The sequence below is a fragment of the Pipra filicauda genome, unplaced genomic scaffold (assembly GCF_003945595.2).
Source record: "Pipra filicauda isolate LSUMZ 115617 unplaced genomic scaffold, ASM394559v2 scaffold82_size2718185_pilon, whole genome shotgun sequence".
Taxonomy (NCBI): Eukaryota; Metazoa; Chordata; class Aves; order Passeriformes; family Pipridae; genus Pipra; species Pipra filicauda.
The window spans coordinates 2,084,874-2,212,969 of NW_024105009.1; the positions used below are offsets into that span (position 1 = coordinate 2,084,874).

The 128,096-nt window shown below is 43.7% G+C and overlaps 2 protein-coding genes and 2 long non-coding RNA genes across 11 annotated transcripts; 3 read left to right on the forward strand and 1 right to left on the reverse strand.

Annotated features, from left to right (window-relative positions):
- Nucleotides 1-400: 400 nt before the first annotated feature.
- On the reverse strand, nt 401-39,954 carry LOC120325103. 2 transcript variants are annotated; one of them, XR_005566926.1, is made up of 3 exons: nt 39,777-39,954; nt 22,215-25,729; nt 401-716 (listed from the first exon to the last, which is right to left on the reverse strand). It is a non-coding gene; the product is annotated as an uncharacterized LOC120325103 (long non-coding RNA). The 2 variants fall into 2 exon arrangements; XR_005566925.1 differs by lacking the exon at nt 401-716 and adding an exon at nt 6,733-7,660.
- On the forward strand, nt 3,095-20,752 carry LOC113995563. Its single transcript, XR_003543457.2, has 5 exons — nt 3,095-3,226; nt 5,236-5,393; nt 9,614-9,740; nt 10,797-10,869; nt 20,560-20,752. It is a non-coding gene; the product is annotated as an uncharacterized LOC113995563 (long non-coding RNA).
- Nucleotides 39,955-39,989: 35 nt separating the features above from the next.
- BDNF (brain derived neurotrophic factor) lies at nt 39,990-81,263 on the forward strand. 6 transcript variants are annotated; one of them, XM_027735738.2, is made up of 2 exons: nt 39,990-40,299; nt 77,021-81,263. In XM_027735738.2, the coding sequence occupies exons 1-2, from the start codon at nt 40,297-40,299 to the stop codon at nt 77,780-77,782; spliced, it is 765 nt and encodes a 254-aa protein (XP_027591539.1). In that variant the 5' UTR covers nt 39,990-40,296; the 3' UTR covers nt 77,783-81,263. The 6 variants fall into 6 exon arrangements, with proteins under 6 accessions (XP_027591539.1, XP_027591533.1, XP_027591534.1 ...); XM_027735732.2 differs by lacking the exon at nt 39,990-40,299 and adding an exon at nt 41,211-41,303; XM_027735733.2 differs by lacking the exon at nt 39,990-40,299 and adding an exon at nt 58,712-58,842.
- Nucleotides 81,264-111,141: 29,878 nt separating this feature from the next.
- LIN7C (lin-7 homolog C, crumbs cell polarity complex component) lies at nt 111,142-120,355 on the forward strand. 2 transcript variants are annotated; one of them, XM_039390489.1, is made up of 6 exons: nt 111,149-111,205; nt 116,296-116,414; nt 117,090-117,161; nt 117,476-117,685; nt 119,708-119,828; nt 120,150-120,235. In XM_039390489.1, the coding sequence occupies exons 1-5, from the start codon at nt 111,169-111,171 to the stop codon at nt 119,780-119,782; spliced, it is 513 nt and encodes a 170-aa protein (XP_039246423.1). In that variant the 5' UTR covers nt 111,149-111,168; the 3' UTR covers nt 119,783-119,828; nt 120,150-120,235. The 2 variants fall into 2 exon arrangements, with proteins under 2 accessions (XP_027591528.1, XP_039246423.1); XM_027735727.2 differs by lacking the exon at nt 119,708-119,828 and having other exon boundaries at nt 111,142-111,205; nt 120,150-120,355.
- The last annotated feature ends 7,741 nt before the right edge of the window (nt 120,356-128,096 follow it).

The following is a 128,096-nucleotide window of genomic DNA, read 5'->3' on the forward strand; positions in this document are numbered from 1 at the left end:
CTTTTTAAAGCCTGTACAACTAAAACTCTCTGACCCTGGAATGGTTTCTTTTGAATTTGGGGGAAAAATCTGGCAAAAGTGAGAGTCATCTGTGAGCAGTTTTGGGAACACGGCTCTGCAGTTTTCACCAATAGAAGTTCTAACCAGGAATGTCACTCAGCCTTTCTCAGGAGGGTGAGGAAGCTGGCCATATGGTCTGTATCCAGATGCTGCCATTGAAAATGTTGCAGAAACATGCAGTGTTGAAACCTCCCCAGCAAAACGCTTTGCAGGATGATGCTGTGTCTGTAGGCACCTGGAAAAATGTGTTCAACACGCTCTCACACTGTTTGGTATCACTTCTGGCTCTTTGGGAAAGTAAGCCAATGCCAAAAGAAATGCAACTCTTCGGGGGAGAAAAAAAGTTTCGCACGTTGGAGATTTTACTTAGTAACAGATTTTTTCCCCCTGTGTTATTTAAAATACTGTTCATCAAAATACTTCGGTTTTGATCAAAACAAGAAAATACCGCAGGATTGTTTCTTCAGGGAATCCAAACCTCTTTGCTTTCATCTGGTTTTCTGACTTGTTCTCCGGGTAACTGAAGTTTTGTACTCATTGTTGGGGCAGATGTACAGCGTATTTGGGGGAGTCTGCAAACCAGGGAAGACCATTTGTTTTCATAGGAATATGTCAGACTTCAGGAGTTATTGTTGAACATAGAGAGTGGAGCCTTTCTGAAAGAAAAATGTGGCATTGTTACATCTTTGTTTGCAGGTCTGTCCTACTGGCTGCGACAAAACATTTGTAGTGTGTTGGAGCTGAGCGTGTCGAGCCTGCCCTGTCTTACCAGGAATTGCAGGCAAAGACCTAACAGATCATCCACTCCTAAAACCACAATGCAAAACATTTCAGGACTCATCTCAGCTCACATGACACCTCTCAATTTCGGAAGGTAAAATGTAAACAGGTCAGTGACTAATAACTGGGACTTGCCTTTTCCAGAGGTAGTATCTGGTTGATTTATTATGGCAACTACTGGTCTTTTGTTGGTGGAAACACAATAATCTATGAGTGGTGCAGGGTAAAAGACAAAAGTTAGTCTGATAGACATTTCAGACACCTGCCGAGAAAAATGTGAGAGGAATGAAACTTAAATAAATACAAAAAATCAGTAAAACTATTCCACTTGTGTTAATTAACAATGATATCTAATTTAAACTTAGTGTTAGGTATAACTTAATGATTTTAATTAATTGCAGTACATAATTAATTAATTGCAGTACATACTAAGTTCTTGTTCCTCCTCCTTTCTTGCCTATTCAAATATCCTACTTTCAGTAATATTATGAGATTTTGGGTTTCTGTCAGTTTGAAATACAGAAATTATATTAAATATAGCATTCAGTGTAGTTACCACCAAGCCAGGAACATCAAGGCTCTTCCTTGGGGCATTGTGAGATCAGAGGAGAAGCAGGAGCCAAACCACACCACTTGGATTGCATGGACAGTTTGGTGCATAGACAGTTTAGCAAGGTGGATGTGGGGTAAGAACCATAATACCAAATACACTGGTGTTGGGTATATTGGTGCATTGTTCACCTCTTCAATCAGTCACTTCACCAGTGCCCTCACCCAGCCTTCAGAGGCTGCAGGTGGAGCAGGTGACAGGGTCAGCCCGTTGTCACCTCTTCACAACACTGAATTTGCCCTTTTTTTACATGAATGGCCTCTTCCTTCTGCTTATCCCAGCCACAGCAACATGGCAGTGCTGAAATGCAAATGAGAGGGACTGGACACATCTGCTTGAAACTCACTGGTAAACAAAATGCAAAGGAAGTATTCAAAGTTTTCTTTGCAGATCAGCTAAAGCAATCTACTTTATTTTTTCGTTTATTTGGTCTTACGAGCCAGCATAGAATCCCCATAAATTCACTATGCTCCATGACCTGAATTCATACTACTTGCCTGTGAAGTGTCCAGAAATTATAATGATTCACTATTTTGTGTTTATTTGGGTATTGTTCACATAAGATCCTTAAAGTGATGTGAAAATGTTTTTACATTGAAAGAATATTAACAATAGGCAGCAGAGACTCTGACCATGGGAATTAAGAGGGCTCAGGGATTCCTAATAAAGGCACCAAATACAATAGAAATTTTAATTACTAAAAAGGCATATGTAAGTCTCCATTTCTGTAATCTCACATCCAGTGATGTCAGCATGTGTATATATGATTTAGACTACTTAGGCACCCATCCAAAAAAAGCAAATGCCACCAAATCTACCATTATTCAGTGACCTAATCATGTTTTGCACGCCCCTTACACAGAGAACAAAACAATCTGATTTTAAAAAAAACACACTAATTTAAATTATATCTATTGTCAACAATCCCAAACACTGTGCCTTTTGAGAAGCTTTCACCTGAGTGTTTATTCACAATGAACCTCATTTCACCTCTTTAGCAAAGTAAAGGGGCTTTACCATAGCTAAATTCCTATTTATAGCTACCCAAAGACCTCTGGACCTGTGTAAAAGTAGGTTAAATGACAAGTAAGACCCAAAGGGCTGTGACTGATAAACACAGATGTCCTAATCTGTGATGAACAGTGATTTTTCAGGCAGAAGTCCACGCTGCCCTTCTACCCACCCTTGCTGCAGTGGTGTCTCATCTCTCCACATGGCAGCTACTCACAGCCTGGAGTCTGTGTTGAGGAGAACTTGTACCAAGCCTGGATTTCAATCACACACTTGATTGTGTGATTGAACTGCAAACTGGTGACCAGCTGAGGCACCTCTGCAGAGATGCTCGAAGGACAACTGGAGACAGCAGCCACAAAGAGCATCCTAAGATAATTCATTCCCTCTTCTCATTCAGACCCCCAAGCACGTTTTAGGGAGTATTTGTTGTGCAGACAAACAGGCCCACAAACACAGTACAGTGCTATAAGTACCAGACCAAACACATGAAAAGGGTTTTTGTTATGTAAGGCCATTAAAATGGATAGAAGTTACGTGGCTGAAATCCTGTGCATAGAAGAACTTAAAAAACCAGCAGCCTGTTACCTTGTGATTTTTCTTTTTTCCTTTTTTTTTTTTTTACCAGACTTGCTGGATGGTCATCACCAAAAAGCCAGTGCAATGCTTCATGATTTACTGTAATATCATCAGAACACAGCAAAAATACATCAAATTAAACACCTACGAAAAAAAGCCAGACTAATGAAGTTGGAGAGCATTCAGGTATTGTACAGGCTGAAGCCATCACGAGTCAGACAAAGAGCTTTTATTTAAACTCTAGCTTTTGTAAAGTGTTGGGAGTGTGAAACTAGTAGCAGTAAACCAGTCTAGGTTCAATTCAATTTGGCCCATTATTAATGGTTAGTTTTGAGTACCTGTGTAAAGGTCTCACTCAAAAGAATTCTCTCACCATGCTCAAGTTCCACAATTAAAAGGAAGCTCCTGGCAGGATGCAGCACTCAGTTCTTCATCCTGATAAACACTGCAGGTCTGAGCTAGAAGCACAGACTGACCCCTCTTGCCCACGGGAGTTTTTTGTCTCATTCCCCCAGGAGAGTGTCCAGCTTGTACTTTTGCTCAAACTAACAAGTTTAAGGAAAGAAGCACAAACAGAGATTCTTCCTACTAGGAGAGTAGATAAAACAGGGCTTCTGAAGCAGGAGAAGTAGAGCCTTGGTCAGAGCACCAGCTGGTGTAAATCACAGCTCGCTCCAGGGTTCAGTGGAGTGCCCTGCCAGGAACTCTTCAGATTCTTGCTTGTTTTTAGATTTTATTTTTTTTTTCTTTTTTTGTGGAGGAATTTCAAACGGAGCTAAGACCACTACCTAGGGTTCTCAGCTCCTCATTCCTTGCTGTAATCATTAGACAAGTTGCTCTTCTAAAGCTGAAGTGCTGAGGTGGGATCAATCCTGTACATGATATTCATGCAGAACAATGAAGAAGTATTTGGACTGAGGTGCATCAAGCTGAGTGTTTGCTGTTCTGCTCTGTTTAAATTCAAAACAAACAACAAGCTGTGGGTTTGTTCTGAGTTCTCTCTGGTGAGTGATGCTCTGTGACTCCCGAGCCCCCGCCCGGGCTGCAGTGCAGTCGGGGTGTTCTGTCTTTCACTTGGCCACTGAGCTGCAAAAGTGGAACAATAAGAAACTGCTGAGTCTAAAGCTGCTGCAGTTCAGCTCACTTTTATGTTAGCCATGGCCTTTATGTTCTCCTTATGTGCATTTTATGTGTTTGTGGAAGAAAAAGCTGACTCTGAGTTAGAGGCCACTGCCTAAATCAGAAACACGTGTTTTTTATCAGACACTGTAGTATAGTACATGCAAATAACAATAAAATCAGTGGCAAAGACACTGCATTGGGGCTTTGAGTCCAGAGTTTTCTCTATTACTGTGATGTAAATCTGGAATGAAAGGGAGCTACTTGGTACCTTTGAATATTTGATCTTATGCTGAACTGAAGGACAGAAGATAATTAAACATAAGAGAAATTGGATCCCTGGAACAGGTAAAGTAAAAAGCTGCTGAAATAGTAGTTTAAAGATACAACTTAAAAATGGGAATAGAAAACCTATATTCTTTACCTAACTTGGGCAGAAATGCTGAGTGAGTTTCAAAAAAATGGTTATCTTTAATACTGGAGTTCCTCTGCTGATTGGATGGAGGGGAGGAAGGGGTGGAGAATGGATAAGAGGAGAGAAAGAGGGAGATTTTTAAGGTAAACCATTGCTGCAGACTGAGTTGGGCTCTTCAGAAGGAACATGCTATGGGAGAAAAAAATTGCTCTTATGTAGATGATACAGAGAGAAAAGGTGCTGGAATCCCATCACTTACTATGAAAACAGAACGTGATTGACTGATCAGTTTAAGAGAGAATTTGAATCAAGAAGAAAAACAATGGGCTCTAAAGACAAAAAACCAAAATCGAACAAAATCCACACCAAAAGAACAATCGAGAGATGGAAGAATGGAAAAAAGTGGTATGTTTGTAAGAATATCTTCTTGTGACAAGGGTGAACTTGTGTTGCAAAAAGAAGTCGTGGATCCTCAAGAAAGTGAAGCAGGCTGAAGTTCACTGCCAGCTTCTGATTATTACTGCTTGCATCTGCAGCTGAAAGGGTAGCACAGAGATGAAAGAGTGTGTATTTTATGGCCAGTTTTCTGAACTGCCTGCAATATGTATTTGTTGGATTTAATCAAAAAATAGCCAATCTGGAAGAAATATTTTTCTTTCAGACTCCTCTGAAGTTCATTCCTGAGACCTGTTAGTCTCCAAGACAGAAAGCAAGCAGGAGGGAGAAAGTGGCTAAGACAAGTCTGAGGAAGGAGAAATCATAACTAAGAAGAAAAAAAGGAGGATAATATTTTCAAGATGGAAAAGTTAACAGCTTTCAGTAAGACATTTTTTTTCTTTAAAACATTCTGTTTTATTTCCAATTACCAAAATAAAAAAAAAAAAAAAGAGAAGAAGTTAGTGTAAGTCAGTGTGTGCAGATGTCAGTGTGCGTAGTGATGATAACAACATGCTCTGAAAAATTCTGAATTATTTGTGGTTTCCACTTGCTCCAGTCGCAGATCTGGATCCCTACAGATCCTGGTCCCTGTCTTTAATCAGGGATTCACTTTCCAGATACAGGATAGATATGTATAACTGCACAAGATTTAAAGTTATATGCATTTATTATTAACTTAACAGGGAGACATGTTTCGCTTGGGTTTGCCTTGTCAGTGCTATATCTAACACAGCTTTTAGGCATATCAACAGCCAGCTTACACCCAGGTCAACAGTCAGTTGTTCCCAATATCAGCTACAGGATTTAATATTATTTTTCATCATCCTCCTCTTATAAAGTAATTCATAAGGAACGTTCTGATATCCAAGAGTATTTTGGAAAGCACCTTTCTGAGGCTTTCCACAAGGGGAGTTAAGCAAGCTCCAGTTCATACCACACTTCATATATCTGCACTGATTGGGTCTTTTATGTGTCTGTCAATCTCTTTTATCTGGAAATATTAGGTTTTGAGCAGGATAAATAGAAACACATTATAACTTGAACATGGCTCTGTACATGAATGTCTATGTGGTTCGCTGGGGAACTTCAGCTGGAACAATTCCCAGTGAGAAAATTGCTGGTGTTTTGTACAAAACACAATTTTGAATATAAATACCTATAAATACATGAGTGTATAAACATATATCTAAATAAATCTCTCTCATTATGCAAAACCCAAGCCACGCAAGATAGTTAAGAAAAAAGTATTATCAAAGTATGAGAAAGGCTTTTTTCTGTCTTTTAATACACTGTAGCAACATACTTTATCTTTTCAATAATGACACAAGTTTAGAGAGACAAACAAGCCCGTGGCCCAAACAAAAACCCAAATATGTAATAATATAAAATAAAAATATGTGAGGGGGTTGTTGTTGAAGGGTTTTTTAATCTATTTCTTAATTTATTATCTTACCATTCTAGACGAAAAATAGACAAGCCGCTACATTTTGTATCAGAGAAATTGTGATAGGGCCAAATTCTGAAATGTATACAGGTGATTTAAGGCACACTAAACTCTGTTACATTCTCTGTTAAGTTCATCAGAAGTCCAGAGTAATTCACCAGTATTGTGCTTTTAGTTCAATCCCTTCCATGTGTAGAGGAAACATCAAATTTTTAAGTTATGCTTAAAATTCTATTAAATTTTATCCTTTTAAAATATGATCATTATCTCCATATGAAAAGTTTATTTATTTTGCTGAATGGGTTACAAATTATGGTTAGCCAGTATGTTGGCTCATTTGACAGCATCCACATTCTGTATTGCAGAATTCAAGCCCAGATGTGTGAAGAAGACAACTTTTTCTGTTATAGAAATAGTAAATTAAAAAGTAACTTGATCAGTGGCTTCTATTTCAAAGAATTATTTTATTTTGTTCATATCATGTTTTGTAGCTATCTTGTTTGATATGCATGTTTCATATCTCTTAAAGAGAGTTTTGTCAACTTTTCTTTTAAACAAATTTGAATTTTTAAGTGGTTCCTTCCAGTTAAGTTGGTGGATCTTTGCTGCGTGTATTACTATCAGCACATCAAAATCATTACACTCTACCTTCAAAGAAAAAAAGCTTCTAATCAGGATTAGGATATTTTCTTTTAGTATAGTTCATGATATTTAATGTCTCCAGCAGCAAGTTTCCCTAAGCCATGTCACCTGAAGATTTAGTCCCTTTCTTACACATGCCAAAATCACCAGGTGGAAGGATGTGTTGCCCTACAAACAGTTGCAGTGATAACCAGAAAAGCATCAAACCAAAGATTCATATAAAAGATTCATATACAGTCAGATCAGGATCTTGATGGGACTGGGAATGTTGCTTGACCACCAGTGCCAGATCAGGCCATGAAAGTATTACTGAGCAAAAACTTTTAAATAAAAGCAAATTAAATCTACTTCACCTCTGGCAAGACTTGTGTGTGTTAGTAGCAGGCGGGGCATGACTGCTATCATCCATCAGCTCTGTGATTAATCAGAAAATCCTTGGAAAAAACATCAGACAAAGAGCAAAAATACTGTACCAAGAATGTTTCTCTAGTGCAGAAATGTGCTGCTGAACATCACAGTCTGTTTCAGTTCTGACAGAAAAATGTTTCTTGAGAGTTTGCATCTGTAGAACAAATAAAAAAGGTACTTTACAACCATTTTTATAACAGTCTTTTTAATGCATTTTCTTTGCAGTTTAATAATATATTTGTAGGTCTCCATGCATTCCAACTGCTGTGTAAAGATTTCCAGTGATATGCTGTTTGTGGGAGTGGGAAATTCCTGGTTGGATTTTTGGTTTCCCTTCACACTTAAAAGAGAAGGGAGGCCTGAAAACTTTTCAGAAAGGATATTTTTAAAGGTATATTCAACATTTGGCATTCAGGTTGTTTAGCCTTTTTTTTTTTTTTTCCTGGAAGACTCTATGGATCACTGGAGAGCTATTAAGCTTATGACATCAAAGGTGCCATGGAAACAAAACCTGATTAAAAGTGATTTTGGTTAGTCTGTTTTAAGCTTTTTTTTTTATGTTAGCTGAAATGTTTGAATGAACATCTGGAAGAAAAAAAACCTACAAGTGTTTCCTCCTCTTGTTGGAGATTATGTTCCATCTTCCTCATCAACGGCTGTGAGTTCCATCCTTCTACATCTAAGAGGAATATGTCCAGAAACCAAAGGACATTGTTCCCCCACTATTTCTCAAACAAGGGAGAACAAGTCCACAAAACAGAACCATTGCTGAGGCCCAAAACTGGCATTTTTTTCCAATTCAACTGGTAGGAAAGCCGGTTTTGTTCTCCCTGACTGCCTAGAAGGGAGGGGCTGAATTTGCTCTGGGAAGAGATTCCCTGTTCATCATTCCCTGACACAAAACCCAAGTCCTATTGTTTACAGAGTCTCAGGCTAAGATAAGCAGCCTGAATGCCTACTCCACTGAAACCACTGGGTGCTATGCAAGTACCTGCAGAGAAACACAGATTTAATTTGTTACAAAGTTTTCTTTTGCCTCCACATAACGTTTTATTGCCTAAACTTTGTTTTTTTAATAGTTTTATGCCTCGTGCATACTTAATTGGAAGATTTGCTATTATTTTTGGTCTGAAAACCATCATAATGCTGAAATGATATCAGATTGTGGCTGAGTATTTAACAGCCATTCCTCCTTCCTCACGCCTTAGTTTCGGTCGTTCCCTGGCTTTGCCCAAACCCCTCTGTCCTGGTTCTGGCCAGGGCCAGGTTAATTTTTGAGGCAGCCAGGAGGGGCACAGCCAGGACCCTGGGATTGTTCAATACCACCTCACAGCAAGCCAGGGGGGAAGGAGGGGGATCAGTTTTGCAGGGTGAGCAGTTGGGGCAGCGTTGGGTTGCACGTGGTGAGCGCTCGCGCGCGGATCGTTCACCCCTCCCGTACGCTCTGCTGTTGGTGTTGTTGTTGTTGCTGGTCGTGTTCTTATTTCATTGCTGTTTCCAGTAAATTGTTCTTATGCCAACCCATGACCTTTACTTTTTTTGTGCCTCCAATTCTCCCTTCCGTCCCACCACAGGGGGAGGGGCAGGGGAAGTGAGCGAGGGTTGCGCGGGCTGGGGTGTTTCAGCGGGAACACTAAATTGGGGAATACCATTCCTAAACCATGACACCTTCTTACAGAGTCACTGCAACAACTTTCGTTCTCAAACCAGGGATCTCTTACCCACATACCTGCAACAGATTTTTCTCTGAGCTTCAGGGGGTTCGTAACTCCCTCTCTCCGCTGTGAATACCCTTGTTTATTTTATCTTCTTTCCTTTGGAATTTTCTATATCACCCTGATGCCAACTTCGGCTATCCCTCATATCCTTCCTTTTGAATAAAATGCTTGAGCTGGCTGAATTCCAGTTTGTTGTTCAAATATTTACTTTAAGCTTACACTCACCAAGTTCGCTGCCCTCATCCTTATGCTCCACTCATACCCTACAGCTCCTCAGTAGTGGTCCTCTGGGTTGTTTAAGTGGGTGGTTGGGTGTTTGCACTTTTGCATTTCTGAATTGCATGGCACAAGACACAGGCATTGAAAGAACTCTGTTCCTGTTCTCTTAGAAAGAGACAGTGCTGTTCTCAGCCTTGTCCAAAGCTCTGAACAAAGTCAGCAACCAGTTATGAGGATGCAGCCGCAGTTCCTGTTTCGCTGGCACCAGGGGTATGAGTCAGAAGTGGCCACACTGAGGTAAGAAGAGTTATACCCCTGCAATTTCTTTATTTATTTTTCACTCTACTTTCCTGCTGCAGACAGAAGGACTCACTCTGTAGATCAAGAACAGCTGTGGAAACACTCCATCCAAGAAAGAGCCACCAAAAATCTGGCCTGAGAAACATGAAATATGAAGACTGAAAATTTGCACAAGTTTGTTCATCTGTGAAAGTATCATAAAGTGCTGTCCCATCCCACTGCTACAGTAACTGCATTCTAGCCACTTTTTAGGCTCTTTCAAATGTGTGAGAAAAGTTTACTTCATTGGTTTTGCTGGCTTATTAATGTTTATTTCAGTCCTTTGCACTCCCCTAATAAGGTCTCTGGGAGGACCTTATTGTGACCTTTCAGTACTTAAAGGGGGCCTAAGAGAAAGATGGGGATGAACTTTTTAGCAGGGCCTGGTACAAAGGGGCAAAGAGTAATGGTTTTAAACTGAAAGAGGATTGATTTAGACTAGATATGAGGAAGAAGGTTTTTACAATTAGAGTGGTGAAACACTGGCACAGAGAGTAGGGGGTACATGCCCCATACCTGGAAACATTCAAGAGTAGGTTGGAAGCAGCTTTGAGCACCCCGGTGTAGTTGAAGATGTCCCTACCTATGGCAGGGGAGTTGGACTAGATGGTCTTTAAATATCTCTTCCAATCCAAACCATTCTGTGATGATCTAACACTGCATCTTTTGTAGTATCTAACAAAGATCAGACAGGTTTATCTGGACTCCTAGTTAAAACCAATTTGCTTCTCTCCCCTCTCAGACAAAGTGTGTTGATTGCTGGGGTTTTTTGGTGGGGTTTTTTGGGGTTTTTTTTTTGTTGTTGTTTTGTTTTTGTTTTGTTTTGTTTTGTTGGGGTTTTTTTTGTTTGGTTTGGTTTTTTTGTTTGTTTGGTTTTGGTTTTGGTGGTGGTGGTGGTTTGTTTGGTTTTTTTGTGATCAGAAGGGGTTGTGTGAGTCCAGCCCTGTTAGGAACTGAAGAGGGGGAAACAAGAGTGAGGTGATGATGTTAACATGCTGCTTGTTTCCTTTCCAGACTGTTATAAGAGCACTGGCCGGTAGGAATGACATCTGAAGCACAACAGGAGAGGTCCAAGGACTACTCCCAGGTATGGTTCATGAAGGGCCAGCTGATCCCTAACCTACTTGACCGTAGGAGGAGTGTGTGAGCACAGCCCCCCAGATTCACAGGAAACAGGGGTAGGTCCTTACAGGGAAAAGGCTCAGGTGTGAGCTACTGACAGGAGTAAACGAGTGCTGGTGGTGGGAACATTCATAGGTAGAAGCCGATGTAGCAGCGTGCTACCAGAAATGCTCTTTTCTGCAGGAGATGAACTTCCAGGCTTTCAGTATAGCAGGTATTTTGAGTGTTCTTCTACCTCCTCGCTTTTGTCAGTACTAGACTTTCTTTCTTAAGCGCTGGTTTAAGCAATGAGCCAAAGCTGCAGCCTTTCTTTCACTGCTGGAAGCCTCTTGCCTTGACTCCGCTCTATTTCCCTCACTATATTTTATATCCTTGGGATTAATTTTTTTTTTAACACTTTAATTTCTCCTGCGTTTCTGTGTTCACCTGTTGCTTGTGTGTGCTCCCATCAGCTCAGCATTGAAAACCAGCCCTGGCTGCTCCCAAAGCTTCTGAAATGGCAGCAGCAGAAGTGTGAGCTGAGCGGTTGGACTAGCCTGTACAGAGTAAGGATGACAGGATAATAGTCTCTCCAAACTTCATTCAAGCTAATCTTTCCTCTATCCATACTGATTATTCTAACAAAGTCTGACTGTCTTATCATTTTCACTGCCTTGATTTTTGAGGTTCTGGCTGCTAAGTAGTGCTTTGACTGGAAGGGAACAAATAACTCCACCTTTTTCTGCATCTAGTGCCTCTTCACTAAACGTGATGAGCAACTGCCCATCTTCCACATTTTTCACCATTCACAGGTCTAAAGCATATGTTGGTTATGACCCTAGTCTGCAGTGCATGACTGGAAAAGAAAGGAGGCAGAGAAAGGAAGTGTCTGAAGGCTTAGCTCTTATTGCTCTGGTCCCTGAAGAAAAGTAACGTAGGGGAAGGTGCTAAGAGACTGTGGCAGTACCTGCTAGATCAGTGACTTGGCTCTGAACAGTTTAGAGACATAATGTTTATGACAACTTCTACTTACATGATTGTTATTCTGAAATCTCTTAACCTCTCACCTGTGCACTTTTGTGGTTGTCTTTACAATTCACAAGAAAGAATGAAGCCCTGCTGCTACATGTTCCTAAAAAATTTCTCCCTGAGACTGGGCTATCAAAGGATGGGAGCAGAGAAAGGAGGGAGAAGCAGCAGTTACAGAACTAAGCACAGCCCCCAGCCACAGGCAGCTTAAGTCAATAGCACTGCTTGAGGTTCAGGGATGTAGGGGCTGGTTTTTTTTGACTTCTCTGGTTCAGGTTTGACTAAGAAGGCTTTCTGTGATGTTAGAGATGCGTAGCCAGACTCTCTCTTGTATAAACTGCTTGCGTAATCCACATGCAAAGTTTATGTGAGGCTTTCTTGGGTAAAGCAGGAGTTGCTTTAAATGGCACTTAAACCCATCTGTTTCGCTGGAAATGCCCTTCTTTTACAGGGTACGAGACAGGTACCTCTGTTTCTGGTACCTTTAGCTAATTTGTTTCCCTCCTTTCTCCATGAAGCAGAGAAGACCTCTGCCCTCTGGTGCCAACGTCTCCCAGCCTGCTCCCTGCAACTTCAAGTGCCAGCATCCCTGGGGGTTTTGGCTGTGTGCTCACAGTCCGATGTTTGGTGTGCTCTGGATATCCTTGTGAAGCCAGACGGGTTACAAGTGGCAGGAGTTGAACACACGCTTGCCTTAATTTTGACCACACACGCAAGCGATCGGGCAAGCTGTGTGCCAACAGAGCCCTTCCCACACCAGCCAGCACTGGAGGAGGAGCTCCTGCAGACATGCAGTGCAGCTGAGATATTTGGCTTCGTGATTTGTGGTGGGAGAAAGAGCCTCAGCACAGTCGCCTACTCATTTGGAGGCTCTAAAAACTGCCAGTTCTGATGCCCAAAAAGCGTCTGCCCCCACACCCTCTGCTGCTGGTGTGACTCTTTATTTTCTGCTGGGGGTACAAACAGCCCACTCCGGGGAGCCACATCTCGGGAGGTGAGGAGGGAGAAAGTCACCTTGCTGACCATAAAATGCAACAGTAACACAGTAAAAAACAGGGACTACTCAGTCCAGGCCTTGGTCTGAGTTTCCAAGAATATGGGTACCACTCCTCTTCCAGATGTAGGCTTGAACCCAAGCCTGGATGCAGTCCTGAGCCAGTAAACTCAAGCCTGATCTAACCCCACTTCTCTAACACATCTAAACCAGGAGGGTCATTGCTATAAGCCATTGTACAAGCTCACCTCTGGGGTGCTTAGTCCATCTTGTTTTGTCTCACCCCTGCAGAAGTCTATCTTTGCCTATTGACAAAGGGAGCTGGAGACATTTAAATAAAATCAACCAGGACCTCAATCTCCCTATGCAGAGGGTGCCAGTGCTGTGGAAGCATAACTGTAGCCACTTACCCTGTACCTCCAGAGAAACTCCTCTAGGATCAAAATTGATAAATATAGCAGCCCTTTTGGCTTAGGGAAACTTAAAACAAACAAATAGTAAAAAGGGATAAGAAAAACAGGTTAGTTTTTCCAGACCTGGGAAAGGGAATCCTGTCCAGGGTTCCAGACCCAGGGGAGTTGAGGAAAAGCAGCTCGGTCCCAGCCCGAACTCAGTGTTACAGGAGCAAATAGACATTGCTGACCACAAGGCTCAGGGGTCGCTGCCTTCCCTGCTGTCCTATTCCTTGGGATTTGTCTGAATGCAGTCTTGTAAGATGCCCCTGGCTCCACCTTCTCTTTGCTGGGTGTGCCCCAAACATGATAGGAAAAAAACAGGTTTGCTTTTTGGGTTTTTTATCTTTCCTGTTGGGGTACAATAATTTTGCAGGAAGCAGCAACTCTTCTGCCTCCACTGATGACTTTTTCCCCCCACCAGGCTTCTGCTCTGAAATCCTTCCTAGTAAAAAAGTCTCATAGGTCCCTGGGACCCACCAACTCTTCATCCCCAAGGATGGGCTGTGCTGGCAGCTCTGTGGGGTGTGGTGGGCTGGGGAGCCAGGCTGTGAAGGCACCAGACCTGTGCTGGAGCTATATGTTAGCTCTGCACTCCTTTTCTTGCACTCCCAAAAGATGTGGTAACTTTTTAGCTATTTCCCACTCTCGGAAATCTGGAGACAACTGATTTTGCATGACTGTTCAAAGCCTCTCCTGAAGCCTGTTTCCCATATCCCTCAAGAAAGATGCAGGGGTAAGAGGAATTAAAAGGGAGACATATTTCTTTGGGGTTTCTTGACATCAGTCATGTATTTTCTGAATGAAAACTGCTGTATGGTGACATTTATGGCATTGGCATTACGTGTCTGACATCCTACGGGTTAGCAATTCCCTTAGAAAAGGCTTGTGTCTGGAAAGTATTTCCTTCCTTAAAGTCTTTAATAGGCAGCAGTTGCTCGACACTTGGGCACACACATTGAACCCTTTATGTTGTCATTCACCAGGTAGCTCTCAGAAGCACCAAATAACTTTGGGTGGTGCCCCCTAAGCTCCAGATCTTGTGTGCTTTCCCACTAAATGGGGAGATCAGCAAAGCCCAAGCAGAGGGCTGCCTCTTCTTCCCCAAAGGGAGAGTGTTTTGTACTAGGGAAACCAAATCTTTCCATCAGTTTTGGAATCTTGAAGAGGAAGCTGTGACTCTGAGCTGTCTCTCTTTCCAGCAGAAACTCCTCCTTGCACAGCACGCCCCCTTTCATTGCATAATGCTGGTAGACTAGTCTAGATGTGACTCCTCTCTGGCAAGACTTGTCTTCACTCATGGTATATGGGGTGAAGGGATAACTGGAGGCTCAGCTCTAATTAGAGAAGCCTCAGCTTCACTCCCTCTAAATAGACTTCAGGAGCAATCTGGCATTTTCAGGGCAGGAGAAAAAGAAATCTGAATTTCTACAGGGTTTTCAACCTTAATTAGAACTTGGCATGTGTTTTCAGGTGTCAAAGGGATGCAGAGACGATTTGTGAGCAGTGTCCTGACCCTGACTTCTGGGAGGGACGGGGCTGGGGGGAGCAGGGCAGCAGGAAGCTGCTCAACAGGAGTTGGGGTTTGCCAGCTCTTTGGAGTCCTGGTTGTGTTTGAATGGGATATAGAAACAGTGAAACTGTTAATGGCAGTAGTTTCTTAGTGAAAATTGCCAGTCTAGCAAAAATTCAAATAGTGATAAATTTATAGGGATTTTGCTGCCTGGGTCAGTTTATGGGGTTTTGAACTACAGAAAGAAAAAGGTCTCTAAGTGCTTTGTTCTGACCAATCAAATAAATGTGTCAGATTTATTATAAAATAAGTGTATCATTATTCTCTATAGGTTTTTTTTAATACATTCACATCTTGGCCAGCTACAGTTTTTATTACTGAACTGAAATATGTGCTATAGGTTCGTTTGAAACCAATCATGTGGGGTTAACCTGATCTGCAACCCATATTTTGGGCAACTCCTCGATTTAAAGAAAAAATTTTTCTCCTGTGTACCACTTCAGCTGGTTGTGTATTTCTATTGGTTTCTGATTAAGCAAATGTGTGAAAGTCAAAACAGGACTGTTGACAGGAATAATGGAACGCACAGGCTCTGAAAATAACAATATAACATCTCTCTGCACTTGTTTAGGTGGAGGCTGCCAATGGATATCTGAGGCCCAGATGCAGCCTGAATGCTTTTGTGCTATTATATTGCAGGGTAAGATTATTTTTGTCCATTAAAGTAGTTAAGATGGACATCATGGCTTGCTTGGCTAGAAGTAAATCCAAGCTACTGTACACTGTTTGGTGTGTCGTTTGGCTTCTGTAAGTACTGGAATATGTCAAAAGTTTCTGGCAAATTATGTATTCAAATTCAAAACACGGATAAAAAATATAAAACAGTACAAAATTATTACTTTAAAAAAAAAAAAAAAAGGAAAACCTAATAGACTTGGGAAAAACTGGAATATAAAGGATTTAAGAGAGAATAAGAGGTCCACCAGACTTCTGGTGGTGAGGCCTTGTTTCAGGTGGGTCACCTGCATCTCCAGGTGCAGTGGTCCCCATCATGGGCAGTCTGCTTCTTTGCACCCACAAACATGGCATCAGTCACTTTAGTGCTGCTGCCCATCTGTTATCACTTCAGATCCTTTCTTTACTCTTTTTGAGAAAGATACAAAAGATCTAAAGGGCCAACATGTAATATCTACCGCCGTGTCATCTCCTCTCCTGTATTTTTCCCTGATTGCCCTAATATAGCTGTGGGGCAGGAAGAGTGGTAGTGGATGACTTTTTTTTGGCTGATGTCTTTCCTGGATAGCTCCCAGATATCCCAGAACAGATATTGCCCAGTGTTTTGCAAAGGGTAAAAGCCCAAGAAAGTGATTGTATTTCCTGGCAGGTTATCCCTGATACCACAGAACAGGCTGAGTTGAAAGGACCCACAAGGATTATCAAGTCCAACCCTTAGCCCTGCACAGGGACATCCCCAAGTGTCACACCATGTGCCCAGGAGTATTGTCCAAATGCTTCTTGAACTCTGTCAGGCTTGGTGCTGTGACCACTGCCCTGGGGAGCCTGTTCAGTGCCCAACCACCCTCTAGGGGAAGAACCTTCTTCTGATATCCAACCTAAACCTCCCCTGACACAACTTCAGGCCATTCCTGTCACTGGCCACCACAGAGGAGAGATCAGTGCCTGCCCCTCCTCTGCCTTGTTACAACAAGGAAGTTGTAACTGCAGTGAGGTCTCCCCTCAGTCTCCTCCAGGCTGAACACACCAAGTGCCCTCAGCTGCTCCTCACACGGCTTCCCCTCAAGGCCCTTCCCCATCCTCATTGCCCCCCTTTGGACACTCTCTAACAGCTTAACATCTTTCTTATATTGCAGACACCAAAACTGCACACAAGATTCAAGGTGAGGCCGCGTGCATTTGGATGATTTCTTGATCCTGGCCACTGAATGCTATTTTGGAAAAGATCCTTAAATTTCAGAGGTGCCCTAGCCTGAGTGCTCTGCTGGGTGGCTCCCTCTCCCTTTGCAGGTGGCTGTGCATGTCCCAGAGCACGCTGCCAGCCATGGGCACACCAGTAAACACCAATAAGCCAAATAAAATGCTACTGGGGCCAGTCTGCAGAGTCACAGGACTCAGGACACAGCTTGCCCTGTTGGGTCTGGATCCTGAGAAGGCTGTGACAGGACCCCAGATGATGTTCACCATACCCTGTCCCTGCAAGGCAGAGAGGGTGGTATGGCCAGGCAGGGAGGTCTTGTTTCTTTGGGGGGATGTGACCTTCTGCCTTGGCTAGGGACACCCCTCCTGATGTTCCCACTAAGCCTAGGAAGAAGTGCTGGTCCACCATGCTGAGGTGAGCTGGGCTGGCCCAGAAGGAGGAGCAAAAACCTTAAGCACAGGGTTTTCCAACTTTCACTCTGCCTTAAGTAAAGGGAAGATGATCAAACAAGGACGTGCATCCCCCCTCCCCCCCCAGTTTAAGAAATGTCTATGTTTAGAATCATATTTTTAAGGCCTGAAAAAGTGATGCTGTCAAATCTTGTAATTTTCCCTTGTGGACACCAACAGTGCACCTTCATATCTCAGAATTGCTAATTTTTGCTTTTACTGCTGACACTTAAGCCTCCCTGTTTGTAAATTGTGCCCCCTTATTTTCTGGGATGTTGTTTCCCCTCCCTGCCAACCAGCTCCCCCCTTCCCCCCTGCCTGTGTCTCAGTTATGGTGGGTGCTCTTGTGCAGGGCACCCATGCTCAGTTCCTGCTGCTCCACTCCCCTGCCCTGCTCCAGGAGGTCATGGTTTCAAGACACCGGTGTAGCCTAGAGAAGAGAACTTTTGGGAAACCTGGTTTCACAGAATTAAAACAGTGCATGAGCAAAAGATTCTTTGACAAGGAGGACATTGAAAATCCCAGATTTTCGGAGAAGTAAAAGCCCTTTTAAGGTGTCTTGTGCATTAAAACTCATATGGAACTTGAAGGAACTAAAGGTATCTGCTTCTTGGTTGAACTGGACTGACGTGGCCGAACCAAAACTAATTTCCAGCAGCTGAAGGGCTGGGAATTTCTGTGCAGGGGTGGAATGGCCTCACCAAAGTCCCATACCCAAAGGCAGCCCCTTCCAGTAGGGGTGGGAAGGAAGCCCAGCAGCCACAGCAGCAAGCAGCCCTTCCCTCCCAAAAAGCTTCCTCGTACCCTTAATTACAAGCGATTGGATCTCATACTACAAAGTTGTCAGAAGCAAACTTTGTAAATGTGCATTGTCATGGAGACAGTATAGATCAGCTGAAGGACCATATGGTTCTTTACTCCTTCGAGCTATCACTGGAAGGAGTAGACTGAGGAATATATTTAGTGTTTTCTTCTCAACGGATGACTAAAGATAAGGAAATAAAATTAGTTTGAGAAAATCCTCCTCCTTTCCTATGGGAAGTTGGCTGCTCTTTACTCTGCATTAGAAAAAAATATTACTGAGATCTCTTGTTTTACAGCTGATCATTGACAGGCATTTTGGAAAGGTCACATTCGAGAGCCTCTCTTCACAAGTGTACAGAGAAAAACACTATTAATTTCTTTTTCTTCAAAATTGTATGAAGTTGGTGCTTTTAAAAGCAGGGTCTGTGTGTGGTTTTTCACAGATAGACCATTCTTCCTTAAAAGAAGACTCTTTTGATCATACCTATATGCTCACATCCACTTTAAGACCACTTCGCTAGCTTGGGGCAAATGATAGCTCGGCTCCAAGGTCCTTCAGCAACCACAAATGAGCTAATGCTGGCATTGGTGGAATGAGTAGTTCCCTGTAGCCCTGTAAACTTGCCTCTTCCCTGGCCTGGAAAAGCCCTTGGCTGCCCCTCTGCCCTTTTATCAAGAATGCTAGTTGCTTTAATAGTGGGGTTTGTAATGTGATTTAGTAGAGCTGTGATGGAAATAAGGAGGCCCTTTGTCTTACAGACTTGGAGACAGGTGCACTGGGCTAAGAAATCACAGTGAAATTGTTGATGACTTCACCATTTCTCAAGAAAAGCTTTCATTTAGGGGGAAAAAAAATATGCTTTTGTCCAAGAAACAAACAAAAATATCATACAACAATATTTGACTAGCTTTATGAACCCCATTCACTGGCAACTGGACCATTGTAGCTCATATGAGCTGAACAACAGATGTAAAATTTTAGCAGCCAATCTTTAGCATAGAACAGCATTAGCATACTTCACCTGCTAATTAACAGTTTAAGCAAACAGTTGCTTTATGATACTTTATGTTACAGAGTTTATGATACTTGTGCTCAGAAAGGGCAGCCTGACTGCAGTGTCTCAGCTGGAATTACTTGGGGGAAAATGTTCCCCTTGCCAGGCTGAACCTCATGTCTCCTCCTGGAGTGCAGGTGGAAGTGGAAGATAGGAAATTCTTTCCACCTGGTTGTGGTCTGCTTGGGAATAGTTATAAATCTTCCCCATAACATAATGGTTAGCATGGTATCTTAGGAATTTCAGAGTTGGTGCTGCGGGGTCTCTCTGAAAGCAAGAGCACAGGCAAGTATGAAAGGAACATCAGCTGGGTGAGCAGCCTGGTGGCAACACGGGAGGGATCATATTTTTTGAGTCCCTTGATGCCCCTGGCTGGCTAAAAAGGCTTTGGTGCTTGGTTCTGGGGTGACAACATTGCCTTTTAACTGTTTTCCGTATTTTTTACGTTCAGCAAGACAGCAAGTTATCTCCTACAGGGAGCAGTGTCAGTCACAGGGTGGTAGGAGATTGCATGAATATTTGAGAATTTAACTGGCAGCTGTGCCAGGCAGTGTGCACAGAGAGGAGGTGAATGAATAGGAAAGGGGTTTAACTGCAGCTTTTCAGACATTGGGAGGCTTTGTTTCCTAATGTTTTTGCTGTTTCACTGGCACATATGTGACCTGGGGTCCAGGGGAAAGGGACTAGAACAAAGCTGCCCAAAGCTGCTTTCTGCTTCCCTCCTTTGGGTCCGTGGTCCTGAGTGAGCTACTACTTTGGGTGAGATCCTCTTTCCCTGGTCAGGCATGGGTTTGTCAGACTGGACAGGGGTGGGAGAAAGATATACACAAATTTGGCTGTGATTAAGCAAATACAAATTTGACTTCATTGGTAATGAAAGAATTGTGACATCTACCTTCTGCCTCAAATATTCACCCATTTTGCAATTGGAAGGCTTTTTTTAACACAAAACTATCTATTTTGGTTTAAATTGTGCCATGGAGTGCTAAACCAGAACATTAAAGAGGACATTCATAAGCCTGCAAAGTTGAGCCAAAAGAGAGGAGAGGCTTGAATTAACACAGCCAAACAGTTGAAGTTTGGCAAAATTTCCAGCTTCTGAAAACCAGTGTTTTTAATGGGACATGTTGAACTGCTTTTTAACAGGGGGATGCTATACACAAAAAAATGCACATCTTCTGTGACATATAACATAACTTGACAGTTTTAACCATGTGTGTAATTAGGGATATTGACTCGGCAACAAGTGAGAACGACTTTTTGCTGGCGCTTCATCCCATTAAATTGAATCTTTCCCAAGGAGGAAAATCTAGGAGACACTAGTCAGTCACTGACTCACTATCAGCTGCCTCCTTGCTAAAGCCTGAATGTATTCCATAGTAAGTTATTTGTCACAGTGACTCAGCATTGTAGGCTCCTTTTTAATTTCTCTCTCTCACCACAGAGCCAAGAAAATCTCCCACCTCCCCATGCCGTATGCTACTGAGATAGCAGTTTGTATCATCGGCCAAAGGATAACACATTTAAATGTATGCAAGGAGCCTTATAAGGGCATTAACACTTGCCTCCAGGATGGACGTCACGATGGCGAGCCAAGGAAGAGGCGCCAATAATAGATTCCTTGTGTTTGTACGTGCCACGGTGACTATTTGTGCCATTCGTGGGAAACCGAGTGATATGCCAGACGGCGAAGTGTTTCATTTATCCAGAGTCACGGGGGTTGATCTGAGTGAGTCTTCACTCAGACATGCAGCCCCGTTCCTGGAAAGGTCAGCAAGCAGATCCTGCCAGCCTGGGGGCTGGCTGTGTGAAGGGGGCTGGAGACCCACCCCAGTCCTCTCCCTTCGTCAGGTAGCTCCCCTTCAGCCCGGAGAAGTCAAAATTAAGTGATGGGGACTCTGAGCTGTGGCACTGCACGTGCCTCAACTTGGACACCTCTGCCTTGGTTTCCCCTGTGTAAACGGGGGATGATGAGGTGACCCGTGCTCAGCCAACTGCCCTGTGTTCTCTGCATTGAAATGCCAGTCCTGCTAATTGCAGCGTTCCCCGGCTGGTGCCTCAAACCAGCGGGAGAAAAAGACGCTGAGCCCAAATGCCTGCTTGGATTACATCATTCCCAAAACCACAGCTTCATCCATAGGGGGGTGGGGGAGGACAGCTGTGTGATGTGAAAAACGGCCAGTGGTGCCCATCTTGATGAAGAAAAGGAGAGAAGCAGAATAATGCTGCTGTTTCTCTCCGCCACCTGATGAGCCAAATGCTTTCTCATGGCATCGTCTCATGTTTACTCAAGTAATGACCTGCTTTCATGTTGCTTTATCCCTCAGGCCATATTGGCCACAGGTGTAACCTGTGGAGAATTTAGAATTCGGGCAAAGAAGTCACAGGCTTTTGTACTGACTGAGAAAAGCTGTTTATTCTGCTAGGAACTGATCTGTGTTTAGCCAGCATGGGCAGGATGGGAATCAGACCAAGTAACCAAGGGCTGCAGGGAGAAAAGGTGGGTCTTATCTGTAAAGTTCCCCAAACATTCTGAAGAGGGAGTGCATTGCATGCATCACTTTTTTTATTTTAGTCTAAACTAATATAAAGTACTCAAAGCTCAGTGAAAGAAGTGAAGTTTGAATCCGTTTTGTCTGGCTTCTTGGTGTAAGCGTGGCTTTCAATTAAAAATTAAGGCTGCTGAGATCCAAAGAAAGGCAGACAAAAACCATTTCTATTCTGCACCCTATGTGACGGATGACAATCAAAAGAGAGAAAGAAAAATTAATTGGGTTACAACTGTACTTGAATGCCTACAAATGGAAGCCTGCACAACACTTATCTCATTTCCAAAATGTTCTATGAAATCAATCATTTTCACAGTTAGGAATGCACTGTACTCCGTGTCAGAGTGATCCCACCATAGGCAGCAGCATCTTCCCTCTGACCAGTTTGCTGCCAGGTAGGAAAAGCACTGCACACCGGGAGTCTGGGAGTCCCTGTGTACAGATATACTTGTCAGTACAAACAAGAGTGTGCACACAGTAACCCAGGCACTCTTTGTGACTCCATGGCCAAGAGTTCTGCACAAACAAAATGATTGTGACTTATGCTCACCGTTTGGGCTCCTGTGCTGGCCAAGGGGGAGGGTGGATGTCTGTGTTCCTTTCCCTGATGGATTGCAAGGCTTCAGCTCCTGGAATTTTAAGGACCTCTTTCTGTGCTGACAGCTACAGACAGAGCTCTTGTGAATGATGTCATCCATCAGGAAACCTCTCCAATCACCTTTGTGTAAGGATGTAGTGACCAGACAGCTCAGCTGAGTTCTGCATGTGCTGTTTTTCTCCTGAATCCTTCCATCTTCTCCTCCCTTGTTACCCAAGCATTTATTTATGAAGGTATTTGGGTACAAAGGTCGAGTTCAAGAGTTCAGTTCCTAGGGTTTACTTAACACCACCTGGGATGGAAGGTGAGCCTGATGGAAGATACTCACAGGAAGGTCCATTCCCCAGACCCAGCCTTGTTAGAGAGGGGCAGGTTATGAGCTCCAGGAAAAATCTTCCAAGGTTGAGAGAAGGGTAAATAACACGTCAGCCTGGGAAATTCAGGCTGCCTGAGCTCACCTGAATGGAAGCATGTGTGCACATACACAGCTGTAGATATGTATGTGTCACTGCTGCATTTTTCCTATTGTATGTGCAGCATTCTTGGTGCCTGTCCATGACACTACATGTTGCAAGTGTTGTACCAAGTTGGAGGTTAAGAAGTGAAGAAAACTGTATGAGGTATGTTACTGAAATATTAACTACACCCCCTGATTGGATCTCAGGTCCTTAAAACATTAGAAATACTCTAATGGCAGATTTTGGAGTCTGTTGTTTTCCAAGGCTGTTTATTCATCCCCTTTCAGAGAGCAGGAAACAGGCAAAATTCAGATTTTCTCCAGACCAGAAGTGCTAAGCTGATAAAAAGTTTGGAGTATCACAGTCCACAGCACCATCAGCTCTGTTGTATCTTTGCAAAACTCTCCTTAAAGTCACCAGGGATGTCTTGACAATATCACCTTTTTTTTTCTCTTTCAAACTCTCCATCATCTTATCCCAAGAACCATTGTCATTATTAAGAACCTTCTGTGATCCAAAGTCCCAACTGAGATGACATTTTCAAGCTTGTCCATTTTTTTCTGATCTTTCAGATGCAAATGTATAGAGCTTAGGAACCAGCCATGTAAACAATTGCCTTGCACATATAGAGGCAACACCACAGGAAATATTTTTCCAAAGAAAATGATAGAATGTGTTTCACATTACTGTAGGAACTTCAAATGTGCTGCTGACTTGTCACGTAGAAATGAAGAGAAAATAAAAGTATGTGTTTGATACTGTTCTATTTTACGTAAGAGTCAAAGTATTTTTAATGTTTTCCCTTGATAACTGAGTAAAGCCACAGTAATGACTTGGAATATAGTTCTCATCTTTCCCATCCATGATGGAAAAAAATCACATCCTCAGAAATAGCATATGTAGTGGGTAGAGTGACCCACTGCAGAAGTGAAAGTAGAAGTATGAATATGTTATACCAACATTTTGGCATAACATTTTAGAAGTTTCAGGTGAAGATACTTCCATACAGAAACTTGAATGGTGATTCTGGTTACTGATGGTACCTTTCTGATTGATTTGAGTTCAAGAAAAAGATAGCAGTATTTCCTAATAAAATGGTAAAATTATGCCATGAGGTTGCAATGAAAGCTCAAGTGGTTGAGTTCCTCAAAAGTTCCTTCCCCAAATGCTTCATTTCTTATCACCCTTGAAAGCAAATGGAGCCTAGTAGCAGAGTGTTATTACAAAACAGCCCTAAGGCTTTGAGCAGGTTGCCTTTCTCAGGAGGTGAGCGTTTTGCTTGGTCTCCTACCAGCTAATGATAGCCCAGTCAACTAGTGCAGAGTGAGAAGTGGCAGCCTCCAGCAGCTCTGAGAGTGGTGACCCTCCTCTTTCCAAGCATTCCTCAGAGGCAGCAAGGCAGACACCACGGTGGCATAATGGGCTTCACACAGGATTTCGTGTTCTCTCTGAAGAAAAGCATCGCCTTTGCAGCACCAGGTGTCCATTATCCTGTATCAGCTCTCAGCTCCACAGATTTGTGACGACAAAATGGGCATCGACTTGTGAACATAACCGCCCCTGACTTTGCTTTCTACAAATAACTGCAGGACATGCAGTAGGAAAGGAAGTATTTGTGCTGTTTTTACAGCTACTGAAAACCCAAATCAAACAGAACAATCATCCAGCCCTAAACTACCCTGATGGAGCTCTGTAATGGTCACCTCAGCAGCCACGTGGCTCAGTCCTTGCAGCAGGTATGGGCTGACACATCTCAGCGATTTGAGTGTTTGAAGGCTGGAAAGGCTCACGGCTTTAAAGTGATTAAAATAGGGCTGGAAAGGTGACATGATTGCCATGGAAATTTCTTTGAGGCCAGAAGGCAGGTATCACCTCTGCTGGAGCAGGTCAGTCTGGGAGAGGGCCCTGCAGAAGGTCCCCCTGTACCTCCCTGCTCTACCAGAGCAGGTCCCGCTGCTAAAATAAAATGCATTTCTTGGTTTATACAGAGGGATGTGCAGTAGGAGATATGAAAGCATTAACTATGTCCCTCTTTTAGTTCATTCTCTTTATTTCTGAGTGTAATCAGGCCACGGCTGTTGCCCATATTAATAACTTGCATTTTTATATCTCCTCATGGCTGAAAGCCTCAAATCCATTTTTGTTAATAATCGCTCCAGAAAGGTAACTTTTCCATTTCAGAGATGGGGAGACCAAGTCACAGAGATAACAAACTATTCACCCGCACATGTGAATATTGCAAGGGATGATAGAGCCCAAGTCTCTTAATTTCTAGCTGTACACTCCCACCACAAGTTTTGAGGGAAGCTTCCCTTTTTCCATGACCTGTAGGCACTGCTGCTTGCTGACAGGACCCAGCTGGTTGTGGTAGAGGAGAAGTGCAGCTGTGGAGGGAGCATCAGTCTTATGTAAAACGTGACGCAGACACCAAACATCATCTAAAACAGCAGAATGGGGGGTAAAAAGGTCTCTCTGAAAGTGGAGCAGTGAGACAAAGTGACCATGGAGGGATGACGGCAGCACTGGGCGATGCTTCATGGCTAATTGCTGCTTACAGTGTCCTAGCACTAAACTCCACACTTCTCATGTCTGTGACAAAACAGGAAGCCCAACACTCAGAAAGGCGAGATCACCTTAGCTAGAGAAGATCCTGCAGATGGATCTCTCAGCCGTTGAAAAGCTTTAATTTGAGATTGATTTTTTCCGTGGGTCAAGCAGGGGTTGCTCTTTCACACGGCAGTTTTGTGCTGGGGAGCGTCTGGGTGTTCAACCCTTCACCACGAATGCCGTCACTTTCTAATAAAAGCATCGATTTGTAGCTTTGGGTTGGAACGCCTAGGACAGATGTCACTCTGCCCCAAAGTCATAAATCCTCATGGTCTTCCTCATCTGGCAGCCCTCTGTGATTAAAGCAAGAGCTCCTTGGAATGATGAATCACCGAGGCTCATAGGTATTCACTCGCCGTCTCACCGCTGCAGCCCACTCTGTGTTGTCCAGTCTCTGTTTGCCTGACATAAACAATAGATAAGATGTCAAACATGCAGAATTGCTCTGAAAGGAAACAGCAGTGATCTCTAGAGCTCTAGATTCCTTATTTCCTTTCAAGTTTGGAAATTAAATGTGGGGATTCTCTAAAACTAACAAAAACACTGGGGTGGATGGCAGTTTCCTTTATTTGTGTATATAAAGCATGTTTCAGTGCAGCAGAGAGAGAGAGATGCCATTGATACCTCACAACAAGCACACAAATTACTGGTGTATTTTGTGTAAGTAATTCAGATCCTCTTGGTTTTTTTCCACAGCATTCTCTTCTATTTATCAATTTCTTCCCTGTATCTCCCAGTTTGCCTGCATCTTCATTCATCATTCATTTACAAAGCCATTCTGAGCATCAGAAACCAATTTCCTCCCTGAACCCAGTCCTGTAACAAAACAAGGCTACCCCGCACACAGGCAATGTTATGAAGATGTGTGGTGTTTTGAACAGAGGAGTGTGTAGCAGGAGGTGGGTTAAGACTAAAAAGAAGCCAAACTGTGTTTCATGAACTAAGTCTTATCTTCAGCTCAGCATCCCTCCACAACATAAAAATAGATGCTTTCCACTTTGTTCTCACACACAGGTCTGTAAACTGCCATAAAATTACGCATCAAGTCAGCAGACACTGAATTTTGACTTGCATTTTTGTTCTCTTCTCGCTCCTGGATCCTTGATTCCTTTCTCCAATCAGCTTAATTAGCCCAAGCCCACCCAACAAGTACCTGGCTAGCAGCTACCTACCCTACACGTGCTGCTCTGCCTCTGAATCACTGCCTTGACTGAGCTCCAAGGGCTCTGCTTTAGTCCCCCTCCGGGTGTGCATGTATGAGCATGCAAGCTGCAGGCAACCCATGTCTCATCCCTATCTGTAGATAGCAAACGTAAATCACCTGGGCTGTTACACAACCAACACCTTACATCTGTACAAATTCGCTGCTCTGTTCACTGGTGTGTTTGCTTTGGTGTGTCTGACTAGTGAATCTCCGTGGTGGCAGGACCTGCGTGCCCTGCAGATGGAAGATTGCATCCTCCCAACATTTCCAGGAGGTAAGGAGCTCACGCAGCTCTTGGTATCTCCTCAGAGGAGAGATCAGGTGGCTTGTCCAGGAGGGCATGGGGAACCATGAAGCAGGTCGGGTTTAGAGTTTTCCTGGGGTGTCCAGGCTCGTGTTGCATGCTCCTGTCTGTCTCACCAATACCTGCATCCTTTACAGACCATGCATGTGTAGGAGGAGAAGGTGAGGGAGTCTGAGATTGCACAGCTACAATGGTTTTTACACACTGTAGTACTGCTCCAATTTTATTGGGAGAAGCACTGTCACTTCTTAGTGCTTGGCCATTGAACTGTGTATTGTCTGGGAGAGTGGTTAAGTGAAAATGCTTTTTACCAATCTAGCCATAATTTCTGTGTGGGAAATAATGATTATGTATTAAATTATTTTTGTCGACTTCAGTTTTTGCTTTTGACAAGATTGAGGAAAATACTGAACATTTCAGATCCTGCTCTCCTAGTCCCTTTTTGTTTATTCCTATAAACAAAAAGCCTTGTGCATGAAAGGGTCACATCTGTAGGACAGCGTGGCAGAGACGTGGAGTCTTCCTGACTCTTTTTACCCTATCTCATACAAATAACACGTTTTCACTGTAGCACCTATGCTGACAGTCGTCCTCCAGTGCACCTCCGGCGAAAAGTCTTCAGATAGCTCATTTCAACCTACAGGGCATCAGGAGCTGAAGGAAACCATTTCTCGTGCCATTGCTCTCATTCTCTAAACTCCAGTTTTTATTCCCTAAATATCTGCATTTCTATTCTGGTTTATAGCCAGTCTTTGTCTCCGTGTAAAAAGCTTACAGGTGCACGTAAATATGTGTTACTCACATATGTATAGTTGTACAGAAAGACTGGGAGGCAGTAGGTCTACATGACGCCCAGCCTTTCATTCTGGAACATGACAATCCTTTACGTAGCCACAGCCCTCAGATCAGTAAAAGCCTTTTCACTTGTCAGAGCCCTTCTGCCATTCCTGCAGACGTTAGCCCATCCTCTCCTCTGCCTGGTAGCCCTGGGCTCATGGGGATGTGGAGCGGCGAAGGGGGACCATGCCCTCCCTGCCTCCCATCCCATGAGCAGGCTGTAGGGCTTGCCAGAGCATAGTGTGTGACCACCAGCCACATCTCCATAAGGAAAACTTGAAAAGTCTTGTCCGAATCCCAACATCAACTGCTTTGGGAGGAGAAACAGGTTGCGAGGGCTGAGATCCAAGAGAGAGGCTCAGATTTTAATCTGTTCCTAAGAATTTGGAGCTGCGCTGGAGTCAACACCTGGAGATGCCTCCTCTTGCCTGCAGCCTAGATGCACCTGAGATACCTAAACTCTTGTGTCTTGTGGCACCAGTATCTCCCCAGGTGCTGTTGTACTGGACTGGCACAGCACTTCCCACTGGGGCCTTCTCACTATCATCTCTCCCGGTGCCCTCTCTGCTGCTGACCCCCAACAAATACCTCCTCACCCATTAGCATTTCCTGCCTTCCACACAGAAAACGTAGGTGTCACCTGCACCTAATCCCTCCTGGTTCCATGGGCTCCCATCCTACCCTGTTTCCTCTGGGGAAGCTGCTAGAAAGAGCCCACATACTGCCGACAGCTTGTCTGGCTGGTCCAGGAAGAGGCAATTTCCTGCCTCCCTCCATAAAACACAGCAGCACCTCCCAGGGCTTAGCGTGCACTCTGACATCAGGACAAAATTATTTCAGAAGTTTCTTGCTTTTGATGGTGCCAACATGGCTGCAGTGGGAAGAGTAACTTAAGATCAAACTTATAAAATGGCACGCATAAGGTTGGAAAATGTTGGCACGTTGTACTTATTTACTTCACATGTCTATGATTTCTGTCCTCTCCATACTGATGAGTTTCAGAGCCCATGTGTTATTCATCAGCACTTTTTGACTATCTAGATTAGTAAATATAAATGACAGAGAATAAGGTCTACTAATCAGTTTGCACAACAAAAAGCCTTTATCATAATAAAGAGTTAGGTCAGACAAAAAGTTTCTAATTAGCTTCATTTAGTTATCAATATAGTCAAGCCATTATTGGATTGAATTGAACAGTTTTTGTTTGGTTTTCTCCTTTATTGTTTCTATAAGAGGCCCAAGGCACCTTAGATAGATGCAAGGTTGCAAGACATTCTGTGCAAGGTGGATCAGCTCCACAAAGCCATGGTGCTATGTCAATTTAAGCAGCTAAGAATCCAGCCTGCACTTTTCAAATTTCATTCAAGGCTCTTGATGTAGCTTTATGTTGTTAATTAACTATATAACTTTTGTTTGAATCCTTTCATCTTACCACTGTTCTGGCTTGTGTTGCCCTACTCTCTTAGAACACTCTTTAGACCAATACCTAAAATACATTTTTTGAGAGAGACTTAGTGGTACAGGAAGGTGTCATGCTAAGATACAGTGATTTATATGCTCCTGATTAAGTTTAAATAATTGAGAAGTACTGGTATTCCATGACATTCTTCTTACCTACTTAGTTGCAATTAATCATCTGTTTTTCACCTTATGGTTTATCTTTTAGATTTTACTCCCAGATTTTTTCCTTCGGAGTACTGACACATACTTAAGGTTTAGTGGGGATTACTCCTGAGCAAGGAATGTCAAAAGACTTGTGAGAAACACAAGAAAAAAGATAAATGTAAGATTATTAGAGACAGCAACTTCACAGCAACTGCATATTTAAGCCAACAATCAAACCTACTGAAAGCCAGGGAAACCTTAGGCCAAGTTTCATTTCTCTCATAACTGCACAGACCTCAGAGACCGAAATTATTGATAATGATAGACATCTTGAGTTATCCTGACAAATAATCTGGAATTATCTTTATTGTAGTTATCTGAATCTTCCCACCTCCCTTCCCTGGTAGTTGCCTTCTCCTCCTCATGGAAGGCAGGCTGCCCAAAAAATGAGTCACCCACAAAAGATCAGAAAACATTGGCAGGCATCATCTACTCTTCAGGCCTGTGCTTTGTCCCAAGTGCTGATTGATGAAAAGCCTGATTAAAGAGAGAAGGCTGGTGGCACAGCGTGGGATGGCTGCCGTGGCACCGAGGGCCCCCTGCACCACAGGTGAGGCTTGCTGCCAGTGCCCGCCCGGGCAGGTGTGCCTCCAGCCACCCAGCACAGCACACCCCGGCTCCACGGGGGCTCAGGGGGTGAGCCCTGCACTCGTCTTGCTGCCGAGGTCCCGTAGCTCTAAGCCAAGGTAGGGTTTAGAAGGATACCCAGTCACAAATGGAAAGCAGGAACGGGGTGAGTGGCACAACCACTGTCGGCTCACAAGCAGCAACACCCCCTGCCTTCCTGACCATCTGACTAACCTGGTCTCCTGTGACAAGGTGACCCGATTAGGGAAAAGCTGTGGATATTGTTTACCTGGACTTTAGCAAAGCCTTTGACACCTGGAGAAAACTGACTGTTCGTGGCCTGGATGGATGTACTCTTCACTGGGTAAAAACTGGCTGGGTGGCTGAGCCCAAAGAGTGGTGGTGAACAGTGTTATGGCCAGCTGGAGGCCAGTCACAAGTGATGTTACCAGGGCTCAGTGTTGGGGCCAGTCCTGCTTAATGTCTTTATTGATGATCTGGACAAAGGGATCAAGAGCACCTATAGTCAGCTTGCAGACAACACCAAGCTGGGTGGCAGTGTTCGTCTGCTTGAGGGTAGGAAGGGTCTGCAGAGGGATTTGGATAGGCTGGATCCATGGGCTGATGCCAGTTTTATGAGGGCCAACGAGGTGTAGGTGCTGGGTCCTGCACTGGGGTCACAACAACCCCAAGCAGCGCTACAGGCTACAGGGGACAGAGTAGCTGGAAAGCTGCCCAGTGAAACACGACCTGGGTTGCTGGTTGACAGCAGCTGAACATGAGCCAGCAGCGTGCCCAGGTGGCCAGAAAGGCCAGTGGAATTCTGGCTTGTATCTACAACAGTGTGCCCAGCAGGACTAGGGCAGTGATCATCCCCCTATACTTGGCACTGGTGAGGCTACACATCAAATTATGTGTTCATTTTTGGGCCCCTCACTACAAGAAAGACATTGAGGTGCTGAAGCAAGTCCAGAGAGGGTCAACGGAGCTGGGGAAAGGTCTGGAGCACAAGCCCTATGAGGAGCAGCTGAGGAAGCTGGGGGGCTCAGCCTGGAGAAAAGGAGGGCTCCCTGCAAGGAGGTTGTAGTGAGGATGGAGATTGGCCTCTTCTCCAAGTTAAGAAGTGATAGGACAACAGGAAATGGCCCCAAGCTGGAGCAGGGGAGGTTTAGATTGGATTCCAGGAAAAAATTTTTCACAGAAGGGGTTGTCATGGATTGGAACAGGCTGCCCAGGGAGGTTGTTGAGTCACCAGCCTTGGAGGTGCTTAAAAGACAAGTAGACGTGGCACATGGGGCCATGGTTTGGTGGTGGGCTTGACAGTGCTGGATTAACAGTCAGATTTGGTGATCTTAAAGGTCTTTTCCAACCTAAGGTATTCTGTTATTCTATTCTGTGATTCCATGGCTCTTCTATAAAACTTCCAAATTCACTGCCCCAGGGTGCAGGCCACAGAGTAAATGCACAAGAAACATGTTGTGATCCACAGGTGACTCTTAACCTTTAGAGTAGACAGTGTGAGTCTGAGAAGGCTTAAGAGCTGGAAAATCTGATTGCTGTTCCCTCACTGTTTGCCCAAGTCCTCTGCTTTTTCTCCTAATTTATGTACACACTGAACAAAGTCATTTTATCCCCAAATTAATAATTGCTCCCTGCCAGTGTTTTGCTGCTAGGCCACATGAATGCATGCATATCCTTGATATTGTGATACAAATATTTTTACATGGATCTTTTCCCAGTGTCAAAGTAATATGCCCAGAAGACACGGGAGAAGAGTCATTATATATTTCTTAGGAAAAAAGTGTTGGGACTGCCAAATCTTGACCGGCATTATTATTGTGGGTAAACTGCTTAGGGACCAAGCTGCACTATCAGAGTCATTTACTGGCAGTTTAGACGCTCTCTGCCTCAGTTTGTCTTCTTGTAAAATGGACACAGAAGTGTCCCTCAAAGCTGTAAAGATTAATTCAGCTTTCTGAGAGATTTGAGATCGGTGCCCGAAGCAAAATAATCAAATGTGATGCTTCTGCTGATGAGGGTTTTATGCTGTACAGATTCAGGAATAAGTTATATGCATAGTTTTGTAGAATTAGGTTTAGTAGTGTTATTACCCATCAGTAATCAGACTGGTAAACTAAAATAAGACATGATCTAATTCACACCAAGAGAGATAGGCTCATTAAATTGAGCAGATTTGGTTTGTGCTTCTCCCATATCTCTGTAGTTGTACCACTCTCATTGAAAAAAAAATCCCCATTTGTAATTGTGCCTCGAAGTATTTATCCTTAACTGTAGAAGCTGTACTGTTCTGCCCTTTATCAAGAAACGTGGTATATGGTAGTTTGTGACATTTTCATTGTGAAAGACACTTAACATTAACCAGTTATTTAGAACCAAAAGTCCTTACCCTAAGATACATATGGTTGCACTTAAGCTAAAATCACCACTTTATGTTAGAAAATATTGGTTTCATCATAAAAGGTAAGTGTTCCCAGAAGTGTATTAAAATTCTCAGAGATACAAAAGAGTAATATTGGAATTCAATCTTGGGTACCAATGTAAAAATATTTAAATATGCTATAAATTGCACAGATCCAGCATGGTTCACTGAAGAATCTTTCAGGTTATTAAAATATTTTCAGTTCAATAAGAGACACTAAAAATAATCATGAAGTTTGTGTGCTGTTCAGTGTTAGGAACACTTCTATATATATTTATTCAATAAAGTTCCCCAAGTCACAAACAGAAGTTGCTTTGGCTCCTATGAGGAACAGTTAGAACAGGACAGCACATCAGAAAACAAAGTGGAAGAGAAAATGCAAAGATTATATCTAGTTCAACTCCAGTGGATGCGGTGAAAGGCAGAAAGGACTTTGGCGGCTGAATGGATTAATTCATGACATCCCTGCACCCAAAAGCTCCATACAGAGCCCATTCGGAACATCTTTAAGGCAAATGGGCAGCATTACAGGGGGCTCTAAATGAAAATAACGGCCCTTTTGTGCCATTCTAGCTTCAAGTGTCGGAAAAACAAAAGTCAGTTTTGCCATCTCTGCTGGAACAGAAGACTTGCTAATTGCTGCTCAGCGGAGGTTTTGCTAACAGCCCACCTTTTTGACAGGTTATCAGGTAGAGTAAAGGAAAGGATGCTGCAGCAGTATGTGGGCTGCAAATGGAGCAAACGCATCTTCAAATCTGTGATGCAAATACAAAGTAGGAGTAGCAATAATATTTTTACCAACAACCTCTAACACTGCTGCGTTTGATGAGTTTACAATAAAATCCCAAATAAGCCTCCACAAAATTTTCCTCTAGATTTGGCTCTGTCTTCGCGAAGCTTGATTTTGGAAAGGGATCCCGGGTCTACAGCTTCAGATTGAATAAGGACAACAGATCTAATTCACCTCAGTTATCAGTGCCTCTAAAGATGCACATAACTTATTTGCTTAAGTGTGTAATTGCTGTCTTTAACTGCAATGAATGACCCTATCAAAAAGTTAAGCAGGAGTAATAGCGCCACCCGAGGCAGAAAGCATCATGCAAATTGTCATAGGATGTAGTTAAAGCTGCATGTACACCTTAGCTCAAAACCACGTGTACAACTCCACAAAATAATACTTTTTTTTCTATGCAAATTCATCTGTGCTCTAACTGAAAGGTCTACTGGGACCTTGTGATTTGGCATCAGAAATCTTACCCTAAGTACCCCTGTTTTCTTCTTATGAAGCTCTCAACCTTGCTTGCCAAATTGGGATAGTGAGACCATGGTGTCTAGCAGGTTGTTTGTTCCCCGGGGTTTCATATGCATTTTGCAGCAAATGTTTTTCAAAGTATCTTATGTTAAAGGATCCTTGCAGGAATTCTTACGCAGGAGCAGCTTTATTTATTTAGGTCAACATTAGCACTATTTCCTGCTTGTTGTGAATACTGTCTCAGGGGAGAATTTGTTTGTCATTTTAGTCTGAAAATGACAGGATAAAAATAGACAGGACAATTGCATACATAGCTGGCATGGGGTTTTTTTAGCTAACTTGTTGCAAGAGTCTGGATGGAGGTTATTATTCTACTAAATGCCCTCAGTTCAGTGGTAAATTTTTCCGTGTTTCTACTCTCCTTCAGTGTTTTTATCCTACATTGCTATTTCCCTGCTCCTCCCTTCTTTCTGCTGTCATCTCCCCTTCTTCCCCTTTTACACGGGGGACTTACAGAGAACACAGTTACATTGGAGAGAGTTCATCATTTGAATGCTGAGACAAAGTCAGAGGTCACTCTCACACAGAGCTCACCAGCATCTCTTAATAATCCTTATACCCAGTTCCTCTTGCTCTCTGCTCAGTGTATAATTTCTCCAAGAGATATTTTGTTCTTAACAATAACACGTTTCTATCGTGCTCCACGAGGTTCAAGCACACAGCTGTTACTGTGAACTCCCATGGAAGCTGATAGGGTATTTGACTGTCAAGAAGTAGATTAATGTAGTTTGGGAGATAGTTTCCTTATAAACATTAACTTTAGAAGGAAACTGAAGTATGTGTTTACTTTTCACTCCTGAGTACAATTAAGGCTAATCCTCTATATTTTTATAAGGGTATTTCTGCACGGGAAGTTCTGGAGTTCTTTGCTAACTCAGGACTGTGCATAAAAGCATTTAAAAATATGATGAGGTGGTGGTGTAGCTTATTTTATTCACAGTCATGTTGTATGTTTGCTCTTTTTAAAGGAAAAATGAAGAATCAGTTTTAAAGATTGACATGCCTGGAAATATTTTCCTGTGGTTACATGAAGCAAGGTGTAGACTTTAATGCCAAAAGAAAGGGTCCTCCACCTTGTCAGTGAATCCCATAATCAGGTTGCAATAGTAACAGATTACAGCTGTCATGTTTCTTTTTTCTCCAGGTTCTGATTTCTCTCCCTATCTCTGGTTTTCTTCTAGTAAGAGATACCCGGTGGCTCATTTTGCTCAGGTCATCCAGGAGAACTTGCATGGGCCAGTAGTTTCCATTACATTTATCTCATCTCCTGTCTTTTGCAGCTAACCTAAATGAGTGCTGTGCAGGCACTGAACTATATTTGCCTCTGTGGTAGTTTGAGAAAAACAAAATCCTAATTCCGGAAGTTTTCCTGAAATGCATCCTCTCCATGAATGACAGGAATAGTTTAAGCAAAACTTTATTACAGTGGTGTTTCTTTACATTGTGGATGTCAAATAAATAATTAATGCAAAACTCTCAGACCTGTTCTTGAAGCCTTGCTACAGCCCCACTGTGCTGCGAGAGGGATGTGGGGTACCTAGAGCTGGCCAAAAGTGCAGAGCAAAGGATTTCCATGGCATCAGCCAGTTGGTGGCTGACCCAATGCTGATAGACCCACTATTACCCCAACAGGTCCTCCCACTCCAGCCCGTGCTGTTGCCTCCACAGTTCAGGAACGCTGTCCAAGGCACCTGTCTCAAGGTTTTTGCTTCAAACAACTCGGATGATGGAAACCCTGACTGGCCCTGACTTGCAGCAGTGCTGGGTTTCCTCGGGAATGCTGAGCTTGAGCTGCCCTTTGGTCTCTCTCCTGGTTTTACCAAATGTGAATATGAGCTTGGCATAGTTTGTGATCTCAGAAGAAGTCAGCGTGCAAAATACCTCCCGTTGATGGTGGCACTGAAGCCCCGCTCTTGTGGGCTGAGGTGGGTGGGAGCCTAAGCTCTCTGCTGGCTATGGACCCACCACCCTACTGCAGGGGTCTCACCCCCTTTTCCCTGCAAACATGCTCTTGGAGGTGAGCCCATGACAAGCCATTCTCTGAGGTACAAACACAACAAGCACACACGCTGCTGCCTGCCTACTCCAGAGGATTTCCTGGTGCTTTTAGGAGACTAGAAGCAAGATGAAATGTTCTAGCACTTTAAAGGAGGACAAGGCATTGGTGGGAGGCTTGTTTAGTGTCTGAGTGGGATCATGACTACGATGTTCATCTGCATGTTACCAGCATGGAATACACGCAGTTTGAAGACAAGTAGGCTCAGAAAGAAAGGAAAACTTCCAGGGAGGGAGGAGGCAGAGTGAAAGACTGCTAACGCTTGCAGCACGAAGATCAGGGGAAAGATGGAAATACCAGAGCAAGATAATCTCCGAGAGGAGGAGATCAGGCACAGAAAATCAACACCTGATGGGAGGCTACCCTAAATACCTACTGGGAGGCTGGTATTTACCCTCCAGGCAGTAGCAGGGCAGGCGCCAAATCTGCCTGTTGAAGAAGCAGGAGGTTACCAGCAAAACTAGCACACCATGACCCTGAGGGACCTTTCTTTCAAACACATGATTAGATTGCTGGCATGGAGAGAAGCTGGCAGCCCCGTTTCACACTAGCAATGATGTCACATAGCTCTTATTTCAGAAGCATCTCCGTAAAGTTGACAGCTACTGTTATCGTCTGATTCTGCTCAGATTGCTAACGTTGGTGTCTGAGGCGGGTTTTCAGTGATCTCTGAAGGAGCAGCTGTGCATAATGGATGGAAGGTGTCTTTTAGCATGTGCTTAGCAGTTATCCACACATTTTGGTAGCCTTTCAACTACGTGAAAAAGCCAACCAGTAATAGCTCATTGTTTTCTAAGGTATTTTAAGGGAGGAAAAGAACACTTGCAGCTTCCTTAGGATTTCAGGGTGTTTCATAGGTTGGTTTAAGGCATTGTGACTTTTTAGCAATGCTCCTGCATCAGCTTCTTCACATTGTTTTCTCTTAGAGAGGGAAAATGTAGGACCTCTTCCCGCTTAATTAGGCCTCATCTGCTAAACAGTTATGTCACTATTTACATATGAGTAGTCCCCACTGAAGTCAAGTCCTGCAGTTGTATACTTCATCTGGTAACAATGTAAATCCAAGATAAACAGACTTGGAACAAGAGATGTACATTGCCTTATATGTATGAACTACCTGCATATAGCAAATGCTGTGCCCTGTCATTCTGGCAAAACGCTAGCAGCTATCCTGTTCCAACACCCTGTAAATGGATCACCTGATTATTAGTTTTAAACGATGGGCTAAACTCTACTCACTAGTCCCAGCTTTTACTGAAGTGTATGGCTTGTCAAGTGAGTAACTTTGAGTCACTTGTGCCCCTCTACAGTAATAAGGAAAAATAACCCTCCACACCTACTCGGGTTAAGTGATTTTTCACAGCTGGCTCTCCCATGGCCTAGGAAAAAGCTCTTCTAGCGCTAAACACCGTAGCTGGAAACAAGATGTAGGGAAAGGAAATGTCTGGAAATTCAACAGGCATCTGGGTTTAATTCTACTCCCTCCCCTTTCTAATGCCTTTATTGCAGGGATCCCTCAGAGCTGTCTGACAGAGGAGTGACTCTCCTCCATCATTTGTGCGCGTTAACTGATGTCCCAACTTCAGCTCTGGTCCATCAGAATGGCTTGGGCTGTTCGCTCACCTGTGAATGGCACTATGAGGAAAGAGCTATGATTTATGCTACCTCCTCCTCCTCTTCTGCCAGATAATTCCCGTGCTCCACAGCATCCTGTATTACCTGTTTTACCAATGACCTTTTGTTCTTCCATACGCTTTTGTACCGTTCCCTTGATTACTGTGCGTATTCATTTCATGAACTACATCGAAGCAATCTAAAGCAAACTATCCCCTCAGCAAACACGTGCTTAATTGGGTCTGTTGAGTATGAGATGGGTTATCAGTTCTCACCTATCCCCAGGGAAGTGGGTGGAGTCCTGTGCTTAAGCAGAAATCTTGACCAGGAGCTCTTCCAGTTAGCTCTCTAAAGAGTATCTTTGCTTGTGGTTCTTTCAACATGACCCCGGGCAAACCCCATCAATTTGCTCTGGAAAAAGCAGCTGGACAGGGCTAGATGTCCAATTCCTGCTGTGGATCTGGGAAGATTTTGTGGAAGGTTTCTTTGGGGTTTTTGTTTTGTTTTGTTTTGTTTTTTGTTTGTTTGTTTGTTTTTGTTGTTGTTGTTGTTGTTGTTTTTTAGTTTAACGTTATTACATCAGTATAATACTATGATCCAGCAAAAGTTTCTTCTGGGCATCTCTAACAGCTGAGACCTTCATGAGAAAATGAAGATATCTAGAATATAACGAAATGAGAAGTAGGGACAGTGCTGCAGACAAAGTACTTTCTTACAAGTGCTACAGGTAGAATTAGTTTCTCAATGAGAGACTATGTTTCTGGAGCAATAAAATAAGTATGTAGAAATATGTTTTAACTCATATTGCATCTTTAGAACGTTCTCTCTATAAAAAACCACTGGGGATGCCACAAAGTCAGAAACTCTGAAGATTTAGGTATGTATTTATGTAATCCAAATATAAATTGTGCAACTTGCTACCCAGAGTAGATACTACCAAATAATTTTACTCCCCTGAGGAAGAGGCAGAAGCAAATTGTTTAGAAGACTGGGAGAAAGCACTGCAAGTCCACTTGTTGAAATATATACACTTTTTTTTTTTTAATGCTAATGCCATTTAAAAGCCAGTATTCCTGATGAGTATTAACACTAACTAGGAGTGCTTCCAGCTGTTGGAGGAAAACTTCAGCTTCCTAACTGAAGATCAGTACTTAAGGCTGTATCTCAGGTGACACCCTATCAGTGATAGGATGATCTGTCGGGTGCAGTGTTACATCAGCAACAGCCTTTCTGACGGGCTCTGCCTGTACATGGCAAACAGCAGCATGTGGTGCAGGTGAAGGGATTCAGCAGTTCTCCCCAAGGCAGCTTTCCTGGAGACCACTTGACTTTCCTTCTAACACCTTGCCCCCAGGACAGCCGAGGCAGAAAAGTACCAGCTGTACCAGTCTTAGGGCAGCATCTGCTGGTTATTGCATGGATCAACATAGATGGTTGTCATGGAAGAGGCTGCTTGCTTTGGCTCCCAGGCAGAGGTACCTGGGACTCGGGGGGCGGGAGAAACGAGCGCTCTGGAGAGAAACGACCCGTAAATGCAATTCCAACAGTCAATCAGGAGAGAACGGGAGTGGACGAGGATCTTCTCGGTCTTGGGTGGGGTTTTTTGGGGGTTTTTTGTTTGGTTCTTTCTTTTTTTTTTTTTTTTTTTTTTTTTTGTTATGAGAGGCAGCACCCACAAACTTTGGCAAGTCCAGGTTCCGTTGGCTGCAGTTCGCCTTCAAAGGCGAAGAATCCCGCCCCCCCCCCCCCCCCACCCCTGCCCGCACCCCCTCCCCGCGGGGTTCTCTGAGCCGGGGAGGCGGGGCAGCCACTGAGAATAAACTCGAGATACGGAGACAAAATGGGGACGAGGACTTTGTGAGCCTTGACAGGAGTAATACCGGGGCTCGGCCACCTCTCTCGGGGACAGAGACCGCAGTTACGCCCAGGTGTGAGGGTGTTCTCGCAACGCAAGCGGGCTCGACAGGACCCAGCCACAGAAATCACGGGCGGAGCCGGGACGCTGCTGGGGCCCCGGGGGAGGGGAGAAGGGGAAGGAAAAGACAGACCGCGGGGATGCGCCCGGCTTCCCTCCGCCTCGCCGGCGGCGGGGGCTCGGTGCGGGGTCGGCGGGGCAGCCCACCCCCGGGATGCGCCTCCCGGTGAGGATAGAGCGAGGAGGGGGAGGAAAAGTGTGCGGGGAAGTTGCGGCTGGGGAAAAGCAGGGGTTTCCGAAGGCAGCTTGTCTTGGCAATTGTGCCATGCTCCTCTTGTGGCAGGACCTAGTATGCAACAAGTCCCTGGAGCACTTCCCGTGTGAGCGCAGAGCGAACGTGACATTAAAAAAACCCAAACAAATAAAAAACCAAGCAAACAAAAAAACCCCAAACAAACAAAAACACACGGGGAAAGAAAGAAAGAAAAAAAAAAACCAAAACCCAAACACAAAAAAACTCCAAATGGTTACTTACCTGTCCTCACTGCAAATCTCCAGAGCCGGCTCGTCTTGCACGGCCCCAGGTGCGAGCCGGGAGGTGGAAGGAGGGCGGTGGGAGTCAGGGCTCAGTGCACGGCGCTCCCCGCCGGCCAGGACTTTCTTCGGGAACTTACTGTCCCGCTCCAGTTTCCTGGGAGGCGGCTGCGATCACGTTTTATAGTGTGTTGTTGGTAACCCCTCTCATTCATTAAGATCACGTAAGAACTCAGAGGGAAACGTGACTCTGAGCTAAGGCGTTTGCGTAAATCTATAGGTTTTTAAAACTCCCTGCCAGTTGCTTTCTGTCTTCTGTAGGCACCAAGGTGGTGGAGAGTTTAAGCTTGCGGATATTGCAAAGGGTTATTAGATTCATAAGTCACACCAAGTGGTGGGCGATCCACTGAGCAAAGCAGAAGTTCTCACATGATGACTTCAAACAAGACACATTACCTTCCAGCATCTGTTGGAGAGACTGGATTTTAAGACACTTCTGTCTCCAGGACAGCAAAGAAACAATGGTGAGTACCTATAAAAAAGCCTATTTTTAATAACTGGAGAGAAGAACAAAACAACAACAACAACAAAAGCTTGAGATGTTGCTTAACGACAGTATCTGATATCACGGGCTCGGCTTTCTAGTACTTAATACACCAAAGCGCGTAACCCGCGGAGGCCGGGAGAATTGTGTTTTTAGACAGCGTAACTTTAATTGCGGCGCTCTTTGATTTAGGGCTGCGATGGAAACACCGCGTCTGAGAGAGAAAACTTGGGAGCTGTCGCGGCCGGGCTGCCGCCGGGCGCTCGCCTCCCCTCCCCGGCTCGCTCTCCTGCCCTGTCTCCCTCGGCGGGCACGGGAGGCGCCTGACGCCCGCCGTCGGGGGGGACGGGGGGGCCGTCGGGGGGGGGCAGCTCCGCGGAGCGGGGGTCGGGGCTGCCCCGGCGGGGGGGGGGGGGGGGGGGGGGGGGGGGGGGGGCGCGGAGCGGCGCGGCCGCGGCACGTGACAGGCGGGGGGCCGGGGCTCGGGGCGGCCCGGGCGCGCAGCGGGCGCGGCGGCGGAGCGGAGCGGAGCGGAGCGGAGCGGGGAGGGGAGGCGGCGGCGGCGGCGGCGGCGGCAGCACCCTGGACAGCGGCGGCGGGGCCCCGGCGGGAGGCGGCCCCGCACCGCTCCGCATCGCCTCGCGACCCCGCGGGCTCCGGGAGCCGCCGGGCACCGGGCACCGGCTTCCCTCCCCCGCCAACCCACCACCCCCCCCTCCCTCCCCGGACCTTCCCCTCCCTCCCCTCCCCGCCCGCCGCCCTCTCGCCCCGCTGGAGCTGGGCTAAGTTGAATTCCTAGCGGCGCGGGCTGGAATAGGAACAAGAGAGGAGGGAAGAAAAAAAAAAAAAAAAAAAAAAAAAGAAAAAAAAAAAAAAAAAGAGTCTTGCAAGCTCCGGGGGTTGGTTTGACGGTGTCAACTTTGGGAAATGCCAGTATTTATCTCCGCGATCTAGCCACTGCTCGTGGTGTTAGCTGTGACCAAGGTAAGCGGAGGGGGAACCCCCTCGGCGGCCCCCTCCGGGTCCTGCCTCTCTCTCTGTGGTGCGGGGATGGGTGCCTGCTCTTTGCCTAGTTTTGTTACCTTGCTGGCTGCTCGGTGTGTGAGGACTAGAAAAGGTAGGAGAAGCTGGATGAGACTGCACTACGAGTTGAGTTAAGTTGTGCCTGATTTAACCTGGGAATCTCGTCTATGTGCGTGTGCATGCTTTGGGAAGAGATGCAACTGATCTTTACCTAGAGATGCAGATGCGACGGATTCTTTTTTTTTCCTAGCTAAGGATGCAAGTTGATTTTGCATAGCTAAAGAGATGCAGCTGAGCTCTAGCTGGCACTGTGCACGACTGATCTTACATAGATAAAGAGACGCAGCTGATCTTTACCTACATGGAGATTAACTGACCCCTCTGTGTACGCAACCTACGGCTGAAAGGGAGAGCCGTGCATGTATTGCTGATGATCCAATATCCGCATCTACTTTGCTATAATTAATGATGTGAGTGCGTGCGTGCGTGTGTGTGTGTGTGTTTGACAAGCCTGAAACCCAAACGCAGCCCCCCCAACTGGAGATCATTCGGATAAGCTTTCTGCTCATCTCCCTATCTCTAGTGCCTCCCCCCACACCCCCCCCCCACCCCCAACCCCTCGCTTCCGATTCTTCCTACGTAGAAATGTAGCTAATAATATTTAGTCTCCGGGCTAAAAATAAGCTCTGGAAAGTCAGCAGTTTGGCGGAGCAGCGGCGGTAGCAGCAGTGCTCGCAGGTAGCGAGGCTCTGGGGGTCCCCGGCTCTGCACGGAGAGGCTGTGCATCGCCCACCCCCCCGCTCCCCGCGCTGCCGGGGGCAGTGCGCTCCCGCGAAGGAGGGTCCGCACGGAGCCGCGCTGCCCCCGCCGCCCCGCTCCAGCCAGCCTGCGCCTCCCCTCCCGGGGAATCCCGGCCGCCGGGAGCCACCCTTCCTCCCCGCCCCGGCGGAGCCGAGGGGCGGCCGGCCGAGCCCCCAAACACGGCCACGGCGCGGGGGCGACGGGCGCTCCCTGCGGCAGAGCCGGCGGCGCCCCGCGGGCCCCGCTGCGGCGCCGGGGCCCCGCCGGGCGGGAGGGAGGCAGGGAGGGAGGGCGGATCCCGCCGCCCCCGCCTCCCGCCGGGCTCCCGCTCCGGCTCGCACGTAGCGCCGCCGAGCAGGGAACCCCCCGGCAGGCGGGATGCCGGCCCCGCCGCGGGGGAGGCGGCGGCGTCCCCACCGCGCAGCCGGGCGGAGCCGCCGCGCAGGGCACCGCGGGCCGGGCCGGGCCGGGCCGGGCTCCCCCCGCCGGTGTCCCCCGGTGCTCCCCCCCGCCCCCACCGCGGTTGCCACGGCGACCGCCTCCCCCCAGGAGGCACCGTCCTGCGGAAACGGGGGCGCGGTGCCGCGGGGATGGGGGCGGCGGGGATGCCGCCCCTCCGCCGCCCACTGCGCCCCGCGCCCCGGGAGAAGCTCTTCGCCGGCGGCCCCCGGACGGCACCGCTCGCCGCGCCGGGCACCGGAGCCGGGCCGGGCACCGGCACCGGCCGCAGCCAAAATGGAGGTGCTGCAGGACGGCACCGGAGGGGCGCCGGGCGAGGGGGTTCCCACAGAAGTCGGTCACCTGGCGCCTCTGCTGCGGTGGTATCTGTTTGGGGTGGCGGGGTTTGGGGTTTTTTTTTATCACGAAAGCGAAGCGGCCGCTCTCCTCTCCGGGAGATGCGCTGCCGGCGGCCCGGGCTCCGCGCCGCGCCCCCCGCCCCCAGGCCGGCCGGGGAGAGGGGCCGGGCAGGATCCCTCCGTGGATTTTTCCATTTTCACTTGGAGAACTTGCGTTTGCTGGGGATGCCTGTCAGGGTGCCATATGAGGCAGTTCTTGGCAGCTCTAAGGCGAGGAGAGAGGAGGCCGAGAAGAGCCAGGTCGCAGCAGCATCCGTCATTTGCGGGCCGGGTGAAACTCAGACACTCGTAGTTTGCAGTGTTGGTTTCATTAAATTCATAATGAAACGTCCTCTGACCTTTTTTCACAGAGGATGAAGTCATGTGGTAGAGCTAATATCTGGATACATCCACTGTGAACTAATGGTTGATGAGCCCTACTAAAAATCTATCCACTTCCCAAAATAAATTGTTCTGTTATATAGGAGGTTGCCAAGGAGCTTCTATTTATATGAATTTTCCACTCCATGCATAATTTTGTGTATCTTCCTATATTTTAGGTTTGCACCCATTACTTTCTTACCAGCTCTTAAAAAACTCTGATATTTCCCTTTCTGCCTCTGTTGCCATGTTTCTCTTGAATTCTAATGATTCTCTGCAGAGACGCATGGGACAGGCAGCTGCTAACAAATGACACTGGGCCATATTTGGTCACATTTGCTCACGGTGACTCATACCTTAATCTGCAAGTAGCTTTATTGATTTTAGTATCTACTATTTCTCCAAGAGCTGTCACCACTTTGGTGGTGGTTCATCACCACCTTTCATCTCTTACGGTTATGACACCGTAAAATGTCCAATCTTCTTTGAATATCTCTTCATCCTGCAAAGTTTTGACATGGCAGTCTATCTTTCCCCTTTTTTTAATAGTTTTGTTTTACCTAGTACCACAAGTGTTGTCTTCAGTGGTTTGGTGTCTGTCAGGTGTCTGTGTCCAGCATGAGATTTTTTTTTTTTAATATGCTGTTTGACATGGGTATTGCCTCTGCAAGTTTGCCATTCTCAGCAGCTCTCCATTTGGATAACTTCTTGGATTTTCAGCATTGTTAAACAATTTCCTGTTTCAAATGGTCTGATAGTTCTCAGTATTTATTTTTAGTGACCACCATTCACAGGCATGTGTGCTGGCGGATTAATGTCTAGCATTTCATTAATCTGAGGTGGCTGGACGCATACATTTGGCTTTTTACAGCAAGTCCTTTATTTCTTTTCTTTATCACACCAATACTGTTGAGCTCCTAGAAATGCCCTAAGAAAATGCAGACTGTGTGCCATTTATTTACCATAAGTTGCTTCCTAAATACGGTGGCATACGGTTGCCCTGCCATGAGAAATTCTGGAAAGGTGGATGAATCCCAAGGGACAGATTTTCCTTAGAACTGTAAGTCTTACCATGAATCACTGTAGTAAATCACCAATGAGCACTTGAAGATGTAGGTGCTAGAATTTTTTAAATCAGGTACGCAAACAAAGAGAGTATCCATGAGATTTCAGGAGAACTAGTTCATTCCTCTAGCAAAAAATAGTCATGTCAAGTTCTGTGAAAAGGATCTGTAAGAAACAGTACCTCTCAAAATTGTGGGAAATCAGTAGTTTCCCTAGACCTTGGGAAAGAGACAGGTAGCACAAGGTAAAATACGTATGGATAGACACTTTCACGGCTCCCTCCCCTTTGAGCTAACATTAGATTGGGGCTAAGAAACTAGGGCTAGCAAAAGCAGGCTTGTCAAAGTGGTCCTTAAAATGGATTTGATGGCTTTTGGGGCATGAAGAACTAGAAAGAAAAAAATGAACAAATGCAGGACTGGTTTTTGCAATCCTCATTTTCATTTGTGGTCAGCAAGTCCAGCTAGTCATAAGGACCACAGAATACGGGCAGATGATACGTAAAAAAAAAGGGTATTACTTTTGTATGCCTGAAAGCAGGATTTTGAAACAAGTGTGAGTATCCAATGTTTCTCTTGTGTATGAGTTTCCAAGCGTTTTTACACCTCCTTTCTGTGTCTCTCCCACCACATTGTTAGGAATACTAAAATGCCCTGACAGGGAAATGTCAGGGGGCATCCTGCAGTGCCCAGGGCACGTGATGAGCAGGTTCTCATGCAAGCTGCTCACCAGCTTTGGTGAATCCCTACACCCACGTGCCAGCAAGGTGTAGGGTAGGGCGCTGGCTTCTCCTATGAACTGAAAATATCTCTGAGACATACTCTTGCAAAACTGTAGCCAGGAAAACATACCAACTGACATGGAGTTCATATAACAACTGCCCACCCATTTCATTATTTCACAAATGTGTGATTCGTGCTTGTGAGCTGTCACCATTAACATTTCCATCTGTCTCAATATTGCTTCTATTCTTAGTTGCTTTGTGATAGATGTAGGTGTATGAAAAGGATTTTTCCCCCCTCCTTGTGTCGTGAAACAAAATAAATGAAAGCCACATATCTGTAATCCACGCATTTCACGCAGGCAGCAAGAAATACAGGCACTTTTGTGGCACTCCCATTACTAGATGTAGAGGTGGAGTAAGAAGCCAGAAGTGAGTAAGCAGGAAGGGAAGTAAGAAGTCCATGTGGCCTCTCGGTGCTGCCGGAACATGTGCTCAATGGGGAAAACCATAAATAAGGCAAAATCTAACTCCAAAAGAACAATATTGCTTTGATTGCCTTTTGAGCATGCAGTTGGAGAGACCTATTTTCCTAACCGTGTAAGTATGGGAATAATTTTATTTACCATGTAATCCTAATTGGTCTCTTCCTGAGGCAATCTCAAAGGGAAAATAGCTGTGACACGCTTTGGTGTTCAACAGATGAGGTCCTCAGCTGTGTAGATATTTCTAAACTCAGAGCTTTCAAGCTACTCATCGCTTGGACACACAGAAAACTCTCTGCGTAACGTAGACAAAACCTGCATTCCCCAGTACCTCTATGCCAAAAGTGGAATCGATGGGCTACCTGTGGAACTGATCTGACGTTTCACAACAGTCTCCAGCAAAAGTGAAATCTTGCTCCAGTCACGTTATTCGTGTTTTCATTTGAACTTCATGGCAGAGTGCAAACTCGTAGTCTCCTGATGGAAAAAGTCTTTTGAAGTCGCTAATGGATGTGACTGATTTCCACCCCTGGCGCAGGTTGACGCTTCCCAGAGAGGCAGGGATTAGCCAGGTCTGGTCCGTGGCATAAGCTGGGCAGCAGGGGGTTGGCCCCTGCCCCTCCTTTGCTCGTGGAGAGCCTTGGGGCCAGGACATTGCCACAGAGCCAACTCTGCTGTCGGTAAGTGGTTTCCTCACAGTCCCAGGCTGTTGTATTGTCTCCCATGGGGAACATTAGTGGTGGGACTGTAATGGACCAAAGTCTTGCCAGAAGTGGCCAAGTGTATACTTTCTCTTCCCCTTGCCTTTTCGTGGTTTGGTCTGTCTTTTTATTTTTTTTTTCCCCTTCCCAAAATAGCACACAAAACCCCAATTTAACAAGCGTAAACTGTACACTCTGGCCTCCAATTTATTTTGACATTTGGCAAGAATGATTATGCAACATGTTCATTAAGTCATAACATTTTCGCTACTTTCCCATTCCAGATCCTTATTGACTGTAGCACATGTGAAAATAATGAACTTATTTATTCTCCAAATGGACAGTAGACCCCAAAGCTCCCAAGAAATAGCATTGTTTATGGATGTAATGTATGCAGTGACTTTTAAGGCCCTAGGTCTTACCTGACTGTAAAAAAAATAATGGTTCATTTCTGAAAGGGGCGAGGGCGAGTTTATCATCCACTAAAATGTTTATAAGATTGTGCAGTTAAGGAGGTCTCATCAGACCAGTTGTTTCTTTTTTCTTAAACAGAGCCTTTGTGGGATTTGGGAATAATGCAGTAAAAAGTTATGGTAGTAGATAATTAGATGGACCAACTAAAAGCAATATGAAAGGGGGCTGGTAGCACAAGGATTACAGAAGGTGTGTGGGCATTTTGACATCCAGAAAACATTATAGATCTGGTCTCAGCTACCTCAGTCTCATGATGATAATTAAGAAATGTGGGTGTAGAAAAGCTCTTTGCATGGTTTGGTTGGATTATTGCTGCAGTTCAAAACACAATTGACAGAGACACCCACATTGGACATGATTGCCCTTTGATGAGGCAGATACTGACTTTTTAAAGCTGACACAGTTAAAATTATGTCTAAAGTTTATGGGGCCACAAGCTTCACTCTAGACTCCATTATTATAACAAATGGTAAAATACAAGTCGAAGCAGTAAAAGAAAAAGGGAGAGGCATGCTGAGGAGGAAGGGACCCTGGCAGTGGGAAGGCTTCAGGTTTAACCCTTCTCTCATCTGTTTGGCAAGACTAGAAGCACATGGACAGTGTTCAGGGGGTTGGCTCTGTAAATGTGTCTTCTTTAAAGAAAGACAGGAGGGAAGACCAGCGAGTCTGGTTCCATTGATAACCCACAGAGTGTAAAGCTTGGTTCCTATACAGCTTGTGTGTTGTGTGGCACACCTTTCCAGCTCTTTTACTTCCAACAGAGATGTTACTGAACTCCCCTCTGAGCACTGAAAAAAGTAAAAAAATACCATAAATTAAAAAACAAAACAAAAAAAGCCAAAAAACAAACAAAACAAAACCCAAAACAAAACCCAAAAAAACAAACAAACAAAACCAAAAAACCAAACCCAAAAAGTTTGCAGTTTTTTTATATGTAGAATATGTTTTTAAGAAACACTTGTGAATGGGAAGAGAATGATGGAGGCTGTTTAGATGGTGATTGCTCGAGCCTAAGACAAGACTTAACGTACTCACTCTTGCAGCATATTCTTCTAATATTAGAGACACTAAACCTGTACAGCTATGGAAATGTCAAAGTATTGACTTCAGCCCTGATCATGCATTCAGGTTTCTTTATTCTTTTACATGTTACCTTGAAACATCAGCAATAGAAGGATGGTGGCCCACAGGTTGTTCTGTATCTGTCACTTAGCTCCCATTCAGATTTTCCCTGGGGAATCAGAAAAGGCCATACATTGTCAAGGCAGACAGAGCTGTGAAAATATTTGACATTTCAAAATTATCTTTTTTTTTTTTTCCAATATTTTCAACACAAACTCAGTTCTATATTGTTTTACAGAGTGTTCAAAGATGCTTTCAGTATTTCCCTCTAAAGCTATCATCAGTAGTCTGACAATGACATTTGATAAAATATTCAGATTCAAAGCAAAATAATATCATGAAAAGACAATGGATTTAATGGATTTCAGGGAAACAGGTGGTTAGCAAAGGGGGAAGGGGGGGGAAAGGCGGCTGATTTCTGACAGCAAATACCTTTGAAACCCAACCAACTCCACTGAGAATGGGATGCAGCAAGAGTCATGAGTAGAGGCCACGAGATGGGAGCTGCTTAGGTGTTAGTTGGTTCTGTCAAATACATGTTCACTCACATCTGCCAGAAGTTTATAAAACCATCTGAGAGGATATTTGGCTGAATTTTGTAAACAGATAGCTGATAAAATAGTATTGACCGTGTAAACAAAAAGCCTTAGCAGTTTTTAAATGAGGCTAAATCCAGGGTTTGAATTTTCCAGTGGATGACGATACATCTCAAATGTCCTTTACTTCTGTACATCTCTTACTGTAGCCTGAAGTGTGAAACCCCTTATTCTATTGCTGAAAACCTGTTGTATTAGGGAGCAAATAAAGAATAAAGTATCTATTGGTCAGAGTCATTCACAGGAGTGAATAATCTTACAGTATTTCCCATCCAAATCTCTTTCTGCGTCCCAAATTTGGTTTATTGACTAAGTTATTCTAAGTCCTTGCACCACACTCATCATTCATCATTGAACACCTTTCTAAGTGGCATGACTAATACCTGTCACACGTTTTGCTCTCATCCTCTTCTGAGGGAACAACTATTTAATTGTAGGATTTTTCCGTACTGGTTTGTTTGTTTGTTGGGTTGGTTCATTTGGTTGGGTTTTGTTCGGTTTGGGGCTTTTTGTTGTTGTGCATAAGTCTTTCACAAGGCTCTTGGTGGTGCAAGAGGTGAGAGTTTAATCATAGATTCACCTGTTCTCTTTCTCTGTGGCACTCACTCCTATATCAGCAGTCCGTCACTCTATCCACCACTTATTCCCCAGGCAGATCTGATTCTCGTGCTTTTTCCGCCCACCACCTGTTGTTTTCCTCTTCCCAAATCCTTCACCTAGAATCAGCTGCCCAACCGTGGTCATAGCCCAGGAGGCCCAGTGCTTTTCTCACCTCTTTTTTTGAGCTCCTTCCAAGACCCAAATGTCTCTGACTTCAGAGGGGCTTTTAATCCCCAGTCTACTGCCTTTGGCACCAAACAGTTATTTTTATCATCTACTTTCCCATCAAAGTTTTTCTGCAGCATTCCCTAAAGAAAATTCTGCTGGTTTTCAAATCTTAAGGAAACCAAAATATCTGACAAGAGGGCTAAGTCCTTAAAAAGGCAAACCTAGAAAGTTAGTTCAAAACGGCCAGAATTTCCTATTCATTTTCCATACGGATTTTCCAGACAAAGGATTTTTACATCAAAGGGTGTAAATTCAGACTAATGCAAGGCATACACTTCAGGCCAGAGGAAAAGACAAAGATGATGGACCTTTCCAAATTATTTTCTGTTGGGTCCATCAGCCTGTCCAAGAGCAACAGGGTAGGACCAAAGCCAGGTACTGACTCGCCTCCTCGACCACCAGAGGCCATTTCACCAGCAGCTGCTTGCATGTGGCAGCTGCCCGGGGCTCTGATCAGCAGCAGAACTTCCCTGCAGGGCTCCTGTGGGCTGCATGGACCCCCTGCCAGCGAGGAGGTGTGGGAGCACCAGGAGGTGACGGGCAAGCGGGAGTGATGGATAGTGCTGGAGACCTGGCAGGCCCAAGGCTGGCCCACGTTAGGGAAGCAGTGCTTGGATGGAAAAGAAATAGAGATGCATCTTGCCCAGTGTAGGGGAACACGGGATGAAAGGTCCATCTTCCTGGCAAGCTAGTTTAGCAATCCCTCAGCCGTCTGCAAGCGTGTCCTGCCTGGCTGTATCTGAAGCCTTGATGATGGAAGCTGTCCACTGACTTCTGAGTCCGTGCTTTCTGTGGGGTGTTAGTAAAGATTAATGGTTAGCTAAAAATCAATTGGCTAAATTTAGATGGAGGTCTAGTACCAGTTTGTCAAACAGACAATGAGAATGTGTTTTTCATCTGCTTGTCTTTCATTTGTATTAGCACTCAGGCTGAGCCTTTTTTCCTGAGTTTCTCTAAACCCATCAGTATGTGGAATTAGCACAGCGTTCATTCACTGCAAGGGTGAGGGCCTGACAAAAGCACAGCAAACCCAAATTGCAAAATAAACTATGTAGTCAGTTATGCTTCCCCAGCTCTGGTAGATGGTGAAATTTTCTGGCAGTTAACGGGGTCTAAATTAAGAAGCTAATCAGAAATAAGACTGAAAATTGTGTTGGTTCTTATTTACTTTCTTTTATCTTGATATGACTTCTTAAAAGAATATTTTTAACAGATCCTTTAAACATTTGTAGTAAGAAGCAATAGACAAAATGTCATAATTTCCATATGAAGGAGTTTCTCTCAGTGCAATTCCTATATAAAAAAGCCATTTTATCCTAATATGGTCTTAGAGCCTAAGTAACATATTCTGTCGCAATGACTTTTGCATCAAAACAATTTTTCTGTTTCATATCCAAGAAGAAATGTTGAATATTTAAATTCCATATCCTTTTTGATCTTAATTCCCATCACAGAAGAGCTCTTTAGGCCTCATCAATGTGCTCTAGGTGCAATATCAGAGTATATTTTTCATATTACGGGATCTAACCCAAATTAAGAAGCCAATGGGGTAGAAGCTATACATGCCTGGAAGGGAAAATGATTCTGCTCGAAGCACGTAGCAGGGTAAAGCATCAAACAGAAACGCAACAAAAATCTAAAATAAGGGTTTTAATGCCTTGCTGCAAAGTCCTTGCTGAAAATCTAGCACTCAGCTCCCTTCTGATTTAAAAACTTAGCATTCCTGCTGACTTGAGTGGTGTTTATGTTCAAATAAGTAAAGGCACCATGAGTACAACTGCAAGTTGCAATAAATTATAGCAGATTAAGCAGGCTAACTAATGATACAAAGAGGTGTTTAAAGCTACCACTCCCCTGTAAGCATTTACGTTTCAGATGTATAAACTACATGAAAAATAAACAGTGTCCAGAAAATAAATGTAGATAACGTTGTTTACGAATTTATACTCCAATGGCACGAGTCCTGAACCACCAAGAAAGGCCCCACTAAATGTCTTGCCAAAGCCAGGGGTGTATTTTACTTGAGTAGCCTTTGAGTTGTATCCAACCCTAAAAATAAAGGGGCTTTGAGCATGTCAAATGTGGGACTGCTTTCCTCCTGCTTAAGGTTATGTTCACACAGGTTTTGTGGTGGCGGCCGTGTCTCCACCGCTGAATGCTCCTGCCCCACCACCACACCTCAAGAGCCACCCCATCCTTGTGCAGGCTTGGGGCAGAGAAATCGATGCGTTTTCCCATTTGAGAAATGGTGTAGAACGTGAGGAAAGTTATTTTAAAATAGCTTAAAATTTGTATTGATTTTCTGAATCAATATTTCAGGATTTTTGAATTCCAGAGTAGCCGTACATCCGCCCTGTGTCTTGTTCCCATCTCTCTGCATCTATAAATGATAGTCTGAGCACGTCACGTGCTGCGGAGAGAGAACCAGCTACGCATCCAATTACCCCCATACCTTACTCGTGAGGAGGAAAATAATATTTTAATTGGAGTACTCAAAAATACAGCTAGACTGATACCAGCTACTATTTAAGGCAATTCTGCGATGCAAGTCAATGAAATAATTTCGTCTGGCCGGCGCAGAGGAATAAAGGCCCCTGTGCCATTCCCACTCCTTGGGGCTGGGTGCTACAGGGAAAGGAAAGAGGAAGTGGGGACGGCACCCTCTTTGTTGGCATCTTTTGCTGTGTATTAGCTCACACATGCCCCAGTGGTGTCTCTTGCTGCTGTCAGTGCTCACATGCCACCCGGGCGCTCCTCTGCCGTGGATAAACAGACCATCCCTTTTATCTGGACAAGTGAAAACTGCCGGACAGACACGTGGCTGCCTATTAATCTCCGAAGTGGAATGTAGTAACATTTACACACAACACGGTTCCAGTCATTAAATTACTGAAAGATTAACAATCCCGAGTGCTCAATAAACAGAAAAGGCACCGTGCAAACGAAACGTTCTAGTCAGGGGAAATTTTTGCTTTGACATGACTAATCCGGTACTTGTTTCTTGAGCTGCAAGTCACAGTAACTGGAGGAGGAGAACATAATGTGGTCTGGATTTCATTTTGAGGACTATCTTTAATTTTTACTGCTGCGCTGATAATTTTAGTTTGCAATTAACAAAAATATCTACCATTCCTCGAATACTTCTCTCTTTAATGCTTTAGGTGGTTAACATAGAAAATGTTTTGAACTCCAGGGTTGTTTCTTAGGTGAAATAGCTTGATACCCTATTTAAAGAAGAAATACCCTGAATTCATCTTTAAACACATCAGCTTGTTAAAAGTATTGACGTGGCTGTGCTTTAAAGAGGGACTGAGCCAAAGCACCTTAACCTCTTTGGGAAGATGTAGACAACTAAGGGCAGCGTAAAATGCCTTAATATGAAAGTCGTGCAGGGCAGTAGAGCCAGAAGAACTATTTAATGTTTACACATGCTTTTCATTCCCAAGGATCTCCGCGTGCCCAAGGAGGATCCCTCCCTCCAGCTCCTGGCCAGAGCAGGGTCCTGTGGGTGGTGGGCACCCCAGAACAGCTACCAGCCCCCAGCACCCAACACCATCCATCCTCCACCTCCCCTCCCCGACTGTTTGCTTTAGATCTCTTATCACCCATCACCCCCCCCCGGGCAATATCGCTGAGCTGCCGCACCTGGCGAATGGAGCGCTTGAGCTTGATGTCTGAGGAGATTTTAGTTGCCTAAAGAGAAATAAACTGCAGAAGAGCATTCACAGGGCTGTAGACCTGGGATTTGGGGGCTTGCTTAGTTTTAGTACATACCCAAAATATGCTCTCCACAGTTATGCACTAAAGAGGGTTTGGTAAGGCATATACCTACTCCGACAAGCTGCCTGTCTAAGTTTATGAACCCTCTGGAATCTGATCCCTTTAAATATTAAAAATAATCCACTGTATTGCATCTAATTGAAACCCACAGAATACTTAGAGGAAAGGAGAGATGAGTCAATCCCAACACCTTTCACCCACAAGTGCACCAACAGTTTTCTGATCTTCTTTAATCATAGAGCTCCAATGGCCTGATTCGTCACAGGAGTGCATCTCCAGCCATCTAATCTTTCCACACTCGGCTCAGGTTTCCCCCATCCCAAGGAATCACACACAACGTCTTTGGAGAAGAGGGGATTTTCTTTTTCCCTTCCCATGTCTGCAGCTTCCTCAGAGTCTGCATTTTTGTTGTTGTTCCGTGCCCTCTTTGCTGCCTGCTGCAGTGGAGCCATGGCTGGGCTGTTAGCAGGAAGGTCAGGGGTGGGTGGGGAAGGGCTCAGGCACCGTTCGCCAGACACCCAGTACACTGGATACTCTCAGACACAACCCAGATACTTTGCTCTTTGCTCAGGTACTGGGTTATTAAACATGCCTCCAAAACAACAGCAGTAAGGCAGAGACACTCAGGAGATGAAGAGCCAGTTTTAGTGAGTGCTAAAGCGTCAGGGCATGATAAACCCAACTCTTAATGTTGCCGCTGGGTTGTGTTCATTCTCTTCTTAATTTTTTTCCCTGTTTTCACCTTTTTGACTGTGCCACCATCCTCGACAGCTGCCCTCTACCCCTCAGTGTGGGGCCAGCCTAGCACAGCTCAACGCTGGCCACAGGACCAGGTGGTCAGGACGAAGGGTGAATTGTCCTCCTGGCTTCTCCCAGCCCTTCTGCGCAGGGAAGAGGGATTTCGTATGTGGTTTAGGACTCCCGCTGTCCAAGCAGTGCATGGAGTTCATGCAAAACCCCAAAAGGGAAGCCTAGAGGCTGGGATGGGGAGGATTTTCTTTGTGTGGGTGTGGGTGTGTGTGCGCATCGTTCGATGCATGTGGTAATTGTCACAGATGACACATATATTCCGTTTCTATGACACTTGATGCCAATAGAGACAACTATATGAGCAGTGGCCAGGAACAAACCCAGAAGGGGCGTGCTCAGCTAACAAGTATGTTCATGAGCAGCTTAATAAATTTATGTATAATAGACACATGTATTTCCTCGTTTGCAAAAAACTAATCTGCACCTACCACAGAGCTGTCAGAGAGGCAGTTTCGTGCTCATAAAGCATGCTAAAATCCCTGACTAGAAGGCATGGAACAAGATCCAGGGTACAGATCCCACCATGTGATGGAAAGCTGGCATACCTCTAGCAGACATGAGAAGAGACCAATTATTTTAATTCTTTGTTAGAGTTTTAAAATCACTTTTGCTGTAGCTGCAGGGTGACGATTCTGAGCTATTAGGTGGTATTTTCTTGAGGAAAAATGTTGTGGTTGTGCTGCCTGTGATTGAAAGGGTAGGTTTCCCTGCTTTATCCTGTGCACATGCAGCCTACAAACTATGTCTAATGAAAGATCTTTGGATTTGTATTCTTGTCTTCGCTGTTTCACATAATACTTTCCCTGCTAAAATGAGGCTGAAAGGCCTCTTGACAGATGTTGTTCACTGAAAGCGAAATTAAGCTCGAAATTAAGAGCAAGTACCCTGTGCTATTTAAGGCACAGAGTATACTCCAGTAACCAAGCAAGCTGCTTGCAGACCAGAAACACGGCAACTCTTTGCAAGCCGGACATGAGGTTGTGAGATCCAGTGCCACCAACCCCAGGGCGTTATCACACAACACTGGTGCCCAGGAGAGCCTGTGACTGTAGCTTGGCCACCCCCTGGGTGCAAGGGGTGGGCTGGGGAACTGATCACCACCATCCTTCTCTCGTCATCTCAGTCACAGCCTGTATGGTTACAAAGATTGTACAAATTTGAGCAGAATTTGGGTTTGGTCCTCAGAGATGCTGAGGGTTTTCTAGTGTCACTGATGTTAACGTGGAGCATGAGGGGCTCTCTTGTGTGTGCTGTGATTCCTGAATCATCAGAGAGTGGCATCACAGCCCAGTCATCTTCTTATAAATGCACCATGCCTGCAACTCCCAGTTGTGTACATAATCCATTGCAATTTTTAGCGTTAGTTGAGTTGGAAAAGTTTATTTCCATGAACTTTCCAGCCCTTTAATGTGAAAAAATAGCAAATAAAGGTAACTAGGAAACATGAATAAATATAATTAAACTTAAAATGCTTGTAATGATATAAGAACTGACCTCAGCCAATTAAAATTTTTAATAGAAAAAAACCTTCTAGCGTCAAAACCCGAGTACATCAACAGCATTGTCCCTTCTGTAATCAGGATTAGTTTATATTTCCTGATAGCTGAGTGAGGAGCAGTCCAAATTGTAGCTTCTTGACCTTTTTCTCATTCAAAAACAGGTCAAGATACTACGTGAATAAAATGGGAGTGTAAAGACACATTTGGGGGGGGAGACTGAATCACCAGTTACCTATCGACTAACTATGGACCTTTTAAGAATGTTACTCTTTTCAAGTATTGACTTTTTTTATTGCTTCTCTTACAATTACAATGGGGGAATTTAAGAGCCCCACAAACTACTTTATCATATAATTAGTTTATCAGTAAATTTGGACCTTGTACATCAATCACTATAATGCATAACCTCCACTGAGACAGAAACCAGATGTGCGTGCTTCTGCTTTCTTCTTTATGGTATCTACAGCATCATTAGTGCCTATGCTGCAGTTTAAATTGAATTCAGCAAAAAGCAATGATCTTACCCTCCTGCAAGCAATCCGATATTACTGCAGGGATAAATCAACATTATGTTGATTGACAACTCATGCTCTTTCCCTGTTGCTGTATGGAAAAGGGTGAAGTGTGATTTTTGTATACAAAAATAATAATTTTCATAAGTCAGGTACAGAAAAAACCACTAGGTTTACACAAGTAAATGCTGTAAGGTGGGCCTATTGGGACAATAACACCAAGAGGCTCCATACACTGAATTATCTGAAATCACTGGAAAAGGGCCTGGCCTGCCCATTTCTTCCTCATGCAGCCTGTGGTGTGACTTTCCTTTCGAGTGCCACTCACTTCTGACATCTGTACAATCCAAATGGGAAAAACATAGCTGCTCTTGAGACAGGCTGAAGACATCTCTGTCAGACACGACAAGAGAGAACTCTTTCTGGGGCTACCAAGTAAACATCAGGCTGTCTGATCTTTGCATCCTGTGTATCCCACAAATTTCCATGGTGAGGGTTTATGTAACCTCCACATTTATAGTACATCTTATGGACAAAGGAGTGGAGCTCCAACCAGGGCAGTGTCTCCATGTGATGACTATCAGTTGCTTCACAAACTAATACTTTGTAGGCCAAATTTTCTGGGATTCATTCATTCATTCATAAAAAATTCTCCTTGAAGTCGGGGTCCGATTGAAACATATGAAGCCCAGCCTGCATGTGCATTAAAAATCCAAACAGGTAATTATTTACACTACTTTTTTCATTTTCTCAGTAATCAAGCACTGGCTGGTAATAATCCCCAAAGGGCTGATTATACCAGCAAGATACAGCAGCTCTCTGACCACACCTCTTCCCCGGAAAAATCCGTACACCGGCGCAAAAGGCAGCATGTTTGTAGCAGAGCAAAATTGGAATTTCATGGTTGCCTGGAATTAATGGTTCTCACGTTCTTAGCAGAGCTGAGCTGAAAGCGCGTTCCACAGAGTGAGGACTTGTCAGGCGGTCCGTAACACACTTCCTTTCCAAAATTAAAAACTTGTTTTGATTGCAAGCAGACTTTTTCAGAGTATATGCCTTCTCCTTCGCTCCTGAGAACAGGCCAGAAGATGCTTAAGTGTTTCTAAAGCATGATATTCGCTGCTGCTCATCTGCATGTCTAGTGTACCAGGAGAAGAGTCCTTCCTCCAGGAATAACACATGTGTAATGTATTACATTACAGCTGATTAAAGTAGCCTCTGCTGCTGCTGTTAAACTTGACTGGTGGATCATCCAAATATCTGCAGGCATCGTCTTATGAACACAGAATATTGAAATTGTGCTCTTATCACTGTACAAAAAGGCTGCTGAAAACATGCTGCCTTGGTGAAATCAGGCACCCACACTAATACAGTCACACCTGGAAAGCGGAATGGTATTGTGGAGAGAAGTCTAAAACAGGTAAATAAAATGCACATGTCAACTTAGCAAGTGCCAGTTACAATACCATGTTTGAAATAGGTCTCGAACATCCACACGACATTATCACTGAGAGATACAAGGTTTTGTCAGTGTATTAGAGTGGGAAAAGGAATGGTTGATGCATTCCTAATGGCAGAATTTTAATAATACAGAAATAGCAGAACAGGACTTGGCCTGAAGAGCTACCTCTATTAGTGACTATCAGCCAGCAAGGGCTGAGTGTGATTCCTCAGGCCCAGGCTGTTAGTGAGGACTTACTTTGAAAATTTGTCTCCTTTCTTGTAAATTGAGTAGATTTTGACTGGAAAACACCGAGGCTAAAGAGGTAGAACTGTCTTCTAGCTCAGTGACACTTTTAGTTCAAACACGTGAAACCAAACCCCCAAGTGCAAGAAGGATGGTAATGTGGTACTTAAACACGATTTTTAGAGAAGCTCTTAAAGCTGCAAGGGTTATTAACTACCAGGAATCTTTCCCTTAATATATATTAAAAGCTGGTTTATATGGAAAGTGTTAGGTGTACTTGAATTTCAAACGCCTTGGTTATTTTATTACTTTACCAATCTAATCGATGCAGGTGTTTCATAGCAAAAGCACACAAGCAGTCAGGCTGTCTGAGGGCAGCAATGAGTTTCACACATTTCTCCTGGTATAAATAAATGGCCAGAAGTGTGCTGGAGTGACTGGGCCTTTGGCATTAATTGCAATTAGATGGCAGTCAGGCTTCAGGTGCAAAAACATACGTGTCTTAACCGATTCATAAAGGAGTTGGGATATCTTCTTCTGAAAATCAACTGCTTCCAATTTTACCAGTGAGGGGACAGGGAAGGTCAGAGGTGGGGCCACCACAGCCCAAGCCGGGCAGGGGGTGCAGTCAGTGCCTGTCCCACGGCTGGCTGTGCCGTGGGATGTGGCACAAGGCACTGTGCCCCGCCAGCCACATGCGTGCGCTCCCACTCGCCGCAGCCAGCCCAGCCAGCGATCGTGCCATCTCTCTGTCTTTACCAAGATCAAATGGAGCTACTCAATCAGGGGATGCCATTATTGCCTCCACCATGCAATTTCCACTATCAATAATTTACTGTATGTGCTGCACGGGCAGAAGGGGGAAACGGCCAGACAGATTTTTGACAGGGGGTACGGAATCCCCCCCGCGGACGGCGGGGCAGAGCCGAGCAGGGCGTTTCGCCCGAGATCCACGAGCTCCGCGCCCGCTCCTGTCTCCGCCGGCGGGCGCTGGCGCGACGGGCGGCCCCGCTGTCGGTGTCGTTCCCGGCCCATCCCGGTGCCGGTGCCGGTCCGGGCAGAGCCGCCTCGGGGCCGCCGGGAGTTGAGCGCCCGCTGCGCGCCTGCAGAAAGTCACCGGTGTAACGTTACCTGGGGCGCTCATTAATAAGCAATGCCTGTTATTATCTTGATTGCATTCTTAATAGGCGAACTACGGAGAGGTCAGCGCGGGAGCGATATTTAAATGGATCGGGCTTGCTTAATACCCGGCGGAGTAAACCAATATCCCGCCGCTGGCGGGCGAACAGACACCCCCCCGCCCCGCTCGGGGGGCGCCGGGGGAGCGGAGGGGAGCGGAGGGGAGCGGAGCGGGGCCGGGCGGGCGGGGCGGGGGCGGTGGCGGGGCCGGGAGGCGGCGCGGAGGCTCTAAGCGGGGCAGCGCGGTGCCTGCGGCCGCCGCAGCCGCTGGCCGGGGGCGAAGCCGCTCGGCGAGGAGGAGGCGGCGGGGCTGGGCCGGGAGGCTCCGGTTGGGCGGCGGGAGTGGGGGATCTGGCTCCGCTGCCCTCCCGCCCCTCATAAAGCTTTGATGAGACACTTGAGACGCCGCCTGTGTTGCCGAGGCGGCGGGAGGTGGCCGGTGGGACTGGGCGCCCGGGAGAGGATGTGACTTCCCGGAGGGGACCCGGACAGGCTTTGTGTGGACGACAAGGTACGCGGCGCCCCGCCAGGAAACTTGGAGGGGCCGGGGCTCGGGGGGTGCGGGTGACTGCGGGGCCGGGCGGGCGCTGGCCGGGGAGACGCGTCGGGGAGCGGGAAGGGCGCGGGGGGTGGGGGGTGCCCGGGGCAGCCCCGACCCCTTTGTTCCCGCACCTGCCGGCCCGGCGGGGCCGTTCCCGGGGCCGTTCCCGGGGCCGTTCCCGGGGCCGTTCCCGGGGCCGTTCCCGGCCGGGCGCGCGCTGCGGGCGGCGCGCGGGACCCGCTGGCGCTTCCCCGACGGCGGCGCGAGAGCCCCGCGCGGGGCGCGGCGCGCGGCCCTGGGGCGGCGGGGGGCGCCCCCTGGCGGCGGGCGCGCGGCGGGGCCCCGGCCCCCTCCTCGCTCCCTCCTTCCTTCCCTCCTTCCCTCCGTCCCTCGCTCCCTCCTTCCCTCCGCCCGCGGCGGGAGCGGCGGCGGGGCACGGCCCGGCCCGGCCGCGGAGGAGCCGGGCTGCGGGCAGGGCCGGGTCCGGGCGCCGCCCCGGCGCTGGCGGGCGAGGTGCCGTCAGGGAGGGGCGCGATGCACTTGTTGAAGCTGGACCGTCGCTGGAATGTGAAGCACGCCGGGCACCCTCACCGGGCTCCGGTGCCATGGGCGCCTTGTCCTCTGCCTCTCCCGCTTCCCCCGTCCGCTGGGCGCGGGAAGCCCGCGGGGAGGGAAGGAAGGAAGGAAGGGCAGGCGGCGCAGGGCGGGAGCCCGGCGGCCTGAGCGGCTGGAGGTGCCCGGGAAGGGGAGCGGCGGGGCCGGACGCGCCGGCTGTGGATTCATATCGGGGTGTCAGACACTCCTTCAGCCAGAAGGAAACGGGTTAAATGGTAAATTTGGTTGGCGAATGTGTAATTAATACTTTGGAAACCTCGTGCTGTCCCGGTGATTTTTTTTTACTAGAATTAAAAGCGTGAGGTGTTACAGCTGTGAGCCGCGCTGGCTTTGCTTGTTTATTTTTAAGAGGTGCTGTTGGTGTCTTGGTTTGTACATTCCAGTTAAGATATGTCCTTCTCCTCTCAGTTTATTGTAGTTTGCTGTTCTGAGGTTATGCAAGATCAATAGTCATTACTTATTTATGTTTCTAGTAACACAGTTATAATGAATGCAAAGAATCTATCCTGGCAATACATTTTTTTTTTTTTTCAGCCAGTATTTCTGTAATCTTTAATTCATGGTGATAAGTACTTAAAATGAATTTCCTTGGTTGTCTGTAGATACGAGCAAAGGGCTGGGTAATGAGCCACCTGCTCGTGGGTGGGAGGAACTCTCACATCACCAGTTTTGAGTGGCTGGTTGTGCAGAAGTGAAGGGTTTGCTCTGTTTGCGCAGGGGTGGCTGTCCCGAGCGAGAAGGTCGTCGTATCGTCCTGCTCTTTTGTGCCGGGTAGTGCCTTGGCGTGAGTCAATGGCTCCGCTTGCAGAGCCGGAGCGCTGCCTGCAAGCCTTTGGGTGAAAACTTGAGCCCGGTGATGGCCCAGAGTTAGTCTAGGTGTAGAAGACAACACAGGCAGAGGGGACGCTCTATGCGAATCGTGTGGTTTGGCACACGAGAGGAGGTAGCAGCTGTCAGGGGGGACACTACGGCTTCCTGTGTGCGGAGCGGCCGCACTGGCTGTGTAAACACACCTGGGGAGAGGGAGAAGACAAACAGTGATGTTCTACAGGAGCGAGTGCTGTCCCTCACCTTGGTCTCAGGGTAAGGCAGTGGCTCTGTTTTAACTCTGAAATACCTTAAAGGAGCTGGTAGATGTTTCAGCTGTTTACTTAACACGAGTAGATACAGGAGCCTTTCTGCAGGGCTCTGTAATTCACAACAATTTTCTGCTGTAGTACTACCACTTAATGTTCAGCTTCACTGAACCTCGGCTGGGAAAACCCATATGTAAGCAGTGTGCCTTCTGTTCATGTTGCCAGTGCTCTCTGCTTTCCGGAGCTGCAGGGTAGATCCTGTTGTTATATGGCTGTGAAATCAGGGTAAACCAGGTCAGAAAGATGAAGAACATTTTTTATCTGAATAATGCAGATATAATGGTGGAGGAAAATGGGAAAGGACTTTTATCTTGGAGGGAGTAGGACTAAACTGAAAAAAGTTTAATTTCAAGCAGCATGCTTTTAAGCACCCCAAAGCATTATGTTGTAACAGTAGTGCTATGGGAGTACTACAGTGTGCTGGAATACTACAAAATGCAGTGCACAGACGCAAAGGATTTTAAAGACTTGCTAACATGTGAAAGAATATAGGGAAAGAATGTATAAGGTTCTGTGCTTTGCTTAAAAGCAAAGTGACAGTGCTGAGCTGAAAGTAGCTGCAGTTAAAAGTCCTTGCAGTACCTGTAGCACTTTATGCAACTGTTACTGTTGCTGTCAGGAAAACACAAGAAGCTGCGTGTTTTGCTCAGAAGATAATTCTCCGGAGGGGTGTGGGACAGGTCACAGGTAACTTGAAAGTAGGAGAGCCTCTCAACCCTCCTATGGGCAAGCACTGCATGAACATGAGAAACAATTCACTCTAGTGAGTGACTTGTGTAGTAAGTGTGATCCTAGTAAAAAAAAAAAAAAAGTATGTCCCATACCTGCCTTCCTGGTTTGTATAAAAGGCTGAAAAGTTGTTCTAAGAATGTGCCCTGTGCCTACACTAGAAATCTCACGTTAGGCATTGTGTGAATTGGTGGAGGCTCCACTAGAAAAGGATATGTGCTTTTAATAGGTTAATTGCTGACTTGTCTTGACCTGTTTTCAAGCATATGTTGCGAGCACTTGGTTCCTCCTAAATAGCTGAAATGCTGCTTAACTGGGAAACTCTCAATCATTTCTTAGATCAGTTCATACACTGGCATTCTTGGTAATGCTTAGCTGTAAACACCCTTTAAAAGGAAGCTTTTAAAAGGCACTGAAGCCAAGCTATTTTTGTGTGTTGCTGAAATGAAGTGTTAACTCAATAACTTACTGTCTTCAGCTGCAGCTGGGAAGGTGCTGTGTGTAACAACTCCTGTTTGCTGTGATACACCATTAGGAAGCAGCACAGGTGTGTACAGAGTGAATGACTTAATGTGTTGGGATGGGGCTGGTAGGCTGTGCTGTCTGTCAGCTCACAAATCCTACTGTTTCCTTTCCTTATCCATAGCTATTATTCAGTCTTATCTTTGACTGCGGGTTCTTTGAGACAGAGACAGCCTTGCCTGTCTTCTCTTCCTGGTACCTGACAAGGACTTGTGAGTGCTCTTGTAATTCAAACAATAAATAATAGATTTTGCTGTGCAGTGCATACAGACAACTCCGCTGTGGTCCCTTAAGCTTACATGTTACCAATTCCAGGCTCTGAGCAGCCCAGTGGGGAGCACTGTTTCCAGGAGTTGTCCATGTGGAACAGGACAGTCATATGCATAAGGCATAGGTGATCTGTAGGGTCAGGCTCAGCCTTTCCTCCTTTTCAACATTCAGGACCTAATTATCAAGAACCTGTAGAGTGGTGGGGTCCAACTGCTACACCCAACAGCAACCACGAACATGGAGCAGTCTGAAATACTGAGAACACCATGGACCGGACTGAACAGGAAGAGTCTTAGCAACAAAAAGCCAACCTCATCTCAGGCAAAGTTTCTACCCTTTATAACCAGTGAACAGAGTGTTAGCTGTGAAAACACTGACCCGGTGTGATTGTGGTTCTTGGTGACGCTGATCCTAGTGGTAGCAGAACGTCCCATTACAGCATAATTTAGCCATCATGAATGGATACAGCTGTCTGAAGATGAGTACCATGGACAACCGGAGAAAGCAAAAGGAAACTTCCATCAGTGATTTTTCATGCCCTGGTGACAGCTGCTGTAAGGCTGTGGCAGTTGTACAGTTTCCTCGGTAAGAATATTGTATTTTTCAGAGAAGTCATTTTCTGAAACCAGTTAATTAGGACAGTTATTTCTGGCCGTGGCATTTGTAGAGAACAGAAGGCATGATTGTTCTTATATTTGTTTCTCTGAGTCCTTTGATCGACTAGAAGCTCTCGGTGCTTTACGCTATAAATTACCTCAATCCTTTGGCAGTTCGCTTCTTTTCTTGTGTACTTGGTTAGGAAAATGCAGAAATCCTTGTGACTCAGCTACAGACTACTATAAATTATGAAGAAATGGGGGAGGGGGTCACATTTCACATTAGGAAAGGCAATTCTAGGAGGATGGGAAGAATACTGGTTGCTAAATTTGAGATAAGCATCTTATGGTATCTCAAAATCTGAGCAACTACTGCCACCTAGAGATGCACGAACCACACAGGCTGCTCGGGCTGGCTCTGCACCATTAAAATGAGTTAATCCCAATCCTTCTAACTCCTCAGTATAAATTCAGTGTAATAGTGTGGGCTTTTTTTAAGTCTGCAACTGAGGTGTTACCTGCGAATCCTGTTCTAGCAATTTAGGTAATTAAGTTTTATACAGTCTTCTCTCTCTGGCTTGAATAGGTAAACAAGAAGCATCACTTTCAGTAAGAAAGTATTTGCAAGTCAAATTTATACTGGTTTGGTACAGCTGTTGGTGAGACTTTATAGCCTGTCTAAAGGTTGCACAAATAAAATGCAATGTAGAACTAAGTCCCTGAAGGATTTGAGTTGGGTTGAAGGTAGGTTTGTTCCCCATCCCATTGTTGAAGTCTACTTGTCAGGAGCTGTCCTTTAACAGATATTTGGGGGACTAGAAAAGCATCCTAATTTTTCCCAGTGTATTGAGTCAGCAGCCTTTAGGTTGGTTTCAGTAGATTCAAACTTTTCTCCATTTAAAAGTATCAAAGTTAAGTTGAGTGCGCAGGTATTTGTTGCTCCCTCAAATCTAACAACATGGAATGCACTCGTATCTGCTCTTTGGTTCTTTTGAGCTCGCAGCTTCTGATTTTTGTTCTGTACATCAACCTGCTATAGCAGGTTCTTCCTCTGCATTTGAGAGGGTGCTGTTCCGTATTTGATTTGTGAATAACTGCTTACAGAGAGAAACAATGCGTCTGTTTTACCCACTGAACTCACAGTCACATGTGCAATTAGTTGTTTGACTCTTAGAGACACAGTATGATTTGGGGGCTTTTATAATAACTGCTAACCCTTGGCTATCAAATGCCCAATGGAATAAGAAAACCAAAGCAACTAAACCTCAGTTTAACCAGACCTGGAGTTGACAAACCACTGCGTGATTGTATGTACTACATAACTTTCCATGTGATGGATTTTTTAATTTCTTAAGATACTTGAAGTCTGTCAGCATAAAGTATAATGGGATAAGATCTTAATGCATAACTTCCTAGGGAATAGAGTTTTCCTGTGGGAAACGGAGGAGCTGTGATACAGGGATATTTGCCACAAGTCAGGAGGCAACTGCAAACTGTTTGTAACTTATCAGAGTGCATGAGAGCTGTTGTACCAGTCTAGAGTTTGAAAGACTGCTCTTGGCTCTCAGAGTTCCACATCAACCTCAGCCTTCCTTTATGTGCACTGAGCTACAAGTAGGCTTTACATACATGTAGCGTAGAGGAGGAGCCTGGAAAAAAGTTGAACTAAGCAAAATCTTGAGCAAAATGCTGTTATATATTCTTTTCTAATTCAGCAAAAGATTCACCCCAGAATCCTGTAGTACGTATCTTTTAAAAGTGAGTTAAGCCTAATCTTGTGCCTTATCTAATGTGATTGAAACACTGCTTTCTTTAAACATAACAGCTTCTGGAGAAATGCAGTTTTGTCTAGATCAAGGAATTAAAGGTTGTGATCTCTGGATTCCTTAGTCCCTTATGCCATTTACTTTCTAAGCTTGGTGCAACACTGAGTATCCGTATGGTTTAGTTTATCCATCTTTACACTGACCATGACGTTCTTGTTGAGTGTTCAGTACTTGATACACTGAGCAGAAAAGAAATTAAATCTAAACTTTATTAAAAGGCTGAATTAGTAAGTAAACCAGTCACCCCCCCTCAGTCACAGTTGTCACTGCACACAGAGGTGTATGGACGCTGTTGGGATGAGCGACGGGACTTGTTTTGCAGTATTTCTAGGTAATTGTGCCTGCTGGCTGCCTCCATTAAGACTTGGATCTTCACTTGCTATTTACATTCCTTCTGAGTTGATAATCCAGTTTGACTGAGCCGTAAATGCCAAGAGAGAAATGCTATTTGATAGAATTTGTACTAAAAGCCAGTGTGAGTCCAAGGGGGAAGCAAAGTCACTGACAAGTTCAAGCTGGCAAGGATGACCTAACCAGAATCCATGCCAGGAAACTGTGGTGAAGCATGAATGTTCTGCTGAATATCATGACCATCCTTTATAATTGGTTGAACCAAAACTAGAAATAAACACGTGTGAAGTTCTCCATTTTTGCTTTTTCAAATATAAACATTATACGTTATGTCAATGTAATGATTTTTTTGTTCTTGTTGGCAGCTTATGTCCCACGGGTGAAGAAGGATTGCTTTTTATTCTACAGGGGGCAAAGAAGGATGTTTCACATGTCATTGCAGCAGCAGGGTACTTACTGGTGTGGTGTTGGCAAATTGCTGCCAATGAAATGGTGCAAAGAGAGAATATGCAGGTGCACCTTTACATCTTCTCACAGAAATGTATATTTTGTGTAATGACTTGCAAAAGAATCTCTGAAAATGAGTTTTCCCCTTAAAAGCTAATGACTGGCATGTGAGTTTAAAACAAAGAATAAAGCTGCCTTCCATGAAAGACTCATTTTAAGTCCTTTCCTCTTCCAGTTTTGCACCGATGATATATTTCTGCTGCCCCCTGTGCAAAACTTTTCTGCCATTGAAACTGCAAAAGTAGGAGGAATGTCACCAGTGAGCAAGGATGTTGCAAAAGGATGTGAGTCAATTCCACACGCCTCCATTAAAAAAAAAAAAAAAAGGCAGAAATAATGTTTAAGAAGAAACTGGGTAGAGGTCTAAGCCTCCAAAGAAGTCTCTACCTTTGAGACTGACAAACCTAGAGGCAACATCTTGAATTCCATAAGCCTCAAGCATGAAGTCACATGACTGGATTCTTAACCTGTTTTGTTCAACATGGATATTGTTGTATTTTTTTCCTTGCTCTGATTCTTGTAACTGTTATGAAAATTATAGACCCTTATGCTTGGAAATACTATAAATCATTTCCCCTGCCTTTAGCTAATGGAAGGACAGGTATGCAGTGAGAGCCAGAAAACACAATAAATAACTTCCATGTCTACTTTAAATTAAACACTTTGGAGCAAGTCTTCAGTCGCAAAGCACCACCAGACCTGTTAATATTCAAGTTGTGCTCACTAGAAAATGGCTGTGGGGGAACTGCTGATACTCTGCATATCTTGTAATTACTCACATTCAGGCATAGCTTTGTTGAGGATGGTCCTGAGCCATTGGTATTTTAACAGAAAAGATGGATCTGTGGAGATACATTGGAGAACAAGATGACTGGAACTCTTTTTTTTTTTTTTTTTTTCCTTTTTATTGTTGGTGATGGTGCTGCTACACTGGCTTCATCCCCTGGAAGTGCTGGACATCCATATTAAAAGTAGGGATAGCCTTGCTCTTCTCATTTTGTCCAACTTAAGGCTGACCCTTGGTCCCTGGAAAGCTGCCTGGTTTGTGTTTATAGGGCTGGTAAATCCCTACTTGTGCAGTGGTACTTCTCCATGGGAATAGGTCTTTCCTGAATTTCATAGCAAGTTTGCTGCAGGTAAAAGCCTCTGGATGAGATAGATACTTGTGTTGCATTTCAATCAAACTTCGTAAAGGTTTTAATGGTGAAGAATATTAATGTTTTAACAATAGTTTTGTTTTCCTTGTTGTTCTTTGTTATGTGATGGTTGAGCCCACAAACTGGAAGCAGGAGGCTGAAAGCTGAAGAATGAAAGAAGAAACAAAAAGCCATATGGCAATAGCAGGAGTTCCTGCCACCCCACCTTAGGCTCGTGACAACATGCCCTACATTTAACCTACAGTCAGGAACTAATTAACGACACAGATGGAAGTGAGCTAGCATATGTATTCCAAATAATACCCCTAAGGTTTTAATCAGCCTCTTTCTGTGTTAGACATCTACGTTACCATAGAGAGATTTGCAAAGTATGTGGATGATATATGTGGTAAAGACAGCTTTGTGTAGTGGCTGAGGTGAGGGACTGGGGCCAGGGGCTCTCTGCTCTCCTCTGGTTCAGGAGCAACTTGCTATGCAGTCTGGGGTAAGATGTTTAAGCATATTTGTGGGCTTCAGGCTACCCAGAAGGAAAACAAGGTTTCTGATGTGGTTCCTCCTCACTTAAGTGTGTTGAGATTCAATGCTTGCAAAGCACTTTGGGGGCTTTGATAGCGTGTTCTCCAAGAAATGTTGTAGAGCTGGAGAGTTGCAGTAGTAAAAGCACCAGATCTCTCTGCTTTTGCAACTTTTTTTTATCTCTGTAGCTACTAATGATCTCTGGCATGACAGCTCTGCTTTTGATTTTGAATAGGATGGTGACTTCTAGGTAGTCTGTTATGTTGTGGAGATACTTGGGAGAGGGAGAACACTTAGGTGTATCCAACAGGCTAATTGGGTAATTTAATGTTTCTTGCTTTAACTTTCTCTTTCCTCCCCCACCCCCAGCTACTTGAAGAGAAGCCGTCCTTCCCTGCAGGGTAGTAGAATCTGCTTACGTGAAGGGACAGGTATTGAAGTTTTTTAGAGAACTGTTTATTTAATGACTGAAATCTCATATACAAACCTACCCTTTGGAGCTTAAGGGCTCTTACAGTGAGGACTTTGCTGGCAGCAAAGCCACTTTCTTCAGTGGGGGGGATGTGCATGAAACAGGACACCCAAGTGAGGAACCTTAGGTGGTATTGGGCTGGATTTTGCATACTTCTCTTTATAGGCATGTCTGGGCTATTTGTGTGCTTAAAGCAGTGGGGGAAGGGAGGAGCTAGTCTGCACGCCTAAAAAGCTTTTTTCTTCCTCTTTAAAGTGTAATTATTACCAAATATGCCTGTATCCCTCAGGAGTCCTGAGCTCGAGGAAGCTATTCTGCTGAAACCTGTCACATTTTGTTTGGATACAGCTGTTAGCTCTAGTTTAGGTGGTGACTCCATATTTATGTGGTGGTTTGCAGACCACATAAATACTGGGCTGCCTTTACAACTGGTATAAATCTATGAATGGAACACTATGGATTTATACCAAGTAGTGACTGTGTCCACCAGGATTAGGTCCACTGGAACTTAGTGCTTCAAGGAACCTCAGTGGTTTTGTGGAAATAATTCCCCATGATGCCACAGTCTATAGTTATATCTGGAGGCAAGTATGAAAAGTCATGAACCTCATTTTTAATTGAGGAGGAGAAGAACCCATGGTCTGTGTAATTCACAGAAAGCACGGTGTAACGCTCCCCTGTGAAAGAAATTATGCCATTATACAACTGGGAGAAGGCAGGAGTTTGATAAATTAATTTTTCCTGCAAGGCTGCAGGTTTTTTTTCCTGTGTGTTCCATTGAATGTTTGTACTTTGAGCAGTACAACTGATGAAGCTTGTTTTCAAACACTTGAATCTTTGCCAGATGTACCTTCTCACCCCTTCTAGTAATTCCAAACCCTTTCCCTTTGTGGAGCTTGTGAAATGAAAGCAAAAATACAGTGTTGTAAGTCTGTAAGTGTTTGCCTAAGAATGGAGGAGGGGGGGAGCTTATTTGGGTGAGTCTCAGCTATTGGCATGCTGGTTATACAACATGACCCTGTGTATCCCTCTGTTGAATCCAATTGAAGGTAGCTCCAAATTTTTAAATTAGGTTAGGGATAGAGTACCAGGCATAGCAATTGCAGAAGTCTTGTTTCAACATGAAACCACTTCAGAGGTGGGAGAAAAAAAAAAGCTGAAAACTATAATGCTTTCAAATCTGTGGTGAGCTGCATTGTCATAGTAAAATATCAGTGGTGAAAGAGCACTTCTTGCCAAAGTGTTTTCAGTACAGTTATGTTAACATATTGACATAGTTTTCCAACAGTGTTATCTCTGAAGAGAAAGCTGTTGCCACAGCAAGGCACGTGTGGGGCTGGCTGCCCAGTGAAGTGGGTTAGATTCCTAATGAGTGTATCCTTATTCAATATGAAGTCCTCATTATTCCATTAACGGAGACTGAGGTGACTTTGCAAACTTACAAGTTTCTACTCCTGCTCTGGTTCTGCTGCCATGTAACTTTGAACTTGAATGCTCCCAGAAACTGCTTTGGTCCCTCAGTGTGAGCTTTTATCCCTTGCCCTGTCTATGGAAAATATTTCCGTGGAGATGCTGTGCTAATAACTGGACTGAGCGTGTGTCTAGAGAAATCTGCACACAAGGGCGGACAGCCAAAAGATGACTGATAACACCACTGGCAAATGCAGGCATATTGTTAATACCTGTCAGGGCTCTGACAACAGGCATTTCCAGTTTCTGGTTCATGCACATCACAACATACTGGTCTGCTTCATTTCAAGTACTGACTATGGATAAAAGCAAGGCATTCTCTTACAGCAGTGCCACACACAGTCGGGGTCTCAGCAGAGGTAGGAGTCTTGCAAGGGCATAGCCCTTGCTCTCCTCCCCATACCCTGGGGAAAGCACTGCCTGCCCAAGCCACGGGTAACTGCTTTGTTTGATGGTTATGCTTTTTAACAATGGATCTTCCTTGGCAAAGCTTCGCTTACGTTCCTGTCGAGTGCATAATGTTCTATAGGTCCTAGGAAGCTTGCCACTTGCAGCAGAACTGGTGCGTGCGTGGGATGCTTTACATGCTGTTCACTAGTTTATAGCACTCTGTAAGATCCAAGCTCAACTGGTACAGCAGCTTCTAGGTTGTTCCAGGGCTGCTGGACACATGTCACAGTACAAGGGATCCAACTCGCACTAGAGTGCACGCAACACGATCCATTCTGTTCCTGCTCTTGGGTGCCAATTATCCTTGACTTCAGTGGGAGCTTCATGTGTGTACTTGGCAGAATAGCTGCCAAGTCCTGCGATGATTCAGCACAGTGTTTCATACCAAAGAACCATTGTGAAATGGAAGACAAACCACAGATGCTGCTCAAAGGTCTGAGGTTCTGCCTTAACGTTCTTCTGCACACAGGTTGAATTAACATTCCGTGCAGCTCTAGTGGCTTTTGAAGCAAATGATTTCGGAGAACTGTAATTATCCGCTCCCATGGAGGAACTAGGTGGTATCTTGGCATTGAGTAATTATTTCATGGATTGTTTTTGTGGGTTTTTTTTCATGTTTGGGGGGGTGGTGGTTAGGTAGCCTGTTCTGTAGGTGAACTCTCCTTTCACAGAGATTGCATTAATGTTACTTCTGAATGACGACAGTAATGGCATGAACATATGAACCTTGACATATAATCTAAAAAGATTAATGCAGTTTTCTGAGCCTGAAGTCAGTTTTGAAATTGGAACTTGCTAATGCATAGGTTTTAGACTTGGAAGTATTGTCCCTACTGTACAGTATTTGTGACACGGTGAGAGAAGTGCAGCATGATACTCTACCCATGATACTCTGGTGGGCAGAAATAAACCTGCTTTTGTTTGAGGAGGACTTTCACCGCATACCTTGGGATTTCAACATGAAATGTTGGCAAAAAAACATTGTGATGAAGCACATTGTGATTGATATGAAAGGTGGCATGCACACAAGTACCCTTTGGGAGGTGACTTTCTCTGTTTACAATTGGAATCACAGCTCCCCATGCAGTTTGAGTGCCCCAGGAGTGGGATGCTGTACAAACAGCTGGAAAGGCAGTATGTGTGTCACGGGTTCAACAATCAGTTCCCATTGTCAAACTGTTAAAATAGTGCACAACTCTTCTGTGGATGTTGTCTCTCTGGAAGCTGTGATGCTCTCTGTGAGTCTGACCTGCCATTCCTTCACTTGCACATGCTGCCAAAACTCATCCCGCCTGTCTCCTGGTATGGGCAGAATGGGTCCGAGATCTGTCCGACAGAGATCCTGCTGGGAACTCCCTGTAGTCCTGCACTTAGCCAATTTAAGTATAAGCATGTTTGTAAATGAGGAGACTGTCTGCTCTGTGCCCATTAAAGCACCTTAATTGGAGCTTTGAAGCGAGTGTGTACTTTGCTGTTTGAGTGTCCGGAAAGGTATGATGAAAGTTTGTAGGAAACTCTGATGCACAGCTCTGTGAAAGATCAGGACTGTGATGTCATGGCATTATGATTTTGCCATTATTTTCTCTGGATTCTTTCCCGCTTCTGGTTTTCAGGAGAGGTTGTGATTTTTGTATGCTTTGCGGAGAGAGTCTGATAAAACCTTGGAACCCCACCTTGGAACTGTCCTTGTAGTGCTTTAAACAGATGCATGCTTCTCTAGAGCCAGTGTAGGCATTGCTGGAGTATCTTTGCTCTCAGAAGCTGTACCACAGGCAAAATTTAGCAACATAAGATGAAAGCAAATTTCTCATGTTAAAAGTTGTAGTTAAAGTTAACACTACTTGTAAATTTGCTTGCTGTTTATCTTGGACTTCAAAATGCTTCTTAGTCTCTGCCATCTCTGGCATTATGGCTAAGTAGGTGTTATTACCTCGGGGAAAACCAACATGAGAATAAAAATAAAATAGGTTTCTTCTTCCTGACATGAAGCACCAATTTACAAGAATACAAATTGGATGTGGGTGTGCATGTGTATGTATTGGGGGGTGGGCGCTTGATTTGCAGTAATAAAAAATAATTATACAGTTTGCTGCATAAGTGGCCCCAAGGATAACCAGAGTGTGTCAGACATCTAGTTATGCATGTGATAAAGGTTAATAGTATTTGTTCTCTGTACATTTAGTCTTTGCAAATCATGTGCTGACATGCATCCCATTTTGATATCTGTTCACACACTCTGGTAATGATGCGTAAAGCAGAAACTCATGCCTGTGGCATTCAGTAGTATTTAGTAAATTGAACTTTTGTGTAAAGATCTTAGAAAATGGCAAGGCAGAAAATGAATGTCATCTTGCTGCTAATTTTATCTTCCTCAACACACTCCTTTCTGGAGATTAAAGCATTATGAATCTATTCACTACTGAAAGTTATTTCAACTTCCATGGCACATATCAGGATGCAGAAAAGCAAGTGCATGTTCACAGCTGTTCCTCAGGTCTCTCTGCTGGAAATACAACCTGTTAAGCTGCTAGATTCCTGCTTAAAATAACTAAAAATAATGAAATAAAACAATTAACTGGTGAATCCTCATTAAATACAAATACTGAAATAAATAGTACAGCAAGGTAACTGAGTGTGTATGTAAACTAGCTGTAGATAATTGACATGACCTTCATTTAATGAGCCTCCTTCCCATTAGTGGAGATGACTGCCACAACTATGTGCCCTTATTCTAGCTGTAATTGTATGGACTTTATTGAAGTACAAACTAGGTCATGTCTTCCTGAGATCTGGTCCGTGGTGGGTGACCTCTTTTCATTGCTACAGCTTTGCTATGCTGCATGAAAGCAGGAAGGATGCTCTTGCAGCCATGAGAATGGATGGCATTTGGGAAGCCAGTCTCAAATGTGATTCCTGACAGAGATCTCGTGCGTCCTGAGGGAGTAGTTTCAGGCTTGCTCTCAAGGAGGCTGGTTTATATCTATGTTATACAAGTTAGTGGGTGTATACAACAGTCTGTGGGACAGCGGTTGGACCAAGATTTCCTCTCCTAGAGAAGTCTTCGATCTTTTATGCCCAAAGATGCGGCTGAAGAGGAGTGCAAAGGGGGTTGCAGTCTTCACTTGTTTGTCCTGGGAGGTGTGGAGTAGAGACCTGAACCTCCTACGGCTGAGAAGGGAGGCGGTGAGCGCGCCGTGGGACCGCAGGCTCACGCTGGGTCAGCAGTGATTTTTACATTGTGTTTTTCTGACTGCACGTCTTACTAAAAGTGGTCGTGGCTACCCTCCTTGTCTGGCATTCAGTTGTATTTATGCCCTCAGAACACGCATTATCAGCCAGGTTGCTCAGCACTGGTGAGCCTCCATGGGAAATAGGTACTGGGTCTGCCAGGGTATCCTCAGGCACAGGTGTACACAGAAATGCTGGGCATCTCCAGGCAAGGCCTCGTAGTGGGGGATATTCAGTACCTTGCTCGGTAGTAACATGCTGGGAAAACAGGAAAATACAGTTTTCTCCCGTGTTCCCAGCACAATTCTACTTCCAGACAGGGTAACTGGCTCATAATCGGAAAAATGTATATAATATGTTAGTGTTTGGGGTTTACAAGGCACTTACTGTAACAGGACAGGGAGTATCTTTAATCTTTGTAATATAATGAAGGTTTGATAGTTGGGGAACAGAGGAAAAGGACTGGAAACTACCATCCAAAGTGTTTCCAGTGACCTTATTGGTGCTACATTGGGATATTAGTCCTGCCTCACTAAGAAAGAGATGAACCATGCATTCAGATGTCAGTTCAACAATAGCTGAAAGACTGTGAAGTGAGATACCTTATTTTGCTATACCATGTTAAACTAGTAGATTTTTGAGCAACTGCTAATACAAATTGCTATGGCTTCTAAGATGAAGATATTTCCCAGGTGATAAAATATTATTTCCATGTATTAAATCACTTCATATAATTTTGCTGCCAAAGACAGGGACTGTGTATATTGCTCAAGTCACTGTCAAGATAGAGAGAAGAATCTTTTCACATCCTGCTTGCGGAGTTCAGCTTAGTCTGGGACTCATTTACAAAGAAAAAGATGTTTGATCTGTGATCGCTTGCTGGCAATATTCCATGTGTCTGTGCTGCTAAAGCTTACTTTGACATAGTCTTCTGCTGTTATAAATGGGAGGAAGAGGAATGGCTTTTAAGCAGACGTGTTTTCTTATGTATTATCAGTATACTATGTGGGTAATGGCTGTCTAAAAGTTATTGGTTTTCAAAGTCTAGTTGTACACAATTTTGTGCCACCCCAGATAATTAATAGTGGTAGTTGTATGTCATTGGATGGGATGTAAATAGATCAAATGTGGCAGCAGTGTCCTTGCTAAATGGAAGGCAAAACTGATTAAGGAAGGATTAATTTAATGTGGTATATAAAATACTGTTGTATCTGGTGACCAACCCAGCCATTGGTGGACAATTCTGAGGGCTTATCAAAGTCAATCCACACCTCTGTCCTCTGTTTTCCTCGTAAGAGAAGTGTCCCTGTGAGTGAAGCTGCACAGCCACTATTCTGTTCACTTCACATCCACGAGAAGTAAACAGCCCAGTGACAGTGGTGAAGGACGTGGCCTGGTCCAGGGATCCTTCTCTCCTTTGTTCACCCAACTCACTTGAAAAGCAGCTGATCAGCCTCCAGCTGGTGTGCTTACCTGGTGGGTGCAAGCTTCTCCTTGTTCTCTGCTTGTCTTGGTGCCTCTTGTGTTGTGCCCTCTCTCTTTTGCACTGGAAGGTCCCTTAGGGTACTACGTGCTCAGACAGACTCTGTCCTCCAGAGTCAAGAATTGGCTGGGATCTCTGGGCACTGCTTTAATAAAAATAACAGGAACTTGAACAGGAGCCAGAAGATCTGTGTTCTGTTCACTGCTCTGGTGGTCACAAAGTGTGATGTGGGTGTTTGGGGTTCTTTTCCTTTTAGGTCTCATAGAAAATAACTCTCCAAAGATGTAGTGTGAATATTGTTTTTTGTCCCGCTGGCTCTGCATTTGTATGCTAGCTGAGCCACCCCTTTTCAAGACTGCAAGAGTTGTCTCTCCTTGTTTGATAAAGGAAGACTAACAATCTTTTTCCTTGTTTTGTAAATCACCTCTGTAGTATTTCTCTCCCCTTTGAGAAAGAAAGCTGACACTCCCTGTTGAATGTTTTAAAAATCCTAGGATGAAAAAATCTGCAAAATATTAATGTTCTGCATGGTTAGAGCAAACACTATGTTCCTGTGAGTCACAGATGTCAGGTTTGTTTAATCTTAATAAATCTATGCCACAACAACACTTTTAAAGAGGAAGAGAGATGGAGGGATGAAGGAAGAGTTGCACTGAGGTAAAGAGAATTCTTGGCCAAAATTTTGTTCAGGGAGGGGCTGGGGGTGAGGAGGGCATGGACACAAACCCAAACACTTTCCACCCTGCCTTCATTAAGTAAACTTTGAGACCCATATTTTGGGCATTTCCTTTCTAGTACACATTTTATTTTATTTGTATGTTTTATGATAAATTGTCTTTCCATGTTCAAGTCTTAAGAGTACTAGTTTCCCACAGCATATTTGCAGGAGATAAAGTAAGTCTTTTTACACAGCACCCTGTTGGCAAACAGAAACAGCATTTACTGCCAAGTATGAGGTACTTCCGAATGAACTTCAAAAGCTCTGAAACAAGCATTAGCTGCTTCTTCAAAAATGTGAACAATGCCATTGCTTTCTAGCAAGCAGGACTGGTGAGAACAGGGATCAGAAGGCGGAAAAATAACAACTGGATGTGATGGATGTTTTAGTAGCACTTGGGATCAGACAGAAAGTATAGCTCTCTGTCACTACAGGATTTGGGGGGTTCTTGTAACAGTACTTTCCTCCTCTGCTCTTGAGGAGGAAACAATTTCTGCTCTGATCTCGTATGGAGACTCAGCAAAGGGAAGGAGCAGTCATACAAGCTCCAAGCTGTTGGGAGTGCTGATAGAAGTGAGTTGGGCTGACTCCAAGCCTGGTGAAGAGTTTCTTTACCAGCTTTCCTTTCTGGTGCTGCCCCCCTCTCAATGGGGACAGAGACAAGCGTACACATAAACATCAAAGCACAGCCCATGGCACACGGCAGACCTGTGAATGGGGCAGAATGTGAGAGGAACAGGCAAACTGTCTTTCGGTATGGCAGTAGGGCTGGTTGTGCTGGAGTTCATGATGGGCTCTGGGCTCTAGCTAGGTTTGAATAAATGCTTTGCCCACTTGAAAACAGCCAGCGTGAGGCTCTGGGAAACAGTGATTCTGCTCCTGTCACTTTGGGAGAGCTCTTACCAGCCCTGGAATCCAGCAGGGCCTTTCTGTGCTGTTCACATGATGCAAGCTGTCTGTGGAGCTCAAATTTACTGTACTGTTCTGGGCCCTTTTCTTGTTCTATATGTATGTGTATATACCTACTACATTTAAATGAGGAATTGACCTGCTGAGACCTCAGAATTTTACAGTTTCTTCCTGTGTTCTGAAGGTTGCTTTCAAAATACAAATGTAACTTATCCTGGTGCTGTTCAGGTTTTTTGTGGATACAACGATGAACTGTTTTTGCCATAGAGAGATCTTAAAAATCAAATATTTACATTTGCACTTGAAATGGAAGTCTTGCCTTTCATGATTGTGAAGCTGTCTTTTATTGCTGAAATGCTGCATTGCTAAGTAGCAGTTCTGCTTTTGCTGTTACTTGAAATAGGTGTAATCAGTCAATAAATAAGGAGTCTGCATAATATCTAATTTGATACTTACTACAGAGAGACTTCGGCACATAAGAACTCTGACTTGCTGGGATCAATGTTGCCTAAGTGCAGCATATGCTTTATCTGAAACTGTAAATGAAGGCACACTCTTCTACAAGAGTATGCTTTATCTCTGGTAACAAGTTGCAGCTGCACGCAGCAGATCTCTGTAGAAAGCGCGTAAAGTCTTGTGACAACTTAGGTGAATTTTTATTACTCCAAGCCTTGTAAGTTAATTTGTTTTTCTTGTTTTTAACAGTTCCACCAAGTGAGAAGAGTGATGACCATCCTTTTCCTTACTATGGTTATCTCATACTTCAGTTGCATGAAAGCTGCCCCGATGAAAGAAGCTAGTCTAAGAGGACAAGGCAGCTTGGCTTACCCAGGTCTTCGGACCCACGGGACTCTTGAGAGCCTAAATGGGCCCAGTGCTGGTTCGAGAGGACTGACATCGCTGGCAGACACTTTTGAACATGTCATAGAGGAGCTTCTAGATGAGGACCAGGACATCCAGCCCAGTGAGGAGAACAAGGATGCAGACTTGTACACATCCCGAGTCATGCTAAGCAGTCAAGTGCCTTTGGAACCCCCACTGCTCTTTCTGCTTGAGGAGTACAAAAACTACTTGGATGCTGCAAACATGTCCATGAGGGTCCGGCGCCACTCTGATCCAGCTCGCCGTGGGGAACTGAGTGTGTGTGACAGCACGAGCGAGTGGGTGACAGCAGCAGAGAAAAAGACTGCAGTGGACATGTCTGGGGCCACCGTCACAGTCCTGGAAAAAGTCCCAGTACCCAAAGGCCAACTGAAGCAATACTTCTATGAGACCAAATGCAACCCTAAGGGGTACACAAAGGAGGGCTGCAGGGGCATAGACAAGAGGCACTGGAACTCCCAGTGCCGAACTACCCAGTCTTACGTGAGAGCTCTCACCATGGATAATAAAAAGAGAGTTGGCTGGCGCTTCATAAGGATAGACACTTCTTGTGTATGTACATTAACCATTAAAAGGGGAAGATAGTGGGTTCGTGTTGTATAGATTATATTGAGACAAAATTATCTATTTGTATATATACATAACAGGGTAAATTATTCGGTAAAAAATAATTTTATGGACTGCATGTATGATGGAAGTTTATACAGTACAGTGGTTACACAATCTATTTATTGAACATATCCATGACCTGAAGGGGAACAAAAAGTCATTTGCGCACAAGTTAAAAAAAAAGACAAAAAAAAACAACCAAAAAAAAAAAAAAAACCAAAAAAAAAGCACCCAAAAAAAAAAAAACAACCAAAAAAAAAAGAAAATCAAGCAAAAGAAAAAGTCTGCATTACATTCCTCGATAACATTGTGGTTTGTCGCCGTTGCCAAGAATTGAAAATATAAAAATTAAAAAAAAAAAATAAAATTGCATGCTGCTTCAATTGTGAATTAATGATAAACTGTCCTCTTTCAGAAAAATAAATTGAACCAAAACATTCTGTTTACATTTTAGACAGTAAGTATCTTTATTCCTGTTAGTATATATGTTTACTGCTTCTAACTTCTGATAGCGTTGGAATTAAAACAATGTCAAGGTGCTGTTGTCATAGTTTTACTGTTTCTCTTTTACTTTTGAACTCCCATCAGATTTAAAAAGGAAAAAAAAAATCATTACCTTATTCTGGATTAAAAACAAATTTGTTTTTTGTATGTTGTGAAGGTGTTTGCAATAGCAATCCAACTACTGACAAAAAATAATAAAAAGAGGCAACTGAAAAAGAATGGTGATGTTCCACTTCACATTGTTGAACTTCAGGCTTAAAGACAGCACTTATTTAATTGTATGGTAACACGCTTTCTTGGTGGGTTTTTTTTTTGTTGTTTGTTTGTTTGTTTTTTTGTTGTTTTTTGTTTTTTTTTGTTTTTTTAATTTGCAATCTTTTGAGACCTGCATTTGCTTATACTATGTTTGTTTGTGTTTGGTATTTTTTCTTTCCCCTTTCCTCCCTCTGGAGGGACATTGGTTGTGATCTTTAAAGTATTTCAGTTACCACAGGACTGGAGCTTATCATATAGAGAATATTCTATAGAGTGTTGAGAGCAATGATTTTCATGTAATAAAAGACTGTGCTTGGCTCAAACGTCTTGGTGAAGCACTAGAAAAAGAGTCTAGGAATACGATGGTGGATCTGAAATCAAGTTGGTTATGGGACTTAATAGCTCAGCCAGTTTGGGGACAAATAAAAGTGGTTTGGGTTGAGTGAGGCCGTCCCACTTGCAGTCACTGCTGGGTCCTGTGCATTCCGTGAGAGAGCGAGAGCTTGGCCCTGTACGTGGGTGCCCTCACCCTCCATCCACAGCATGCCAGCAGCCCAGGCCTGTAAAGCTGGTGGGCAAACTCTGGTGGTATCTCTGCCTGTAGGAGCCCAGGGAACGAGCTGGGGAATGAGGCAGAAAGGAGCCCTGCCTCTGGTAGAAAGCAGTTACCATCGAGTTTGTGCGGCTCAGCCTCTGCCGTCAGCATTAGTTTGTGAAACAAATACTAATATTCTCTATAAAAATATTCTCGAAGTAAGCGAAGGGCAGGTGCTGGAGGAGTTGGATTAACTTGCTTAGGTTCTGAGAGACACGTTTAGCTCTGCGGTCCCCCTCTCACTATCCTGACAGAAGTACTGCTGAGAAGGTTGTGAGGCTGAGAGCTGTGCCGAGCTCTTGCACTGACTGCTGTGGGCTGAGAGCAGAAATAGCTCGTTAGTGAGCTCACTGAAGGCTGATGCTGTATTTGTAATTCCTGTAGATGAAGAAAAATAGCTGAACAAAGAGGAATGTGCTGCAAAATATGTCTCTGCTCCTGAATGCTGCAGAATCTGCGTTAATTAAAACCTGGACCAGGCAAAGTTTACTGAAATATGATTGCCCCCCCCCATGATGCTCTTTGAAGAGCATATTTAGCACTGAATTTATGTCATTACTGGTAGAAACCCACGCTGGAAGCTAACAGGCACCTTCAAATCAGTAATTTTTTTTTTCTACTGGGGGTAGAAGGGCAGCCTCTTCCTGAGGGTAACTCTGTCAAAGTGCTGCCTTTTGCATTGGTCATGTGCCTGCTGGACTGTGAGTGAGAAGAGAGGGTTGTGTGACCCACTTGAACGTCAAACTTCAGCCTTCCCCATCCATTGCTGATACTCAGGTTCCCACACAGAAATCAGAAATGGAAAAAAAAAACCAAAAAAACAAAGAAACACAAACCAAACTTATTGAAATGTCTCAAAACTTCAACTCAGGTGTTCTTTGTGCAAATTAAATCGTAGAATCAAAGCATGTTTTGAGTTGGAAAGGACCTTAAAGATCGTCTAGATCATAGGCAGGTACACCTTCCACTAGACCCTTTCATTCCCCTGTGGCCAGTACCTGTGTGTGTATTATAATTTGCATTTAGTGAACCCAGAGTGGCTCAGGAGCTGCTTAAAACTGCAGCACAGAAGTATAATGGTGGCTCCTCTCAAAACAAGGGTGGGTTGATTATAGGGAGGACAGGATGATGCTGGTGTGTGAGTAACAATCAGATCACTCATCTAGATTGGAAATAAAAAGATAGCTAGGATGTGACAGTAATCTAATTCAGATACAGGAATAAAATAATTCCCAATTTAGATAAACTGGATTTCCAAAAGAGAAGTGTTAATGCATCAATCATGCTAGAAATAAAGTTCCTCGTTTCCCAAAGTTAATTATGGCTGTATCCTAACACTCAGAAATCCTCACCTGGCACAGTGAGGGTGGTGCTGGTGTGGCAGAATTAGGGCAGTGGGATGGTGAGTGCAGAGGGGTAAAGGACAGCCCATGTAGGTGGGGGGGACCAAAGGATGGAGCTGGGAACCTTGAGAACTGTGTCCTGTAACTACATCCAGAGTGATATTCCCCCTAACACGCCAATTCTGTACCTGTTGACATAAGGTGAAGCTGGCAATGAAGCTGCAGTCCCATGGCTCTCTCCTGCCTGACCTGACCCATCCATGATCACAGGCTGAGCAGTTTTAGTTAAAACAGAGACGGAGAGGGGAGGGGTTGGTTTTCTTTCATATTACTTAATTAAACTCTTGCTGTGGTCTGTACGTGACAAAAGTATATCATGCATGTCAGCAGGCCTAGTGCTGTGTTAAAGACTCTTGCAACTGTAAGTTAATGTCTGTGGCCTTGTTCTCTACTATTCATTTTGTGTAACATAAATATTTATTGTATATTTATATAATTTTATGGTTTTTTGGGAAAATACTGAAATTGGCATTAAAATTTAAAAGCAACCGCGTCATATTGTAAATATAATTAAGCTATATTTAAGTGTACTGATTAACATAATATATGTTTAACTAGAGTTTTTTATGTTTTTAAATATATTTTCGAAATATATATATATATAAAACTCGGGGGGTTTTGGGGGACCATGTGACTCTTTTCTCTAATTGTAAAACAAACTTGAGTTTTACTATAAAGATGTGTGTTCTTTGTTTTAAAACAATTTTTACTCTATTTTAGCAATAAAATCTCACTTGGAGGGCAGATAGCCCCCTGTTTCATAGCTGGACAGTTAGCATTGGGAGGGGAGGGGTGGCAAGAATTTACTTCCCATAAAAGGTGGGAGTACTCACAGAATAATGTATTTCCATTTAATTCTAGCACAAAAGACATCATGAAGTAAAAACCCATTAATGACATATATATGATTTTATTCAGGCGTAAAATAATGAGCACAATGGAAGTGAGGGGGAGGGGTTACTACCCTAGTAAGTAAGGGATAAGTCAGACATAATATCTATGGTCCAGTCATGTACCTGATTTTTAAATGGTGTCATTTATATTTATATCCCCTGCACTGAACTTATTTATGACCCCATGGAGTACTAGGGGTGGAATTCCTTGAATTTAACATATTGTTAGCATTTCTAAAAGAATATTCTCTACTACAACTGCCAAGCCCTTTGTATATTTAATTATCCCATAGCCCTGTAACAGTCACCCTCACGATGAGTAGAAAACTTTCATATAATGTAAGGGGGGGAGGGGGGAAAAGCACAAAGCCAAACTCTTACCAAAAATATATATATTGCTGTGGATTTCTCGAGAGCCCAGCACCAGCAACATCTCAGAGGAAATGGTGCTTCTGCAGATTGTCATGAGTATTAAACACACGTGCCTGCACATTGCTTGCGTTATTGTCATCTTAAAATAAGCTACCAGAAGCAGTAACAGACACTAAAATCTGTGGTGTGTGGATGAACGGAGCTGCACCACGACCACGCCGTGTGCCTGCAGGAGCTTGGCTCTGCTCGGACCCTGCCTCCTCCCCAAGGTAGGACAGAGATGGGTGAAGTTGCTTTAGCTTATTAAATATATGTTAATTATATGTCATGGATACCTAGGGAATAAAATGGGCACCTTCAAAATATATATTTGAGCTACAGAGGAAGATATGGGCACTAACCATCCATCCATCCATCCATCCATCCATCCATCCATCCATCCATCCATCCATCCATCCATCCATCCATCCATCCACTACTGAGTCCTAACTCTGCAGGGGAAAATAAAGGTATTTCCCTGGCTTTTATCACTTGGAGCAGAAACAAAGGCATATAGTGAGATTTTAAAATTACTCAGCCAAAAACCAGTAGAAAGCAGTAAAAGAAGATTTTTGAAGAGAGTATTTGAAGGCTATGTTGTAAGTGTAATGAGAGGGGGAGGACACTTATTTCAGTTTGTCCCAGGTGGATCCAATACACTGCTTCCAGGCTACTTCCCCTAATTAGGTCCTCATTGAGAAGACACCTTCTGGCAGGTCAATTAAAATGAAAAGGGAATGGATGCACTTTTTTGGAGTAAATATAAAGAGCACCAAGGCTTCACCTTATGAAGGAATTGACATTTTCAACTCAGGAAGGTTCTAGAGGATGTGTTTTGGAAGAGGAGGAGATTGAGGTTCTTTTTCTGAACCTTACTTTTTTATAGGTGATTTGTTTTTTTCTTTTTTTAAACCACTTCCCAACATTTGCGCAGTCAGAGACTACCCAAAAAAAAAAAAAAATCAGTCAACATATAAAAATGCACGTATAAATCAGCGAATTTAAAGTGATAGATTTTTTTTTTTTTTTTTGGTGCCTGTTGGAGAAGGACTGGAGATGGCACAAGTGGGTTCAGCTTTTCCAGGCAAGATTTGGGTTCACCCGTGGAACTTGAGACGCCTCTGGAAATCAGGTCCTTTAAGTCCTGTTAGTGGAAGAAAGCGGTTGGAGGTGAGATGCTCTTTGCTGCACCAACCTTCTGCGTTGAGGGAAATGGCACATGGCTGCTGGGTTGTGCAAGGGCGAGTCTGTAAAACCTGCCTGTGACCTGCTCCATTCTCCACACGTACATAAGTCACACGTACGTATATGTATTTATCTCGGTGTAAAATAGCTACTGCTGCTGCCAGCTTGTCTCTGTTGGTCTGGCTGCTGCTGTGTTGTCGACTCCGTGCAGAACTGCAGCCACACCACCTGTTGCTGCAGATCCCTGCTCTGTAGGAATGACACGCAGAGGGAACCAGGAGTGGCAATTCCCGGTAATTCCCGGTGCCTGGGAGGAGCACGCAGGCAGCAGGGGCTTCCCTGCTGCCGGGAGCCTTCCGCCGCCTCGGCTTGCAGCAGACACCGCTGAGCTCATCCGAACAACCACTGCCAGTTTGCTCACGCAGGGATTTCAGGAGAGGAGGAGGAGGATTTGGCACAGAGCTGCGAGGCTTCTTGCCTGAATCCTCTCTTCTGCCTCTGCCAGCTGGGCGAAGCACTGCGTGGCAGTGGGAAGAGGCAGGGAGCTGCCTGGAACCCCTGGTGTGGCAAAGGAATGCCCAGGTGGGCTGTCCTGCCCACCACCCTGGGATCAGTAGCACTCTGCAGTGGGAGACAGTTGTGACTGGGGCTGGAGGCCTTCCAGTAGGGTCAGGGAGACAGCTAGAGTAAAATGGGCTTGGGAAAACCAAACGAAAATGTTTGGAAAAGAATGTTGTTTGTATGTGCTAATATCAGTGAGCAGAAAGCCAAGTGTTGCTCTTGCACATTGGTACAGGGTGAAATGTTCTTCCTTATCCTCCTCTGAACCTGAATAAACCCCTTTAGGAATGCCAGAGTGAGACTCCAAAAGTATGTGATTTATTTGATAGGAGTAATCTCTCAGGTGATATGCAAAGGGATGGTTTACAAGGAAGGAATATGTCTTGCTGGGAGTGCAGAGTTTTGCAGTTCCAGAAACAGCATCTCATATCTGCACTCAGAAAATGTTTCCCCTTGCAAAAACAATCCTTTCCTTATACTGTCCTCTTCTCCCCTTTATTAAAAAGAGACCCCGAGCAAACAATCTGGGGTAGCTTAAGCCTATAAAGTACTGGAATTACCAAGTTCAAGCTGCAGCTCATGTACATAAACCAAGCTATCTTCTCCTGTGCTATGTTCATCATAACAGCTTTTAAAAACTGCTCAAACTCTAAATAAGGGTGCAGGTACATAGTGTACTAAATATTCCTTCAACTGTCACCTATACTGAAGATTTTAAATTATTCTAATTTAATAGATAGTTTAATAGGTTTTCAGTGATAACTTTTTCTGACCTTTAAAGACCACTCTGCTGAGAGACTCATTTTTGCTCTAACCCCAGCATGGTCCTTCATAGAAGTTTCACTATATTTGGACTCCAGCCCTGGGAATCTGTTATATCAAGGCAATCTAAAGTATGTGTGGCCGTGTTTGTGTTACAAAAACAGTTAATACTGCCAATGACACCGTCTACTTCATTGAAACACAGCACAGTGAGGCCCTTTTGTTCCCAGTTCGACACTCTGCTCTTACACACACGGATTGGTACAGCTGCAAAATTGAATGGAAGGGTGTATCCAAAAAAACCTATCTTTGGGAGATATAAAAAGAACAAATCTAGTGAGCTTTGCTGAAAGCAAAGTGCAGATGATGTGCTGCTGCTTCCCCTTTCCATAACATCCCTGCCTTTGCCAGTAAACAACAAATTCATACCTAAAGTCCTGTTTAGCTACAAGCAGAAGCCCAAACTGTGCAGCATCTTTTTTTTTTTTTTGGTCCCCCTGGCTTGCTTTATTCTTGGGATAGACAAAACATGTGCTTGATGTCCCCATGTAGTGCAGCCATGTAGAGCAACAACACTGTCTCAGCAACACAAGTACATTTATTTAAAAAAAAAAAACTAATCACCACATCACCTTGTAAATTAATATTCTTTTTTGCCTTGTGGGAGCTACTGCTCCAGAGGATACAGCCATGAGCATGTGGTGCTGGTGTAGCTGCAGATCTCTCCTAACAGAAGGTGCTTGCCACTGTTGGGCTGCAGCAACGGGGTGACGTGTGGTTGTATCACCTCATGTCAAATCACCTCATGGCTTGTTATAGCTTTTGACCACTAATTCCCTTGGGTTTGATTGACATATTAGTCTTGGAGATGCTGCAGTCTGCTTGTTTAATTCTGAAGAGTACAGAGAAAGTCTCACTCAGCTTCAACAGAACTATTCAAAACAGCCATATTTTGTTACACTCCTCCTTTAAATTCCCCCTCCCGCTGCCAGCTGTGCTGGTGTGGAGCACTCACCTCCCCATTTCAGGGGATATAAGTTCAGACATGCCTATTCAGTCTTGTTAATGGCTGCTGGTACATTCCTCTGAGCTGCACAGGTCTCTGCAGAAGAGCTGTCCTGGCAGGAGAGGGGCTGCAGGGATGCAGCTCCCTGCAGATCCCGTGCTTGGCAAGGCAGAGCAGGGCAGCCTGCTGCTGGCTTGCCTTGCTCTGCTGTGCAGTGCTTGAGTAGAGACATAGTAGGTACCAAATGAGTTCATGTTGGCTCGCTGCAAGTCATGACACGGGGTAGATGACCCTGTGCTTAAATACTGAAAGTGGGCAGTCTCAGCTTAGCACTCCAGGAGGAATAAGCCACGTCCCTGTTTTCAGAAGCCTTGTTGCAAACAAGCTGTCTAGTGAAATGGAAATTCATCACCTGAAGTGCCAAACAGCAGCTTTGTTTTCCAAGGGAAAACTAGGGCAAGGGCTTGGAACAGGCTATTGGAGGCAAAACATCAGTTTGTGTGTTCCCTTAAAATATGCATTGCCTTTAGCTTCCCCAAAAGCTAAAAATCTTCAAGTGACTGTGTGCATCGAGGCCTCAACAGTCAGGTATTTTATTCCAGTGAGCCTGGCAAGCACAGAGAGCACAGGACCCTTTTTGAGAGCTGTTAAATTGAGTCTGTGCAGTGTGGGACACAGAGGGAAGGCAGATGAACACATGAAATCCCTCCATAAATCTGTCAGGTGGGCATCCACAGTCAGCAGTAGCCGTGCTGCTCTTGTCTGTGCCTTCTCTAAATTAAACCAGAGATTCCAGGCATAATTCTGCATGTCCTTACAGCTTTATAATTGTTGCCTGCATGGAAAGTCAGAGGAATAATGAAGATAAAGTAGTGAAAACAATAGCTATACAAGCTAATTAGCCCTGCCTGTCACTGAAAATAATACAGTGGATGGGCTGAGGTTCTAAAGCCTTGCTTGAACTTTCACAGCAGGAAGTTACTATGAAGAGATCCTGGAATAAAGGGTTCCCATAGCCAATGTTGTTTTTAGGAGTCTGCAATCCGTTACCTATGCAATGGTCACGTCATAAATTCCCTTTTAGAACCACAACACTCTGTTCTGTGCTTTGTAACACAACAGATATCTGTGGTTTCTAAGAATTGGTGCAACATCTCTAATAAAGTATGTATCAGCAGGGCTGTAACTAGAGTGCAATTTACAGTTTGGTGCCAGTCTAATGAAATGACCACCTACACAGTGATGTGTTGGGACGTTGCAGAACAAAGCTGCAAGCCCAGAGACATCTCCAAATATTCTTTCTTGGAGCTTTCGTTTTTCTCTCCTTTAAATAGGACAATTTCCCTCTAATCACAGAGGCTAATTCTTCCTTTGAAAAGCACAGTATCCACTGAATTTAGTGGGAGGATTAATGAGCACTCAATAAATCAATAGAGAATAAACCTAGCAGGAGTCATTCTGGAACAGAATCAGTTTTAGCTCAAGAGGTCGTTGGGATGAAGGCTGGCAGAGGAGTACTCTGGGAGGTAATTGCCATGAAATTGCCCCATTTCTACCCCCATCCTGGGCACAGGTGTTTGGCCACTACTGGAGGTCAAGCCATGCCACACTGGTGATCCCATTTGGTGTGGGCTTCCTCAGAAATGTACTTCTCCTCTTGCAGAGTAACATGAAAAGGCCTGGACCTCACTGTGGTGTGTGCCTGTGTGGCCTTCAGCTCCAGGGACCACTGACCCCAGAGGAGGATTGAGTGAGACCTTGCCTGGTCTGGGAGGCTGCTCAGAGGGCACAGTGAGTAGAGGCTTCTCCTGGGGTCTGAACACAACCAAATGGAACTTCTTCCCACTGCCTTGGTCTTCACGCTCCTAAACTGTGTGAATTTGCCTTTCTGTTAAATTAAAGTCAGGCCTGTGGTCTGGTTTAGATTCACATACATGTATTTGAGCTACAGCCAGCCCAGGGAATCCAGCTGGGATGAGAAACCTGCCATGCCTCCACAGTGCTACAGACTTCAGACACGGCCTTGGGCACAGCTGAGCCCCCCTGGCTCTGCTCTCCCATTAAGCTTTGCCATTTTACTGTTGTTGTTGCTCTGAATGTTGCTCATTATAATTTACCAGCAGGTTGCCAGCCACAGAGCCCCATGCCTGGACATGGGCAGATGTCCCACAGCTGTGTGGCTGGCTGAGAATTCCCACTTTGCTTTGAAGGAGATGAGCTTGTTCCACCCGTCAGTTTTCATCCCCCGCCATACAGAGCACAGATCCTCTGCTTTGGTTCAGGGCTGTGGCCACCATCTATTTCTGCCTCTTCATGTGCTATAGATTGTACCCAGAGGTTCCTGTCACTGCCCAGGAGGGGGTTTTGCTGCATGTGCCCCTAAACATTGCCAAATCCCAAGTACCAAAGGAGTGCAGGATTTACCTTTAGAGTCCTGCAGTGTTTTGCAACGTGCTGGTGTTGGAGCAGTATAATTATTTCCAAGTTGGTGCACTGTTTGTTTGGTGTTTTTCAGCAGCTGGGGTGTGAGTGCCACTAAAATCCCACTGGGCACTGCCAGGCAAAGGCAGGTCATGGAAAGGCAATGGTGGCACGCACCCACGCCTTGGAGATGCCACTGTCACAGGCAGCCAGCACCCTACTGTCCCCTCCCAGCCCAGGGCCTGAGAAGACCCAACACCAGAAATGAGCATGTATTTGATCTGGAGGAGAGCCAAAGCCTGGCCCCCGTGGGAGGTTGGACTACCCACACCCTCTGCAGCAGGCGAGGGCTCTCATCCTGCCTGTGCTGTGGCAAACCCCATGGGAACCCATTTGCTTTGGAGTCCACACTGCTCAACAGCTATTGCAGGTCTGCCTTTAGGCACAGAGATTTTCAATACTGACTTTCTGAAATCCTGCACCATCAAACCCAGACAAACTATCCCAAGCTGTATGGATGCAGAGCTACACTAGCGTCCCACACCTTGGTGATGGGGTGGCACCTGCCCATGTCAGGCTGCCATAGGTGTCCTGTGCCTCATCCCAGTTCACCCCAAAAGCCATGACCCCACAGATGTCCATCTAACCATGAAATTTTAACTTTTTTGTCTCCCATCCCACTTCTGCACACCAAGAGGCAACTCCCCTAATGCTCTGCATCCTCAGCATCACAACAAACCCTGTGCTGCAGGATGGGGTGCCTGCTGCACATCTGGCTTTGTAGGAAGTGTTCAAAAATGTGTAGATGTGGGAACTGGGGACATGGTACTCTCAGGTACATGGTGTGACTCTTGGGGATGGTCCTATGCAGGGCTTAGGGTTGGACTCAGTGATCGTTGTGTGTCCTTTCCAACTCAGCGTGTTCTGTGATTCTGTGACAGTTTGGTGGTAGACCTGGCAGTGTTAGGTTAATGGTCTCTGTGATCATCTCTAATGATCTTAAAGGTCTTTTCCAACATTAATGAGTCTATAATTCATCCTGTTGCTCAGCTGTTGGGACTGAGAGCCCAGGAAGCAGCCCTGCAAATCTGCCAAATTTGTGTCATCGTGGAAGTTTTAATTGCCTGTCCTTCTGAAGTCTCAGGGGAAAAATTCAGAATGATGTTTTGGAGAACTTCTTCCATTCTAGTGGCTACCAAATGTTTTGAAGCCCTTTGTGGCTTGGCTTCCCTACAGAAACAGACTTCTGTGAGTTTAGATAACTGCTGCTGGGGTGTCTGCCCATGTAGATGGAAATGGACTCTGTCAACTAGGAATATTTGAAAATAAATCAATACAAAACGAAACATGAACAGAAAATATTTTTCTGCCAAAGCTGTGATTACTGTGAGTAGTAACAAGGGAACTACAAGAACTTGTATTCAAAGCACAAAGTTTGAGCGGCGGAGATAAAACTCTGCCTCCCCACACAGCAGGCACACGGATCTGTCTTCTGGGCCAGCTTGGTCTACAAGGCACCAAACCCAGTGTTATTCCTTCATAGATCTACTCTAGGAATAAAAAGTGGGAGAAAGATTTGGGCCAATGAGACCATTTGGGTTGGGAAGTATAACAGGATTTGACTAAACATTAATTTGATTAGGAATAGTGTTTCTTTCAACTGCTACCACCATACTTCTGATCTAGAGTTTTCTTTTGAGATGTGTAATATATATGGTGCCAAAAACTATGTTTTAATTTTGAGAGACATATTTATGAAGACTTCAGCACGTCAGGATGCAAAACTACATCCTTTTTACAAATACGTATTGCAAAATATCTATTCATTGATGTTAAAATATCTACAATGTAAATATTTGCTAATTTAAAGATAACTTTACATTAAATAACTAAACAAGGCCCATGACAGGCTGTGTGAGTCACCAGTGCAGATAAATGCTGTATTGATTGCCGATGCAAAGGTCCACACTGTAGGCTGATTTTATTTATCAGAATACACGCACCACTCCAAAACTGGCAATACTCCTACCCACAAAGTATTTAAAGGATGTTCAAAATAAAATCCCCCTCTGCAAGTATAAAACTCTGTCAAAGACTTCAGACTCCTCAAGTACACTTGATGTTCCAGTGATGGAAAATATGGGCTCCAGACTTTTTTTTTGTCCTGGCAAGCAAATGTGACATCTCTGGTTGAGGTCCCTGGATCAATCCCGCCTCCCCACGGAGCCAGGCACATGCAGCAGGGCAGCTCTTGCACTTGGTGTTTGGACAGGTCCAGCTCAGCCAGGATCCACCACTTTCTGTGCTCACTTCTCACAGATACTCTAATCTAAAGCTGTGTGTTGACCAGATGGGTGCACATGAGGGTCCAGGTGTCTGACTCTCATCAGCCTAGGTAATTGGGAAAAATACAAGGAGTTGGTATTACCTGTCTAAAAGTCCCTGTGGATAATTAACTGCTGCTTCTTTGTGAAAAACACCATCATTGGTCTCATTCCTTTGGTCCTGCTTCCCTTCTGTTGATTGCCTAACTCCTCACTCTGAGGGAGAGCCTGGGGTGAGGACAGGTTTGCTCCACAGCCAGGGCCACCCCATAAACCTGGTCCCAGGGATGGACCATCTCAGGGCAAAGCCACCCTCCTTCCACAGGAAACCCCTGGAGAGCCTGTCCCCACGGACGAAGCAGCTGTGGGACAGCTCGCAGGACGTTTGGGGGAGGCAAGGGGGTTGTGTAGGTCTGTAATTCACCAAGGGAGTAAGGCTGCTTAACAGCTTCCCACGAATTAAAAAAAAACAGGACAAAGCCATTTCTGGCAGAGGGTTTGCCACAGGGTTTGCCTCAGGAAGGAGCAACAGGAAAAGTGGATGGGAAATCATGTTCCTGGTTTCTTCCTGGCCTTGGGAAGAAAAGGCTGAGATGGAGCCCATGGAGGCAACTGGAAAGAAAAGTCAGAGAAACTGGGGGGAAACGCTGGTACCTGAGTGAGCGTGTTTGCAGGAAGGAGAAAAAGAAATGTGAGCAGTGCAGCCAGCCAGGGGGAAAAACCCCCTCAGAACAGGGGGGGCGACGCTGCAGGGCACAGCGGGTGAGCGACAGGCTGGAGGGTCAGGGTGGCCAAACGCTGAGGCTTGACACGGGGGGTTAGATGGGAGCAGCCTCCACTCGGGGCTTGTTGGTGCTTGCGTGCTCCCGGCGTCTGAAACGGAGCAGCTTTGCTAATGAGCAGATGTTTTCTTCATGTGGCTGTTACGACATCCGCTGGGGTTCCTGCCGGAGATGTGTAACCAGTCCCTCCCCACCCACACGCCAGCTTTGACTGCAAGCTGTAGTACACAGTTGTGCAAAAGGGTTTGCTTCGTGCTGCTCCTGACAGCCCAAGGTATGCACGGAAACTGGAGCTTTAAAAACAGAAATAACCCTGCTACCGCTGCAGCAATCTGCCTTACCCAGAAACTCAGATTTGGGGTTTCAAAGCGCCAGCCTGGCTCTGGAGCTGCTTAGTAACCTCATCCTAGTTCATACCTGAGTTGAGAGGAGCACACACTGGGTGCCAGAGCTGCAGTCCCATCTCTCTCCTCCAAAATGGCCAGTGTTCAGCATCACACTCCAGGCAGCTCTGCCATGGGGATGCAAAGGGTGTGAAAAACCACCGGGTTAATGTAGAGTAAGAACTAAAATGTTACCTGCATCGGCCACAAGCACTTGCTGCTTTCCTCAGTGCTGTAATGAGATATCAAAAACTTTTCAGAAGAAACCCCCAGCCACCTGCATGCACCTAATCAATGCAGTGATCAGTCAAAACCACTGGCAGAGATGTACAAAGGAGATTGTTCATGCTGCATCCAGCTATAAAGTAAAAAACCCAACCCTGTGAGGTTTAGATAGTGCAGACCATAATTGCTGGCTTAATTAAAGCATAACTGAGGCATAAGTTCAATCTCTTCCATTTTTCTGGAAAAGTCTCATATGGTTTATCATTTATCACCTGAGAATTAATATCTCACATAGACATCAATGAAGGTGAACAATAAGTATCTCTTTGGTGCTAAAAACATTTTCATGAAAATGGAATTAAATAATAACAATAAGTGTTTCTTTGTTTTTCCTAGTTGATTCGCTGGCTTTTTAAGAAAGATACCTTTTCTTTACTAACCTTATCTTATTTGAATATGCAGTCGTGTGCTTCTCATCTTTCCGTGTTTGATCAGTATTTCTGAACCTCCCTAATTGCTGCCATCATTTGTGCCTGAGCAGGGATGGGTGAGGAGGAAAATTCTGCTTTGATTTAGGCAGATGTGTTTGCATATTGCCTAGGTTACCCATTTGCATGGAAAGGAAAAAGATCACAACTGTGGCACTCTCTGTCTTTCCTGGCTGAACCGTGGCCTGTGGAAAATATTAAGATGTTAAATGCCGAAGAAATCATCAATAAATCAGAACGCTCTGCCCTGTTTGAGCAGTTTACCCTGGAGAATCTGAAGCTGCAGTTATTCTCGGAATACCGCTGTGAGGTCTGCACATGTCTCACGGTTGGGTAAACTCAGCACAGTGTGTTTAAGGGATTCACTGGAGGTCTCACAGCAAAGTAATGGCAGAATCACCATGTCCCCTTTCTTTACCAAACTGGCCTGTCATCTTTCATTTGAAAGAAAATGGGAAAATCCTTATGTCTCCCTTCCCTGTACTGCAGTGAGGAAACAGAGTGTTTTCAAGGTTTTGAATGAGGAGGTGCCCCGCTCTGTGCTTGGGAAGAGGTGACAGCAGTGCCAGCAGGCTGAAGCTGAGCCCTCTGGGGCCAGCTCTGCAGGAGACAGGACACAGCTGGCACTGTCCAGGGACCTGTGGTACCCCAAGGGCTGCCAGTGGCCACCCACCTTTTCTTCTAGTCCAGCACTGCAAGGGCACATGGAAACTGGCCCTTGTGCTGCACCCTTGGATCTGCATCCTCCCTCTCTACTTGCAGCTCTGCTGTAGCACGGTGGCCTCGATTTTCTGACATTCATGGTGTCCCTGCAGGATCCACTTCCCCTTGTGTTTGCCCCATTTGAAGCCCCTGTGGCCACTGGCAGGGGAGAGGGCAGCCTTGGGATGTGGGAGGCACCGGGAAGGACCAGCAGGTAAGGGCAGAGATGATGCTGGAGCAGCTCTAATCCATGAAATAACTTCTGATCTGCACAGAACCTAAACCTCCCCTGGCACAGCTTAAGACCCAGCCCTCTTGTCTTACTGATTGCTGCCTGGGAGAAGAGACCAACCCCCACCTGGCTACAAACTCCTGTCAGGGGGTTGTAGAGAGTGATGAGGTCTCCTCTGAGCCTCCTCCTCTCCAGGCTGAACAACCCCAGCTCCCTCAGCCTCTCCTCACAGCACTTGTGCTCAAGTCCCTTCACCAGCCTCGCTGCTCTTCTCTGGACCTGCTCCAGCCCCTCCATGTCCTTCCTGAGCTGAGGGGCCCAGAACTGGACACAGCACTCGAGGTGTGGCCTCACCAGTGCTGAGTCCAGGGGAAGAATCACCTCCCTGCTCCTGCTGCCACACTGTTCCTGATCCAGGCCAGGATGCCACTGGCCTTCTTGGCCACCTGGGCACACTGCTGGCTCCTATTCAGCTTCCTGTCAATCCAAACTCCCAGGTCCCTTTCTGCCTGGCTGCTCTCCAGCCACTCTGTGCCCAGCCTGTAGCCGTCTTTTCTCCTGATGCCGACTTACGGTTCTCACGCAAAATGTTCAACAAAAATTATCTTTTATGCAAAGTAACAGCATCCTGTTTGCAAAGCTTGCCTTGGTTGGGGTTGCTGTTGGTATTATTACCTTTTGAGAAGATGGAAAAGGGTATTCCCAGGTTCAGGCAGGAATCCCAAAGAGTGGCTGCTCAAGTAAAGGGGGACGTGCCTGAATCATTTTCCTGCACTCTGTATGTAGTAGTGTGTTTTCCCACACAGTTACACTGCCTGTAACGCTTGTGGTTACAGAGGCCCGAAGTGTAGAGCTGAAGCTCTGTTACTTCTTTTTTGCCAAAGATGCTTAGGTTCTTCTTACTTGCTTTAGGAGCCTTTGGAATCAACATTTTGTCAGTAACAACCAAGAAACCTTTGTTCCTCTGTTAAAAGTTGAGACTTTCACATAATAACATGATTTGGGTAACTAGAGCTTGAAGGAAAAGGTCAGATAATGTGACACTTGCAATAAAAGCTCAAGATTTGACAAAGCCATATTTAGTGCATTTCCCAGCTGAATGGGGAATTGCCATTATGCATTCAGTTTAAAGAACACTTATATTTATTCCAGGAAAGCTCTAATGCAACCTTTTCCTATTAGCTAAATAAAAGATTAAGTTAATGCTGCCACATATTTTAAAATTTACTGGAATAATTATCATGGGGAAAAAGAAAAGCCAAGACTTTTGAGATGAGTTGCAACGTTGGTAAAACTTTGCCATCATTTCATGGAATTTCTGGCGTTGTTTTGTTGTCAGCATGCATGAGTCTGCCTCCTTGAAAGAAAGGGCAGGAGAAGGAGTTGCAGGGCATGTGCTGTCCAGAAAGCAAAGGTTTTGAATGGGGCTGTCAGCAAGCAGGTGCTGTTGGTCTTTATCATGCTGGGGAGTTGAGATGGGACAGGGCTCCTGTGGAAATCAAGTGTCCTTCCTCCTTTCACATGGAACAATTGCTCGATGTGGGACACCTGGCATCAGCTTTTATTCTTTCAGCACTTCCACACATGAGCACATAAAAAGGGTGACTACAAGTAACATGAATATAAGTTTGAGCAAGGATTTTACCTTTTTTTTTCCAGCATGGTCCAGCTCAGATTTTTTTCCTTACTTTCTAATGGATGGCAGGTTCTCTGTCCAAAGCACAGGGTGTGCAGGAGACAGAGGGATTAAAATGACTGAGAAATTGTATTATTTTATTTTTATTGTAGCTAAACCGTGTCCTCTGGCTCACAAGACTTTGCAAGGAGACCTGCAACTCTTTCTTTAATGAAAAGGATTCCACCACACACTTCCTCTTTTTTTTTTTTTTTTTTTTTTTTTTGAGAAAAGCAGAGAAACACGCAAAAAAAGGTCTAAAATAAGATGTGCAAATATTATTCAGTATTGTAAATGGGACCAAGAACCAATTTGTGGTCAAATTTGTTGTTCCAGGAAGGATATTCTATTCCATTTTCCCTAATTTCACTACCCAAACCCAAGATTTTATTGTTTTTCATACACCCATCCTTGCTTCTTACCAGCAGCGCTGACGTATAATGTGATTTCCCATATTCCCGCCACTGTTTACTAAAATGTTTTTAAATTATTGAATCCGGTCCTGCACCGGCCTTTCACCACAGGCTTCACTGCACAGGCACAGTGTGGGATCTGGTTGGGAGCCCTGCTCCTTCCTTTTCGCTTGTTAATTAATCATGTCATGCCACTGATCGGCTTTTGCTGGCCGAAGACTGTTTTCCTGTATTCTGAAAATGCCAAGGAAGTGTTGCTGTAAAGGTCTGGCGTTCGGGTAAGGAGCGATTCCTGGCTCCAGCGAGCATCTAGAGTAGAGTAGCATCTACTGGAAATTAAATGAAATGACAGCTCGGGAATGAAAAGCACAATAAAACCTTGGCAATGCAGAGGAGGCGGCTGCTTCTGCTCCTCGGGCACAACCTTTCCACAGCCCGTGGGACAGTGGGATCAGATGACCAATCTGGATAAATCCACATAGCTGAGCTGTTTGGCACATTCCTCAGTTAGGTTTTATCAAGACTCTTAAATGGAAGAGAAGCCTTCACAGAGGACACATCAGTGTCTGGTCCCAGCTGCACACCTATCCCATCCTCTCTCCACAGGTTTGCAGGGACCAGTGTCCCAAGACACTCTGCTGGGCAGAGCTCCCACACCCTCCCACGCTCCTGCCAGCCAGTCCCTACACTGTTCTACATCTGGCATCCTCCTCTCCTGGGACAAGGTTTTGCTTGAAGACCCTCCACAGGAAAGGAGGAGGCGTTTTCCAGAGTTCAAAAGCAATCCTTTGGATTTTGACCCCGAATTTCTGTGGGAGGCTTTCCCCCCGAGGTGACACACAGCCAGCACCTCTGTCAGCACCACTTTGCCTAGGTAGCTCAAACCTTCATCTGGAGCGAGAGAGGGAAAGTTCTCCCACTAAGTGGGCTGCCATTGATTTTCATGTGTTCAGAGGTATTAGAGTGGAAAAAGAACTATTAAATCATCTAGTCAGTGTAATCAGGGCAGAACTACTCCCTGCTGGACATTTACTGGTGGTTTGTCAACTCTAGTTCAGGAAATTGAGTTGTAGTGTTCGATATAATGGATCCTAAATTTCCATTTAATATCAGTTTTCTTTGGTTTCTGCTTTTATATTAATGCATTCATGTGCTTTATATTGACTGACTTTTCTTAGTGTAATGAGAACAAAATGCCACTTATCATTTAAGTCATTTAACTCAAACTAGCAAGCTATCAAGCTAGCTCCTCCCAGGGGAAAATCATAATGGCCAGAGCAGAGAGCCATGTCAATACAGAAGTGTTGGTAAGATAGATAACTTTACAAATGTTTTAATTTATTTCAAAACAATAGTAGAGAGTTACACAGCCGATTATACCGTCAGATTCTTCAAAATCACATGAAGTGAACCAAACAGAGCATTAACCTTTGAGCCAAATCCCCACTTGGTTATGACCACTACACTGTGGAGATCTGCTTGAGCAGGACTGAAGGAAGAAGAGTAAACTCATTTTGCTTTCCCTACCCTCAACTAATAAAACCTGATGTTGCTGTAGTGGGTTATTCACAGATTTCCACGTAGCAGCAGACCTAGCATGAGAATAGATGACAGAGGAAGGTTTTGATCTTTATAAATAGGCTGTGGAAAAAATGCTGTGATTACTGTCATATACCCCTCTAGTACCAGGCTCTTAGAAACATGTTCTGAGTTTTAACACACCAACTGTTTCACAAATGCTGCCAAACTGTTTGCTGCTGGAAGAGAGCTCCAGGATTAAACATCTGTAGAGTGAAGATGCAGTGCAGGGTGAAGTGTAATCTAAAACTGCCAGAAAGCAATTAAAATCTTACCATTCTTAGTAACACATCACTGGAATTATTTAGAGCATTAATTCTGAATATTGTGTAGCAGCCTGCCCTATAAATTGGGTGAGAAATGATCAGACTGAAGATGTTTTACTCCTGTCATACACACTTTGTGCCAGATTTAATAACTTTGGGGTAAAGAAATAAGGCAGATGATACAAAATTTTCTCTTTGTAGAATGACGCAGTTGAATTATGAATTCATAGGAAGATATGATGAGGAAAAAGCATCCAGTTCCTTTTTTTTTTCTTTCTTGTGTTTTCTACTATCATATTTACTGTATTGCAGTAAAGGTCTACACCTTCTCCAGAGCATAAAATTACTATCAGGAGTTCAGTTTTCACCCAGTATTTCTCTGAGGTGCTCCAATCCAGCCTGAAAATAAAAAACCCTTCTGAACACTTCTGACTGTCAAGAGATCTGTTCTCACTCTCTGCCAAAAAAAAAAAAAAAAAAAAGTTAATTACAAATAAATTATTTCAAGACAATCTGAAGTACACTTAGACCAGGCAGACTGCTGTCAGCAATTCTCTGCAGAAGGTGAAGAATCACAAAATTTCCCATGACTTCAGGCTGTTTTCCTGGAAAGGCATCAAAGACTGAACGGAGGAGAAGGTGGCTGGGACTTTAGCTAAGTCACACTCCTTGTTTCCAGAACTAATTATACTGTTTACACGTGGCTGCTCTCCAAGGAAAACAAATCTATCCATGTTTTTTTTGTCCACCTTGACTCATTCTAGAAGCTGCTTTTGATTCATCCTCCACAATCCTATTGACAAAGTCAGAAGGCAGCATAAGGGTAGCCAGGATGAAGGTCCCTGCAGTCCAGTAGCCTGTCTCCAGCGATGACATGATGGGATCTCATGAGAAATAAGAACCAGCAAGTAACATCCTTCCTCTAATGATCACCCTGAATGAGTGATGAGGCAGATGAGGCAACTTCTTGAGCCAATACCTTCCGAGCCTCCTGCTGGCCCCACAGTCATTGCATCCTTGGCCTGGGAGTGCTGGGGACATTCTGGGAAGGACCAGGTCCACGTGCCTTCTCCAGCTCTGGCTCTTACCTGGGTCCTGCCAATGCTTCCCAGTGGCTTGTAGTGGAAAAGGTACTGCCAATGCTTGACCCTCTCTGCTCCCTGCTCCCATGACTTATCACCTCACTTCCCACGTTTCCAGGCAGAAGACCTTTAGGCCACCAACTCGTCCCTCATAGGGAAGTTTCTGACATGTGATCATGCTTCTTGTCCCTTCTTGACCTTTTCTTTTTCCCTGGTTCTGACAGCAGACTTTCATGTTTCTGTTTCTATTTTCTGCAGCTGTTTGAGACCAGAGCTGCATACGTACTGAGGAGATCCAATGCTTACTAACAGAGTAAGCTTATAGTAGCCCCACTGACCTCATAATTCAGATATGTAACACTTCTTGTTCTTTGTAAAGTGGAGACACCAGACACAAAAACAGAAGCAGCAGCTGGAGCTGTGTACCCCACAGTGCCAAGAAACAACCATAACAATACATCGTTGGGCTTCTTCTTAAAATTTTCTTTAAAAGAGGATTTTCTGCTCCCATTCTCCCACTCTTCATCCCCATTCCTTTATAGAAAATTTCTCACATATTTATTCCTCCTTTTGGGTTAGAAACCCTTTTTCTCAAACCCTTCTTTTCTGCTCTAACTTCATTCATACACAGATTTTGTCTCCCGTTCTTGTGGTTATGGGTCTTTCCTTAGCTTACAGATATTTTTCATGTCCCGCCTCAGCTACAGATCAACAAAGGCAAGTGAAACAGGCTCTTCTAACTGCTGCTTAGGATGAGCAAATCATTCTGGGACAGTTCAAGATAATCACTAAAGCTGTGGGCCTGCCACTAATCATGATACCTTTGGCTCAAGCAACTGTCCTGTAGGGACCCTCCTTTTAATCACTCAGTAGCAACATTTAGTATTCAACATTTAAATTATTAGATGGCAAATGCAATAGCTCTGATACACACAATCACTCATCGGTTATATCCTCTACTGAAATTATCTTGGAGGACTGAAGATGCATCTTGGAAAAATCTATTGAGAAGAAATATATTCCTAATCGTTCCAGAGACTGATCTTTTTCCTCTTTAGATGTGGGTTCTCCTGTCTGACTTGCCTTGTGTCATAACCACATATCTCATGTTTCTTACTGTGCCAAAGCTTCTTAATCTTTTGCCTTTAGTCAGGCTGGTATGGCAAACACAGCACTTGTTCTGCCAGCTGGTCAAATCCTTAGAAAGTGTGTGTGCAGTCATGGATGTGCTTACAGTATGTGTACAGTTTGCATGTGGCTGTATCTTTGTTCCTGGGGATCTCGTAGACATAACAAGCACTACTTTTCCAGTGGCAGTAAGATCAGTTTAGGACATGGTGATCCTCTCAAAAAGTGATATTAAACTTTTTACACCCACAAGCAAAACCCAAAGTTGCCTCACTTTTAATATTTTTAGTACCCACCATGTGCAGCCCCATGGTTTAGGTGCAGTTTCTCCAGTCCTCTTGAACCTGCCCACGAGGAAACTGAACTCTATATCTGATGAGAGATGATCACAGGGTGTCAAGAGCAGGGGCTGATCAGCTGATTTAATAGAAAAAAGAAACCTTGCTTTTAAGATTTGCATCACATATGATCCTGAGATTAGCTCAGTTGGTTAGAGAATGGTGCCAATAATGCCAAGGTCAGGGGTTCAACCCCTGAACAGGTGGGTTTGGTGATCCTTGTGGGTCCCTTCCAACTCAGAATATTCTGTGAATTCTGTGAGAAATAGCCACTGTTTTCCTAGTGTCCGCATTTACCGTAGCAAACAAGCTTTGTGCTGCGTTCTTGTCCCAAGGATGAGCCCCTCACCACCACCACCTACTGTGCTAGCTCACTGCTTCCTCCAAGGCCAGTTGGCTTCCTACAGGTTTTACAATTTGGGTATTTACTGGCACTTTATGCCCAGGTACAGCAGTGCCCACATGTGTGGTGTGCTCCTGGCAGCGGGACCTGCTGGGGCTGAGGCAGGCGAGCTGTCACTTGTGGCCACGCAGGAGGTACATCACTGTGCTTATGGACCCAGCTTCATATACAGTTCTCCCTTTTCCACCCACTGGCACAGGATGCTTGGTACTGGGAGAAGTTTGTTGCTTCTGATGGCTGCTTGGTTAAACAGCATTTCTTATCCTGTACGGATGCCCTCCATGAAGCAACCTCCGAGGTGTAAGTGCCACAGCTGTGCCTTGCCTAAAACACGGGTGAAGGCTGGTGGAACACGATAGGGAAAATAAACAGAGATGACTTTCAAGCTAAAACCCTTAACCACCTCAGAAAAATCCAATAAGTTTTTGCTCACTCCTTTTAAGCAACTCAATCCGCTTATTTTAAGCCCAGGATTGGTACGGACGTGTCCTGCAGGGCCATAAATCAGCACAGCTGTCCCTTTGCCAGGGCAAGAAGGATGCCTGCTTCATGTTAAGGACTATTCAAACCATCCTCAGGCTCTGAGAAGCAGCATGGAAGTGCAGGGCTAGCGAGGCACGGTGCTGAAGGTGGATCAGCTGGGTCTCCTCATCCCGTGGAGCAGGAATACACCAGCAGCTGCCTCATCTCTCTGTTCCTGGAGCGGCTTCAGGGCTGTTCCAGTGCTGCTCCATAGCTTGTTTAGTGCCTCTCCTTGGGCATCTGCTCACTACTCACCCAGTAACTATCCCTTAGTGCTTTCTCTGCAATTATACAGGGTTCCCAGACCCTGTATGATTGCTCCCACAAACACTTTGCAACCGCCTTTCCCCAAAACCAAGCCTTTACTGAGATGACAGCTAAACTTTTCCTGGGGCTGTGAGAGTTCCCTGATAAGATCCCACATAACGTGCTGGAGAACGTTTCTCACCCAAGAAATCGAATTAGTGGCAGTTTCACAGCATATAAAATAATTGGGAAAATATGCCAGAGGGTGGCAGGGAATGGTGCTGAGTCACTGGATATTAAGCAATGCAGAACAATGCAAACAAGGATTACAGACTCTTTGGGGATGCCAGGCCAAGGAACCACTTGGAGGCAAGTGGGAGCCCTTGCCTGACATGCAGGCACAGGCATCTGTCACCATAGCCACGCTCTGGCACAGGGCAGGGAGGTAAGAAGGGAGAGGTCTTGAAAGCCAGTGTGGCTAAATGTATCTCAGCTGGGTCTTGTTACTCACCTAGGGAAGGTAAAAGGAAAAGACTAGAAAACTACCTTAAAGCAGAGCTAGAAATACAGCTGCTTATTACAACAAACCTTGATTTTTAAAAGAATTTTTATTGGACTTTCTTAAATAAAGATATATGTCTTTTATTTTGTAAAATTAAAATCACCCTGGTGTCCACCAATGTGGAAATCTTTATCTGTATTTTTTAAACTTGATAATGGACGCTGGCTAATTGATAATTTCTAAACTTGATAATGGATACTTGCAATGGATAATTGTTAAATCTCAGCTCAAGGATTTAATCACAGTCTTTAGTACACCTTCAGCTACATATTTTGGTTTTTTTATATTCTCTTCTGAAATACTAACAGAGTTGGGCACGAACAGAGGGTGGCCTTAGGTGTCTTCATCACAAAACATTAAATGCTAAAGGTATGTGGTAATTAACTTGTGCTTAGAGAACTTGCCATGAAGCTGTTGCATAAATCCAAAACTACAGCAGACAGAATTGTTTCAGAGTTTATTTCACTACATAAATATGCATCACCAGATCCCGACTTTTTACTCCTGCATTCAGAAATAGTTTTAGCTAATTGTTACCTGTGGTTTTGGAATAGCATAATGTTACAGATGCCAGAAACAGAAGAGAGTCCTCAGTTGCCACAGAATCCAGAGAGCAAAGTGTCTTGAGGGCAAAAAAAGAAGATATTCTGAGAAACTGTAAGTGCAAAATCCTTTTTCATGTCTTGCTAAACAGATATGGCAGGGTGTGGAGAAGAGGCAGTGTGTTTGCACCCCAGAGGACGGGAGCTGGCTGTACTCCTTGTGAACCACCATAAATCACCAGGAGCACAGGAAAGAGATGAAAGCTACTTATAGTCCTCCCTGCAGAGTAGAGACACGGTTGTGTTGTGTTTTATTTTTTTATTTTATTTTACTTCGTTTTTTGTATTTTATTTTCATATGGGGCCACAGATTTGTCACCATAAAAACTTGCAGCACTTGAGTAGAGGGGATAAAGCCTATATCTCTTTAGAGTTTCTCTATGTGTATTTGATAACACAATCTTAGGGATGTCTTTAGGTCTCAGATCCATCCAGGGTTCCAGATAAAGTTCATCTCCTGATTTCTTCTCATTTTTATGTTCCTTTGTATTTTTTAAATGAGAGCATTTTACTCTTAATTGCTTCCTGACTTTTAAGTGAGTTTACTCAATATACAAAGCCTTTATAGATATTTTCATAAAGTTTGTTTTCTACCTGTGTGAGCCAAAACCAGACAAAATGGCAAGTTTGAAAGATAAATCCACACAGGCCTTTCTGAAGAGTAAAAAATATTAATTTCAACTCTTATATTTCGAGATCACCTTAAAAAGAAGAGAGATGAAAGACTGCTTTAAAAAAAAAGGGGGAGGGATATTTATATCATATTGGCTTCTACTGATGAGATTACATGGAGAAATATGAATTGTAAAACCATTTAATATGGCAAATATAATTTGCCATTGATGGTTACATTGTGCTCTGTACAGTGCTATAGATAGGATTAGGTAAATGTACAACAAGCAGAGTGTAAATTCTTTCCTATTTGATGAAAAGGGCAAGACTGAATGATTTTGTATCCACTCTCTTGCAGATGTCCCTGCCACGATGGATGTTCCCATTCCTGCTCTGCCATACTTTTTGAGGCAGCAAAGCCCAACTACTTGCAGATGAAGGTAGGAAAGCTGCTGGAAAGCTGCTAGAACAGCTTCTTGAAGGAAGCGATGGAAACTTGCTTGGGGACACTGGGACTGAATGTTGTCACGGCAGCACAAGAGGCTCTGAAATCATAAAAAGTAGAGAAAAAAATGCAGATGCCAGTCCTGAGGATCTACCTGATATCCCAAGTCGAATTTGGTTTCCCAGAATTGTGGTAAAGATGAAGGAAGCAAAGGATGTGATGTGTCATCACTGATGCCTTCTGCTCTGCTGATAAGGCAGGGGAAGGACTGTCACTTGGTAGTGACAGTGACATTGGGATTGCAGCTTTGGAGAGCCCAGCTGTTCTACTGGGCTACATGCAGGGGACAAAGAGGGGCAAAAAAACGATGCAAAACTCAGCAGCCTTAAAAAGGCACAGTGGTCAAGCATCTGAACCAGGAAATCCAGTCTCTTCGTATTTCAGGTCCATGTCATCAGCCATTTTAGAAACAAACTGATCTTCTTTCCAAAGGCATGTTTGGGGGGGTTTTGCCTGTTTTGGCTGCAAAGCTTCTTCAGAATCAGATATCATTAATGGCAGACAGCTGTTGATAATTCCTAACTTTATTACTGGCTGACCTTTATTTATTTATTTGTTGTCATCTATGCCTGTTTCCCCCCTTCAATTCCCAACATATATTCTCCAGGATGCTCTTCTCCCCTTTCCTCGTAATCTAGTCTCTCCCCTCACCTAATCATCTGAGCAGCCTTTATTCCCATCTGTTACAAATCACTGGCTTTCATATGTTTGGCAGGAGCAAGAGAAATTAGAATTCTTTTTTTTTTTCTTTTTTTTTTAACAAAAGTTGGAGGAATCTATTTTCCTCCCTGTTACAGGCACTTGCATCTCAAATTCTGGTATTAGAATCCAAATTTGAAACCTTCTCATGCTTTCACTGAATTGCAAGTTTAAAATCTATGGTGTGTCCATCACTGAAACCACAGAACAAATAAGACCTAGGGAACACAATCCCAGTCTGTAAACACTTATGCATTTTGTTCAGACTAAAGTATTTATGTTCAAAGACACATAAACTTATATTAAAATGTTTTAGAAGTGCCTGAGTTGCCAAATCTCACTGTCTTGCAGCTGGACTTAGGTTCTTCCACCATTTACTTGTTTTTTTGGTATCAGCTGAAGTTCTAAATTTCATGAATTTACAAGCTGCCACAGAAATTCCCTTTGTCATAGACTGAAAATAAGTAGCAGTTGCATATACTTTTATTGCCTTTCTACACAAATTTAATTTCACTCCTTTGACTGAAATGTAAAACACCAGGAAGCACAACTTGAAAAAAAACTAAAACCTTATGTTTCTCAAATGTGCAAATGCAAACAAATTAATATGTTTCAAATTTCATCTTATACTGATCACCAAAGTATAGATTGACAAATCATATTACAAACCAAATTGCTTCCTCCATTTTTTAGCAAAACCAAAAAAAGTCAAATTAGTCGCGGTCCCTCATTCTTTGAGCACAGAAAACATTTTTATCACCAACATACCAACTGTTTTCCCATGTGCATTGCGCTCCCCATAACTACAAAACAGATCAGAAGGAAACAGGAAAAAAAATCAGAAAACAAAGGTGTATTTCTCCCTTCAAAATATAATCCTAAATGCAGCATCTGTAATAATTAGCAGCCTTTTACACTCAGAAACAATTTTAACATAAATGAGAATGTAACCTGGGGTCCAGGCCTGCAAGCATTAAAGAATATGAGGTTATTCTATGTATATGAGTAATTTCTCCTCAGAATATTTGCAAGATTAAAAACCAGAGTAATGTGATAAAATGATATGGAAAGAGGTTGTTAGACACCAGTTAGATACCCTTAATGTAGTCTATTTAGTATTAGTCAAACTCACCGGCTTTATAGAGACTATGAGCTATTTTAACAAAACAAAATTAACCTATCTCGAGCACTTTCAGCTTGGAAGCTTTGCCAGGGAGAAAAAAGTTTAGCTAAATACTCCATTTTGATAAACAATCACTTTGTATTCTCCAATATATAGAAAGTAAGCTCCGAACATCCTTACTGATGCAGAGGAAATACATTAATGGCGTATTCTGCACCATATACACAGAGGTACATTCTTGTTGCCTGTATAGAGTGGTCCAGCCCTCCTGCTACTGCAGTTAGCAGCAAAATGCCAGGTACTGTAGGAACCAAACCTTGCCTAAATTGTCACTGAAGTGATAAGGCACCAGTGAGCCATAGACTTAGAGGCAGCAGGGTCGCATGCATTGCATCAGCAAGCAATCTGGCCCTGGGTGAGTCTACAGAAGGATAATGTTAATTATTTTTTTTTTTTTAATTCAAATACTTTAATTAAAAGGAACTTTTACACATAGACTTCGTTTTCCCTGAGCTTTAAATGGGCAGCAACGTGCAGCAGAGCACTTCCACAGCTCACAAAACTTCAGCGATTTTGCTAAAAAACACAGGCAGTGCCTTTGGAACTCACGCTCCTCTCTGGATGAGAGGACCTTGTTATGTGGAGATGGAGAATCTGTTGGGTGAGCCTTAGATGGTGGACGTGTTTTTGAAAGCATAAACAGTTTGACAGTAATTTCACTTTAATGTTACATTAGCAGTTTGTATCCATTTTGTTACAACCAGACCTTTGAGCCACAGTATATATAAATCATTTTTGGCCAAAAACACTGGAGGGGGAAAAAAAAGAAGTCTCTTTACAAAGCCAGAAATGTGTAGCCTATCATACAGCCAAGTCCATCTGCTGCACAGTCCTAAATCCTAAATATATAACTTAATTGGATTGAAATTTTCTCACTTGTACCAGAGTAGTGCAAGAACCACTTTACTGAACTTGGATGATCTTCTCTGGTTTAGTCCAAGTCCTGTTTAGGTCAACAGCACACATTTAATGACTCAGGCAGAGCTTAAACAGAACAACTTCAGATCTCAGGAGTCAAACCAGTGTTTTCTAGAAAATTTTCTGATCCAATGAGCTTTCTTCTGACATAGCTCATCTAAAGCTCATTTCTCAACCAGAGAAATGGTTCGCTGCAGAAGGACTAGCCAAGGAACACTGGATTCTCAAATACAGCCTCAGACAGCAGAGAAATCACCACAAAGCAGGGGAAAAAGGCCAAAAAGTGAAATTAAATATCAGTACAAACGCTCACAAGGTGCTGAACAGAACAGATGCTTATTCTGTTCCATGACCCTTGCTGATCATAACAGTTCATCTGCTCAGGATAGCTATTCTCAAAAGATGTGAAATAGTAAATTTTGTATTGTCTGATGAAGACATACAATGTAAGATTTAATCCAACTCTGTCACATGTAACAGAGCAAAGACATCTTCTGTTATATGAAGACAGAAAACATCACTAGTTATGTGCATGATCAAAAAGGCACCAAGTTCATCAACAGACACAAACACCCAAACTTTGACAGGGACAGTAGCAATCAATCACAGTGTGTGGCAGACCAGGAAACTCACCCTGGACTAGGCCAATGAATCAAAGTATTGCTGAAACTGAAAATACTAATGCAACTGTCAAGGATTTAAAGAAATTAAATTCAGTAGTATTAAAGCAATAAAACTCTACCAACATCGTGGTTCTGAGGCAAAGAGATGTCTTAATAACCTAAAAATAGAATTGGCACTGTCTTCTCTGCCCTGAATCATAAATAAAAGTCCTATCATGGTTAATTCAGCCTTTCAGGTTTCCCAGACAGACGCTGTTCTTTATGGACAGTAAAAATTTCTCTGCAATTTTTGTAAGTGCATATTCTGATACCCATTACCGGTCAATTTTTTTTTCTTCACAATGGTGTACTGTGTTAGAAGATTGCCATTTCCTCCTTAAAGGTAACTGGACACATATGGACCTTCTACAGCTATTAGCTAGGTAATTATTTAAATAAAAATCCTTCCAGTAAAGGAATTATTTAAGCAATAATATAAGTAAAATTCATTTTCGACTTGATATTTGCCTAAAAACCCTGAAAGCACTTCAAGATCATTCTTGACCATATGCATGTGAAAACACATACATAAATAAATGCTGCAGGTGTGTGATTTGTCCTATCCATGCATTAAAATAATGCACTGATTAGCACTGTTACAACTACTAAAGTTGTCATTGGAATGATGAAGTTTTAGAAAACTGTGTTCCAATGTCTTCTACGGCATCTAAAGAATCTAATAGTCTCTTTGTAACTAAATTCATGCCAGATGGATGTGAAGGAAAATACTACTACAAGACCACTATGGACTAGTCCTGTTAATACAAGAATACACACCTACACACACGGATAGGTCCATACAGAGGGGAAGTTCTATCTTCCAACAGAACTGAGACAAAAGTTTACACGCTGGTAGGATTATATGGAGACAAAGCTAGCTACAACCCGTGTGATTTTCTTACTCTTCTGATATTCTTCTCCCTCTTATTATTCATATAATCATTATTATTACTATTAGTATGTCCACGTGAGAGAGGTTCACAACAATGACTGCTTGTGTTGCTTTCTCATGAGAAGCTTGAGTTCAAATCTTGCACCCAAGCAGGAGCCTGAAGGAAAGAGAACAAAGTTTCTCAAACCACTCTCCTATCTGCATTTTGCTTATAGCTAATAACAGGCTCTATCCTGCCATGTTTGCATTCACCTGTGTCTGACACCTAGAATTAAAGGGCCCCATTTTTGGCTGCCTGGTAAGACAGTATCATAAAAAATATTAAGACCTTACTAATTAACCTATAAGGAAAGTTCATCTTCTTAGTTACAGATTAACTTCTTAAACAATAAGACCTCTCATTTAAAACAAACTATGCTTTCATTTTAAATTAATTTACACTAGGGACTGATTTCCCTTTTCTCTTAGGCTGGGAATGCAACTATTTTCCAATGACGACATAGGCTATATCCCTTGGTTATTGATAATCCTCCAACAATGACTCCAGAGTGTCAGCCAGAAGTCCTACTGATGTATCCTAAAGCACACAGCACCGATATTTCATGTGGCATTAAAATGCAGCTGGTAACACCTAGGCTAATTTTCACCTCTGGTAAAAATGTCACAAGCTTGAGTGACACAGACAAATGGCTCTAAATTAATAATTTCATTATAGATAGCAAAATACAACAATTGAAGCTTCATGCTTAGCTCTTTCATGCTTCTCAGCCACTAGTGTGCAAATACAAATCTATTTACCTCCTAATTCAAGAGGAGCACCCCCCCCATTCTTTGGGAATCACTTCAGGGACCTCTTTTTCCTCCAAACACTTACCAGGATAGGGATTTCCTGACTAGAATGGTACAAACAGTTTGTCGTGTTAATCTGTCAGCATCCATCTGTGGTTTGAATTTTTATTGAAAAAAATAGAGCATTCTATAGACTCAAAAGTTCTCTTCCAGTGGGTCAAGATAGACTTGTGATTTTACACAGTGGCTACTTCCTTAATTTAAATACATTTTCTTATTTGAAGACAAAAACCACACTGAAATACTTCTGCCATAGCAATGCCTGGCTTTGTAACTTCAGAGACCACTGTAAAAATCAGGCAGTCCTGCAAAAATGTAGCAGTGTGCTTAAATGTTACCTCAGAAAAGAAAGAGCAAGCTTTTTCTCTGTAACCTGTAGCCCTGTTTTCCTTTCCTCCATTGTGGTCCTGCACTGGCATTCCACTTCTTCAACTGGAATTTGAAGCCTGTCTATTGCTAACTATTATATCATCAACATTCTTCACAGATTACAAGTTAGGAACCCAAACTTTGTTGTCTTTTCAGTTTTTTTGGTTTTGGTTTGTTTGTTTGTTTGTTTGTTTGTTTTCTTCAGGTGTAAATGAGTGCAAATTCCTGGAGTGATATGGTTTAGGCTGGACAGTGATATGAAGTAGACAGTGGAAGCACTACATAAAATTTCCTTTTCAGATTTTCTTATTCTTTTTTCAGATTTTCTTATTCTTGCAATGTCATTGTTCAGTTCGCTGGGTCTACAGGAAATTTAAAGCAGCTGCTTTAACTTCTGAGCCTTTAGTCTTTACTGAAGTCAGAATAATGGTACTTTAAAGATATGTTTAAACATGTATTCTTATCACATGTCTTTTGGAAAAGTTGTAAGATTTATGAAATATTGCTGAACACTCATTTTTCTCCATAGGCTCATCTGTCCAAAGTCTGAGCAGGCTATTTAAAATTTCAATCACTTCTAACAGAATGGTAGTTGCTGCACCACTGTGATAGAAACATCTGGATTTTATTCCAGAAGCATTCTACAGTTCTGGCTGCTAAACCACTTTTTCTCACCGAAAACTAGTCTGTGAGGATTTAATTTTATTCACCTGAAAATTCCATTTGTCTGACCTTTTCACTGAAATGCACATGCAGCATCCTTCAAACTGAGGGGAGCTGATATTAAAATAAATCACAGAAAGGAGCAAGTACATCACTGTCACATTAGCAGATGCTTTGAGACCTGTTCAGAACTATTATCTTTCAAAGGAAAAAATAGAAAATGCAGACAAAATCAAAGCCAAACATAAAGAGTTATACCCTCTGAATAAATTAAGAGCATATAAATGCATGTTCTGAAGTAGTCTCCTGCTCTTTTACAGAAGAAACTCACACAGTATGTCATGCTTGTAATTACAGTGATTTGATACAGTCATTAGCCCCACAAAGAGATGAAACTGGTGCCAAACAAGAAATGTAAAGCACGTCTCACATTTCACACAGGAAGAACAACATTAACATATGTATATATATGTATGTGTGTTTGTGTGTGTATCTATTACAGATAAATACAGATAACAATTTGGTATATATTATATATTTATTTATACTATTATTTTATTGTGTATTTTTATATATTTAGCTGTATGTTAATATATATTATTATACACATTATATAATAAGATCTTATATAACACAGATTATATAGTATAATAATCACAGGATCACAGAATAGTTAGAGTTGGAAGGGACCTCTGAAAATTATTCTGTCCAAGCCCCTGCCAAGGCAGATTCACCTAGAGAAGGTGACACAGGAACTTGCTCAAGTGGGTTTTGAAAGTCCCCAGAGAGGGAGACTCCACGAACTCCCTGGGCAGCCCCTTCCAGTGCTCTGCTACCCTCAAAGGAAAGAAGTTCTTCCTCATGTTGAGGTGGAAGTTCCTGTGTTTAAGTTCATGGCTGTTTGTCCTTGTCCTGTCTCCGGGCACCACTGAAAAGAGTTTGGCAGCATCCTCTTGACACCTGCCTTTGATACAGATACTGTAGGTGTTGTTCTGGCCCAGGTCCCACAGTCTCTCCTCACAAGAGAGATGCTCCAGACCCCTCATCATCTTTGTAGCCTCTACTGGATCCTCTCTAGCTGGCCACACTCTTCTCAATGCACCCCGGATACCATCGGCCCTCCCGGCCACAAGGGCACACTGCCAGCTCACAGTCAGCTTGTCACCCACCAACATCCCAGGGCCTTCTCAGCAGAGCTGCTCTCAACTGGCTCAGCCCCCAACCTCTACTGGTACTTGGGGTTATTCCTCCCCAAGTGCACGACCCTACACTTGTCTTGGTTGAACCTCATCAAGGTTTTTCTCTGCCCAACTCTCCAGCCTATCGAGGTCCCCCCCAAAAGGGAGCACAGCCTTCAGGTGTATCAGCCAATCCCCCCAGTTTTGTATCATCAGCAAACTTGCTCAGGGTACATTCTGTCCCTTCGTCCAGGTCCTTGATGAACAAGCTGGACAAGGCTGGACCCAGGATTGATCCCTGGGGAACACCACTGACTGCAGGCCTCCAGCTGGATTCTACTCCGCTGATCACGGCCCTCTGAGCTCTGCCATTCAACCAGTTCTTGATCCACCTCACTGTCCATTCATCTAAAATCAAAATTCACCCTGAGCTGACCCTTCAGGATGTTACGGGAAACTGCGTCCAAAGCCTTGCTGAAGTCGAGGTAGACAACATCCAGTGCTCTCCCTTTGCCAACCTGTATGTATGTGCATATATAATACGTAAAGATAGTATGTGTGTGTGTGTGTGTGTGTATTTATATATGTAAATATATACTTTTTTCTGTAGATATGAATACATAACACATATATACTCCATCTCCAGGGGACCCTCGGCGCACAGAAAGATACGCCCTCGCCGTGCGGCGCTTTTAGCGTGTCCTCAGTCACCTTCAGGGATGGGGGGAGGAGGGGGGACAGGGAGAGGGCATTTTCCTACTGAAAACACGGCTGTTTTGGCGGCCCCGCAGAGCGCAGCGCAGCCCCGACCCCCTGGGGGCCGGCTCGGCCCCGCCCTTCCGGCCGGGCCGCGTCACTTCCGGCAGGGCCGGGCGGGCGGGGGCCATGGCGGCGCTGGGGGAGCCGGTGCGGCTGGAGCGAGGTGAGCCCTGTCCCTGTCCCTATCCCAGCCCGTGCCCCTATCCCAGCCCCTGCCCTTGTCTCAGCCCCTGCCCGGCCCGGCGCCGGGCGGTCTGTCCCTGAGCCCCTGGGCCGGCCCGCGGCGGGAGCGGCGGCGATGGCCGAGCTCCCCCCGCGCAGGAGCCGAGCCGCTCCTCTCTCCTCCGCTGCTCTCCTCTCCTCGCTGATTTGAACACGCTTCCCTTCCCTCCTGGCTCTTTCAGCGTGCCGCTGGGACTGGCCTCTTCGGGGCTTGCTTGGCTTTCTGCAGCCCCCGGAGGGTTTTTCCTCGCGTTTCAGGTCGCGGCTGGGTTTCCAGGGGTGGCACTCGTCCCGGGCCTTCTGCAGCTGAATGTGCTGAGCTTCGCTGGTGCCGGCGCCTCGGCCAGCTCTTACTCAACCTGCCGTCTATTTGTTTCTTTTTCTCTCGTGGGAAAACTTCATCCTGCGCGCAGCAGAATTATTAGCTCTAAGTTCAAGGTGTTGGCTGTGTGCTGGTGTACTCTTTTTTTTACTACTTTACTTTGTTTTGATGGAAGACAACTGACACGTGCAAGGGCCCCTCTGCACTTGTTCCTGATTCTGCTCAACTCCATTGCGCTCTCACGTTTATGTTTCCGTCCCGTTTTTTCCAGTATACAATGATAATTTGTGTTGTTAACGCATGCGGTGTGTAACTGGAATTATGAGCAAAATCGATAAAATATATAACCTGGGTGGGTATTTTTCTGTAGCGTGTTTGTGATGTTAACCCAGGGCTTTTAAGAAACGATGATAAATTACCTTCGGTGTGATTCTTCAGTCCACAGTAGCTCAGTGAACACATGCTTCTATAACAATATACGTGATGGATTTACTGGTGTGTATTTAGGACAGATAGGGATTGGAAAATGGAATTTAAATGGGGAAATATTGCTGATAATTAGAAATCGTGTTTTTGCGAAGGAAAATAAGTAGATGGAGTGTAGGTGATTGAATGGAGTGACTGTTTTCCCACTGCCACTCCTACTGCGACCACCACCTTTGCTCGTGGAGGTAGATGGTTTTTTGTAGGCATGTAACATGCCCCACTTTGTTTTGTTTGGTACTATCACGTTTACCAGAGAGCTCAGTTTTCCTGTTTTTGCTAACCCTGCTTCCCATTCCACAAGTGAACTACTTGTAGTGCGTTGGAGTTGGTCTGTAAATAGTGACTTATGTAAGGTCTTTGCTTCCCACTGTGCAGCTCATCTACCCTCTCTACTCCAAAGCTTGTTAATTAGGGCAGCTGCTTTGGCAGTGGATTAGTTGATCTTGAAAGGTCTGCGGAGTTAAACCTCAGGCCCCATCCTTCTTCACCTCATTACCCTGCCACTATGCTCTGTCCGTGAAAACAAACAAATCTGCAGAGTTACTTAGGGATCAGTGGAACAAAGGAGCTATTTGGTCTTCTGACATATTGATCTTTTATAAGACAAGAAGAAAAAGGGAGAACCTTATAATGGACGTACAAGAGCAAGAGCTTTATTTACAGAAATAAGTAACTCTGTTACTTGTGTGGTTTGACTGCAGATAACCTGAGGATGAATCATCATCAGCTCGAGAGTGAACATCACTATTGTTGTTGGCAAAGAGCATAAGAGAAGAGAGAGTAGTGTAGAAAATGAGCTGATTTAAAATTGTTACCATATGCTTACCAGGGCAATTGAAACTTCTTCTGTCTGTTTTCTCCTCCAAGCTGTGTTGCAAACACCGCCACCCAAATTCACTAGAGGGTCGGAATGAAACAACAGTTAACATTTGCAAGTTATTCTTATGGTTTGGTGGTGACATGTGGTAACTCTGCATACAGCTTAGGAATCCAGACTATAAGCAGTGGAGGTGGTTAATCAGGAGTATCTGTGAGGATGCTGCATTTTTCCTCTTTCAGTGTTTTGTTCACACATGTGCTTGGAGGGGTGACTTCTTGCTGGCTTTTTTTCCCCCCACGTTCTTTTAGTTTAAATGTGTATTTTTTCAGGATTCCGATTTAATATGCCATGATCACAAAAAGTGATTTGTGAAGAACAGACAACTGGTATAAAAAGGATGAAAAGGTTAAGAGAAAATTGATTTTTTAGTTATGTGTGGATTACATTTTATAGTTTGTTTGGTTTGTTTTTTTTATTTTTTTTCCCTACCTCTGGAGTTATTTCTACATTGATTCTTGTTGAAATCCAAACACTTCTGTGCTGTTCATTTTGGTCTCTGGTGCTGAGCAGTTGGCTAAGCTGTAGTGTTAATATTGTGAGGAAGACACCTTTCAGCTGGTCACATCCAGAGCAGTAATTCAGGAGGAAGCAAATTACATCAGCACAGCAGTCAGCAATCTTTTCTTGCCAAGTGTGTGTTTTGCCACTTTTTCCCAGCCAAACTAGTTCTTTCCCAAAGTGGTATTGTTGGGATGGATTGAACCCCTAGTTTTTGACTAGCAGTGCCTCATGCAGTTCAGCAGAAGAAAGTTATGCTCAGTTGCACTTTCAGGCTGATATAATGGGATCCTCTCAGGAAGGCAAAGCAAAACAAAGTTGGGAACAAAGTGTCCTGCTAATGGGATCCATTGTCTGTATCTACCTGAGCAAGAAGTGTGGTGCCATAAAACATTTACTGAGTGCTGAGGATCCAACTTTCATGCTGTGTTTTACTGCTCTGAGTTTTTACTTTATAGCAACAATTTGGCCCTTTGATCTGAAAGGCCCTTTTTTATTAAAGTGTATCTGCTGCTTTATTTTCATTTAAAAGGAACCCACTGTATCCTAATCACTTTTTGAAAAGCTGATTCTGTGTTCTTAGTCTGCGCTTTTTGAAAGACACGGCTTAGTTCCCAAAACAAACCAGTTTTACCTTAGGGTAATAATATGCTGTGTCATTAAATGTTTTGCCTGTTAGGAGATAAAGGTAGGAAATATATGTCATTTACTGGCAAAATATGCAGGTCAAAAAACCAGAAATTATCCCATGGAGTTCTGGAGTCTTCATTTCTACAGCTACCCTTTGGATCAGTAGATTGCTGTCACGGTTTAAAATTTCTTGCAGTATCCTAAACAAACTGATAACAAGTTCACACACCTTGCAGCTTAACGTGGGTCGTGGACCTGAGGCTCAAGAATGTCTGTGTAGAGCTGTACTCTTTATGTGCATGAAATAATCATTCGTCTGCAAACATCTGCATGTATTTAAATGATAGATGTGTTGTAATTTATGTACTTGCTAGACTTTCTGCATGAATATATGGAGTGCTGTGAGATGGAAGTGCTGCTATTGCCATTTGATCATTCTACTTCAGGCTGTTCAGTGGGAGACTTCATGAAATTAGGATAATTTGTACTGCTGTTGCCGAACACAAGGATTGCTGAGAATGTTAGTTTTCATCATCTAGAATGTCTTTAATTTCACCAACTATTTTGGATTTAAAATGAAGTACAAAATACGTGTTAGGAAATTAAAAGCTTTAGAAGCATTTATTTTCATTTTGTAATTGTATAAATTGCAAAGATGCATGTCTGTGTGAAATATGCATGTTCTCTGTAGAACATGGGATTAGTAATTTAGCTTTTGATATTGCTTTGCTTTAGATAACTGCTGCTTGTAAAGCTTGAAAACACTTGCCAGAAAACACCAAGTTCTCATGGCACATAGCAACCTGAACTCTCGTCTGAAATAATTTGGGTCTTGTGGCTGTGGTGATGATACTTGAGTGTTTTTCCATGAAGGGAAAAAGTTTCCATTCCATGGATGACCAGTCTGTGAGGTTAAATTATACCTTGTTGAATCAACTGCAATGCCTGATCTTGGTGTAGTAGTCTGTAAGGTGTGTGTGATAATTCATGTAAGTGGACAGAACATCACTGTGGGCTATGTCTTGCCAGTGTACTTCACCCTGATTTCAGAACATGCACCCCACTGCCTTTTCAGCATGTTATGTAAGTTCTCTCTTTTTACACTTGTTTTTTGGGAGAAGTTCGTGGCTATTGCACGTCTTCTGTGCTGATGTGATGCCACTGAGTAGACATGCATTCACATGAAAAATGGGTGCCTAAAGGTTAATTACAGAAAAGAAGAAAGTAATGCATTTGGGACTAGCTGTGTCCCAGACTTCATCCTTTTCTAAAATAATCTGTGCATTATTTATATAGCAGATTATTCACTGCTTCTTGACCTTTGTGATAATGAAGGTAATCCTTTCCATCTGCTTTTCTGAGAGACTGTTCTACTTCTGTTCGAGAACTTGTGTGTTTCAGAATCATCACTAATGTAGCACTCTGGAAATACAAGTGAGGGATGTGAATGTATTCAACTATTGTAGAGCTGCCAAGACAATGTCACATTGCATTTGATGCCTGTCTTGAGTCATACTGGTGTGGAATGAAACCCTTCGTGGAGTTCAGTTTCACAAAGCAGCGTTTATGAGAATGTGGACAACATGAACTCTTAGGAACAAATTTCAAGGAACTGAAACAAAGAGGTTTGGGCTTCGGGATTCTAGACTACAGAGATATTGTCTCTCAGCTGAGGATATCAAAAGGAGTTTTGTTGTTTTTATAAGCGCTTCAGGGGGAAAAAGAATAGGCCAGATAGTTCTTAGCCCTCTAGTAGGGAAAGTACTGAGTTCAACTAATTTTTGAATGTAAAAGGAATGTTAGACAGAATATTTGACAATATTGTAGCTGGTGTTAACAAAATGCTGTCGGTGGAGTAGATGAAACACACTACCAATATATCATATGCATGTATCAGTGAAATATTTCAGTCCAATTCAAACTTTGAGGGAAAATCAGATTTTCTTTGTAATATGCATGTGGCAGTGACAACTCCAGATATGCTACAGGACTGGGTTGCTGTGGTTGACTTATAAACAGTCTGAAAGTACAGTGTTTTTTGTAGCATTTTGTAAATACATGGTTTTATGGGCAATGAAACTAATGGGTGGTTTTAAAATGTATACAAGTGCACACAGACAGACTGCTGCATTAACTTAATTAAAAAAAAAAACACAAACGTACCTTGAATTTCCTCAGGCATTCCTCTTTACTATTGTTTTTTTTTTTCCCCAAGACATCTGCAGAGCAATTGAATTGCTGGAAAAATTACAGAGAAGTGGAGAAGTGCCACCACAAAAGCTACAGGCATTGCAAAGGGTCCTTCAAAGTGAGTTCTGCAATGCTGTAAGAGAGGTAAGTTAGCATAAGCAGTTATCTTCAGTTTAAGACCAGTATGATTTCCTTTTTCCTTTTTGTGCTCAGAGCAGTAAACTGATTTTGTACTTTGTAAAAGCTGAATTTGATTTACAGAGCTTAATAGAACAAGATTTATTTTTAAATAAGTTCAAAAGGAAATAATTTGGGACGGCATAGCTGTACAAAATAATGGCTCAGGAGCAAATCACTTATTAAAGGTTATTTTGAAAGTCTGTCCTTAGTGGCAGCTAACAGGCTGTTATCCTGTTGGAATGTAAGAATAGTCAAGGTACCAATTGCCTATTTTACTTTTAAGGCAAATCCACGTCACCTTTAGGTGGAGCCTTGGGCCACCTCATCTTCATTCCAGGTGCTCTTTTGGAGATTTTTAGGTGTTGGAATATGCCTTGCTGTTGGTGATGATAACACCTGGAATGATTTTAAAAAATCTGTTTGTAGACACAGATGCATCTGAGTGTTTTCATCCTATGGAGGATATTGTGTTCCTTGCTTGGCAAGTCCAAGTGGTTGGCAGGCAGATGTGAGGATGTGGGTTAGCCTTCAGTGCAAGGACTCCTTGGCATTAGTATTCTCATTGCCTCTGTGTTTTCGGTTCTGTCTGTTCCTGCAGTTATTCAATTATTTGCCACTGAAACTGTTTTGTCTCTAAAGGTGTATGAACACGTATATGAAACTGTGGATATCAGCAGTAGCCCAGAAGTTAGAGCTAATGCAACAGCAAAGGTAAAAGCCAAATATAACTTGCATAAAATTCATTACTTTGGAAGCAGAAGAAGATTATATAAAATTCTGAAGGATATTATCTAGATGTCTGATAAAATGGATAAGCTTAACGGGTTATTAAAAGGGTATAAAAAGATTTGTTATTTTTAAATCTCTTCTATTTTAATTTTATTCTTGGAGTTCTGAATTTTTCATGCTAGTGTTAGTATGTAGAGAATTAATCTCATTTGTCTTAACACTTAAGTACTTTGAGATAAAATACATTTTCAGCCTGCTCACTGTGTCTAGCTAAAGGGACTGTTTGTGTCTCACAGGCCACGGTAGCTGCTTTTGCTGCAAGTGAAGGTCATTCCCATCCCAGAGTGGTTGAGCTACCCAAAACCGAAGAAGGTCTTGGATTCAACATCATGGGAGGCAAAGAACAAAATTCTCCAATCTATATTTCTCGAATTATCCCTGGAGGTATAGCTGACAGACACGGAGGCCTGAAACGTGGAGACCAGCTGCTTTCTGTGAACGGAGTGGTAGGAGCTGCTTTTCTCTTTACGTAGCAGTAACTACTTGTTTCCACTTGAGGGCACACAGAGAATACACATGGCACAAGCTCACGTCTTTTGACATTGGCAGAATGGTTTCTTTCTGTCCTCACAAAAACAACTTGCTTAGGTTTCTATAGAGTTGTGTGCACTGAGAGTTTTAGGCTTATGCTTTAGTTATCTGTCTCAGCTAGGGACCTGTACGATGTATTTCAGCGCTTCAGAATCTGAGGGGTTTGTTATAAAGGTAGTTGGAAGTATTTAGTGAAATACGAACTGCCATTATGCCTTCCTCTTTCATCCAAGTTTCATAATGCAGATTCTTATTAATATAGTTTTCTGCACCTTCTAAGGTAAGTAGTAAATTATGCTATGTTGCATTAGACTGACCAGATTGTTATTTTTCCCAGTAAAAATGCTACTGCATGACAAAAGCTGTAATGAGATGGAACTACAAGGTGATGTTACCTTAAGTTGTGTGGTATTTTTTTTCCTTCCACTTAAGTGTACTGAGCTTCAAAAGCAGGCTTTTTACTGTTTTTTAAGGAATATAGGATTTTTTTATGTGTGTCCTTTTCTGAAGAGTTACAAAAAGTGAAACAGGGAGGCTGGAAAGAGGAGATTATGGACAGGCTTTGCCTTGAGGCAGCTTTCAGTCAAATGCAAGGAAATACCTCTCAAACACTTGCTTTTGTTTACAGAGAGGGTCTCTGCTGGCCTAAAATTAATGTTCTCATCATTACATCTGTGAACCAAATTTTATTTTAAAACTGAGGGTCATACTGAATCCTGGGGGTGTTTGGCACATGAAAGGAATAGTGACTTACTAGGCATCTTTTCTCTGGGAACTCCTGGCTAGCACAGATCCCCAGCATACTTGGCTCCTGACTATTACCTGGGAGTCCAGCTGGCCTTTTCGAGAGGCATAAGAGAAATCACAGCTGTAGTGGTGCGGCTGTCCTTGGCTTAACCTTCCTGTTATTTGGAAACATATTTGGAGGGGCTGGTGCAAAACTGTCTTCAGATGAGTCCTTCCTCACCCACGGACCCTCTTAAAGACAACAGAACCACCACTCCCCCCAAAGCTGAACCTGATCATCACAGCTTACAGTGACTGTGTTTGTGTGCATGCAGATGTATAAGTGTGTACGTTGTAAGAATACAGTGTGTGCATAAATTACTGTTGAGAATGCCAAGCTAGTCTCAGAAGAATCACTGTCATCTGACGTTTACAGATGGAATCCTGTCGTCGTAATACACGGACAGGCATTTTCTTGTGATTGTAATTTCTACTTTGATAAAAGTGATAAAGAAAATGCCACTGCCAAGACTGCAGGGAATGTGCCTGAAGACAAGTTTTATTTTTTTCAGGTGGGAGGTCTTGGGTGTACTGCAGAATTTTAGGTGTTTTGGTATAATTAAACACAGAACTTTACCATCCTTTTATTACCGGTTTTAAACACAACAGCCTACACATCCACTTGAATAACAAAAGTGAAAACATTCAAATGTATGTGTTGTCTAAGTCTGATAGAAGAGAAATAACTTGGTGGTTTTTTTAACTTTTGTCTTTCTTTCTGTGAGTAACTTTATAGTAACGGGGAAACCCTCCAATCAACAGGTACATCACCTGCCTTCTAGCTTCTAGTAGCACCATTAGGAGGTAGGCTTGGGGTAGTCCTGTCGTTGTGTTTAATAGGTTTGGGAGAAATAAACTTTACTGATAAAATATGTGCTGTCCAGGAATGTATGTTTGGATGCAGTTTTTGCGAACCGTTGCTTAAAAATTTTAGTTAGATTAATGTAATCTAATTCTGAGAGTTGTTTTAGGGAAAGTATTTTTATTCTGTCCTTCCTGAGTTGGGTTAGGCTGTTCTTAATCAGTTTAGAGGAAACTAACTTGAATATCTTGTGTTTACTGAGAGAGGTGTGGCGCACTAGGATAAGCACCACACTGCAGGGTGGCTGCCCCACTTCAGGCACCCAGTGTTCTGTCTTGTCATAACGCAGGGTAACATCAAGAAGGCAGCATCATCTTGCAGTAGTCTGTGGCAGCTTACTAAGCAAATGGAGGGTGGCTACTGAATTTAAAAATGCATGCCAAAAGAAGAAAAACAATACTGAATTTTAAGTAAGCGTTCTCCTGAAGTTGTTGATTTTTAAGTGTAATTTCATAATTGACTAACGTTATCCTTGAAGAATTTAATTGTTCAGCACAAGATTTTTGTGCTATTTTGTTAATGCTAGTGAGTATATTTATCATCATCTCGTTGGTTTGCTGAAGCATAAATCCTGAACGTGTGTGACGTGGTCCTTGTGCAGTCTTGAAACTAGAATACGTGTAAATAATTATAAATAATTTGCTTATATAGAAGTTGTACAAAAAAGAAAAAAAAACGTTTTCAGAGTGTGTCTTTACCATTAACTATACTTAATGGTTTATGCTTTACAGAGTGTTGAAGGTGAACACCATGAAAAGGCTGTAGAACTGCTCAAGGCAGCCCAAGGAAAGGTTAAATTAGTTGTACGATACACGCCAAAAGTCCTGGAAGAAATGGAGTCAAGATTTGAAAAAATGAGATCGGCAAAACGCAGGCAGCAAAACTAACGTTGTATGCAATAACTTAAAGAGAAAATATATTCCTTTTACATATTATAGTTTCTTTTTGACTCAGTTGATCCAATGCCCGGGCTACAAAAACCCCGTCCTTTTCATAGAATCACGGAACGATTGAGGTTGGAGGGACTCCTGGAGATCCAGTCCACCACGCCCTCAGCTCAGAGGAGGGCCAGCTAGAGCAGGTTGCTCAGGACTGTGACATGCTGGGTTTTTAAGCATCTCCAAGGATGGAGGCTCCAGAAGATCTCTGGGCAGCCTGTTCTAGTGCTTTGCTCTCCCTTACACCATGAAAGTCCATTTTTAGTTTAAATAGAGCTTCCAGTATTTCCACTTCTGCCCATTGCCTCTTGTCCAGTCACTGGATTCTACTGAGAAGAGTTTGGCTCTTTATTTACTCCTCCCTTTCAGGCATTTACACAGGTTGGTAAGATCACCCCTGAGCCTTCTCTTCTCCGGGCGAGACAATCCCAGTTCTCTCAACTTCTCCTTGTCTGTAAGATGCTCCGATCACTTAATCACCTTTGTGGCCCTTCACGGAACTCGCTCTCGTACACCCATTTCTGTAATGAACTGGGTAGCCCAAAACTGGACCCAGCACTTGTGTCTCACCAAGACTGAGCAGAGAGGGAGAATCCCCCTCCCTCAGCCTGCTGGCAGTGCTTTTCCCAGTGCAGACCAGGAGACTGCCGGGCTGCTTTGCTGCAAGGGCGCTTGGTGGCTCACGGCTTACTTGCTGCTCTGCCAGGCTGCTTTGCAGCTGGTCAGTCCCCCAGTCTGTGCTGGTGCGTGGGGTTATTTCCCCCACGCTGGGTGTAGGACTTTGCACTTTGCTGAACTTTATGGGGTTCTTGTTTGCCCTTTTCTCCAGCCTGCTGAGGTCCCTTCGAATGGCTCGCTGAGAGCGTGATCTGTCCCGTCACCCGGGTTGTTAATGAGAACAGACAACAGTTTGGACCCCAGTACAGGCCCTGGGGTGCATCAGTAGTGACTGGCATCTGGCAGGACACTGTGCCACTGATCACAAACCCTCAGCAGTTTCAGAATGTTTTCAGTCTCCACGTGTTTCACAGCTTAAGAGGAATGTGTACTTTTAAAATGGCCTAAAATACCCTGAAGAAACATATACGGTGATATTTCTGTTGATTTTTATTTTTTTTTTAATAAGTCTCACGTCAGACCTTTAAGCAAGAAAACGAATTTACAGATTTTTCAAAGGCATTTAATAAGACATACTGGTACAATCGGCATCCCTTTTTTCCTGTTCTCTTTTGGCATTACTTAACATAGAATCTGCAGGGGTTTTTGCTGAATGACTTTTGGAAAAAAATTCTTATGTAGCAGTATTTTGGCACTTTTCTTAAGAATATGTTGTATATCGACTATAAAACCTAATCACAATCTACTGTGTAGCTGATAATGATACCAGATTTTGTAATGTTTTGGTGAATACGTTGTTTTTACACTTCTGCTAAATTGTAATTCATTATTCTGGAAATTGTATTACCTCTCCTGTAAATAATTTACAGTTCATGTTCTCATATAATGATTTTGTAATAGCCAACATTTACAAATTTGCAACAATCATTCCTGTAACTTATATTATTTTGTACTAATTTTAAAGCAGTTAAGGGGAAAAATATGGCTGTTGTATGCAGTTCTGGATTGACTCTCTAGATGTATTTTTATATTGAGAAACAGAAGGTATATTAATGCAGTGCAAAAGAATTCCAGATGTTTCCCTGACTTTCTGCTGTTTAAAAGAATTATTCATCTTTACTGTCATACCTCTCTTATCTTTTTCATATCTTCTATTGTAGTCTTATCTACACGCTGAATGTGTTGGTCCTGCAGTAGTTAGTACCTAAATTACTGATTGTTATAAGAGTAAAATGTTCTGAGTCTTAAATGCCAGGTTACTGTGACATGTGAACTTGTCTGGGGTTTTATTACTGACTGCTTCTGACTTGGAGGATTCTTGTTTGTGCTACAGAAGTCCTACATCACCACTGCTAAGTAAGGACATCTCCATCTGTAAGCAGTTGATGTCTTATCTCATGCATGCTTGGTGATGGCATGGGTTTAGTGTGCCCTCTTGGAGAAGATTTCTGGACAGAGATTCACTTTTTGGAATCTACCAGGTTTGATGCTGTACTTGTGTAGTTTAGGTTTGGGGTTTGGATTTGTTTTGGTTTGGTTTTTTTTCGAGCTTCACCTTTTGGTATATATCTAGGATTAACTTCATTGTCTACTGGGTGTCTGTTCACTTGTATGGCAGATCTGAGTCCTTCCTGTTAGTAATTTCATTTTTAGAGGCTTAAACTGAAAAGTGCAGTTCTTGCTGTGTGGCTAATCCCTAGTCTGATTTCACATGGGGCAGTATGTGAAAGGAAAAAGGAAACAGCTAGTGATCTGAAAATGGCAGCATGAAGCTTGTGCTTTGTCAGGTGAGCTATTCGAAAATAAAAAAAAAAAAATGTGATTGCTACGGGCAAGTGAGAAATGTGTTTGCCTCCTGCATGTTTGTAAGCATGGTAAGCCTGCAAAAAGAAATTTCGAAGATACTGGTAATTTGAAAATTCAGTATAAGTATTTATCAGCTAGATGACATTGAGCACTGAATTGCATGGTTCGTTATGTGTCATAGGCCTCTTTCAAAAGGCCTCATGTTACTGATACAACCATGATGTTGAATTGTATATTTTTATGGGACAACTGATGTTTAAAGTATTGAGACCAAAATCATTAGTTAGATCGATTGTGGATGTGTTTTAATTTAATTGTAAATTAGTAGAGGTTTGTTTTAGAGCCATATATAAATATATATATATAATATAGAAAGGTATGGATACAAGATAGAAATGTGCGTTTTACAACCTGTATCCCTTGTGTTACTGAACAAAGAGGTGTGTTTTGTTACTCTAATGAAATACTTACTCTAGTGCAGCTAGAGCTGTTAAATGCAGTAGCATTTTCATTCTGAATTGTGAATTGAATCCAAATGTGTAGCATTTGGATACAGTTTGTCAACTACTACAAAATGTGGGGAGGTGTATCTGGGCATATAAATAGTACATGTAGAATTTGATAAAATGTTTTTTAAATTGCAATAACGAAAAAATGAATAACAGACAACTAGTTGTCATCTTTTAATACTATGAAAACCCTTTAGTAATAAGGAAAGGGTGGATTAAAATACGCCAAGAAACTTGATCTCTGTTACTACTGAGCAGTGCCTGTACTGTGTTAATATGCAGTCCCTACACACTTGGCATACTTGGGTGTGCAAACAGATTAAGAAGAGGTATCATTTCTGGAAGTAACTTCTGCATCTGTTGCTGCTGTGAGGGATCTTTGGTTTTATCAACAGAAAAATAAAAGTTAAATCTCACACGCGTTGTGATTGTGTGTTTTTCTTCCAACTTTCCTGTTCTGAGTACAGGTTTCAGACTGCTGTAACCTCCAGGGCATAACATGAGCACCCTGCATGGGTGTGGGTGTCCAAAGAGAAACTTTAAATCTGTGGTAGTTTGTTCTCCTGATTGTTTATGGATCTTCCGTTTCCTACCCCGGCGTTTTCTGATTTGCTGGAGAAAATCAGAATGCTCTGAAGTGTGTATAGTAACTTGGACTTCCTGCTTTTTTGAGACCTCCTTAGTCTCAGCTACATAAACTCGTTATTCTCAGTCAGATATTATCTTTTAATTGTTCGAAGCAAGTATCTCAAGTAATGAGATGCTGAATTTCTGTAAGTCCTTGTTTAAAGAACTTGTAAGATCATTAGAAAAATTTGCCTGGAGTTAAGAGTTGAGATAAAAGGTAGGAGAAAATGCTTCAGTTCTAAATGTTAAATAATGGGGGGAGTGGGTTTTTTGTTGTTGTTGTGAGGGGTTTTTTTGATTGTTTTTGGTTTTCTTAATGTAAGTAGGCTGGACTGTGAATTGGAAATATATGCAGAAATATTTATGTGAATATCTGATGTAGAGGATTAATAATACTTGAAATAAAAAAACACACATTTTCGGTTTTATTTTAAAATCAGACAGTTTCCATGACCGGGCTTGTGCCATTGATGTAAGCCAAAAAGCAAAGTGCATTGTCAAAGGAGTTGCAATGGTGCAAGGAAAGAGTGAGACTGTAGTTGGTAGATAAACATTGGAATTAAAGGGAATTCCAAGGTATAGAGTAGTATGGGTTTCTGTGATTCTTTGTCTTCTAAAAGCCTGATGAGAAGTTGGTTTCAGAGCAGAGTCTGGGTTGCAGTGCTCACTTTTACAGGGAAGTTGTCCTTTTCTTGGAGAGTCTTCAGAGGGCACACTCAACACAAGACATCTGAAATTCAGAAGTGTGCCTCAGGATAAAATTGGCAGCTAGTTCTAGTGATAAAAAAACCAAGAAAACTGCAACAAAAGTTCTAGGGAAGCCTTTTAAAATTAAGTTAGAAGTAATTTGAAGTTTTGATGTGCTGCTGTTTCTTCTTGCTTTTAAGGCACAGGTTTAGAGTGACAAAACCATGAAAAATAAAACAAGCTCTGCATCTCTCGCCTTTGTTGGGTTTTGTTGTGTGGTTCTTTGGTTGGTTGGTTGGTTTGGGGTTTTTTTTGGTGGGGGGGGAGATGAGTAAATTGGGTATTTTATTGTTAGGTTTAAAATCAAATCTGCTGCTCTGACACATGCTAATCATTTCTTCCCCACTCCTCAAAAAAAAAAAAGAAAAAGGAAGGAGCCTTGTCACACATTGCAAGGCTTAAAGAACTGGGTCTATTAATTCCAAATAGAGCAATCCTCATATCTCTGTATGACTTTTGTATCTGTTTAGTTTTATCATTTGCTATATTGATAAATCCTGTCTATATAAAGAATGGCTCCCGTTAGTATAAAAGCTGGACTAAGATGGATACATTCCGATATTACTGGGCGTTTATGTTCAGTCTTTTAAAACCTTATATGGAAATTGTGTCCTGTTGAGAAACAGTGATATTTGAAGAGTCATTTTCTCCTTCTAGAGTAAACTTCCATATCCCCTTCCCCCCATTTTTTTCTAAATAGAATATTTTTCTGTCTGGTTAATCTCACTGGGTAGTATAGAAGGCAAACACGGCTCTAAAAGTTACTCAGGGTTTTGTATGAAGTTACTGATTTTTTTTTTTTTACGTCATATCGTCTGTTTTAGACACTCAAGATGTATTTCATGTTTCCTTCTGATTTCCCCTTGCTTTCTAGAAAATGGACTGGGAGGGGGAGGGAAAGGGGGGGAACCTGGAGAAACAAGTGCCGCCCTCCCAACCTGACCAAAAACGTCCAAAGGTAAGTACAAGCACCTGTGCCTGGTTCTTATCTAATCACACTCTGCTTCTCTGCCTGAGCAGTACAGCAGCATTGTCTGAATAAAATCTAATCATTGGTGGAGACTGGATGGCTAACAGCAGGGAAATAAGTCACCAGGCCTTTCACCTACTTCAAGGGCCTGGAAGTAAAAGGCAAAAGTTGGTGATTTATTGTATTCCTGGCATTGCAGCAGCACCTGGAAGTCCTAGGTTTGAGTTGGGGTTGGAAAACGGCCACTGTTTTCTGTTTGTGTATTAATTTCCACTCTTGTAAATGAGAGTGAGATACAGTGACCTACTTTGCCTTCCTGTGCCATTACAAAAATATGGGAAATAAAGACCAGAGCAGCTGAGCAGTGTCAGAAAGAGTAATTAAAATACATGTGTATGAAGGACCTTGAGAGACATCCAAGGCTCGGGAGGTTTTAAAGACTTTTTTCCTTATTGCAGAATGCAAAATCTGATTGTTGTGGACAGGCACTGTGTACCTTAGGCATTGGTCATCACACATAATCAGACATACAGTGAAACTAAAGCAAGTATTCATTTTGATGAGTATTTGAGAATTTTTCTCCAAAATCCTTGCAGAGGATTTTTTAGAACAGTTCACAACCTCCTCCAATCCTCTTAAGAATCAGGATTGTGTTGTATTTTGCAGTGTACAATGGCAGAACAAATGGTTTGGCTCCAGAAGCCCTCAATCTATTGCTGCGAAATTGTAGTTTCTGTGGCTGGCACTGTAAGATAAATGCTTCTGAGAAGTGGAAAAAAAATACAGTAGAAGAAAATGAAATAAGTTTTTGCAGTTTCCTATGTGATTTTATTTGAGGCAATTTATAAATTTTTCTGTTTTTCCTCCAAGGAGTACAAAAGTGAGCCTGTCCCTCTGCGCGAGCAAACAACTTGAGTTGCAAAACTCTTGGTATATTTATTAAAACTTTTAATTTTTTTGCTGAATTTTTTGCTGTTATTTTTTTGTAACCTTGCTGAAGCTGAGAAGCTGAAGCAGCTGTCTTGCTGCTTCATGAAAGTGTTACAGAATCACAGAATCAGTTCAATTGGAAAAGACCTCTGAGATCATCCAGTCCAATTTATGACCGAACACTATCCTGTCACTAGACCATGGCACTGAGTGCCATGTCCAGTCTTTCCTTAAACACCTCCAGGGATGGTGACTCCACCATCTCCATGGGCAACCCATTCACCCTTTCCATGAAGAATTTCTTCCTAATGTCCAACCTAAACCTCACCTGGCACAGGTTGAGGCTGTGTCCCCTTGTCCTGTCGCTGGTTGTCTGGGAGAAGAGACCAATCCCCACCTGGCTACAGCCTCCTTTCAGGGAGTTGTAGAGAGTGATGAGGTCTCTGCTGAGCCTTCTCTTCTCCAGGCCAGACAACCTCAGCCATCCCTCCCAGGACATGTGCTCCAGACCCTTTAGGAACTTTGTTGCACTTCTCTGGACCCACTCCAGCACCTCAATGTCCTTCCTGAATTGAGGAGCTCAGAGCTGGACACAACACACGAGGTGTGGCCTCACCAGTGCCGGGTACAGGGGCAGAATCACTCCCCTGGTCCTGCTGCCACACTCTCCCTGATACATGCCAGGATTCCACCAGTCTTCCTGGCCACCTGGCCACACACTGGCTCATGTTCATCCATTGTTGACCAGCACCCCCAGGTCCTTTTCCACTGGGCCACTTTGCAGCCACTCTGCCCCCAGCCTGTAGCACTGCAGGGGGTTGTTGAGGTCAAAGTGCAGGACCCAGCACTTGGTCTTGTTGAACCTCAGGCCATTGGTCTCAGCCCATTGATCCAAAGGCTTTGCTGAAGTCAAGGTAGACACATCCCTGTGTATAACATGTCTGTCTGAGCTGCTGGTGCTGCTAGGCTTGGGTCACACTGCAGTTTAATCGTGCACAGCAACAGCTTTAGGTAAATGTGAGGATGTACTCAAATGGCATAGCGAGAATAATTCTAATTAGACAAGCAGAATGCAACTGGGTGAGTAAAAAATTTGGATCACCGTGATAAAGGTTTGTAGTTACTTAAGGAATGTGATGGTTCTTGAACCAACACTGTAAATATGTACTGTGTTTTACAGAACAAAACTCGAACCTCTCTGCATGGCAAGCCAGAGAGAAATTGTGGGAAATGACTTGGCAGTGAGAAAAAAAGACAAGGATAACAATATTGGCAGAGAAGGTAAAATAGTATAAAATAGGCCCAAAATTACGAGTGTATGCTTATGCTCCAAATTTTGAAAGTAGCTTCATGTCTGATAGATGAACTTGATGATAAATTCTAATTACTTAGTGTTCTTTCCTTCCTCCCCCCAAGATAGAAAATAGTTAAAATAAGGCTGAGATCCCTCAGTTACTCCAGCAGTAAGGATTCTGCTGAAGCCTGGTGAGTCAGTTGCCTTTTAACTATAAGAGCTTTACAAAACTGCAATTT

What these genes read in the sequence shown, in the direction of transcription:
- LIN7C (XM_027735727.2), top strand. Translation starts at nt 111,169, where the DNA reads ATGGCGGCGCTGGGGGAGCCGGTGCGGCTGGAGCGAG. An exon ending in GCCGGTGCGGCTGGAGCGAG is followed by an intron (nt 111,206 to 116,295) that starts GTGAGCCCTGTC and finishes TTTTTCCCCAAG; the next exon opens with ACATCTGCAGAGCAATTGAA. An exon ending in TGCTTTCTGTGAACGGAGTG is followed by an intron (nt 117,686 to 120,149) that starts GTAGGAGCTGCT and finishes TATGCTTTACAG; the next exon opens with AGTGTTGAAGGTGAACACCA.